Source organism: Centropristis striata, chromosome 16, assembly GCF_030273125.1.
Source record: "Centropristis striata isolate RG_2023a ecotype Rhode Island chromosome 16, C.striata_1.0, whole genome shotgun sequence".
Lineage (NCBI taxonomy): Eukaryota > Metazoa > Chordata > Actinopteri > Perciformes > Serranidae > Centropristis > Centropristis striata.
Window position 1 is genome coordinate 21,139,573 of NC_081532.1, and position 113,662 is coordinate 21,253,234.

A 113,662-nucleotide genomic window follows, 5' to 3' on the forward strand; every position below is an offset into this window, starting at 1 on the left:
AGTTGGAAACCTTCCATGGAAATTACCAAGAATTTATGGGAATAAGAGGGGAATAAACTGAAAATTTAAAAGTTAATTTAAATTTAAAAGAAAATAAAGTTACATAAAATGCCTCCAAATTGTATTTAAGTTCAGTACTTGAGTAAATGTACTTAGTTACTTTCCACCGCTAGTAATGAAGACACAAAATAAATCATTTTACAGGCCTCTGGCAACACATTTTTTTCTTTATTCAGAGTAAGATGTGTCAACATCCAGCATGACAAAAATTGTACAAAGTTCACAATTTATAAATGAAATATCACAGCAACTTGTGATCTCACACATTTATAGCAAAATTAAAATGTCAACAAATCCATGCTGTGTAGTACAAAAATAAATCAAACTTCAGTTCCACAGAGAGCACAATAGTTTATACAAAATCCCGTCTTTGTTAATGGTCACTGAAAACAATCTCAAAATGAATTGGCTCAAATAAAATAATAAACTCTGATGAATTCACAATAATTTATATGAAAAGTCAGCTTTCTAAATATGTGACGACCTTTTTGTGTTCCCTATAGATAGTCACAGATAACTCTATTCAGATTTGTTATTTATGTACCAACATCAGATGAGCAGCCGGTTTGTGCTTTAAATCCCTTTTCCCTTTTTTACTGATAATGAGAATTAATTCAAAAACTGGTACTAGCTATTACTCTACTGAAGCATTACTATATTGGCAAAAAGCTGCAGACACGATGCTGTGGAAAAAGGCGTATGCAGTCATGGATGATGGGTAGTAGAGTCCTGAAAGAGGACAGTAAAGTACAATAGATGAGATTCAGTCAGGTGAACGACAAGCACCTTTTGCATTAGCTCTCAAAAAGGCAATTCTGAACATGATCGCTAACAACTAGAACAACAGAACGGAGGGGTGCATACAGTCAGGCATACGGGCGTGACGCTGGATTGTATCACCCCTCAAAGGTCTCGTTTCACCATTTCTTCAGCTTTTTTTTAAAACCTTGAATTGATTGACTATTTAATCCTTTGTACAGTGATTAGATATAAAGTGCTGCTGGGGGATAACTTCATCTTCCTAAAACATAGCAAAAATGAAAGAACAATGTTTTTACACTTGATAATAGCCTACAGTATAACTGCTATGGTTATAATCATCCTCTTCTCTGATTTCAAGTCCCTGTTCTTCCTCTTTCAGTGGTACTAAATCCACGCCTACAGTGGCTCCAAGCAGTTGGTTGCTCCAATCGTGTGCCAAAGAGGTCATCTGGAAAATTGCACGCCGCCGTACGTAAGGATAATATCTTCAAGGACAAGTGCAAATAGTCTACTGGCACATAAGTGGGGACAGTGACCCTGTAAGTCCCGCTGTCATACTCTATAAATACTCTTTACAAAACCCTCTGAAACCCTCCTTTTAGGCTCTCAGGTACTGCTTTTAGTTTCTGTAAGAACATCAAAACATGGAAACGAAGGTGTCCCTGTGCAAAATCGTACAGAAAAAAAGTGGAACTCATATACTTTCACTTCTAAAACTCAATGTCCAGGTTCCCTCCTCTTTTTTAAAAAGATTTTTTGTATTAAAAGATTTGTATAAAAATCAATATTTTACATAGGATATATTAAAAAGATTCATGTTACCCCACTATGCTTATAAACAAGAAATTGCATATACCCAACCTTTTTTTTCCTTTGCAGATTGCATCCCGTACCTACTATAAACAAATGATTTAGTTATAATATTGCTGAGACGTTTCTTGATCCTAGCAACACAAGTGTTGAAATTGCGCAGATTTGATACTAGAAAGGCTAGAATGTGGTCTCTATAGGTCATTGTCTTTACACATCACTTCTATTTGAGATTAGTTAAGGATGAGCATGTGAACATGCATGCACCGCACAGATGTGTTCCTCTAGGAATTAATTGGCTCTCCTAGATAATGGGATTTCCACCATCGGGTTTCCGTGTAATGATGTTTACAATAGAACTATTCATACATACATTCATACATACATCAGGTCAGTTTCCTCTCCGGATTCATTTACAGCACCAATTAAAAATGCCCCCACCTACAGCTACACATCTTTTTTTTTCTTTTTTTCATCATCGAAACAAAACACAAACGTTTCTCAAGCATTGTCAGAAAATAAAGCGATTCGCAAAACCAGTTCTTGCTCCTGAACAATCTACACGCAAGAAGAAGAAGAAGACGGAGAAGAAGAAAAAAACATCTAAAAGTCCAAAATCATCCAGTGAGGAGAAAAATAAGTAGCTTCCTCCTTGCTTGTAGTTTTTTTCATTTTTATTTCACTGTCCAGTTTTTTTTTTTCATCTAAAATGCTTTGTTGTCAAGCAATAAAAAGAACTCACGTCCTATTATCATTAGCTTACTGTTCAGAAATATACACTAAAAATGTGCATACATGAGCAGCTAGAAACATTACATGACACTATGTCAGCTCATATGAAAACGTACAAAATGTGAATGTCCTCAAAAACTATTTTGCCGTTTACTCTTTTATGTTCTTCCTCAAAGCAAGGCCCAAAAAGAAAAGAAAGAAAGACATTATCTAGAGGATTTCTAAGCATCGTACCTCTTTTTTCTTTCAGAGAACAGAATTGAGAATATATAACACTATATAAGATACTGCACCGGACCGTCACTGCCTGTTTGTATGTGGATTTGATACATTGCCCACACCTGCCGCGGGAACAAAAGTCTCCCTCTGCTCAGTGGTTACACTTGAATTCCTTGAACTGCTTGTTTGATGTTTTCCAACAAGGCTTTGTTCTCCGGGCTCTGGTACTGCTCTTGGTTTGTGTACATATCCGTTAGCGTGGTGACGTAGGCGTCAAAGTTCTGCTCGCTGATTGGCTCCTGCGGGACCAAAAACACAACATGGAAACTGTTAGAGGAAAACAGAGGTGACACTTTATAACAACCATTGTTAATAAATGTTAAACTTTTACCATTACAATACCATTACATGATCATAAAAAAGGCTTACTGATAATTAGTAATGCTATAATTTATCGTATTTTAACAGTATATTGTGATTGTCGCACACATATCGTTTTGTTAATAATTTCAAAATGATTTGTAAAACATCAATGAACGTCATTTGGATGTTAATATAAAGTTGCAACTGATGGTTATAACGGCATGTTAAATCGTTAATAAATACTTTATAAAACATCTAAAAAAACATTATCTAGATGTTTATAATAAAGTTTATTATAAAGTTGCTGTTAAATATTATAACACCTTGTTAAATCATTAATAAATTATTTATAAAACATCTATAAACAATATTTGAATGTTTATTATAAAGTTATAACTGATGGTTATAACATCTTGTTTAATAGCTAATAAATACTTTTTATATTTATAAACATTGTTTAAATAGATAATATCAGTGCACAAATAATCAGTTATAGATCAACAATAAAATATTTAACAGGATACAAATACAAATACAACAAAAAAACACAAAGATACAAATACAATGAAATAAATTAAAATAAATTCTAGCATTACTTGCAATTGGTAAAAATAATTATTCCATTGTTTGTTTAAAATAGTTAGCTATTAATTTACTCTTTATTAATGATGCTTTTGTAAAGTGTTACCAATTTCAGATATCTGAAAATTGTATATATCTTAAATCACATCTAATATAATGTGTTCTGAAATACATTTTATCATTAAGTATTGATCAAGTGTCACTATCAGTTATTGTAAATGAGTTACTTTTAAGATGATGGCCTTTCTATGCTTCCATATTAATGATAACATTTATAGAGGAAGTGAAATACAGAGCATGAACAAATCAATTGAAATGCTATTAGTAATGGACTTACTTGCTGGTGCAGCTGTAAGCAGCTGTTATTCCTTAGAGGAGGTTCTTTGTGTGCCAGTGGTTTCTGTGGAAGGAGAGGAGGGACATATTTCTATTAGCCTGATTTGAGCAGGATTTGATACACAGCCACATACAGAAGAACTTAAATTAATTGGAAACATAGAAGCTGGACACAGATGAAGACATATAAGACATCAAAAAAACAAACAAACAAACAAACAAACAAACAGAGTCTGGCCAGTGAATGGTGATGATTCAGCCTCCCAACTTGTCAGATATCCACACTTTGTTGTTGCTCTCGGCATGTGATAGCGACGCACAAAGTATTAGACACTTGGTGCGTGGATGGGTCAAACAAACCCCACTGTGACCAGGAGACGTTTTTTTTTATGTCCCAGGTTTCTCACTTGCACCAAGCCCTGGCAGCAGTTCGCTCCAACCCTCATCTTCCTTCACTGGCTTCCAATTAAGTCGCATATTAATTACAAAATCCTCTTTCTCACATACAAATCCCTTCATGCTCTTTTCCGACCTCCTTCTCCCATACGCCCTGTCCAGGACACTGGCCTTCTCTCGGTTTCCTACACCAGACTCTGTAGCTTCAGTGTCACAGCTCCCACCCTCTGGAACGGTCTCCCTACAAATATCTGGATATTTAAAACTCCATCCGTTCACCGCAGCCTAGAACCTCTCTTAAATGCAGTGGGAGGACCCTGTTGGATTAATAATCTTAATTTTTGTCTGAAGTGGATTGGCTTTTTGGGGGCTTTAACATACTCAAAAAGTGCACATGAGTCAATATCTGGTAAGATTTAGGCAATTTAGAGGTCTCGCTAAAAGACTTGGCAAAAAGGCTCAATAGCGCCTCCACAACAAACTTAATAAGTTAACTATCCCCAACTAGCCAGGTTTCACTAGACACATTAAATTTGGCAGGTAGATGTAACATGTGGAGATGCACCAAAAAGCAGCCCCTATGTACACAAAGGTGCAAGAGTCCGTCCAATACTGCCTGCAGGCTTGATTATTAATGTTATTATTATTAGTTAATGTTGATTTGTTGTCTGTTCTTTGCGACCGGGAAATATAAACTGACGGGTAGAGAAAGATTCTGGGCTTGTTGGTGAGGAAGAGAAGGAGACTGAGCTGGCAAGACACAGCAACAATCAATAGCTTTGTTTCCATTAAAGTTGAAGCAAATTTTAAAGCAAAATGTACTTTGGTCAGAAGATGGCAGTGTAATGTATTGTTGTAGGCTAATCCGTCAGTAAACAGGAGAAGAAGTAGAGGAAAAACAACAAAAAAGAGGTTGCTAATCGGACAATTTTGGCCCCCACAAGAGAAAATGGAGAGAAGTCTAAAGGATTTAGATTAAATTGGGCAACTTATAACTGTTCTTTCATTTCAGAGGAAACAGCTGATTAGTCATGTGAGTTAAATGTTCTCTACGTCAGAACTTATTTAGAAAGCGTTTCCATCTCATGTGCATTAACTTTTTCGAAAAAACAGAAAAACACCTCAAGTGACTTTTAAGCGTTTTTTCCAAAGTTTTATTGAATTTTGGTGTTTGCATCAAGCTTTGCTCATGCAAATCTTCAAAATGCGCAGAGAAATTAATTAATGGAAACATGACTCATGTTGTAGAATTGTAGTTGATAGGGTCAACCTGTGTAACTGCCCTTTTCTTTTTCCCTAACCTTAGCCAAGTGGTTTTGTTGCCTAAAGTTAAAAATTTGCCAAGAAGTTTATTTTGACAAGTCACTATCCACTGTTCCTTCTGAAAACCATGCACAGGCTGCCTTGTGCGTCACACAGAGAGGGCCGTGACAAAGAGTACCGGTACCTGATGAGTTGTGATGAGAATGTGATGAATGGTTATGAGAAGGTAAAATTCTAACTGCCGGAATATGAAAGGATATGAATATCAAACTAGCATTCAGAAGATTCCTGAAAGGCACAGGATGAAAGGATGAAACTGTGTGTGATTACTGTGAAACTCTTAGAATGTAATATTTTGTTTGCTTCATCTCCAAGAGACAAAAAAGGGTAGAATGAATGCATGATAGAGGAAAACAAATTCAGCCATTTTGCTATACACAGTACAATAAAGCCATCATACTATTTTTCAAGCACAGTTAAAACCTCAATATATACTGTATATACACTTTTTAAAAATCTAAAGAATAGATTTCTGTTACTACTGTAAAAATGCCCAATCAAACCTCATTTTCACAACTCCCCCTCACTGTTTGGAAAGACAAGCAATGCTCCACATTTCTGACTAGGCATGCACAATATGCTATGGTTCAATACACAAATAAATGAATAAGCTGCTATAATGCTACGGTTAGCTATATTCTGCAACTTGCCGGCTTGCCATTCCTGGTGGCCCTTACCATATGAGGGAGCTGGACATTAGCTAAACTGTTAATCAGTGACTGGCTGAGGTTGGCCAGCTCATGCAGGAGAGATTCATTTTGCTGTTCAATCACCTTGTTTTCCTCCTCTATGGACTTCAGGCTGGACTCCATTGTTGTGATCTGAGGAGAGGACGTGTGGATGTTACAGTGCAGCTGTGTATTCACAGGCAGGCGCATCACATCACTGCTGACTCAGAAATACAGAAACACGGGCCAGACAGGAAGTGACTCACCTGTGTTCTAAGTTTGATCATGTCTGCTTCCACTTGTGAATTCGATTCACTTAAATCTTTGATTTCTTCATCCAGCTGTTTGATGTCCTCGTCATGCTCCAGTCCTGCAGAGGAGGGAGAGCGTTAACACTGACGCAGGCATACATTACATTAACAGGGTTTATGTTGGAGTCAAGTAATTAAACATGCCACAATATGACTTTAAGTGAAGATTCTGCAGTACAGTGTGTGACTGTACAACAGAGGTTAAGACTTAGCATCCTACAGACAAATGACATTATGATCCTGTCACAACCTTTGAGAAGCGTTAAAAATCACTGGGTGAAGTGTTCAGAAAACAGATGGAGCACACAAACTAGTTTAGATATTTCATGTCTGAAGTATGTACGCCACTCTTCTCATTATTTACATTCCTTTATTTCCACTGTAAGCCAGACAAAGCTCTTCACACACACCCTCCTGGTTGGTTTTATCTGAAATTGGACCTCTGAACACCTGATTAGCTGTATTGTATGGATGGGTTGTAATTGTAGTTACCGTTGCTGGCTCGTTGCTGCTTTATTGTGAGCATTTCCATTCCGGAGAGCCGAGCTTTCCTCATGGCGGAGGTGGCCCGGGGACAACCCGACAGACTGAATGCAAGTGGAGAAAGAAATGTTTAGTATATTCCACACACACAAGACAACCCTGATTCAAATTCATGTATTATTTTGCAAATCTTTGCAACCTAAATTCAACAGTACAAAGACTGAATCTGAATGAATCTGAATCTGAATGACAAAAAACATAATTAATGTCATTCTTAAAGGAATAGTTCAAAATCTGCTTTCTTGCCAAAAGTTGGATTGTAAGATTCACACCTCACTCATGTCTGTACAGTAAATTTGTAGCTACAGCTTGGAGACAGTTAGCTTAGCTTAGCATAAAGACTGGAAACGGCGGAAACAGCTAGCCTGGCTATTTCCATTGTGAACAAAATCCAGCTCCCAGCACTTCTGAAGCTCACTGATTAACGGCTGTATCTTTTTTGTTTAGTCTTGACAAAACCCAAAAGGTACTCTTCATTGAATTTATATTTGTTAGTGATATGACTTTAAAGTCCCCCTCCAGACACATTTTAAAGTATGTGATACTATAATAATCTGTATATACTCTAGCATCGTTTATATTGTTTGTTAGCTTGTTAGCTTGTATCTGGCAGTGGCCTGTAGTGGTTGTGAAACAAATATTAACATCTGCTACAATGTCACAGTGTGTTTTGTCTCTGTACAGACAAGTCCTCACTGCCTTGGAGTTTCCAGATTTATTTTACAGCTTTTGATTAGCTTTTCAAAGTAATGACGTTTATAATCTAGTTTCTAGTTGTAGAGGAATGTGAAAAAACCTCTCTACTGACAAATATTGCACAGATACAAGACAGTAAAGTCAAGGTTGAACATTTTACATGATATAAACATAAATAAAAACACACACATGCGTGGAGTGGGCCTTGTTTATGAAGGCTTTTATGAAAAAGGAAAGCATTCTGTGCACTGTTTGTTCCATGTGTTTTGGTGGGTAAACACAAACATTACTTTTGTCTGTTTACAAGACTCTTGAAATCTTGATTTATAACAACCCCGCCGAGTATCGAAGACCCACCTCCGATGTGTCAGGAAGCTGCCGCTGACGTGACCCGAGCCGTCACAGCCTGGTGTGGGACAGGACATGCCCTCCGTCTTGCCAGACTTCCATGTGAATTGGATGCCGTTTAGGTAGCCGTCCTTCTGTCTCTTGGCGGCTATGGGGCATCCTGACGCGCTTCTGTGGGACGCGTACTTCCCCGTCACGTGTCCTTGACCATCACACCCGGGGACTGGACACCTGAGGAGACAGAGTGACAGAGGATAGTCACTTTGACAACATTTATTCATTTAACCACAACCTTCATTTCCCTATGTATTTAAAGTTGATACCATCATATTGGAGACATCATCCATCACAGAGTGACCTGCTGAGTCTTTGCTGCTGGCTGTCTGGTGTACACTACAGTCTGTTTGCCTCCAGAGTACTGAAACCCCTCAGACTGTATGAGTGAATATCATTTTTCTGTTTGCCTCTATCTTCACTGCTTTGATATAAACAAAGATACCATCATCTTATTTAAAGCTGTCCCAGTGGCAGCCTTATCACACTTTTAGAATGCTGACAGTGCATCAACACCAGTGCTAATCAGATGCAATGAGGCAGTAAATTATTCCAAATGTCACAGCCCGCAAAAATGGATTATGGGTAAAGCCAGCTACAGTTGTGAAAGTATCAGTTCTGTCTGCATATAGCAGCTACCTGGTTTTAGTTCAGCTTCATGGCTTTTTGACTGCTGAAAAGATACAGAGGGTATAACATGTACTGCTGTCTGCCACAGTGTCTTTGTGATCTTTTCCCGTGTAAATACAGATCAGAGGTCAGAGGAATTTGCTTAACCAAACCATCTATCCAGACTCCAAACCTTTTATCTCTGTTAAACTATTCCACTGTGCACTTACAGCACAAACTGTCCTTCCTCGGTTTCCTTCTCTAAACTGAGTATGACGATCGCCACATCAAGGTTTGTGTAACCTTTTCCCTATACCTCCTTGTTTTTTTTTTTTTTTTTTACAATCCTGCACAATATGCAACTATGGACTCCACACAAAAACATTATACCAAGGTCTGTGTGTAACATGTGCTCTGTCAGAACTGGAGTAAGATGTTTCTGTAATGTGGGCTGATCATGAAAGGACAGATGCTTGTTATGCCTTTGGAACCTTCAATGCACAAGAATAGCTGGCACTGAGCTACGACTACATAAGATCCTTATGTCATGATTCTTCATTCATTCTGCAGCATGAGAGAATCCAAGCGTGTGTTCATGAATGTCAAATTAAGCATCACTCCTTAAATACATAAACGTTGTGAAACGGGCACAGTTTTGTGGCGTTCAGGCTACAGAATTACTTTGCTAAGGTCAAAGAACAAAATACTAGGTCAGGCGCTAATAAAGAAAGTTAAAAAAGTAAAATAAATTCACGTGACTACCGGAACTGATCTAACTGCTGGAAGTGATGCAGTTACGTTAGTGACGTAATGTTACTTTAAATAACATTGTTTACTCTTGTTTTCACACAGACAAGAATGCAGCTCCTGAGTGAAAGACCTCTGTGTGTCTGACCCTCCACCTCACCTCCCAACCTTCCTTGTTGGACTTTTTCATTCCCTCATACTTTGTTTCATTGATTTCCTCTTTGTTTTCATATTCCATAATGTTACTTCCACCTTGGCTTCCTTCCAATGCATTCTCATCCCAACTTGTCAGATGCTGATGTGTTTGTCACAGCCCCATTGCATGTGATGCCAACACACAAAATCAGTCACTTTCTGTTAGTTACATGCATAGTGGCTTTTCAAAATAAACTTCCATGTTCACAGAAAACGGTTAACACGAGTCACTCTCTTGACAAAGGTTAGGGCAGAAGAACAGGGTTGGGCTAAAAAACAATTACTTCCATATTTAACTAATGGACACACTTATGCACTTGTGTCAGAGTATTGAGTTTCTTTGACCCATCCACCTGCAGGATTGGAGTCAATTTTTCTATTTACTGGGATGGGACAAGAAAAAGTCAATGGCGGGCAGAATGGAAATAATAATAACAATAGGTCAGTTTTCAAATGAATGCAATATAAACTAATTTTCTTTTCAAACTCTTTGTCCATAAGTTTTACTATTTAGAAAACTTGCTTAAGCTGCAGGGAAATTCCAAAGTCAGCAATAGTTTTAAAGTAATGTAAGCATGCCAGTAACTATACATATGTGACTTCCTTGGGCATTAATGTTAATGGTAAAAAAGAAAACTGACTGAACCTTTCCTTTTCCATTGAGGGAAACTTTGGACACCAGTTCAAGCCATAAATGTTTCAGCTGCCTGAACCAGATATCAGCCCACAGCACCTCATCCATGACCTGAGAGCCAAACTGGTACAACCTGGTAGCAGACAGATCCAGATATGCAGCGTTGTTGTTTGAGGCGAACATCCGCCAGTCAGTGATGAGAGACACATGTGTGCTGTGTAACGGTTCAGAGGAGCCAAAGTGACTGCCGTCCAGGAATATATAATGTCCAGCAGGGAGAGCCTGGTGAGTACACTGCTGTGTTTCATGACACAGTGGCAGCACAACAGCTTAGGGGCTGTAACAAAAGGATTGGGTCTCTCTCTCTCTCTCTCTACTTTTAATAACACAGGAGTTGAAACATGGCTGCTTTATGCAAATGTATGTTTATTTATTAGTTTTAGGAGCAACCTCCCCCATGACAGAAACAGTCTCCGGATAATAAGCGATCATGCAAAGGTCAAAGAATATTTACCCCATGAGCTTAAGAGGAAGAAGGAAAAGGATAATGTCATGTCATGTCAAATTTGAAAGATCAAGAGCTGGAGTTGATTCATTCCCTTTAAATCCGATACAGCAAAGAATAAAACGCCTCTTATTTAAAATGTGTTTGGTTCATGTGCTTTGGATTTTATAGATTTCATTTATTAGTAACAACCACCATGTCTTCCTCTGAAGCAAAGAGACTTTACTCATCTCTTGTTTCCAAAGCTCAAATAGTGATCCAAAATTTGTTTTAATGTCATCAGAGCATACTGACTGGGTTACCTGTGGCAAACTGTCCTCAAAATCAAACAGAATTTCAAGGGTTGGTGTGTTATTTGTGCTCTGCACCACCAGAGAAATCAATGCAGCTGCAGGGCTGAGGCCAGAGAAGCCCATTGTGGGATTTAGGTAGAGTCCAATCAATCTCTCTCTGCCTCTATCTCTCCGGCTCTGCTCGCCTCGCTGTCTTCCCTTACCTGTGTGTCTGCAGGAGTTCACCAGAGACTGCAGAATCTCCCCTCCCTAAACTGCTACAACCTATCTCTTCTGAAGTTTCTCCTGCACCTTCACATTTGGGTTGAAACTTTACACCCAAACCACATTAGTCCTGTCAGAGCCAATACTGATTTATTCCTGCTTGCAATGCAGTGCAATGCACTGATTAGAAAGCAGCACATTGCTCTTTTGTTCCCATTCATGCAGCTTAGTTGCATCATTTTAACCCTCTGAACTCTAAGCTGTGTCAGGGCGTTTTTTACATTTTACTCACTGTGGCCTTGTATTTCACCGCAATATATAAAAAGTCCTGCAGCTCTATAGAATCACCACAATCATGGCTAGAAGTGGGAACAACTAGAAACTGTCTTTGTGCTGAATAACACAGTTGAACTATTTGCACTTTTACAGGCTCTCCTGTCCACTCCCCTCTGCTCTGTGTAAACAACCTGCAGTTCTGTCTGATTTTCAGTGAATATTTGTCACGTGACCGTTCCTCTCAGCAGAATCAATCATGGCTTACTAGTTGTGAATTTAACAAGATTTAGTTATTCCAAACATTTTATTTTTGACAGTTTAAATCAGACATGTTTAATTAACTTTTTCAAAAGGATCCTTTTGTAACCTATGATCCGTTCATGGACTGTCAAAAAGTTCTGATTTCAATGATAATACCCGTTTTACAGTTTCTTTCTATATCAACATGGCAAATGTAAAGTAAGCAGCGAGCAGTGTTGGTAGTAAGAGGGAGAGTTTCAGTTTCAGGGTTTTAAAGGGAGACAGAAGACTGATGATCAGTGTCTGTACTGTACCTGATAGGCTCCTGGTCCTCCTTGTTCTCTTTGCTGTGGATGATCTTTATCCCACTTTTCCTGGCCCGCGGACACCCTGAGAGACTGCAGATAAATGACAGTGTTCCAAAGTTGAAGCATACAGTACGTGTGTGCGTGTGTGTGTGTGTGTGAGACAGAGAGAGAGACAGAGAGAGAGGGGGGATAAAAATAGAAGCAGAGTAGAGTAAGTTTACTTCAGGTAAATTCAGGAAGTATAGATAAAGATAGAAAGGATACATGTATTGGGAAAAGGGAGGAATTGATTAATGTATGTAGAATGTGTGTTGTACCTTCTGTGTGAGGCGTAGTTGCCAGTGATATGTCCCGAACCATCGCACCCTGGTGTCGGGCACCTGGGGCAGAAAACACAAAAAGGGCTCAGGGCCTACAGCAACAGTACAGCATGTAGATGATAATATACCCCACTTTTAGCATTCTACAGTCACTGTTTATTCATTGTCTATGGTCCTATCATAAGCCTGTAAGCCTAGGATTACTGTGCTATATATCAATCACTTAATCGAAACACCGTAAAAAAAGTTCATCTTACGATCAAGGGAATTCCTTAAAACTATCTCCGGAATAAAAGTGAGCATAGGTGGTCCATGTATAAAGTGTTTTAATCTATCTCTATTAAGACTGTTAAAAGCCTTTTTTATATTATATTTTGATGAATTATTATTATTATTTTTTTTTTTACATAAATCAGGCACTAGGGCTGGAGGTTAAGTAAATGTATGAATTAGGCTAACCAGGCTGACTCCAGCAGAATGAGCGAGACACACAGATCATACATATATCAGAGAATCATCTCACGCCTTACTTGAGCTCTTGCGCGTTGTTGGCCAGCATACTTCGAATGCTTTTATCTGCTAAAGGACAACCTGAGAGACTGAAAAATACACCAGCAGAACATTAGAATGACAAGCCACCCCAACCACTGTCACACAAAGTCATCAGACCACACTCGTCTCCACACACAGACATCTGCAAGCATATACACACATAAAACATCAACCAGGAAATGCAAAAAAAAAAAGCCATGATGCAAGTGTAGGGAGTTGATATAACTAAGTTAACCCTCTGAGAATTTGTATTGGTACGCAACAACAACAAAGTCTTGTTTTTATGCAGGTGAGTTCAAGCAGGATTGATAGGATAGAATATATAAATTAACATGTTTGGACCTGTACATGCTGCCTGCAGTCTGACATCATTGAGTCCTTACTCACCTCACAGTGCAACACTCTGCTTAAGTCCTCTGACTCTAAATGGTAAATGCTTAGTCTGCATTGCACTGTGGGAAGGGCCTGGAGGACTGAATAACATCAGCTTAGAAGGTTTTACACCCGGCCCATCGAGAAATGAATTTATCCCAGGGTTTAGCTTCAAAATGAACACGTATCCAATCTTTAATTAATTTAGTCTTCCCTTATTTCATGATACTCTTGTTTCCTGATGTCAAGTCGCCAATAGTCAAAGGGCTAACGAATAAGAGAGAGAGACATTCTGCCTACAGGTGTGTGACAGCATAGTCGAGGTAAGCTGAAAACAATAAAGAGAAGTAGACTTAGAATCCACCAGGAGAAAAGGAAGTCACACCTTCGATGTGAGGCGAAATTGCTCGTCAAGTGACCACTTCCATCACACCCCGGTGTGGGACATCTGCCACCGGAAAAATAGATATATTTATAAGCCCAAAGCGAAGGAGAAGAAAATGTGAAAATTACAGAAAAAGGGGGGTTGTTTCTGATTTTTTTTTTTTTGGTTTTCATTGTTTCCAGTTTAGCTTCACTGTCTGTGATTAATATTGTGAGGTTAACTACACTTAGACAACTAATGTGGGTATTTGTAAAGGTAAAGCATCAGAAGAAGGGAAACTAATTGCAGGCATTAGTGGAAGCTATCATCCCTGTGTGGTGTTGTGTGGACAAATGGATAGAGCTGGTAAATAAAAGTCATATAGCAAGCCAGCAGCACAGGATGGGGAGGAGGGAGAGGAAGGGCAGTTGTTTCGCTGAGGTTAACTGGAACAAAGAGAAGGATGAAAACAAAAGAAAGAAATAAGATGAAGGAGGGGGAAAAGCAGAGCATGAGTGGGGAGAAGCCAGTGGGGTCGGGTGGAGAGGAGGAACGCTGGAGGAGGACTCTTACGTTATCAGGTCCTTCTTACTCTCCTTGCACTGGATATACTTGGGCTTGGGGCTGGGCATGTTCACGTCTGTGGTGAAGGAGCGGTCCTCCAGCAGGTCGTGGAAGGGATCCAGGTCATCCGTCTGAAAACAGAAAGGGAAGGGAGGAAGAAGAGACAAAGGGAAGAGGAAGAAAGGGCGGGAAAAGGAAAGACAGAGATGTTTCTCATTCCATCATTTGACATTTTTTAAAGATTTTATGCACATATGATACAATACATACAAACAGTCAGTATGAATACATTAAATTAAGTGGTACATGATGAAACTTGTTTAGTTTCTAATCAGCAGCACTTTTCTTTTGCCTATCTTATCACTTTGTCTGTTTTTCACAACACACACATACACACACACATCTGTCAGACCATAGAGTCTTGTCAATTTGAATGCTAATGGTTGAGCCTCTGTGACTACTGAGTCTCACCTGTCAGTCTAACAGAGCTAGAAAATAGATTTCCTGGGAGGAAATAATGACTCAGTGCCAAACAAACAGAGTATGTGTGTATGTGTGTGTGTGTGTGTGTGTGTGTAAGTGTGTGGGCTCACTCGCAGATTTGTACATGTGCATGGAGCATTCTTGTGTGCGAGCGAGATAAGAACACTGAGGGAGTTGCCTGGTTCTGTTTCTTGTTACGCTGCAACCAGCCACTGGATGGCACTGTGGTGTAGTGTCAGACCGCTGCTGGCTGTGTTATTTGGGGCTGTGCTTTGTCTGCAGTGCATGCAGCCAGGGCACGACGGCTGTTGATGCAAATCCTCTTTCCTTTCTTCCATGCTCGCAGTGTATGTACAGTAATGCCCATAAAGAGACAGGTCCAGATACAGCCCAAATTATCCTGCGCTCAAGCTGTCTCGGAGTGTGTGATGCTGGGTCAGCCAGCGAGCTTCTCCAATTAAAGGGAGCGCAGGCTGAGAGGCAGACAGGAAGGAGAACGACACATGCATACATACAGAGATGCAGAGCAGAAAGTAGGCTAGGGACGGAACTCGCATATACACGCAGACACACTCCCAAAGAGACATGGGTACAGACACACACACTCCTATGAATATTCACACACACCAACAGAGACACATGTACTGTACATGCATGCGCCTGTACACACCGACAGGCGCACCCAGCAGTGGTGCATTGATTTCCAGCAGTTCTTTGATGAGATGAGCTATTCCGATTCCCTCCCAAGGTGCTACTTTGCATAATTCATTTTGGAGAAGAGCGAAATGTAAAAACAGAAAGCCAGCATGCGGGGAGCATGATACAAACAGAGCAGATACCTCTGTGCATGGCAATGCTGACATCAATTAACATGCAGATTCATTAGGTTTCCCACAAAAATCCCTAATATGACTTTCTAATGATTCCAAACAGTGAGTAAGACAGGGAGGTAAGAAACCCGAAGACAATCAGACAGCAATGCAAATGTTTGACTTGGAGACAGTGTGTTGAATCAATGGCTTGGAGGGGAATAATTTGGGCTGGGACACATTGAACAGACAGTAGAAGTGCCTGTGACTGTCATGTCTGTGTTATCATTATAACCATTATACTACAGCTTTATAGTAAATATTATGATGTTTTCATGTGGGCAGAGCTTAGGAACACTTTAGCTAATGCTGGTTTTTAACTTTTCTTGGCTTACTTTTTAACAATGGTGGGAAAAAATATGAGCTTTCTACTGGAAATGTTTCTTGAGAAAGCTAATTTTAATCTACGGGACTAGAATGGCCGACTCCTACACGCTCTGACTCAAAGGATGGACGATCTGTCAGGATTAAAGTTATGTATGGTGAATTAGCCGGACATCTACACCTCCCTGATAGGGACACCAAGCGTTAAGTGAAACTTTCTTGATTCTCATGTACAAGATTTAAGATTGAACAGGTGAGTCATGTGATGGAACCTCTGCGTTGTTTTGCCTCTAGCCATACAACTAGCTAACAAAGCTAGCTTAAAGTGCTAAAATAGTTATGAGAGAAATCACCTACTAATCCTGTTTTAACAATTTCTGATTAACGCTAGGCGGACATGACAAACCTTGATACACACAACCCCCATTTGCAAAAAAGTTGGGATGTCTTCTCAAATGTAAATTTAACAAAATGTAATAATTTGCTCATCTTTTGTGAAAACTAGACAAAAACATATTTAATGTTCAAACTGATACACATTTCTTTTGTATTTTATAAATATACAATGATTCTAAATTTAATGCATTCTATTTTTATTTCTTGGGTCCCAACTATTTTGGAATAACGTTTATGAAAACGTTTATAAAAACTTTTTGGTGATTGCCTTAGTCCAATCTTTTTTATCTTATCATGTTTAACCTAATTGTTTCTGACAGTTGCAGGATTTGACAAAATTTTAAATTGGAGCTGTATTTCTGGCATCCAACAACACAGATAGATAACACTTTCAGTAGGTTTTGTGGCCTACTACTCGTGCTGATCTCCAGTTTATCCTTTTTTTTTTTTGCCTCCAGCTAACACAGTGATGTAATCATTACATCGGCACCAAAAGGGTCTATAATTATCACCAACATCACAACTGTCTGTCATTTTGAAAAAAATGAAAAATCTCTTCATCACCCGTCATCATTTCTATCTCAATCCTGGTATCATCATGAACATGTTCTGAGAAGAAAGGAGAGTAGCCGCTTCTACAGCTTCTTCTATATTTTAAAGATACTGACTGACTAAATCCAGGCAGCAATCTACCCTCCTTCATGAAAAAAATATACATATATGTAGATATCTGGCCACAATCAGACATTAAGTGAATTCCCCACATTTTCCCTGTTTTTTGTTTTTCTCCTTTACCTCTTTCTCGTCCTCGTCTATGTGTTTTATCTTGGTGTAGTCTACAGGCAGGTCCCAGCAGTCGGCGGCGTCCCCCATGCCGTAGCAGCGGGAGCCCAGCAGGGCAGCTTGCCTCTGGGGGGACATAGGCTCTAGAGGGGTGAGCACCGAGTCCCCTCCGCCGCCGCTGCACAGACGCTTGCTCATACTCAGGTCCAACGTACCATTCTCATCAACATCTAGACCCGGACTCTGGAAAGTGGATGTGGATTTTGTGCATGTATGCATATTTGTGTGTGAGGGGTAAAGTCAGGTCAGCATATGTGGAAGAGTTGAGTGTGTGCATCAGTAGCATGATTATGAGGAAGGGTGTAAAGAACATGGGGAGGCAGAGATGGAGAGAAGGGGATAAAAGAGAGTGAGAGTTTCTGATTAAATAGCAGTCAAACATATTCATATTCTAGGATCAGAGCTGGGGAAAAAGTAGCTGAATACACGGTGAATACTAAAGAAGTACATGAAAAGTGCTTGAATTTCCTGTTCCTCCAGTGATGTGTTTACTTTTGAAGTTTTTAGATGTCTGGAAAGATGGATCAAGAACATCTGCAGTTCAAATACCTGAAACAATATTCCAATTTATTTTTGCCTGCCTAGATGAAACATTACACACTTGCAGTGTACAGTAGCCAAGTAGTGTGACACTCACAAGAGGGTCAAAAACTAGAAGAGGCCCAAGGACGAGTACATCCCTCTGTGAACCCGTCCTTTCCTTCCACCCCACTATGGTCTCTGCTGTGTTTTGTGCAGTAAGAAGAGTGTGTGTGCATGACTTTGTGTTGTGTGTGTGTGTGTGAGCCTAATGTGAGTGGACATCACAGGGGGGCAGGGGCTGAGGGTTAGGGGTGGGGTTGAGAGCAGTGATGAGCAGCAGTAGCTAGAACTAGACTGCTGCAATCCCAAAAATAGAGGCAGAACTATACTGTGTTCTGGAACAAAGTGGGCCACATCCAACAAGACCGACTGCTCACTAAAGCATTCAATTTCCCTCCTGAGTGTAGGTTTGTATCTATGCATACGCACAGCTTTTCTTCAATCTGGCTCATACTGTGTAAACCAAAAGAGAGAGAAAAGAGTCCCGATCCCGTAAAGCTTATGTTTTGGTAGGCACGTGCATGTGTCTTTGCTCTTATTAATATTCTTCTCTCTGACTCCTTTTTCTCATCTCCCCTGTGCTCCTCATCCTCCTTGCACCCTTTGCTCCCTTTCATGAGTCGGAAAGCTCGCTCTAAAGCTGATTCCAGCCGACAGTGTCCCTAGGGGTGGATTCTCCTGGTGTCTGAAGCCAAAACCTCTCTGACGCACGTTGACTCAAACGCACGGGGGGGTGGGGTGGCGGGGGTGATAGATTTGGGACTGGGCTTGAATACTGCCAGGACTGTGGCTTAACCAAGGGCTAAAAAAATAGTAGACAAAAGGGCTGAAAAACATTACTGCTGGGTCATTAGTCTGCGGAGAACAATATCTCACAATGAATAATAAAAGGTACTATAAAAGAGCTGTGAATCAGGCAACACAGGCATGATGGTGTGCTAAATACAAAGTGTTCATAATAAGGCTGAGCAGACACAACACAAACTGAGCTTCTACTGTAGCACCTGTCTGTCAGCTGACATTACTCCGTGACGTCAGTGTCTTTGAAAAAAAATCAGTGGTAAGTTTGGCTAGGAGCCGGAGAAAGAGAGAGAAGGCAACAGAAGAACTGTAAGAACAATGGAAACAGTCTCTGTTAAATAAAGGTCAAGTTGTGCAATGGCACATGCCTTATCGTGTGTCGCCACAACTCGTTTTGTCCTTGTGAATATGCTCGGCGGACCGCCCTCTCCTTGTCAGCCATTGTATTGTATGTCACCGTCCAATTAACGTGACCCACCCCTTCATATCGAATTAACGAGGATGATGTGTGAGGAAGCAGCCCACCTCCTCCATCAGAAACCACCCCCCCTTCTCACTCACGCCCTCCTGTAACCCCTGACCCCTGTTGCCATGGAGATGCTGGAAAGGAAGTGGGCCGGAGCGTGAGAGGTCACTTGCAAATTCTTGCCGCATTACTTCTGCCCATCTATTCCAGGTCTTAAAATAAAACCAGCATCGTGTCCTGTCTTCCTCTTTGGCCTTTTCTTCACTTTCTCTCACTGCACTCATCATTTCCTCCCTCCTCCACACGCAGTCCAATGTTATCAGCCCTTTTAATTGCTGTTATCAGTTGTTATCAGTGGTGGAATGTAACTGAATACATTTACTCAAGTGCTGTACAATTTTGAGGTACTTGAGTATTTCCATTTTATATAAATATATACTTCTACTCCACCACATTTTATAGGCAAATATTTTACTTTTTACTTCACTACATTTTTTATTATTTTCTTCTATATTCAATAAGGCAAAATATGATTTCCATTACACATAACATTCACCTTTTTCAGACTTGCTGGATCCAATTTGAGTTATTTGTCCATGTTTGCCTTCCCACTGTTTTAGTTTCACATTTGAAAGGAATGTTGCCGCAAAATGTGTTATTTATATGTTGATGGATCTCGTCCCAATAAGTTTTAATAACCTGGCAGTTCCAGTATATGTGAAAGTTATTGGCTCCATTAATAACGTGAAAATACTGGGGAACAAATAGTGAAAAACAGGAATAATTTTAAATGGTTACGCATTTTTATCAAGCAAACCACATAAAGTATATTAAGTAGTCATTAATTAGCCCTAGCATTAGGGCATTAAATGCTGCTTACATAAATGCATCAATAATAATAATCCAATAATATATTTAGAATATATTTAACATTCTTAGTGGGTCCATTCTGCATAATGTGTACTTTTACTTTTGATACTTTAAATACATTTTGATCCTGATACTCTTGTTCTTTAATTTTTTATTGCAATATCAGACTTTTAGTAGTTTTGGATGCAGGACTTTTACTTGTAGTGGAGAAATTTCACAGCGTGGTATAAGTACTTTTACTTAAGTAAGAGATCTGAATACTTCTTCCACAACTGGTTGTTATCAGCCTCACACACATGGTTGAGTATGTGCCTCCTCCACCTACTTTATGTGCAGAAGGTTGTTATCACATCATTAATGGACGTTTGCCAAAAAATACATGACTATGTGATTGATGATACGTGACTGGCCACGTTTTACTTGCATGTTAAATCATGCAAGTAAAACGTGGCCAGTCACGTATCATCAAAGTAATGTATTATTTACTAAATGCAGCAATAACACTGTCCAAGGTTGTGTACAGGTAGACACACAATTAACCTGCAATGTCCTCAAAACTCTAGAACAAACTTTCTGAACTTAAGTTAAGAATGGCACCCGAACTGAGAATCTGTATTCAAGAGACTCTTGCAATCGACGGATCCCCAGAGCATCTATTCATACACTAAATCTTAAATCTTAAGTTCAAACTGATGTAAACTCTGTTTTTTGAATTCTGAAATTGATACATTTTCTATTTTAACTTACTTTTTAAACATCCCAATTTTTGGGGAACCAGGTTGTATATTCTACATGTATAAATGTTAAGTAGCGTATTCACGATTTGCAGTAAAATAACTAATTTGTGCAAAGAAAGTGGTTAAAGTACTTTTTCACAGTTAGGGAATGTTTTCCTAACTGTTAATGGATGCCACAGACCAGTGTTTCCAAACCTGAGGGTCAGCATGCCTTTAAGAGCTCGCAAGATACATTTGAGGGGTCTGTGAGACAGGAAGGAAAATAAATATTGTTCTGCTACTCAAATTCATATTTTCTTCCAGATTGTTCAATTGTCTTTGCTTATGTTTTGTCAACTCAACGTGAGTTTTACCTCTTCAGGCCTCGATCAGTTATTCAAATAAAAACAATCCCATAGGTTCAAAGGAGAAAATTACACTTTGGTTGAATAAATTCAACAAGCAGACTGAGATGAAGAGAAACAGACGGATAGACATGCTGAAAAAACAAGGAGGCGAGAATAGATGTGTGTGTGAAGTTTCATTCAGACGTAGAAAGGAACAGTGTGTGCCACGAGGTGAGGTGTTGAGATGAAAGAGGAAGAAGAAGGGAAAAAAAACCCCTCTGAAGTCTTCCGTCTTCCCATCCTGCCCTGAGAGCATCCTGCCTGTCTGGCCCTGAAGCATGAGAAGGACAGACAATGAAGTGAGGTAGGACCAGAGGAAGTCCTGACTGCTTCAGGCGTTTGTTCCCGCCAAGTTTATTCCGTTCCACTTTTCTTTATGTTGCTTTTGGCTTTTATCCTTTCCTCTGCTCTCCCCTCTTCTTCCTCAGTACCTTTCTCCTCTCCTCTATCCTCCTATCCTCCCCTTTTGCACTGTGACATTTAGAAACCTCTCACCAGAAAGGCTTTCTTCACTCTCTTTCTTTATTTTCAATTCTATCACCCTCACTCTCATTCTCCGGCAGTCTCCGCTGTCAACATTAGCATTAAGCCAGCATTAGCCCTCTGCTGTGCGCGCTCTTTCTGGCCCCCATTTTCCAGCTCAGCATCTGGGCACAGATAATACAGAAACACCGTCACCTTATCTCCTCAGAAATGACACACTGGGCTCACGCCGTGTCAAACGACGCTTCGTCCTGCTCCTATCTGATCCCCAGACGGAAAATAAAAAACTGCCCTGCTGAGCCCTGAGTGTAAGACACAGCCCCGATCTTTAATGGAATGTGTGTGTGTGAGAGTGTGAGTGTGTACGTGCGCTGTGCACAGCTGAAATCTCCCTATCTTTGTCAGTTCTCACTGCCAGCATTAGTATAATGAAGGAAGCGCAGCGATAATCTGTCAGTGGATTTTGTTGTGACTGCTGCAGGAGGCCGAAGTCTTACAAAGGTGGAGTGAATATAAAGTCATGTGAGGCTGCAGAGTCAAATCAGGGCAGTGCCCCGCTACGCCAGACCAACATATACATCAATATACCTGCAGATGTCACTTTTGATTCGTTTTTTGGAATTTAGGTGGCAGTATTTAATCATTCTTCCTCACCCTCACCCCCCTTACCTGAGAGCACAGGTCCTGAGGCTTCCCCCCCATGCCGTGGGGCATCTCCCGGCAGCGCGTGGACAGGTTGAGGATGGCCGTGGCCGCCATGTGGGCGGCCTCCATGTCGTGACTGTAGTCGAAGCTGCTCTTGCTGCAGGTGCTGCTGGCGCTGCTGCCCCCGCCCCCTCTGCCTCCTCCTGCGCCCCCTCCTCCACCTCCACAGCTCAGGCTGCTGCTGCTACTGCTGGGAGCGTAGGTGCTGGTGGTGCTGCTGGCCGAGCTGGAGTTCTTGCAGTAACGCTTGACTGTGGGTCACATCAAAGAAATGGAAACGGGACTCAATGCTTTTTGATAAACAACAATGTATTAAATTAATTAACATGCCTTCAAAAGCTGGTCAGTTGTTTTCAATTCATTAAGGCGAGTCCATTATTTATTAATTAATTTTTCTTCAGGTTTTATTTTCATTCTGTAGCTTCCCAGTAGTGTTTCTTATGTATTCCAATGCAAACATATCATTTTTGGTCAAAGTATGTATGTTTAAGTATCATAATTCTACTTTTCCAAGCCCTTCTGAAAACTTTTCCCCAAGTGGCATGACTTAGATTTCTGATGCTGCTACATATTTATCCTTATCCATAGTCAGTTTATACTACCGACAGTCAGTAAGTTTTTGTTTGGAAACCGGAATATTGGCATGGAAGGTATGTACTGTCATGTTCGGTTCTGAGACTGAAAGTCATACAAAAAAATCGTGGCATCAGTGAACCAACAACTCCTGTGTTCTGTGAGGTAAAATTAATGTTTTTGTCAAAGGAGTCTGGTTGCTTTGAAGAGTGATGTGTACTGAATTCATTTTAGCCACCAAAAAAGGAGCACCTAAAGAAATCAATACTCTACATTAACAATATTTTCACCCCTTTACCTGGCTGTCAGACAGCTCTTTAGGACTGAACTGATGAACTGAAGCCATTATCTATACTTTCTTCAAAGTAACCAGACTCCATTGACAAAAACAGTAATTTTATATCTCAGAACACAGAGTGGTTGGCCTAACAGTACCGCCAGCTCGTTTGGTTGGTTTGTTTGTGTTATTATGTGACTTTCAAATTTGAAGTAGGGGAGCGCCCAAAGCAGTATATTCTGTGCCGTGATTTCCAAACTGAGCACAGCTAAAATTGACTCATTAAGGGTCACAGCTTACTGTGGTTCCATTTCAAAAACCTAGAAAAGAAAAGTGTGCACAGTGCACAGTTACGTCGAATTCTGCACCAAATTTAGGATTTCTGGAAAATATATTTAACTAGTATTACGACAACAAGGAGCTTCATTTCTTCAAGATTTCATATTTAGAAGCATAAAAAATGGTTTAAGATTAGGTATTTTAATTGACACAAATTTAAAATAATGCGCCATGTAACAAGATTCCACAGAACATTTTTGTGACCCTGAAATATTTATCCTTGATACAGTTGAAAGAAATATTTTTTCTATTCCTCTGTGTGCACTAATGAACTTTTTTTAATCTTGATCGAAGATTAGATTCTCAATGGGAGAAATGAGAACAGCAACATGGGAAAGCCTCGAGAAATTAAACACTTTTATCCAGCTGTAAAATAATACCGTCATATCCTTTGGGGGAGGAGTCTCTTTGTCCGTGAACTTTGGGTGCGATGGCCCGTTTTCCGTACACTTGGTGGTTGTTGCTGCCATCAAAGGCGCTGTAGTCGAAGCTGGTCTTGGAGTACTTCTCCAGCTCCTTGGCCAGGTTGGAGCGGGGCGTGCTGGTGGAAACATTGTTCTTGTAACCATACTGTGGATAGTCCAGTTGTTTGACAAAGCACATAGGCCTGGAAAATAAATGACGAGGGGGTGGAAGTTGGACCGAGGCACTCAATATTGCCCAGGGGAAGGAGAGGGAACTTGGGGTTTGGTTGAAAAAAAATGGGCAAAATGCAGGAGAAGGGGCAGACTGTTGTGGTAAATACCCCAGGAATAGAATATGGAACATGATGCTGGTGGATGGAAGAGGGAGGTGGGGTGATTCAGGCTGTGGGACATCCCTTTTATACACCATAACTGGATGTCTTCTTCCTCTTGCTTTACAAAAAAATAACCCTGCTACAAGTGTTTTTCATGCCTAGTCAATAAAAACATCCAAAATTGAATTTCCACATATCTTTTATTACACTTGCACACTTCTGATGTGCTTTTATCATTTGATATGCATTTATATCCTCAATCTGAGACCAAGGAAGAAATGAAATGTAAGATCGTATGCTGATGCTCAGTTAAATATAAATAGAAAATTTACAATTACTTATGACTTTTCATCATAGCATTTTCATGACTATCAAAGAAACTCTCATTCAAAAAGCTCTGCCTTCTCTATGATAAATGAGGCCAATTTTGTTAGAATCTAATAAAACGATTTGCCTTCAATAGTGAGCACAGAAATGAACATGCAGTCTCTTAGAAGTATTCCTAGGGGACGGGAGAACATAAACATAAAACAAAAAGGGGAGACAAAATCTGAGTACCTTCAAAAAAATACAGGGGAGAAAAAAAATATAAAAACCATTCCAACGAGACTGAAACACTTCTCTAGGTGGAAAGTATTAAAATCACATTACAGTCTGTACACCTTTATGCAAAATAAACATTTGCATTCCAGTTTAGTGACTGACCATTGCCTGATATCAGACAGATGTTTCCATCTTCAGTCCGACATTGCCTCCAACCTCAACGATTTCCATGCACGCAGCTCTGATTTGCCAAATAAAAAAATGACTGACACCTAGCCTGCCCTCTCCAAAGACACCCTGCTCCACTCTCATAAACACCCCAAAGGCAAAGGCACTTTATGGTTAATGCTCCACTGGACGACCAGTTTGCCCGGTGCGCCAGATGGCCACTGGAGCAAGGTTAGGTCCGGTAATAATAAGAAAACATGCCTTCTATGTAAACACACTGCTTGATGATGCCTGACAACGTTAGTCCCGCCCGTTGCACTGATTAGCAAATTGTCAGTCACCCACCATCACTCATTGGACGAATGCTGTGATAACCACTGTTTCATGTCAGGGTGCATGACCAATCAGTCAACATCAGCCAGAATAGACTACATACGAATTAAATATAAACAATAAATTGACAACGGTTGTAGAACAAACAGCATGTATCGATGCTATGCACTTCCCATTCCTCATTCGGGCTACCTCCAAAGTGTATTAAAATGAAGAGTGAATACTACCTTAGGACTCGGTCAGAGGCCTGGTTGGACTTGGGCCCCTCACAGCCCTGGTGCTTCTCCTGGGCTTTGGCCAGCTTCTCAGCTGCAGCGATGGGACATCCTGACAGGCTGAAATGAGACAGGAACTCACTGTGAGTTGCACATTGGAACTTGCATCTTGTGAAAATGTTACATTGAATGCACCTGCTGTAAAGGGTTGGGCTTGTTAGAGAACTTGTCAGCCAGTGCACATCTGTCTGTCAGCCAATTAATGCCAATATCTAGCAGTTTGAAAATACCGGACTGTAGTTGAGAAAAGTATTTGCTTAAAATGCTAAATCATTCATTTCCATCACTTTTAACACTTAGAATAAGAACACAATTGGTAACAGCTTGCGTGTTTCTGGTTGAACGGCTTGGAATACTTCTCAGAATAGATATTCCCATATGGGCAAATGCACATAAAAATGTGCATTTATTTCCTTCAAACACATGCTGACAAGACTCACACACTCACATACACTTGGGATCTACACCTACAGTATGTTCCAATAGCATCTACAGCTGTAAAACTTCCTCCTGACAACTAACTGACCAAATATGACAAAAGTTCATGTTGTTATCCTTAACCCCTATTATTCTCCATCCAGTCTGTCAACTGTAGTGTGCCGGGCCGTGGTGAAAAAATTATCTTTGACAATGGCCTGAAGCCAGTATAGAGTTGTGTTCATGAGCACCTGTCATCAGATGTGTGCAGATATAAGAGTGTGTATCAGGTTTGGAAGTGTGCGGTTGTAGATGGAGGTTTATCGCAGCTCTTTCTAGTAAAAGTGAAAGTTTACAGTGCGTGTCCATGTGCGTGCCTATTTTGCACTGCAGCCGTGTCACTAAGCACAGCGTGGAAGCATTCTGGTCCTCCCAGGTCTGCACCTCTCCTGTCACCCTGGCTGAGTGGCAGAAAGGTGCTAATGGCTGCTGCTATGCTCGACTCCCTGAGCATCTGCTGTGGGTGACACTCCTCTTTCACTGTCACCTCGCCCTGTCTGACAGCACTGGCAACAGCGCCCTGCTATTTCAGTTTCTCCCTCCAAACCTGCACCTGATAGATGCCATTTTTTCGGCATGAGCTGATAAATGATTTATACTGTGGAAGGTGTGAATTGCTGCATTCTAATCAGTCTCTAAACCACGAGATTGTCAAGCAGCTGAAGTACTTTAAATATTCCCTTTTACACAACATTTTAGGAAAGATTACTCATCCACACAAAATTTTGCAAAGACAAAAATAATAACAACAACTAAACAAAAAGATGACATGAAAAACAATTGAGGATGAAAAAAAATAATTCAGAGCAACACTTCATAAATTAAATGTCCCACGATGAAAAAAGGAGGGTGCAACATGGACAGTGCCAGTTTCATATGGGCAGGCTGTCACTTACCTTCTGTGGGAGTTTCTGTTGCTATTGACATGGCCACGTCCCGTGCAGCCAGGCGTAGGACACTTAAGAACATTCTCATACATAGCCACAACTTCACACAGACAGGAAATAGGAGTGAAAGACAGGGAAGGTTAGGAGCCCCTTACAATCACGCATGAGCTCTATTAGTGTGTGAGGAGCTTGGCATTATAAACATCATTAAGAAATGAGCCTGTGTGAACCCAAATGACCTCTTCTTCATTTTAATGAACACTAGTTTGAGAGGGCAGGCAAGGTTTCCCACCATATTGCTTCCACTTATCCAGCCTTTCAAATTAGTATTCATGGAATAGGGACAGTCATGAATAAAAAGATGTCATTTAAGTTTAACAGGACAAAGCCAGCAAGAGACAGAAATGGAAGAAAATTTTGGGCATGCAGAGAGCAGAACAACCAACAGCTAGCAATCATGCAAAACACAAGCCTTGAAATCAATGGCAGAAGCAGACACATGGAATACAGCTCCTTGATAGAGTGTGCTTTGTTATCACCCGTACGTTGTTAGGGTAGAGTGAGGAGTCTTCAATACCATTTACCATTAAAACAGTCCATAACTGTCTCACATCCCCTCGGCAACCCGCCAATTAGATTAATGATCTATGGATGTCCGAGAGGAGCTGTTGGAGTACCGCAGGCGCGGGCGCAGGGAAGGGTCGTCTCGAAATCAGTGGCGCACGGGGCCAAACCCCATCGGCACCAGCTTCATCATTATCACCCCCTTAAACTTTAACCCCTCATCATCCTCCTTCCCTTACATACTAATTGGCGTTCGGTGCAGGTAATTGGACAAAGCCTGCCACCTCAACATGCCACAAGCCAATACATTATGCATATCCCAGTTTTGCCCTGCCCTCTGCAAAGACACAGATAGAATGGTAAGAAATTAAAACACAGCCTGATTCAGCGGGCACGGGTGTAACTATCGGGAATAATACAAGGACGCAAACAGGAAGCAATGTGGCTTCAAATGCTTTGCATGTTACAAAAGGTAATTCACTTTAAAGACAAAAACAAAGACTCCCATGTGAGCTGATTAAATATTTTAGCTTTCTCCAGAAAAGAGCCACAATGAGCAAACAGGAATGAGAATTAATGAATTTGAGATATAATTTAATCGTCATTTTTCACATTTCCCAGGGAACAGTCTGGTTGCACTGTGTGATTTCCCAATTAAATGAAGCCACTGCATTAATAATACATTGTCCATTCAGTACTGCAAATGTGTTAATAGGGGAGAAAGACTTGCCCATAGCTGAATCCTCCCCACAGGCAGCTACACGTGTGTCATCTTCACCTTTAAAGTGTTGAAGCAAGGAGTCTGCATGAGACTATTGACCAAACACTGACAGAAACCTGGTGATTGCCCGCTACATACACCAGTCCAACACATACAGGGCAAAAGCTCAAGACTGCGCACACTTTTAGGGGATAGAAAACAGAAGATCCTATAGATGTTCATGCAATTTGGCACTTTTTTGCATTACAGTTTTGGCAAGTTTGTATACATTTATGTAGGAGAGGCAGAATACAACCTGGACAGGTTACCAGGCCATCACAGGACTGACACAAAGCAACAGACAACCATTGATGCTCTCATTCACACCTACAGCCAATTTAAAGTCACCAATTAAACGTAAGCTGCATGACTTTGGACTGTGGGAGGAAGCCGGAGGACCCAGAGAGAACCCAAGCTGACACGGGGAGAACATGCAAACTGAAAAACAGAAAAGCCGCAAGCTGGATTCGAACTGTTTCAAAGACATGTTTAATAATTATTTTGTGACCTTCCCTGAACCTGATCAGTCCGTGACAACTTAATAAAATCAGTTTGATCATCATCATGAACCTCCAGTCTAACACAGTGGCGTCTATTGTTTTTCTATCTATTAAATCACATTACTCTGTAATAATAACCTTTGAATAGCCAACTGTTGGATCTGAGCTAGACTGAGATACTGTTGGAGACGACAGTCTGTTGTTGCTGTATGACTGTAATGCTGCTCAACCTCAAGCTAACATTAGCTAGCTATCCATCAGTACTAACTGTCTTGTCACTGGCATCATTTAGCATTTTACAACACTTAACTGTGAATAATCGCTTATCTTATGTGCCTCGTATCTCAGTGTGAAAACCTCAGTTAACCGTCTACACAACAGTTTTTTCGGCATTTCCTATTTTTCTTCTGATGTAACTGCTAACATTAGCTATCCATCAGTACAGCAGCATCAAACAGAATCAGTATAATTGACATTGCACAAATGGTACGTCGAAATTTGCTGTGCATCATCTAAAAAACACTACACATACATGCACAGGGTTGTTCACACTCAAATATGACAAAAATGCTACTGTTGCTATATAACAAAACTGTACAAAAATAAATCATGTTAACATTATTTTCTTTTTAAATGCTGCAGTACTGTGTATGACACTGCACATAATTATCAGGATTATTGCACAGATATGTATAAATAAATATGAGTGTATTGAAGTGCTCCAACTATATAACTCAATGTAGCTCAGATCAAACAGTTGGCTATTAGAATGTTATTTATTTACAGTCAACAATTAACTTTGATTCCAATCAGATATGTATAGATATCTTGAAAAACCAACTTCAAACTTCATTTATGAAGGTATTGTGAACGACCGGGCTCATGGAAGGTCATGAAATAATTATCAAACATGTCTATGAAACAAACATTTGTTTAACAACAGATAAATGCATACAAACTTCAAAATTATAACGCAAACACACTTCAAATTGCACTGACATCCATAGCATCTTCTGCCTTAGAAATAACGTATTGCCGGCCTAATGTACAGCTGATAATGCAAAGCCCTACTGATAACTCAAGCCACCTAAAGCAGGTCATCTTTTAACAGCAACAAAATCTGTGTGTGTGTGTGTGTGTGTGTGTGTGTGTGTGTGTGTGTATGTGTTTCACTCTCAAGTATCCTTGTGAAGTCAAGGAAGAAGTTCTGAAGACGATGCCACAAAGATCAAGAAGAGAACTTTTTGTGATCCAATGCATCCTGTGCAGTATTATTGGTATCACTTCCCTAAAAAGTCGGCCCCATCAAGACAAGTGAGGAACAGGAGGAGGAACAGAGACATCGTATTCCAAAATCTCCAGTGACAATCAATTGAAGCCCATTCAAAATTCCATTTTGGGGCTCTTGATCCTAGTCAAGGTCAACTGCTCACAGTCATTTCACATTTCTGGGAGACAAGTACATCTCAGGTTAGGGACCTTTGTGTGAGCAGCGCTCCACAGAATAAGAGTCATCTGTGACACTGCTGGTCTTTACAAGCCTGGTTTTAATGGTAACTAATTTCTTTGCCATTATTAAAACCCTCTTTTATTTTGATTGCAGTCTGGGTCATGACAGATCATAACTTGATTTTCACGCTGCAGTTAATGAAACGTGTAAATGGGCTTTTATTGAGAAGTTTGCACAAGGTGAATGAGACTAAATAGCCAGGGTGAAATCTGGAAAGGGAAAACTCACTATTCATTCAAGGCTAATGTTTATTGCCACTTCACTTGATCCGTGGCTTAGAGATATGATACAGCCTTTCTATTCAACAGAACTTAATTGAGCAAGGAATACAAATAAATGAATGGGGTTTATGGCATGGATGACTAAGGCAGGTCAGTATTATCAAGGTCTGTGAGCATTTTCAAGTTTTTGTGGGAAAAAAAAAAAAATCGAGACTCAATTAATATTTAAACGGGACACAATTGAATGAAATACAAAAGCATGGCATTTAACCTTTTCTCAACAGTCACACATTCAATAATAAATCATGCTGTGAAGAAGCATGCAAACAATATATCCTCTACAATAATGAAGTGAATGGGATCATCATATTCTCTCAATCACTGTCAGTCAATCTAGAGGAGGAGAATCTCTCATGCAGTCAAGTAAGTCACTGATTGACAGGTCTTGACCACCTCACCGATTGCTGCATTGCTACTATTTGCACACCACCAAGGACTCATTTCCCACCTCATCAGCACGGCACACTGGGCAGGCAATCCGCAAGCAAAACCATGGCCCCATGCAAAAGGTCACAAGAGAAGTGCAGCTGTGACCCGTCTGACCCCTCACTGTACCCCCCACTGCAATATCAAACACAGTCCCACAACAGCAAGTCCACAGCACACAGAATGAGCCAGACACAGCAGTGGTCACAGGAAACATGCTGATTCCAGAACATCAAAGAACACGAAGGCCACAGCTTGGGTAAATAAGCCAAACCAATGTTTGGTTTGGTGTGTGACTGAAGTGCTTACTTTCTGGTGGCACCCTGTCTTTGTGCGGACATCCAGACAGGCTCCGGTGGTGGGGGTACAGGCCCGTAACGTGACCCGTGCCGTCACAGCCTGGTGTCGGACACCGGCTTTCCTTCTTGTCTGCGCGTGAAGCATCTGTGAGCAGAAAGTCATAGTGAGGTGATCACTCGTGACATAATGCAGGACTGCTGAGAAGATGAAGAGGAACTTATATTTTTCTGGTTGTTTTACATCAACAACACAACTCTGTATTACATTACACCTATATAATGTATAATAAAGACCCTCAGACATTTATGACGACTTTGATTTAGGATTTCCAACCTGCTAAAACATATCGACAGAACAAGGTGTCTGTAAACATGCAAAATAACACATAAGTAAGTTGGCTGTCACTGATGCCAATGTTGTTATTTTCCAGTGTTTGTAACTAGAACTTCACGAAAGTTAGTTATTACCTAGTCCTAATTCTTTATCCCAGTTTTTATGTACCTTCTTGATGTTGTTTGGTGATTAACGTTAACTATTTTAAGCCGTTAATGCGTCATGCTTTTCACTGATTTGCCACAAATAGTGTAAATTTTCTTTTCTGCAACATTATTTAGGTTAGTTTGAACTAAACGCAAGAATAACTAAGATGAAACTCAGTCTGTTGGGTGCAACCAAACATCAAACTAATTTACAGTTTCAATATATTGTTTAGAGTGGTATTGTTTAGAGTGGACTTAACTGTGGACCAAACTAGCTATAACTGGTGCAACAGGCTGCAGAGATGTATGTTGCTATGACACATTTCTCCCAGATATCAAATAAGCGGCAGGTGAGTTAAGATGCAATAAGTGAATTACAGAAGGCATATGACATAAGGACGGACAGAGAGCTGCACACAGTTATATTAGAAAGGAAGAGTTGTTGAAGACGTTTAGTTTTGCTGTATAGATTAAATATATGCTAGTCAATGGAAATTTCTATGAGGAGGTACATCTCTCTTCTAAAAAATGTTATTTTGAACAATATATTAAACATTAGATAAATCAGTACTCCTTTTAATAATGATGCATGATAAAATACATGTCTCTATCAATTTAAACTATATGTTATTTTAAGAATATTAAATAGAACATAACCACAATTTACACAGGGTTTTATTCATTGTATTTGACTACCAATCATTTAGTAAGCATGACTTCATGATGATGTGTTATATTCTAGTTTGATATAAATATGTAAAATGCAACCTCCGACTTTCATGTCCCCTGCTTCTGAAAATCAAATCTACACCCCTGACTGATGCAACCAAAAACATTTTTGAATTTTGAGTGGATTGTATTTTCTTATTTATGGGCCATTATTTATTGCTGTGCTTATTTGAAGTAATGGAGTGAAGACAAAGATGCAATAATTGGCTTCCTGACAGATCTTTTGATCATGAAGTTTGTTTACTGTAATGAAATTTGTGAAGAATTGCGAGATATTATAACTCTCGTGTCAGTGACCTTCAACAAAAAGCATTTCATCTTCCAGTTTAGATTCAATTAAGAACTGATCATTCTTCTCTTCATTAAAATCACTCATGCCTTCACATGACAGTTTGTTGAGCTGAGCGTGACAGAGTTCTGTTTTGAGTTCAAGAAGCACACACAAAACAGACACACGACACGCAAGTTTTTATTTATGCGATTTTTGGGGACATCTAAGATTTACATTAATTTCCTGGAGATTTCCCCCAAATCCCTTAGCATTATCAATATGTTACTAACTGTAATCCTAACCCTTACCTTAATATAACCATTGACGCACATAACCACTGAACAAAAGGTGGCTTTTTCCAGCTTTTGGGGACAGGACTTTTGTCCCCAATTGGACACGCAGTCCAATTGGGGACAAAGTGGATTAAGTCAGCTTCACACACACACACACACACACACACACACACACACACACACACACACACACACACACACACACACACACACACACACAGACCAGATAAGATTGTCTTTCCCTTCCCAAAAGCTGCTTCTCCTATTTCTTTGAAACTCAGATCAGATATAGTTACCACCAAAAAACAGAGATGCCAAGCCGTGCCAACTGGCATGGTTTCTGCAAAGGTAACCATCCACCTTTAAAACACTTTGACTCCCAAACAAGGTCAAGGATTTTTCTTACAGTCAGAATACAATGGCTCTTGTAGGAAGCAGTTTACATTATCATTTTCAGTGAAAACTTGGGAAATGCATGAAGCAATAATAGCCTTTAATATCTTTTCTCAGCTGAGTTACAGGAGTATAGTGTTGTATCAGAGTGTATAATCAATTTGGAGCCATTTGAGTGACAGAAACCATTATCTGGAGCAAGTATTAGCAAAGTGGACAGGCTATTATCTCATGCCAAAGCAAGACAGACCACTGATTAAAGTTTTACAGGCCTGTGTAACTTAGTAGCCCCACCTAAGGCCCTTACTGACAAGCCAAGATAAACCAGAGGCTGTGGAGTAAAAGCAAAGAGAAAAATAATCAAGTGAAGTGGGTAGGAGGGTTGAGAAAGGACACAATTGAGAGGTGGCATGGAGCACACCTACTCATACATTTACAAGTGAGTCACCAAATGAAATCCCATGTCTCATTCATCAGAAAAAAGGCACCTCATTATCTTCTTTGGCTATCATCTATCTATGGCACGTTAAGGGCATTTGAGTTTGATGCAATATTGCTATGTCATGTCTGGCTCTTCTGCCTGGCACCAGTGCAATAAAGGCAGGGAAAATATCATGGTGATAAAGAACTTCGTCTGCATGCAAAATGTGGCTTCTTAATAATGGCTTCTTTTGGGGAAGATTATTACATTGACTCTCAGTGTTTGAACAGTATGTTGGAAATTATTTTCCATTTCAACACGCACCAACACACACATGCGTGATGCCCGTGTGTTCTGCCTGCCACCCATTGCAGAGAGTGGAAGCAGCCAAGTGGAAGGCATATTAGAAAGCAGGGGATATTGATTGTGGCTGGGGACGGTCTGCGCTTTGCATAGCAAATGGCCCCCATTACCATACCATCTCTGGATAATTAATGTGCAGTCAGTTGGCCTGCCGTTCGTTATCGGTCATTCTGGTACTGTTCAATTTTCATCTTAGCCTCATGCTTCTCTTAGGGAGAGGGCTCCTCTCCGAACTCCCCCGTTTCTGATTCCCCCTCCCTCTCCATGCTCTGTTTTATGAATCACACAGGAACCCTGGTCAACGAGTGTCTGCTACTATCTTGCCTGAGGAAAGATGTTATCGTGACGCAACTGTCTTTTGCGTCCTCTCATTATTCCAACATTAGCCAGACACAGGGGCCATGGATGGCTTTTAAAATTAGCATTTGTATGGCATTTGAGTCGCAATACATACCTGCTGTGAATTGCGTGGCATTTAGGATGTAATATAACCCTGCTGTGAATTAGCATGCTCCTATTTGTTGGTCTCATCTGATAGCTTCCTTATGGGAGGAAATTATTTAACCTTACTACGCCTGAATATAGTCGCCGTCAACGGTATGATGAGAGGAATAATTAGGAATTAAAGAAAGGAGCTTGAAATTAGACCACTGTAAATGCCACTGCAACTTCTGTGTGACTGCAACTCTACTTTGTACGATGACAAGCAGACATCCAACACATCCAGCGTACTGTATAACAATTGCCACTGATGGAATACTGCGGTCTTTGTATTATATGATTAGCCATTTATAGTCTGTCTTTAGTATCAGTAAGTATCAATCAAAACAGTGGGCCATAATTGTCACAAACAAGGGTAAAAAGCTTCCTTGTTCCCTACAGAATGAATCCTTTCTAAAGGCAGAAGGCCTCTGTTTTGTAGCTTCCTCTCCCAAGTGCTTGCGCAGGTTTAAAAATAGGCAGCTTTACCCCAAGCTGCATCGCAGGGATGAGATTTGCGGTCCTAACAGGCCGTGCAGATTGCCATTACTTATGCCTGACAAGCCTACTCTCTGATGTTTCCATGCTGGCCTATTTTAACAACATAAGCTGCTGCTGCCGCTCCCGCTGCTACCGAGATGCGAATTTCCAAATTGGCTGAAAAAGCTTGTCCTGGGGTTATAGTGAGGTTCCCAGAATGCATGTGGGCTGTCTAGTCTCCAGTACAGGATAGATAGAATACAGAGGCAAACAGTGGCAGACAAACATTTTACCTGAGCTTGTTAAATGAGGTAAGCATGTCTATACTTGTGTAGATATGGTTTCCAATGACGGCTCAGTGAGCATCTGAGCGTGTCTGTATTTGAAAGGACCACTCACCTTTATGGTAAAAAGGCTTCTTCATACCATCAGGAAGCCGGGCTTTACGCTCAATGCCGTAGCCGTGCCGTGGGCCGTGGTCTTCGTGGTTATACCTCACCCCATCTCTCCTGGCAGCCTCGGCTGCCATTTTATCCCGCATTGCCTTGGCGCGTTCTGACTCTAGTGCAATGGCCTTCTCCAACAAGGACAGGTTACCCTTTGTCATGTCAAATACTTCTTCTGATCGGTCCGACGTCACAGAGGCCGTGTCCTCATCGAAGTCTCGGAGGTTGGTGTGATAGCGGTTGTCCTGCGCACAACTGGAGAAGGCCTTTGAGCGCGGGCTCAGCTGCTCCTCTAGCTTCATGAGATTGTCCATGTCGGAATAGTTCCTATCAAGCGATCGCCTGTCATCTTGGCTATGGTGGAAGTCCCCATAGCTGTGATGCTGGGGCTGTTGATTGGCGTCCCCGCATGAAAAATGGTTTTGCTGGGAAGGTCCATTTCGGTCAGTTGACTTTGTTTCGCTTAGTTTCCGAGCCAAGTCAAAGCATTGGTTTCGTAGGCACTCCAGACTGCTTAAACACACTTCCTCGTCACTGTTTTCTATTTGTCCATTACTGTTGATCTTAACTTGTCCATTACCGCCATTGTGTGCATTTCCCCCATTGTGAGCACGGTCATTCTCAGCTCCGTCATTATCAAACTCCTGTCCATCTAAATTGTCAGACAATACTGCACCGTGACCTTGTGCCAGAAGTTTAAGGGAGTCCACCGTCTCCCGAACCACATCGCTGTCAACGTCCAAAGTAAGATCAGCCCTTTGTGTTTCATCCCCTTCCGCCTCTTCTTCCTCCTCCTCTTCATCCTCCTCTTCTTCTTCCTCCTCCTCATCCTCTTCTTCCTCCTCCTCGTCCTCTTCATCATCCTCCTCCTCATCTTCCTCCTCCTCTTCCTCAGCGCTGTTAGAGGAGTTGCTGTTCATCTCGGATTCCGTCATGGCTCGGTTGGCAGCGTCTTCTGCGATCTTGCCCAGGTTGAGGAGGGACTTGGCCACGAGTTCATCGTAGTTCTCGTACTCGTCATTGTTGTTGCTGTCCTTCTCCGACAGTGGGCCGGATTTAGCATTGCTGCCGCCACCTCCACCATCGCCCTCGCCCCCCTCACTGCTGCTCATCTGATCGTCCTCTGTTGGAAAGAAAGAACAAACGTCTTGTAATTTCATTTCCGTCATTCTATTTTACTGGTAAATCAGATTTCTGGGCTTGGTCCATCTAAATTGGATAAGGAACTCTTTGCTTCCCCTAATAATTTACTTTGAGAGTCTTAACAGCAGCTTGTGTTCTGAATTGTGAATCAGCACAGGAAGTTAAATATAACGGTTGGGGAAAGTTCCAGAGAAAGATAGGCTGGAAAATGGGAATCTATAAAAACCAGGGGCTATATCTTTGGCAAGTCTGTTTTTTGCCCTTTTTTCCTGCACTTCTTTAGAAAAAGATATTCACAGGTCTTGTGATTAATAATATTACTGAGGAGTTCTGTAAATAGTTGCAAATGAGATAAAAATTCTATTCATTGTTCAGTAGTGTGAATTAAAACACTGTGAGAAAAACTTTCAAATTGGAAAAAGCATTTTTTTAAATCTTTTTTTTTTTCCTTTTTTTTTTACAGGAGAATCTAAAATCCGAAAGGTAATATGGTTTTCCATCTGCAACATGATGAACCCCAGTCAGTAGCTATTCATTGCTTGCTAGTAAAGTTCTTTTTTCATTCAATCATCAGTATCTTTAGAATTCCTTTCACTGCCTAATTGATTCTGACAGGCTGCAAAAGGTTACTGAACCTCTTCTGTCAGTAATTTCAAGCACTCACTCCTGGAGCACTTCCAATCTCTCCTTTCACATTTCCGCCCTGAGCCGCCAAGAGCACATCGCTCACGTTGGCGTCACATTTGCCACTTACATTCCTGCAGAGAAAATGAACCCAGAGGCCCCTGCCACACACAGAAATAATAAACAAGAGTTTGACTTGAACTAACGTATCACAAGACAAAAAAATGAAATAAATAATGAGAAAAAAATGTGTTATTTGTTAGTGATGACAAATAATTATCACCAGGCTCAAAGCTATCCGTAATCAAGACACACAATTATTCAAACGTAACTGTATTCATCAAAACAAAGTACGCACACACAAAAAAATCTGGACATAGACTTTGTACATAGACTAACCAAACACACTGGCTTTCCCTCACATCTCTTACTGTACACACACACACACACACACACACAGACACACAGACATACAGACACACACACACACACACACACACACACACACACACACACACACACACACACATTCCAATCTAATGAGAGCAACACAATATCGGTGCTTGGGGGGTAAAGGCTTTAGAGCGGGAAGAGGGAACAGTCACGAATGACCAGGCACATATTTTGACAGTGCAAGGCTTCTTACAGCAACCTTCTGCACCAGGGGTTTAATTTTTGATGGTATGAAACATGGCACAGGAAAGCAATTTGAAGAGCAATCAAGGTACACAAAAGAGATATGGAAGCGAAACAGATTAAGGAGGGAACAGAGAGACTGCCCTACCCTGAATTGGCTTTGGATTAGCCACAGAGATGTGCATGCCACTGAGAAACACAGAGAAGCTCCAGAATGTCACCTCTATTACATTTAGGAGATTGGAATCTGCCCAGCGACCATCCAGTACTGCTGTCTTGGGGCGAATCGGGAACATGGTAATGATGCATATAGAACATTTTTTCCAGCCTTTCTCAGGGAAAACGCTACAGATTAAAATGCTGTTAAAGCCTTCTATTTCAATAAAGCAAACATAATGATTATAGAGCTTAATGATGAGAAAAAGATTTGGAGAATTAATCAGGAATACCTTCCAGTGACAACTACTGTGATATGGCCATCGCACTTATCAGAAAAGCATGGCAATCAGCTACTACCCAAGAGAAAGAGATGCTGTTGACAGGCTGCAGAGGCAGTGGCAACAGTCTACTGTCTCAGTGTTACGGGGAAGGCCTCGGCTCTAGGCTCTAATGAACACCAGTCTGTAGAGATTCACATTCTGCAAGAAAATAAGAGCACGGCTGCTGAGATGCCACATCAACACTTTGGGCGGGTAGAGCTACGCGCCAAGCAGGGTTAACACACTCCTCTCTCAGAGCTTCACTCTTAATTGGACTTGAAGGCACTGTCAGGTCCAATTGTGATGCGGGGGTGCAAAGCTGAATCTGCTGGAGAGAAACCTGCCAAATCTGGTCTTGGGCATGTTGGGAGGGGCCCATGACCAGATAGTCCCAAAACGAGATGGTATTTTTGCACCGTGCCTTTGGGGAAAGCTTAATTAAAGTAAAGCTTTGATTATCAGCATCTCTAATATTCTCAAGATGTAATATTTATCAAGGGACAGGTAACCAAACATTCCTAAAAAAGATCATGCTTGTAAGTTGTTTTTCTGTTGTGTACAAAAAATAATCATGGTTCCAGTTTTACCACTAATAGCTCTAATGGTTCTGGCAATGGTCTATTGGAGAAGGCTAAAATATTTTCAAGGGAAAATAATTGCAAAGGAGAATCCTGCTTATTTAAGCCATCAATTTAGATAATTTCTCTGTAATTAAAGTTCTAAATATTTTTTAAAAAGAGCTCTTTGGAGAATCAAGAAAGCAACTATCTATTTGGTGCCAGTACACCTCCACTGAAAGCTTCTGGTGGGTTTACACTGCAGCAGTTGTACAGTAAAGGCTTTGAAAATTAATGAATCACATAAAAAAAGAATATTAAAAAATAATCACTTTAGGACTAATGCATTGTATGGCTTCTGTTTGCTGGATTCAATATATGTTGTTTCAAGTCTTTTATCTCCTTCCAATTCAAAACACAATCGGTGTTTGAACATCATGTCCTACTGCAACAAACTACTTCAGTCAGACAAAATATGGAAATAGAAAAGTGCACTCACTGAGTGCAGAACTCTGCCAGGTGTTGAGAATCTCCCGACGAGCATAGCTCTGATTGATCCACATGCAGAAAACAAGCATTTTAAAAATTGTTTGCTTGTTGTCTTGCAGACAGACCTGACAAAGCTTTTTTCACATCGGCATCATGATGTAGTTATGTCTTCATACTTTAGATCCATTTATTGCAATTAAGTCACAATAAAATCAGTTTATTTGGGGTATATACCGATGTGTGCAACAGTGGTTATTCAGGGTTGATGAAGGAAAGTGTTGCGTCTTTTACGCTGGTGCATCAAGTAACATCAATCAATAAATAAAACACTTTTATCAAAAACTGTAAATCCCTGCAACCATGAGAACTGTTGACAATGTGCAAAGCAAATCTAAGGGTGATTCGTCCAGTGGTATGAGAGATGGACAGACACACACACACACACGCAGAAAAACACATGATCCCCTCCAGAATTATGCCTGGGGGAGATAAATATAAACGACAGATATTCAATGCACTTATATTGGTTACAATTTGAAATAAAGGAATTATAAAACATTTTGGGAAATATTTTTATTCACTTTCTTGTAGAGAATAGGTAATTTTGAGGCAACAGTCAGCAGCTGCTTAGCTTAGACTGGACACAAGGGGACACAAAAAGGTAACAAAGTCCATCCACCAGCACCTAAAAGTCACTAATTGCGACATTATAATTTGTATGTTGATTGCGTATAAGAACCTCAATGTAAAAACAATCCATAATTTTACAGTGGGCTATGAGCCAACATATTACTTTTCTATGAATTAAAACAACTATACAGAGATTTGGAGATGCTGCTTCTGTAGGTGGATTTTTTTTCCTTTGGACAATGCCCGGCTAGTTGTTTCCCCTTGTTTCCAGTTGTTGTGCTAAGCTAAGCTAACAATCGCTGGCTGTAGCCTGATAGACAAAAATTTGTGTGATGGTCTCCTATCTGTCAGCCAGAAGGCAAATACACCTATTTTCTGAAATGAGTTGGTAAATGGTAAATGGAGTGCACTTATATAGCGCTTTTATCCAAACCAACCTTCCGCTCTACTAACTGATCCACAGACGAACCCCAAAAGGCCCATCGATGCTGCGTCCATCGGAGTATGAATGGTGGCAGGTGGCACTGTTTAGGGTAGCCTCTGCCATCTGTGTAAATGGGTGAATGAGTGTAGTCTATAGTGTAAAGCGCTTTGGATAAAAGCGATATATAAGTGCACTCCATTTACCATTTACCATCATTGGGCGACTGATCCACCAACTGAGCCACAGCCGAGTTGTTCTCGTGTATATTTTAAACATCTGTACTCTGTGCTTCAGTACTGTATGAAAAGAAAGTGATCTTACCTTGGCCTTGACTCTGGTCTCCGTCCTCCTCCTCTCCCTCGTCATAGTCCACCTCCTCTACTGCTTCCTCCTCTTCCTCTGCCTCCTCCACCCTCTCCTCATCGCCCTCTTCCTCGTCTTCTTGCTCCACCTCTACTTCCTCTTCTTCCTCCTCCTCCTCCCCTTCTCCATCCCCTCTGTCCACCTCCCCTTCTTCATGCTCCATTTGCTCTACGTTGTAGTCCATGTATCCTTCCACCTCCTCTTCTTCCTCTTCCACTTCTCCCTCCTCCTCCTCTTCCTCTACCGCTCCTTCCTCCTCCTCTTCCTCCCTGTCGTCCATCTCCTCCGTTCCGTCTGTCTCGTAGCACTCCTCCATGGTGGAGTTGTCCATGTCATCTAGGTAGGTGCTCCTCTTCGGGGAGGTTTCCAGGGTTTGTCTGTCTAGACTCTTCCTCTTCTTGGCCAGCGGGCAGCCGTACACACTGCAGAGGGGAGATAAGAGGGCAGCCATTAGCCGTTATCCTCACCTGGCCATAAATGCTAATGCTCAATCAGGCCACTGTGTCAAGGTGGTTTACAAACTACATTACAATGTCCAGAGCAGCGACTGAACAAGGAAAGCAATGCCTCTTAAGTCCTTCTGCTGGGAAAAATATTAAACTTTACTTAAAGCAACCTTAATTAGACTTGTACTCATTAAATATTGGGTAATTATAATAAAATGCTCCATTTGTTCTAGAAAACAGTTGCAAAGGGATAAAATCTTTATCTTTGGAGCAAACAAAGCAGAAGATTCAGTTTATTTTCACATTAATTTATATTCAGGTAACATCAATTTGTTCTTCAGGCAAAGGAAAATCACTGTGCATGCTATGCAAACACTTTGTTCCAGAGTCATATGCCCTTGTTCCTGCATGAACTGAGTGCAGCAAAACGCAACTGCTTGTCTGGGATTGACTGTACGGGGGAAAAGACAACCTGTAGCCTGATTAATTGAATCTTGCAAAAGCACCTCAGGTTTTAATGTATTCTCTGGCTCCCCTCGGCGGCAGGGGGACAGATCCTAATCTGATAATCTGATAATCTGTGTATTCGCTCAGGCTATTGATCACAGGGGCTTAATCCATTTCACTCATCAAACCTCTGAGAGCCTCGAGCTGCTACCTGCCCCCCCCCCAATGCAAGCTGCATGTGTGTAACTTCGGAATATGTGCTGCTGTTTGTACATTTATGTATGAGTGTGTGTACGTGTGTGGGTGTGTGTGTGTATGTGTGTGTGTGTGCACGCACTTGGCACATTTGAACAAAAGCACCTACACAGTCAGAATTATGATGAGTTCTGCTGAGTGTTTTGGCCATCAAATAAACCCCTTGTCCAGGCTGGAGAGTAAGAGAGCTAAACACGCTTTGGGCATGTTCACTCAGCTGTGAAATATCCCTGGCTCCTATTTTTACAACCTCTGGATATTTCCCCAGCTCTGCGTTACTTAGAGTAAGACCTGATGTGAGTGAACGGCACAAGGCGGTGTGAAAATGGGAGTCAATGTGCGCTTCTTTTGTGGTGGAGTGGCTATGGGAAAGGCCCACCGCAGCAGTGAGGCGGTATTGTAGGATGGTGGCTCGTCTTAGAAACCCATTTCTGTTCCCTCTTTGCCTCTGTTTTTCATGTCCCACAGTCCAATATCCTATCCATCCTTCTCTCCCTCTCTCCTCAGTCCCGGACGTCCATCAGTCAGTCAGGGTACAGTCAGCTGGCAGGCTCAATCTCACCCAGCCCAGGGATTCCTTAATGGTCTGACCCCCTGCACCCCCCGCAACCAGGGGCCTCATTTCATTAATCTAAGCCCACATGGAAACTCATTCCCTGCCTGACAGCCAGACCTCTCCCCCAGGGCAGCGTGAGGGTCTGCGGGACAGTGAGGGAGGGGTGTGTGTGCGCTGCGGCACTGTGATCAATAGTGCTTGTGACCAAACATCTCAAAAGCACATTAAAATGCCACTCATCCTGGCCCCTCCGTTCCAGGGCCCTCTCCAAATAAATCAAGGGCCGGTCCCAGCAGGTTAGCGGCTGCCAAGGCAGGCGGGCTGGCAGGAGAGGAGGATAGGTGAGTGGGAGGAAAAGAGGAGGAGTGAGAGCAGGGATGGAAAGAGAGAGGGAGAGAGAGAGAGAGAGAGAGAGAGAGAGAGAGAGAGAGAGAGAGAGAGAGAGAGAGAGTGGTGTGGGAGTGGCACACAGACATTAACCCTCACCCTCTCTCCCTCTCTGTTTTCTGGTCAGGCCTCTCTACCTTTATCTTAACAATATCCGGTCTTAAGGCAGAATTTGCTGTCAAGGGTTGACCCGCAGCATTTGTGGCCAACAGATATTAATGTGACTACACCTGAATCACGCTTCAAAAAAATGTTGAATTGCTGTAATTGCTTTGCAACAGCAGCTAATGGATAGCAAATAATAAATGCTGGGTTGTGGATTTTTTCATTGTATCTTTAAAAGGAGTCAAGTGCACTTTGTCATTCGGGGTCACGATTCTACAAACAAAGAGGTTGTTTGTTTGATGACGTGCTTTAAATCCCGACTACACTAACAGTTCCAGCTACGGTGCAGCAGATATCCGTTTAAAAGCTCCTGGTCATTGAAAGCAACCGCAGAGCATCTTATGTAAATAACTTTTAATCACACTCGTGTTAAGAGGCGTTGTCAGGTTGTTGTGACACTGTGAGAGGTATGTTTGCCCCGACGCTCCTCAGCCCCACGATGACTAAGCCGCAGAAAGCCTCCATTGCTCCGACATCCCACGTTCCCTGGCTCAGTCGCCGTGTGACCTTGACTACAACATTTGTCATCGCAGGCAATGCATCCCACTCACTGCGCTTGGCAATTAAAATTCCAGAAATAATTAGGTGGCATTAAAATTAAAAAGAAAAGACATTCGGGCAGGCATTGTGCAGAGAAAGGAAGGAGATGAGAAAAATACTGTACCATTCTAAGTTTCCCTTTGCTTTGTCCCCTGGCAAAATCACAAAATCCTCCAAGAGGAGTGTGCAGTACGAGAGGTAGCAATCAAAGAAGAAAAGAGCTTCAGATCACAAAAAGACCACTTCATATTTTATGGAGTGGCATCCTCGCCATTATAAGATGGAACAAATTCTATTACTGTGTGAACAAGTGGCCCCTTTAATGCAGGGGGGAAAAAAAACTTCTGGAAACGTTACGCAGAGGGCCCCGTTTCTGGAGCATTAATGTGAGGCAGGAGAGTGGAGAGGCAGGAGAAGGAGAGCTCCCGTTTGGCTAATTTTGGGCGACAGTTGAGCGACTGCTGGAATGCGACAGCGTTCCACGGCGCCTTTATTAGCAGTCATATTAGCGGCTGTTCTCAGCAGGGGCAAAAGCTTTAGCCAGTCATTAGCATCACACGCTATTTGTCTCCCTGACACAGGGATGAGGCGGCTGTTGCCTCCTCTCACTGCTACTCCTCTCTCTCTCTCTCTCTCTCTCTCTCTCTCTCTCTCTCTCTCTCTCTCTCTCATCTCTTCCTGTCACCCAACATTCTCACCTCATAATTCTCACCCATCATAACCTCACCTTCTCTTTTCTGTCGACCTCCTCCATATACTATTTATCTTTCAGTGCTGTATATATTACCTCAATCCTTCCCTCACACCAATTCCTCTCTAAATTTCCACCACTTTTCCCCATTTTCTCTTATCACTCCCTGAACATCCAGCTCATTGTTGTCGCGCCTTCTCCCTCCACACAGCAGACTAGAGATGGAGGGAATGCACCACCTCTGTCTGTGCCCCCTATCCAGCAGGAGGATCTATAGACACGTGTGGCAGAGCCCCGTCTCCATGGTGATACCCTCCAGAAATCCATGAGGGATTCGCCATGCTCACTGCAAGCCAGTGAGGAAAAATGAGAGAGAAAAGACAGACAGAATGAGGAAAAAATAGAGGCTATAGGAGCGACAGGAGAATGTATGTTTTGTGCATGTGTGTGTGTGTGTATGAACTTCATCTATGTGAATGCAAAATATATAGTAGAGTTGAGAAAAGAAAAAAGGAGGGATGTGTGTGTGTGAAACTGGAGAGAGGATCATTTCAGAGCTGTCAGGCTTCTCCCGCTAGCAGGGGAGAACAAAAGACAGTGTCTTGGTGCAGGAGGCTCAGCGCATGGCAGACGCTGCAATTTGGGGCGTTTTCTGTCGTCTCAGGCTCTTGCTCGCATATCAGCTGCTATGGCTCATTCATACACACGCACACACGCACACACACAACAGTTTGTCCTAAAACTCGTAAAATATTACTTCATAGTTGTGGTGTCGAATTAATCCTCAGTGTCAGTGATTTCTGTGTGTGAGTGTGAATGTGCTGAAATTACATGTCCACTTGGACTTACACCAAAGTCTTAATAATACAAGATATTTAAGTGTAATCTTTTCTATGGCCATGACGTCCCAAATTTTTTCACAATAAAATATTATATATGTTTTAGACAGCAGTGTTGAAGTAGCTAAGAGGCATCAGAAGCCAACAGACGTGCTGTTCAGCTCACTGGTTCAATAAGCCCGTTGTTGCCTATTCACTGCTCCAGCTCTAGAATTTATAGCCTGCAGCTAATAAACCAAGTCTCAACTTTAGTCAAATACTCACACTAAGCCCCTCCACCTCAACATGACTGTGATACAATGCAGTGGCTAGCAATGACTCTAGTGGACATCTCACACGCGCCGAGCAACATCTTCCTACGTTTTATCCTCACTCCCTGAAACTCATCCAAGGCATCAGCTGCTCCCCTTTAGCTCCTTTTATCCATATCTGCCAACTGCTATTCACGCTCGGAGGGAAACATCTCCTCACAGGTTGTTTGTGCGCCGTACTGATACTGTCCCATACGGTAGCTGGTGAGGGATGAAGGGAGCATTAAGGATGGGATAAAGGCGGGTCAGGGCTGCTCAGATAGTGGGCTATTTTGTTTCTGCAGTTTCTATGATATGATAGAAAGAAGGATGGTTGCAGGAAATTTAGAGCAGTGGTGGAAAAAGTCTTCAGATTTCATTCTTAAAAGTACTAATACCACACTGTGAAATTACTCCTCTACAAGTAAAAGTCCTGCATACCAAGCATACTTAAGTAAAAGTACAAAAGTACCAGCATCAAAATGTACTTAAAGTATCAAAAGTAAAAGTAATCGTTATGCAGAATGGACCCACTCAGATTGTTTTATATATTCTAAATATGTTCTTACATTATTTTTATTGATGCATTTATGTAAGCAGCACTTTAATTTTGTAATTTTGTAACTACTTAATATACTGTTATGAGGTTTATTTATTTTTTCATCAATTTAAATTCATCATCATGTTTTATGTGAAATCTCAACCTGTAAAGTAACTAAAGCTGTCAGCTAAATGTAGTGAAGTAAACAGTACAATATTTGCCTCTAAAATGTAACGTAGTAGAAGTAGAAGTATAGAGTATAGAGAACTATAAAGTTGTACTTAACTACATTACTTGAGTAAATGTACTTAGTTATACTCCACCACTGATTGATAACAATACTGGGTAATCTAGGGTAGAGCTGAAAAAATGAGTCCACTAGACATGTGAGAGAAAACTAACTAATTACATAACTGATTTATCATTTTAGGTATTTACAAGCAGACAGGACAATTATTTGCTTCTTGACTGGTAGTTTGGTTATTATCGTTCTTGTCTTATATTCTTATATTGATTAAGTAGCAGATTGCCTGTTTTGTCTGACTTATAATTGTATGAGGCTGTGGTGTTTAATTTCCACAGAATGTACATCATTATAAACAACTCTTTCAGTAAAGATCTACATCATGATAAGTATATATTATGTATTTTAAACACACCACATAATGACAGTAAATAATTAAGCATTTCTGTTTTCAGACTCCTTAAATTGACACTGAGGTGAGGGATTTTAAGATGGATCTGGCATAATATTGAAACCTGTATCACACAAGCCGTTTCTGCATAATTTATCAGTGGAGGTCCTGAGCAGGAGAGCGCATCCGGCAGCAGATTCTGGGGGTGTAATGCGGCTATCTGTCATGCTGCAGCTAAATTCACTCCTGGATTAGCCAGGTAAGGAGTCTCTCCACCAGTGTAATGACTTCAATCAATCACCCCAACAGAGAGACACACATAGAGAGGCCAGCTAGTTAGCTGCTAGCCCACCAGCCATTTTGGAAAAGGACTTCTATCCTCCAGCTCATCCATTTGTCTATGTAAGCCACGCTGTATAGGCTGTCATAATAGTTGTTTATTTGGATGAACTAACAGCAACAGGCTGATGGGAATAAATAGAAAGACCCAGGTTAATTAGATTGTGAGCTCAATGCCAATTATACTTTTCTTCTTCATTTAGGCTTCGTACACAGCTATAGGCAGTGTATTAGTCACTAACTGGCTGGAAGGTGGTGCTAAACTAGAGCTACAATCCATTATAAAAATTAAGTAATTAATTATACAGTTTGCAGTGATCAACTGCGATTAATTGCTTTTCATTCCAAGCTGTAAACATGTTTATTTCTGCTGTAAAGTTGGGCATTTTAATATGAGGCTCTATGGGGATTTACTGTTTTCATGAGCCAGCCTCAAGTGGCCAGAAAAAGAATTGCAGTTTTTTTTGGCACTTTTCAGCCCCGGAGGTTTCTGCTTGGATTGATCTTATTCTACAACCACCAGGATCCTACCACCCCATACAAGCGCTGCAGCAGACTATTATATGTATTTATGTAATTGAATTGGTCATGTGCCTCAAACACATTTATATTGCCTTTTTTTTTTTTTAATAAAGTTACTGGCAATGACAGCAAATAAGCAAAGATATCACAGAGCATTGAGATGGACCATTTCTACGCCAGTGCCAATTTGCAATATTTATATTTCTTTGAGCATCGATCATTAACTGTTGCTGCACATCTCCAATCCATATGGACAAATTAGCTTAACAGCTTTAAAATACAATTAATTTGTAGCACACAATATTCTCTGCTTTAAAGTCGATACATTAAAAGTATGTTGTATCGACATGAACCCAACACTAAACATTTTATATCCATTATTTTTGTCAGCCGTCCACTAGCTGTCTATGAAGCCTTTGAGTTGAGTCTTTTGACCAATCAGAGACTGTGTTTATTACTGTGTGGCAGCTCGACTCTGTAATTCATTGCACAATAATCCTATTCTCATTTGCTCTGATTTATATAATTAGGTTAGCATTAACTGCGGTCTATTGTGGCGGTCAGAGCTACAAATGCTCAGAAATCTTTTGTGGTTTGTTTAAATACCTTCTAAGATTTAAAAAACACACTTTTAAGAAAAGTCATGAGCTGAAAGTCTTGTCGGTTTTATTTTAATGGAGTTTGGTTTATATAAATCGACATTGTCTGTCAGTCAGTTGTGGCAGTTCTAGTGTTAAGAACACTAAGTCATACTAATGCTATGGGTGAAATATTCCTCAACATGACTGTGGACACTGTAGTCATTTGAGTCTATCCATCTTCTTCGTCGTTACTTCTTTTTTGGTAATGTAATGCTATAAAGTGCAACAGTACCTGCTTTAGGTGTGTTTTGCCAGATTTGACACATTTATGTGTTCAGTAGGAACCAACAGGCTTGAGGTTGTGAGTTTAAGAGATACAATAGCCCATTGTCTGTTTTGGTCTTTTCATCGGATTTGTTGACAATAACAAAAATATAGAATATCAGTAACCTTATCCTTTACTGTAATTCTGTCAGAGGGAAGTGTCTGCCCTTCCTGTGTTACAATGTGATTCTCACTCTGCATCATGTTTACCAGGCTCCATCTCCCGAGCTGAGGAGGAGGGCTTTTTGACATTGATGTAATTTAGTTGGCAGCTGCTCTGAAGGGAGGGCTGGCCGGGGGTGGGAGGGGGAGGCTGGGATCGTGGAGGGCTTGTGGGGATTCAGGGGTTAGAGGTCAGGATGTGCCCGGCCTGGAGCTGGCCCTAAGCAGCTGCCCGCCCCCTTAACCAACCCAACTTCTCCCCCCTTCATGCCCACGTCCCCCTGGCACACTCCGCACTCACCGCACATGATCTGTAATTCCCTTTGATGTCTTTCCTCTGGGAGGAAAAAAAAAAAGAAGAGGAAAAAAGAGTAGGATGAAAAAAAAAGGGTAAACACCACCTGTTTATCTGACGCCGGTATAATGTCGGAAAGGTAGTCTGCAGGCTTGTCATAATATGCACAGGAGGCAAATAAGGGGGGAAAATTACAAAGGGAAAAAATAAACAAATGGCATCTGAGAAGAAGGCATGACGAGGGAAGTCGCATGTGCGTGCCACTGTGAATTTAACGGCCCTGGTTTTGAAATGCTTTCAAAGTGTGTTTTAAATTGCATTAGAGGTTTATGTGAGGACAGAATACGCTGTTGTACTAGAGCTCTTTAATGTGCTAAGAAAGAGACCGGGATGAAGAATAGACAATATAGTTTTTAGTATAATATACTATTATTACACAAGTGATTGTAGTTGTACAAGACAAGGACCAATCTGAGTCCAGCTTCATCATACTGTTGAAATGATAACAATGGTGTCAGAGCCAAACTGAAATGAACCCCAAGGCTCCGCATGCAGTCTAAAGTGTAGAAGCTAATGACAGAGCTGACGGATCCAACCAACTCTGTTCTTTTCACCCTCAGCCCACACTGGCTTTTTGGTGATATAAAGCTTTCCCATTAAATATGGAAATTTCCGTTTCGGTGACAGATACTTCACAGAGGGGGGTTGATGGCATAGACGGTGTTTTTTTGGAAGGGGAAGTGGCAGATTTTGATTAATGCGACCTTATCTGGTTCTGCACATGGAGGCAGAGGGGTTGCTGAGCTTGGCGGGGGTGGATGGCTGCCTGTTCTCTTTTTCTTTTTCCAGGCCTCTTTCTCTCCACTATTTGAAATGGTTTCACTCAGTCGCTCTTCGTTTCTGCTCCTGCCTTCTCTCCATTTTCTATTGTGGGTAGTGCACTCATCCTCTATCGCTGTTATAATGTAAGCTGTGCTTTAATGTCTTGTAGTTCTTTAACTTTATGATAATTCTTCTGATTTCCTTCTTCACCCTCTGTCCCCTCTTCACCTCCTCCTCATTTCTATATCCCTTATTTCCTTTTCCTATCCCTCTTAGACATTTCCCTGCTTCTGTTCAAACTGCTCATCTCCCTGCTGCTCCATTCTATCCTCAATTTCATATCCTTTACTCCAGCCCTGTATCCTCTCCTCTCCTCTCCTCCTGCCAGGCAGAGAGTGCGGTGCAGCGGTGCCACTTCCCCCTGTCGCTCCATCACCACCTGGCCCAGTTCCAATGCTTTTAGTGAGAGCTATCTGTCAAGCTATGAATAATACAGGCCCAAGGCTGGCGTTAGCTTGCTAGCTAGCTATGTGGAATCCAAATGAGGTCTACAGCAGGAAGAGAGCACTTGACTTTTAGCTCGCTACCACGCTCTCCCTACCAAGACAGGCAATTACTCAGCCCACAGCCCCAGCTGCAGCCGTGGCAATCATAAACGCAACCCCTCACATCCCCGTCTGCAGACACACACACACTTTACACACACATTTTACACACACACACACACACACACACACACACTGCATGCATGTATAAGCAGACAAGCACACCCCATCTCCTGATCCAAATAGCACCAAAATGTGTCCATGCAGAGACACACAGCATAAAACTTTCCTGCCATACATGACAGAAAATCCATCGTTCCTGGATCTAAAAAAAACAATGCACGTACAGAATTCGTCCACAAAGTGCATAGTAATAAATAAAAAGTTAGATAGAGCATGATGATGAAATAAGATCATTGATTGTAGGAGAATTACTCTTGTCCATCTGGGAGATAAAACGATATAAATAAGATATTTTTTTGTTGAGAGAAAATGTTGAATTTGTTTGGTGAATTCAAAAACCACTAAAGAAACTCTTTATGTCACTCTGATAGTCTATATTTAGGACACCGCAGAGCTACAAAGATCTATCAATCAACAGCGGAGTTACTTCATCATCTCTTATCTGTTGATTAACAGGAGACACGTCGTCCACCTTTATCGCACTTGTTCCACAGTTATGGCAGCAGGCTGAGAGGGCTATCACATGTATCAGGCATATGACACATGTACGGTCACGTAATTAGTTTTGCACCGAGGCATCCTTAGGTGACAGTGTTAACCCATCCATCATTGCTTCTAATCATTCGTTGGTGAAGTGTGGGATGTAATTACAGAGTGCTAGGCAACGACAGGCTTCACAGGTAAAAATAGTCATGCAGGATGAGAGACTTCTGCATGTGTTTGGCATGTGGGTTGTGCACACAAAAATGTGCGTGCATGTGGGTGGTTGGAGGTGTGTGTGTGTGTAGCTGTTGGTGTTTGTGCGTATGCATGCCTGCGTGTATTGTGGTAATGAGATCTAGTTAGTGATGCTCCAGAGTGTCTTATTAACAAATAATAACAGCACTCCTTTGTTTTTTACCTCTCCTCCCATCTATTATTCACACCTCACAGATTTACTCATGATTCATTTATAGGAGCATCTTGTGCAACCTAGAAACTAAATGTCACCCAAAACATCACTGTCAGATAGTGTGTGTGTGTGTGTGTGTGTGTGTGTGTGCGTGTGAGAGAGAGAGAGAGCATGTAAATAATGCTACCGTGTATGAATTGTATCAGTGTGTGAATTTAATTGCTCAATGGAAGTAAGTATAGAGGTCTGTCCTTCCTAAATATGTCCTGCATTAGATAAACAGTATTTACAACAACAGTCCCACATTGCTGCAGCAAGATTTGTAAAAAAAAGTGTGACTTCTGCAATCTAGCTCCATCTGTATATGCACACACAAGTGCGAATGATAGAGTGCTATTGAAATAGATGAGTTGGATCTTGCCGGATCAGTAACGAGGGCTGTAGTGAGGCCATTCTGCCATTCAACCCCCCTGTTGTGAAATCAGCATGATGCCCTGTGTACTTTAGCTGGATTCTCTTTCCGCTGAAATTGCCAGGTTGGAGAGAGGCACTCAGCTGGGAACGCTGCTGCTCTACATGTGAAGTAGGTTGTATGTGTGTGAGGGCTTCGGAGTTATGTGTGTGTGTGTGTGTGTGTGTGTGTGTGTGTGTGTGTGTGCGCGTGTGCGTGCGTGTGTGTGTGTGGCTTGTATGTCTACATTTGTGTTTGCTTGCCATGAGAGAGTCTATGTAGGTTTGAATGTAAGTGTAAATTTGTGTGTCAGTGTGCTGCCCTTTGCCTCTCTTCCCCCTCTCTCTCTCCAGGTGAAGAGCCTGTTCTGAAGGCTCTGCTCCAGTCGAGGCCCCTTGAAGCCAGGCTGGCAGCACTTTACCCAGATAGAGGTAAACCTACAGTACGCCATCTGTCTCAGCAGCAAACACTTAGTGGACCATCAGAAAGCAGCCACAAGTGGTTTGGCACCAGCAGCCATAACTCCCTTCACTACAAGTCATATCCATATCAACAAGTCATTTACTGTATTCTTCTACAGACTGACTAAAATATTGTTTTTTTCTAAATAACAGTCAGTCAAGTGAGAAAAACTCAGATGCCTATAGGCATATCTCAAGAAAAAGTCTACATGCATACTACTGTTGAAATACATAAACTTAATGCAGATGTCACAGGCAGAATATTTTACTTGTTTTAGGAAATATATAAAATTTAAAGGATGATATGGTGTTATCCTATAATTTAAAATAGTCACAAACACCAAAATAGACACCAAAACCACCAATGTGTTGGTACTCCTCTTAATATTAATGACTTCTTCTGCTCCAAACCCATTAGTTTGAAAGCAAGCGACAACCTAAAAAGTGAAGCCAGCGTGAAAAAAAAACTGCAATTCCTCCACTGGCCACTTGGGGCTGGCCCCAAAAGAGAGTCAATCCTCATTGATACCCATACAAATGTTTACAGCCTGTTTTATGGTTTGTTTTATTGTTTAAATTTCTATAGCTAACTTCCCCATTCTCAACTACTGTGACAAGATTGAGTTTTCACTCACTCACCTGTTTAATTTTTCATTATGGCTGAAAGTTATGCACAATTAATGGCCTGGGTGCTTTGAGTGACAGGCAGTTGCCCTCACAGGTAACTAGCGGCTGCATTCAGCCCACCTCAGCTCAACCTCGCTCCACCTATTTGCCCCCTTTTTACAGTCCGGTCTCACTCCCAACTCATCACATACGACATACAAGAAACCCTTTAGCATGTGAATGAGATGCACCGGGCATAACACAACACAATAGACGTACTACAAGGACTGTGGATGGTGCGTGAGTTGGTGAATGGGTCAAACAAACCCTAGACTTTGACCGAAGAAACTGTTTTTGTGTCCCTCGAGAAACCAAAAGTCAATACTGTAATTTGCATAACCTAATCAACCTGCATAACTACATCTGTTAGTTAAGTGTGGAAGTAGTTGTTTTAAGCCCAACCCTATTCTTTAACCCTAACCTTAAAAGTTTACCATTTTGTCTGAACACAAGTTTTTTGTCGAAAATCCACTATGCATGTAAATTGGCATGTCCAAAATGAAAGCAAAGGCTTTTACATACTGACACTAGGCGGCCGGAGCCACAGGAGCCACCAACTTTTAGCTTAATTATAGGTTCTTAATAAACATATGGGTAACAGCAGGGAGACTACATCCATATTTTATACAGTCTATGTTTCTATAGAGTGACCACATTAGATATTGTCCATCTCTGTCTTTGCCTTACAATGTGTACAAACCAATGAGCTCTTCCACTGTAGATAACCTGAGACTCATTTTGCCACTCTGCTGGTTGCTTGCTGCTCTCATATCAGTCTGAGTGCTTTGAGAGCATGACATAGTAGAGAGAGCGGAGATGACTGTGTGCATGTGTGTGTGTGAGGGAGGGAGGAAGGAAGGGAAAGAGAGAGAGTAAATAGCATCCCAACTGTAGAGATGGCATTTAAGTGTCTCTCCCTTTGCACTCCAATAGTACTGCAGACCCATTACCTCCGTGCGTATGTTTGTGTGTCTTCCAGCATCTGTGAGTGTGCTTGTGTGTGACTACAAATGTATTTCCGAGCCATTCCTCCAATCGTCTCCATGCTCCCACGCGGCTCACCCTCTACCTTTCTGTTCTGATCCTGCTCTCATTCATCATGCTTCCCTCCCTGTCCTCTTGTGAGAGGTCTTTGCTAAGGTGTAATTTAGCTCCTACTGTTCTCTAATTTCTGCCTTAGTCAGGAGGGGCGTGGTTGCCCCCCTGACACCATGGATACAATCTGTCAATCATTTCCCCCAGCCAGGAAATTGCGATCAAAGTGAGAGTAATTGTTAAGTCTGCCCTGTGTGGGTTGAATTTAACGCCCTCTTAGTTTGGCACAGAGAAAAATATGTATTCCGAGGCAAGGCCAGGTGGATTTGTGAGGCTTTTATTGTTGCATAGAACAAGGTGAGGGCTTTCCTCATTTCACCTTTTGTCTTGTCTAATCTCTTTGCCTTTCTTTTACTTCTTTCCTCATTCCTCAACTCAGTTTCCAATAGTATATTACACTCCCTAACAATCTCTAACTTGGTTCTGTCCTTTCTTTAGGGAATGACAGAAAAAGGAATGTAATTCACAAAGCGGGGGGTACAAACCATCTGTGTTGTTTCTTGCTGTAAAATCACACTGTTTATCTCCAATTTGCTGTGGATGGCTCTGTGATAATATACTGTAGCCCCTTTTAAATTCATTCTATCCACCACACATAATACTAACCTAGAAAGCTACCTCTTGGTGTGCAGGCAGAGGCACAGCGACATACAGATGAGAGAGGACAGTAGAGGTGAAAGCAAGAGACTGAAAGAATATCTACTTAACATAAACATGTTCAGTGAGGTAGCTTTTGCAGTTCTTATTTATTAAAGTCCTTGAAAAGCTAAACACCAAAACTGGTGAACAGGAATGTTCACCATGTTCTTTTGCCTTCACCATCCTGGTTAAATTATTGAAACCTACTTTAGAAAACACTTGAGTCCCTAGTTACCTTTCTGTTCCACAGAAAAATCCTGATTTATTTTCATGTTTTCCTTTCATTCCAGGAACCACTTACCTCTGTTTGCCAGCATTTTACTGAATAAATGTTCAAATTCAGTGGATTTTGGCATTCCCATACAGCAGATTCAAACCACTAGATTTAAAAAGCAAATCACAAAACACACTTGATCAAGGGCAACAATTTCCAAGATGCCTTGCACCAATATTTGCTTACAACTTCCTGTGCTATTTTTAATTAATGTCAACCATTGTTGCTTCTTGTATATGAAACTTAGTCAGTCACTTGGAGCAAAGCTGACTAGTCTGCAATGCACTGCCAAATCAGCCAACACATAAATGACCCATTAACCTGAGCAGATAAATCAGAACATACAAGATGTTCAGCTGAGTGACCTGACTGCTGACACTGCAACCTTTACAGGCAATAGTTATTGTGATTATGTTACTTAACCTGAAATGGGAAAAGATTAAGTCTACTGTAGATTTAGACTTTGTTGAAGGCCAGAATCAGACTTGAACTATATAGTGTAAATTACAACAGATAGTTCTGACCAAGTAATTTGATTGGGCAGGAATGCAGCAAAAATGTCCCTGAATAGATCTAGAACCAGTCAGAGCAATGAAACGTGACCCCCAACCATTCAGAGGAACAGAGCACATAACAAAGCCCTGGCTAATGAATTCTCTCAAATTACACGTAAGCGGTGCAATAAAATATGTTTCTGAAAACATTTGGGGTGAAAAACGGCCAAGCAGTAACAGAATCTTGGTTTGTGTTTGATCAGCGCTGCCTAGTTTGACAGCTTGATCTGAGTTTCTTGAGCTGCGCTTGACGTCAGTGATCCTATCAAACCCGCTGATTGGCCTGGTGAGGGCCAGGCCGTCTGGAGATCAGTCTGAATGGTAATGTGGCCAGACTCATCTGTCAGAGCAAATACAATCAAGCCCGGCAGATTCGTCTGGTTTCCAGGCTAATTTACAGCCTTTCAAAAGCATTATTTTTATGTATTACAGTTTTATGATTACATTACTTTTGATCAAAAACTAGTCGACAACTTTGTATAAACATCCAAATATCTAGCAAGTGCAACAACACACGACATGTCAGGCCAGCTAATATTAGCCAACTTACTGACATTAGTCTTCCGCCTGCAGCCTTTTATTTTGCAAACTCTCTAAAAGCCTGTCTGAGATTTACTCTTGTCTGGCAGCCTCTTGCTCTGTTGCTCCCCATTCTTCCATCTTATTTTCCTACACATTCTCCTTCATCTTGTTGCCTATGATGTCTGCAGAGGCTGGTGAACCCAGTTAAGTTGCCTGCTTTCTCTGCTATGGTTCAGCCATAACGCTGGGTCTGAAAACCTCAATGCAATGGTCCAAAGCTTCTGTGCTAGTGGTGTAAACACCAACACTCCCTCTGTGTTTTGAGCAGCCCCTACAGCAGAGCTAACAACAGCTTACCTAACAGTTAGCAGTTTACATTCGGAACAAGTAAAGCTTTTTTCTAACTCCATAAATTGCGAGAGTCGAGGCAGAACAGCTGGAGGACATCAGAGGGGAAAACCAGAAACTTTCTTCTACATAAAACATGTTTTAGTTTTACCAAAATGAGTGGCATAGTTTGTGATGTGTTAGGCATTCTGTACCTACCCACCAAAGTCACATATGTGTTGCTTGAAAAATGTAGTCCCAGCTGTTTGTCCCAACTATTTGAGTTTGCGGATCAAATATACCGACTGAAACTGAAGCCAAAGCTACATATCCCAGGCATAACATTAACATCATAGCCAGTACTGGATTCATGCATAAACACTGTTTTATTGTCGCATAGCATGATATAGTCCTTGTATTATAAGTGAAAGGGGAATAAATGTAACATCAAAACATATAGCATAACCCAATGTGACCGCTTATCTTACATACTTTTTTGTACTGTCTATCTCTATATTTTTTTTACTTTTAACGTTAAAAAAAGGAGGAACCATGTGTTTAGTGGATGTAATGCTATCTCAAGTAACTGACAGGAAAGTAAACTACCACAAATACAATAAACACACCAACACAGTTACTAATGCTAGTCTAAATTCTAATAGCAACCAGGACTAACTCCACAAACACGTGTAGTTAGTTAATGATATGCTCCTTGGCTATGGACGCAGCATTAACATCAATTTATTACTGTAGCTAGTATTCTAGTTTGTTGAATAAGTTGAATAAGTCTCTACATGCTGTGTTTCAGCATGTAGAGATATTAATGTGTTCTTACAGCTGCTAAGACTATGATTGGACAATAACAGTTTGGGGGAGGGTTTTAGCGGATGGTCAATTGTACAACCAGATCATATTACGGCTCTAAAATGCCCATTGAACATATGTGCAAGCTAATCCACGACTGTAGACATGTAATTGATGGTAGCTTACAGAGAGCGCACACACGCATGCAAATACACACCCACTATAGATAGCTGTAAACCTACCCTAACCCCCATGTGTTAGTGTCTACAGAGTCTTATGGCATTTGCCGGGCCTCTGGGGGCATTCAAACATTCAAAGCAGAGAGAGGTGGAGGATATGGATAGTGTGCCGCCGTCTAAAGGCGAGCGGGGAGAAAAAAGGAGGGGGGGGGGGTGATTAACATATTAATGACCCCACCTTCCTACAGCTTCTGTCGGATAGTCCAAACACTTTGATAAGTATGCAAATGAGAGCCGCACCATCTGAAGAGGGAATTAGCTCTGCCAGAGACAGCGGAGAGAAATGGGAGGGGGAGAGAGAAAGAGGAAGGTACGAAGGGAAGGAAGAGAGGAAGGAAGGAAGGAAGGAAGGAAGGGACAGGGTGTTAGGGGGGAAGGGGGTACTAAAAAGGGGCAGGAAGGAGAAGAGAAGAGGAATGTCAAGATGAAGAAACAGAAGGAGGGAGTGAGATAGGAAGGAGTCGCAGGCGTGCTGATGAACTGATATCCTTATGTTTGTTTTAGCTGCTTTTAATTATCTGCTGTGCACAGTTGTTTAATGTGTGTGTGCAGTATTAGACAGAGAGACAGTGATAGAGAATGAGTAAAAAAGACTCTTTCCTTTGATTCTCGTGCTCTTCAGCTCTTAGATCGACATGCCAGTACTAGTCGGCCCTGCAGCCAATGGCAGAATGGCTGCAGGGGCTCAGGCCAGTGGGTATACAAGCTCGGCTGGGGAGGGGGGTGAGGTGGGCGCCTCGGAGTAACGACCCCGAGCAGACAAGGGCAAGTAATTATAACATAGACTGACCTCAGTCACTCTAACATTGAAGAGAATGGCGAGTAATAGGGATGAGGGAGAGTACCATGGAGAAGGAAGTGTTCAATGTGCATGAGACAAAGGGAGAGAGAGAGAGAGAGAGAGAGAGAGTGAGAGTGGAGTGTGTGTGTGTGTGTGTGTGTGTGTGTGTGTGTGTGTCGTAGAGACACCTTGTGTGAACAGCCAGGCTAGGGATTCACCAACACGCTCGTCACGTTCCACAATTATGTTGAATAATTAAAACGTTTCATTAACTTGATCATTTCCTGTTCAGCCATGTTTCAGCTCTGACACTGGCAATTAAAGCCGGGGCCAGGACTGTACGCCTCTCTCATTCGGCCAGTCGGCGACGGAGGATAACCTTATGTCTTTTGTATGAAAGCAGAAATCTGACAGGGGAAAAATGAGGGGCTTTAGCAGTTATCCACCTTACTTAACTGTTCTCAACACTTCAGTGCAAAAGCACACCGGGGCTGACAATGAAATCTACGTGCTCAAGGTGAAATTGGGCAAATCTGGATTTGGTTTCCTTGGACGTTTTTGATTAATGCAAATAAGGGAGTGAAAAGTTTACCTTTGCAAGGCAGCCTTAGGCACTGAGATATCCACCTTGAACACCTTTACATATTGATAGCTTTTACACGGTGTGTAATTTTTTCCAGATTTTTTTTCCTGATACATGCAGTCAAGTGAACAAATACATTATTCCTGTAAGCCAAACATCCATCACCTTGCATAAAGATAGATTCAGGACTCTTTTATGATGTGAGTCTGTAGGAACTGCACTTGCTCAACAACACAACACCAAAATATATTCACAAATCGTGGCCTTTGTTCAAAATCAAGGGAATTCTTCATCGTGCATTAACACCATAATTAGCAAAATCCCGTGCTGTCCTAGTTACGTAAGACAGCTCTTTTTGTCTTTTGAAATTGGATTACTACAGGAGGAGCCACTTATTTCCAAAAATGGGGGGGTTGGGGGTGATTTGTATCCCAGTGCCTCGACCATGCAGTCTCTGGCACAAAGCTATCCTCCCCTATTGAGCTCATGCGCAGTACTTATACACCCCAATAAACACGATTAGCATGGCAGACTGTAAATATGCAAATGACAAAAGAGATGTGGAGGGGAATGTTTATGCTGTGAGCTCTCTGTCTAGCACAGCCCCTCCCCCACACCACCTTTGCGTATGAAAACCATGATGAGGTTTATTGAGATGGGGGTCTCTGTTAAAGCAATCCTTTTTTTTCTTTCATAAAGGAAACTCAACCACGTAATTGGAGCTTTGAGTGGAAAGAGATGCCTTTACCTTTCCATGTCTTTAATATTTGCTGCTGCTGGGGCTGCTTTCAGACACAGAGCAGCTGCAATGACGCACGGGTGCCCTCTCTTAACTGCTTCTTTCCACGTGTCATCAGACCTAGACCTCAAGCTGAATTTTCTTCTTTGTGAGGAATCCGTGTCCTGTACCCTGTACTGTTTGCACCAATAATACCAATTCAATAAAACTCACAAAAGCTCATAGCTTGTCCTACACCTCTGCCATACAGTATACGGACTTCATTTAGCCGTCCTGAGAGTCAATGATTACTGTGAGAGTTCCATTTGTGAGCTGCTGAAGAAGTCAGTCACCTCACTGCAACCTGGAAGCTTACTAACAGGAATAAATATGATTTTAAAAAGTGACTCAAATTAAATAAATGAAAACATTTATTCACATTTATTCACACAACACGACGGAAAAATGAAGCAACATCCCTCTAAAGTTCTGGCTTGAAAGAGATAAGGTCAAATATATTTAGCATAAAAATATAGAATTACATGTTATCCTCATTTGACCTCTTATACGTTATATGTAACCTGTGTTCACATTTGAAACATTAAAAATCTTCTTACAGCATGATTGTGTTTTAAAAGTAAAATAATAATAATAATTTCAAAATCAGATTTTATGTTGTGTTTTTGTTTCTTTTGGGTTCAAAATGTTGATCCCATAATTCAAAGTGAAATAAAAATAATTATCAGGTCATTTAGGTGAGGTTGTGCTGAAAAATGATACCAACATGGTATGGTAAATATTTTTTAAGTGGCAGAATAAAAAATGTTTAAAAAGGGGAAAAATAAGAATCTAAGACTCTTTACAGCTTTTTTGTTTTTGGTTGCATGCATAGATTTTTAATTGCCTCGTGTAAAAACTAAATGTATATTATCACCATATGTATAAAAAATAGTCAATTTATGGATCAGGTTTAATTTTAATACATAAGTAAGATCTTAAATTGCAGCTAGGCTTGTACCAGACAGCAGCTCCATAAAAAGTTCAGATACATTTTGAGCCAGACTCATATCAACTGCAACAATAACATCAAGCTAATCCAGTTAGTATGTTTCCTGTCAAATGTATTGATGGTACTGTGGGACCAGTTCAGTCTTTGATGGGCAATGCCAATTTTATTACCACAATCGCAAACTTGTATTTTTTTTTTTAAACATGTGTTTATTAGATTTTTGTTTGCAGATTACAGCTAGTCAAACAAGACATTATTACATGCAACAAAGCAAACTTTTTCTCCCTATTCCCCCTCCCATCCCCTCCTAAATAAACCTATATAAAAAAAAAAATTAAAAAAAGATGTAAATAAAGCAAAAATTAAATACAAATAAATAAATGAAAACAATAAATAAAAGTAAATAAAAAATAAAAAACATACATAACAATAAAGAAAAAACAACAACAAAACACATATATATATATATATATATATATATATATATATACATATATATATATACACATTTAAATTTAGTTATATAGACAAATACTGAAAATAGTTATAACACTGACAGATTTCAAGGGTGTCTCTCAAAGTATCATCACCAAATAAACATTCTACTCCCTCAGAGCCTCCTGCTGAAGCAAGTTACCAACATTAGCATCATGTCTTATAAAACTCATAAAAGGTCTCCAGATGTTATCAAAAACATGTTGTTTCCGTCTAATAATGTATGTTATTTTTTCCATTGTCATGTTTGATGCCATCTCTTTGATCCATCTTCCAATTCTTGGTCCATCAACATTTTTCCAATTAAGAGAAATGATACGTTTAGCTTGTAATATACACATATCCACAAATCTAGATTCTTTATTTTGTAAGTGTGGGATAGTTGGATATATGCCCAGAAGAAAAAGCTTGGGGTCCAGTGGCAACTTCTTAGCTAATATTTGATCAATCATATTAATAATAGCTTGCCAGAAGGATTTCACTTTCACACATTCCCATAGACAGTGATACATCATTCCTCTTGCTTCATTGCACTTAATACATGTATCAGGGATATTATTATTAAATTTGTGCAATTTGACTGGGGTTATATATGTACGCATCAGCCATTTATATTGGATGAGTTTCAGATTGCTATTAATTGTTTGTTTCTGAGCTTTCATGCATGCCACTTTCCAGTCTTGTAATGGTATTTCATCACCTATATCTTCCATCCACAGTCTCAACTTATGTTTTGTAGATTCATCAGACCCGGATATGAATAAATTGTACAGGGATGAAATTAAACCTTTATCATAACAATATCCTATAATTGCTGTCTCTAATGAGGAAGTAATAGGTATGTCCAATGAATAGTTTTGAGATGACGATATAAAATTCCTAATTTGAAGGTATTTAAAGAAATGCGTTTTTGGAATGTTATATTTGGTTGATATTTCTGAAAAGGACATAAATACATCATCTTTTCTGTACATATCTTGCACTTTCCTTAATCCCTTTTCAGCCCACATTCGAAATCCTGGATCGCTACTTCCTGGTTTGAAATTGGCATTACCCCAAATAGGACTAAAACATGACCAAGATGGATTAATGTTCAAATATTTACAAGTATCAAACCAAATGTCAATCATATTTAATACAATAGGGTTGTCTGTATTTTTCCTCAGACTTTTCCGATCTGCTGAATACAAAAACAAGTGAAGTGGTAATCTAGGCCTCACCGAGCAGGATTCCAAGCTTATCCAGGCAGGGGTGTTTTCAGAAGAAAAGTAAAACATGATGGACCGCAGTTGAGCTGCCCAGTACTACCACTGGATGTTTGGGCACTGAAGGCCTCCTCGATCATATGGTAGATATATTAAAGATAAACGTAATCTTGGACGTTTGTTTTGCCAAATAAAGTTGGTAAACAACTTTCTAGTTCTGGTAAACAAGGAAGAGGGAGGGGGTAGGGGGATATTCTGGAATAGATAAAGGAATTTAGGAAGAATGTTCATTTTTAGGATATTTATCCTGCCAATCATTGAGATTGGTAATGATGTCCAGCGTTCTAGAGACAAGGTTGTAGTTTCCTGCAGTGAGTCATAGTTTATTTGAGAAATTTTGTTCACCTCAGGAAAAATTTTAATACCCAAATATGTGAAATTATCAGTAGAGTTAAAAGGAGAGACCCGGGCATTTCCATTTATCCTTTCTGAATCATTACGCAAACTTGTATTTAATCCAGTACCTTAATAGTCAACTAGAACTTTGTTTGCATCCTATACAGTTGGTATGCACTCTCCAGTCCAGGAGAGTCCAGTCGCTTTGCTGTCATTCACTTGACCCTTATAATCGATCATAATTCTCGACCTCTTCCTGTTTGTGTGTGTATGTGTGTTTGCTGCATGTGAGCAAAGGCACATGGATGCATACAAGTATGGTAGGTACATAAAAACACACATACAATCACACACACACACACACACACACACACACACACACACACACGAGCGAAACAGCAGCAGCCTATCTGACGCAGTCCAGGCTGCTCCATGCAAAGTCAAGCATGTTCGTCCTGAAGACTATCAGCTCTCCAGGGAGAGAGGCCATCGAGCAGCATTATCGACATTATAGACGCCTCAGCCTGGAGATAGGCTTCACATCGATCCCCTGATTAATTACTATCTGCAGGCAGCAGCAGAGTGAGAGAGGGAGAGAGGGAAGGGGAGGGAGGTAGGGAGAGAGAGAGAGAGAAAGAGAGAGAGAGGGAGAGAGGGGGGGGTAAGAAAGGGAGGTGAGAATGATAGAAAATGGGGAGAGTGTAAAATGAGTGAAAGTGGAGGGGGATGAAGGATTGAGGAGAGAGAGGAGGGAGAGTACACCTTGTACAATCCATGAATATCAGCTAAAGGCTACACAGTAATCTTCCAGGTGGAATAATATTTTATTGATATATAGGTAGGCAGGAACCCTTATCTTAGCTGCAACCACCCCCTACCACACAGCCAAGGACAAAATGAAAATCACACATTACTGGGGTGGAAACAACTTGCAAAGGCAAGTGGAGGACACTGAAATGGCCACCATTGACTCACAGACAGGTTATACTTTACATACTTTAGACTTATGTGTATATATTCAATTCATATATATGTAAAATCCATTCTAGCCTCTGTGCCCATGGCTAACGTGACAGTCAGAACTGGTATGGCCAGGCCGGCTGAGTGGCTAACATTAATGAACTCCAGTTAGATCCTATGGGCTACACTCCTCGTCCTCCCAAGAGACTGTGTAGCACTGTGTGGAACATCAGTCAATAACCTGTTACAACACCAGTATAAAGGCTCAATTAAGGCCAGTGCTTGAGAATGGCTGCTCTATTTCAATGGCAAAAAAGCCATTTTTTAAATATTGCTATTGTGTATCATTTTGGTCCTTACAGTATGCCCCCAAATTTCAAAGACAGTTGTCATTGTGCATTTCTGCAAACCACAGAAACATTTTTCTAGGGGCATCCTCAAAAGGTTCAGTTGTTTACAGGCACAAATGGGGCCAAGTTCATCACATGAAAAATTGGGTGCGCAATGAATCCAGTATTTAAAAAACGTTTCTAAACGCAGAATTGCAGAATTGCAGAATTGCAGAATTGTCCGAATTCAAATTGAGACTTTTATCATGCAAAGTGAAAGCCATGCATCATCAACATCCAGAAACTCCACCGACAAAATCATGGACGTCGTGTCCTCTGATGAGGAAAAGGACCATCCAGATAAGCAGTTTTTCTATTAAAGTCAAAGCTAATTTGAAGGCAAATTTTAAAAGGTTGCGTTAAAGAAAATGTGAATTTGGGACGTTTTCATCAACTGGTTTAGAACGAATAAACAAAGCTGCATAAACGTACTTTGGTCAGAAGATGGCAGTGTAATGTGTTGCTGTAGGCTAATCCATCAGTAAACAGTAGAAGAAGAAGTACAGAAAAAATCAAACACAAAAAACAAACCAAAAAAGCGGTTGCTAATCAGAGAACCACAAGAGGAAATAGAAAGAAGTCTTCAGGAATTACATTCAATTGGGCAACTTATAATTGTTCTGAATTGATGTAAGCTGATCAGTTATGTGAGTTAAATGTTCGTTACATCAGAATTTATTCAGAAAAAGTGTTTCGATCTCCTGTTTAATGCATTAACTATTTTTCAGAAAAAGACAAAAACCATGTCAAGCAGGTGTAAAAACTTTTGCATTTTTTAAAGTTTTATCAAATGTTTGAGTTTCCATCAAGCTTTTCTCATGAAAGTCAACTCAATGCACATGGAAGTTCTTTGCTGGAAACACGACTTTCCAGAATGTATCTTTCAAAACTTCAACACAGAAACAGTGTTCATAGTTCCTTAATGCCTACCGAGTGTTGTTAAAAGAAAAGTTGATGTATGCGTATGTGTTTCAGGCGTCAAAAAAGTGAATACATAAAAAACAGTTTAATAAGTTTGAACATTAAAAATATAATGTTTTTGATCAGTTTTCAATTGAATATATGTCACAAAGGATCAGCACATGTTCGTATTCTGTGTTATTTACATTTTAGAAAGTGTCCTTTTTTTGGAATGGGGGTTGTATTTGTGATGAAAAAATAGAGATTGTTGATTTATTGTTTATCTGTGGTTTGAAAAATTGTACAATAACAACATTTATTTTGGGGACATTGAGATGAAGTCTTGTATCTAAATCACCTGACAAAAAAAATCAACTGTACCAATAAAGAAATGAAAGTTATGGAGATGGAGGGGAAAGCACTACAGTGCAACATGTCCCCCTCGTTTCTTTCTGCTGCTCCAATCCAATCAGCTCCAGTGCAAAATGTATTTTGAACAACAGTCCAGTAGTGCTGACCCCTGTGATTGGCACTTGAGCTGACAGTGCTGTCAGGAACCATGCAGGACGGATCCTCCTCACCGTGCTTGGATTATATTACTGAACTATGACCAGGATGCACTTCTTATTTGTTTGACTGAGTGGAAATCTGATGTTTTCACATCACAGACGATGAACAAATACACTCAAATGTGAGACTAGTGCTGGCAAAAGAAATGAACAAATGAATCTTTTCTACTGCAGAGACATGCTTCGAGTTCAGTCTGTACCAGGATGGCTTCCAGGAAATAGCCACAGCCTCCCACTGCGAGTGTGACACTGACAAAGGCTCATGCCTTCTTCAGCCTACTCAGCTTTTATATTTTGGAAGCAAAACGGAAGAACCCTAACCTTAAACAGTGTTACAATCTCACTCATATATTATGTGACAAAATTTAGCTTTCAGCAGAGCAGGTGGCCAGTATACTCGACTCGACGCCACACTACTGCTAGAGGAGAGGCTCACCCATTTCATTCAGCCTTGTTGTCATGGTTGTTAGTGTTAAAAATTGTTATATTGCTTTAAATTATGTTATTCTCTCCAGTTAATTTCCAGGCAAAATGGAGTATTTTATATATTTATATATATATAGTTGTATTTTATAAAACACAGACGTATAATAACTATATTTATATAATATAGATACTGTATATTCATTTTCTATCATTTTTATAGTATCATTTTTTACAGTATTATTCAATTGCTTAATGGTCTTAAATGTTAAATTACAGTGAATTCTATGTTTAAAAAAATACATCAACAAAGAAATACACATTATATTACTTAATGTAAAAGTAGGAAAACCTTCTGTTTTCTTACAGTAAAACTTTAAATTGAATGTAATTTTAAAGAAAAAATAAATCGTAAAAATGAAGGTCATATTAAAAGAAAAACCTTTAAATATTCTACAGATATATATTTTTCCAAATACAGATACTGACTTTATATTATCCATAATTTTTAAGAAAGCATTTGTACAAATAAGACTTCTAATAATAATATTTTATTATATAATAACAAACATTACTAATATTTAACAACAAACATTAAAAAAAGAGTAAAAGTTAAGTTATCCTCACACTTTTGCATTACTAAAACAAAAGACGATAGCTCTGAAAAAATTACAAGAAACTTTTCCAACGACAAAGCCTTCAAATTTGAAATAAATCTGTGTTCTACCTTCCACCCACTCAACTCACCCAATGAGAACTTTAAGGCTGTAGGCGTAGAGAAAGAGAAAGAGTTGTGTTGCATGGGTAATGAATTGATAATTGTCTATCATGCTAAATATCATCAAGTTATAGTCGGAAACAGAATAATTTAGCTCTTCTAGTTGGAACATTTAAACATGAAAAAAGCCTCTTATTTAATATTACATATTTGGGGATTGTATTAACTAAGGGGAAGGAGAAGAAGAGGAATTGGGTGCTTGTTGTTTCTCCTTTGCTGCTATCATCTTTTGTGTTATTGAAGATGCCCAACGAGAACGAGGGAGAGAAAGAGAACTATCCTGACTATCTGAAGAAACAGGAAAATAGAGAGGAAAAGCAAGAGGTACCACACAAGGAGCAAGAAAGAGAAAGAAGTGGCATCAAGGCACACTTTAGTGACTAGCTGCTGATGTGAGGACAGCTATCAAACAGTAGAGGGAAGGCTGGGATGTCTCTGGTTGGTAATAAGGTGACACTGCTTGACTGTCTCTACCTCAGAACTAAGACAACAGCAGGCCAATTTTGTGTGTGTGTGTGGGTGTGTATGACTATGTGTCTGTAAGTCTCTGGCTATTTTCCGCCTGTCTGTGCATGTATTTGTGTTGCTTTTGTGTGTACGTGTGTGTGTTCGTGTATCAGTGCAGTGCACTTTTTCAATTCCACTGACCTGAAAAGCTCTGTTAATGCTGGATCCACAGGCACTAAGAGAGAGAGAGAGAGAGAGAGAGAGAGAGAGAGAGAGAGAGAGAGAGAGAGAAAGAGAGAAAGAGAGAGAGAGAGAGAGAGAGAGAGAGAGAGGAGCGAGAGAGAGAGAGAGAGAGAGAGAGAGAGAGAGAGAGAGAGAGAGAGAGAGAGAGAGAGAGAGAGATTATGAAACAGGACTGACTTGTGCATGCTAAATCCACAGGCTCTTTGTATAACACATAAAAGGACCCTGCTGAATAGTTGATCATTGTGACTTATGATCTGTGTAGGTTTACCATGAAATAAATTATCAGAGAAAAACTTTAAGCTCAGTAAAAAGCAGAAATGCTGGTGGTATTCAGGCGAACAACTTAACTTAACTTAACTCAACTGATATTCCTTTTGGAATTTAGAATGATCATTTAGTGCTTCTAAAAGATAAGAAATCCAACCAGCAACATGTATTTCTTATAAAAAATTAAATAAATCATGCATCATGTGTGTAAATGGAAGGTGTATGGTATCTGATTAGAGGATGGACTTTGTGCACACTGCTCATTTTTTTCTGTTTGTGTTATTAAAGTCAGGACATTGTTAGTATAATATTTTGTATTCATATTTTATGTATTAAATAACAGATCAAAAAAACAAATTAAAAAATAAACCGTTAGGGTGAATTCCGATTGGAATAAGAGGAAGGATTTTCAGTGTAAATATTTTGTACTCTTTTTTTAAATGTATTTTTGTATTTTTGTAATTTTTTATGATTTATTTACTTTTTTTACACTCCTTGTTGCCACATTTGTTCTATACAATGAGTATTTTTTTCTAGAAACATCTGTCTTAATAATTTTTTATTTATTTAATTAGTTAATTTTTTTAATTAGTTAAATTAGTTTGTTTCTGCATTTGTTCTATACAATATATTACATGTTCTTTTGTTATACTCCTATTTAAACATTTTTATTATTTATTTTATCCATCTATTTATTTTTATCTTCACATTTGTTCTAGACAATATGTTATATTTTCTTGAGTTGTGGTCTTTTTAAAATTTTCTTTACATTTTTGTCATTTACTTTTATTCATTTATTTGAGTTTGTTTTCACACATGTTCTTTATAATATGTTAAATGTTCTTGTGTTGCTTTGATATTTTAGTGGACGTGTTTTAATGTGTAAAAGCACAAAATTCATGTCCATGTTGTTTTAAATACTTCACTAGCCTATTAGTGTGTAAATGATACCATGTGGTGTTTAGGTCTCAGACTGGAATCTTACACGTGTCATCTACACGGGACAGTCTCCACATGTACAGTCCACCTGAGTGGAGAAATACTTCAAATATGCTCCACCAAACATGAAGATCGTAATTTTGTTTTTTAGAACTTACAAAAAATTACGGTAGAAAATAGGCTGTGTCTGAAATCCTTTCCGATTGCCTGTATAGTGCACTATATTTACAGTCTGCTTTCTATTTGAGTGTCTGAATTCTGAGTGTCACATGTACCCACTTGATAGTGTCCTAAAAAATAGAGCCTTTTCACAGCAGACATTTTGACTTGTCAAAGCAAGTCTGCTGTTAAAAGTGTCGATTCCCACAGTGGACGAGAAAAAGTAGTGCCCATGGTGTGTGCACCTCTTTCTGCCAACAGTTTACCAAAATGAACCAGGACTGGCATTCAAAGTCTGTGACATAAAATGACTTATGAATCATAAGTGTCAGAAATCAAATGTATCTGTTCCCAATAGAGTAAACTACTGGGTTCTCTATTGTAAAAGCAGTAGTGAATGAGTCAATGAAGGAGTGATTTAAGTGCCAATCTTCCACTCACACGTTTGTTCTCTCTTTGGCCGACAAGCAACTCAATCAAACAAAGGCCTCGTGGTCATTGCCTTCACTGCACACTGCTTGATGCAGGAACAATGGTCAGCACCTTGTTCTCTGTCCTGCCAAGGATGTTAAATACTTTCTAAATTTAAAAGAAATAAAATATGCATCAAGAGGGTTCTCTGATTAAAACATGGTCACTTCTTTTTAGATGCTTTAAGAGAGAGAAGGGACGTGGGGCTGCGAGTGAGTAAGATCAGGGCTGCTGAGTATGTTTTTTGTAGTTTTATTAGTTTAGTTAGTTCAGAATGTGTTATTCAAACAGCTTCACAGTCAATATAAATATACATGCGATGACATAGTTGCATCCCCAAGCAATGCTAGAGTTTATGTGTCACTTGCTAAAATCTAGGTATTTGGGACCTGGCTATTTCTAACAGGAAAAGTGTTAATTCCTTAAGTTACATTGCTGATGCTTGGATTTTTTGAGTTCAGTAGAATGTATCTCTGGTCTGTCTTTCTTCCTGTTAAATTTTTCAGAAATTAAAAAAGATATGTATATTAACCAGTATTATAGTATAATTGTATTGCTTAATGGTCTTGAGTGTTAATTACAGTGAATTATATATAAAAATAAAAATAAATCATAATAATAAACATCACATTCGTAAATGGAAAATTTAGGAAAATTTCAGATTTCTTGTAGTAACAAAAAGTGTAAAAAGTACTGCAGCAAAAGTTCCCAAATACTTAGCATCATGCTATATATATATATATATAGTATATATTATTTTTAAAATAATTTTTTTCCAGATATTTACTGCATATAATCCAAAAATATAAAACATAAAATGATTTAACATAAATCAATTATCTGTAAAAAACAAACAAACAAAAAAACAAACAAAAAACCTCAATAGACCTCAGTCATTTTTTTTTTAACCCTTTTTATGTGTGTTTTTTTTACAGTGGTATGCTGTTAGCTTAGGACTGCACGATTTGAAAAATTATCAAATTGTGATTCTTTTTTACTGTAATTGTTATATGGTTTACTGCATAATTGTTATCTTTTTAATTACAAAACACATTAAAACGATCATGGTGTGATTTTTTAAATCTAGTATCTGTACCAATAAAATATTTGTTGTTAAGTCTGTAGGATATGATTTACTCTATTCACAAAGGTATTTTGATTGATATTTTACCTTTAACGATTATTGAGACTCCTGCTTTTGGGTATTGAACTCGTCATATTGCGATTTGTTAGTGTGTGAAGTGGGTTGTATAAATGGCTGTAGACAGAATCTCTGGACAGACTGACAGGCCTTACATTTTAGTTAGAGGTGACCAAGTCAGGTGCAAGCACATAATGACCAATGATGCCTCCAAAAGATAAGAAAGCTAATGTTCTCCCTTTGTTATTCAGTGCTTAACTGACTCCAAACACTGTGGAAGGTCACTGAACTCCTCCTACAAACGTTACTGCTCTGATGAACGGAGCTCAGTGTTTTTCAATGTACAGAAGTACACTTTATTTTAATGTGTGCAGGTTTTTTTTTAAACACTTACCCACCCCCAAACCACTTTAGTCCTCCCTAATGTGTAACTGAAGATTTCAGGTGGATAGACTTACTGTAATCAAGTCTTGTGACTAAAAATCTAATAAAATATGAAAAGTCTCCCCGGTTTATCCGCCACAACTGAGAGTTACCTGTTCTTTTTTCCCATCATTTGTTTTCACTTTACACCATGTATCATTTTGTGGGATTAGATGTCACTGTGGTAGATATTTCATTTTGAACAAAGCTCTTAAAATGTGGACTTTGTGAATCTGTTTCTACAAGATATATAAAAATAGAGACAGAGGGGGAGAGGGAGCAGTGAGAAGAGCTAACTCAACTGTGACAGTCTGGGATTTGTGCAGTGGTGTGTGTACAGTATATGTGCGTGCTTGTGTCTGTGCATGTGTGTGTTTATGTTGGGGGAGTGAAGGTCACCCTGAATGGCAGTGCTGCTGCGTGTGTGTGTGTGTCCGTGCAGATACCTTTGGAGCGTGTTCGATGGCGCTTATCGTCTGCATCCACCTCCATCTGCAGAGAAGGCACAAACAAGCTGCTCAACACACAGAAAGAATGACAAAATGATCCTAAATTTTGTTCAGAGTACTTTTTTCGCTCTTTGTCAATTCACATCTGATGTGTGGAACATTTCACGTAGTCTTCTCTACTTTAGATGACAGACTCACTATCATTTACAGTTACGGAGCATTTGGATTGTTGTTGTTTTCATTGCAGAATAAAATGAGACCTACTGTATAAAATTGCTTGGCCAATACATCTGCCCTGCTGAATTTGCATTCAGCATGTATTAAAAATGGATCTCTTTAATTAAGAGTCAATATTTAGTATATCACTTGCATACTCAATATATTTTAGGAACTAACTGTTGTACAAATTATGCATTTTTTGCCAACACAAATGAACAGATTAACAGAATAATTAGATTGTGAATAGAGACCAAAGATCTCCTTTCCAAATAAAAAAAAAATAAAAAAAGTTTGAGGGAAATGTTTTCTATTCCATTTTTAAAAAAATGTGAATATAAATTCACACGATGCAAAACATGATTTCTGAAGCATTTATTCATCATCCAAGCACCTGCTCATTCTCTCTCTCTCGGATCTGTCCAACCATCCATGCGCTCATTCATGAGTGTGTGACCATCTATCAGTCACTTTACAGATGTAGCCGCTGCAGGCATCACACCATCCAACATGAACTGCATGGTTTCCAGTCATGCTGTCTTCTCCTCAGTATTCAGACTCTTTCAAGCTTTTTATATGCCAGAGTAAGCATTATCCTCCCTTCCACCTCTCTTTCATGTATGTCAGAGCAACATATCCCTCTAAAGGTAGGTCGCTCCCCTCACCAATACATCATAAATTGTTGAGGAGCCTGAACGTTGCTCTGTTATTTCCAGATGTCCCTTAATATTCATGCTTGCTGGGTTTCGACTATGACGGGGGCTGTGGCCCTGTTTGGATGTCTCTTTTTATTAAACATGATTTATTAACACCACACTTACTGTACTGTAGAGCCCCTCAGCCCTAATGGTGTGTTTCTTTATGAATGCCCATAAATGTTTCAACGGGAGAAAAATAAAATGATGAAAGGCAAGGATACCTTGTAAATCTTATTAGCGTAGCAGGGAGGGGACGGCCAAAAGTATTTTGGGTATATATATCTATATACATATAGATATATAGAGAGAGACTTAGCATAGAGCACTGTAATTTTGTATGTGATTATGCAACCTTGAATTTTTTAGAGCAAAGTGGAGTTAGTCCCCTCTTGCTGAGCATCTCTCACTGGCCTAATCATTGCTCTGTTTTATCAAAGCTTCTCTGGAACAATCTGCAGTACGAGGAGTGATAGCATCCCTTCAGCGTGTGCAATCCACTTTAAAGTGGAAGATAATCATGTTGCATGCAGAGACTTTTCTCACAGCACATGGACTCGTATGTCTACAGGGTGCAGACATCCTGCCCTACATTTCTAAATGTCTTCCTTTATGCAGGAGCTAACTCTTTACACAACACACATTGATGGAACACATAATTCAATGTCCAATTTATTTCAAACCTCAGCTTTGAGATGTTTCTGTTTATGGTTTTTCCTCAGTTTCAGGTACTGTGTTCTTCCAGTAAACACTTGCCAATCAATGTGGGCGGGACTGTAATTTGTATTTATTTCAGGAACTTTGAATTTGACTTTCTGTAGGTGGCGCTCTTGTCTTTCTCTGTTCAGCCAGGCAAGACTTATCCTGCTGTTAGAGATGGAAAACTTTTCCAACAGCAGAACCAGTTTAGTTTAGTTACACATAATTACACACACACACACACACACACACACACACACACACATATAAATATATATATATTGCAAATGAATCACATATTTATTAAAAAAGGTTTAAAGGGAGTATTATCAACATGGGAGGGGACAAATATGCGTTCTTTATGCAAATGTATATAGATCCATACACCGTTCATTGGGCGAGGGTTGCAGGGGCAGCAGGCTATTCCAAGAGAGAATAGCCTGCAAGAAAAGCTATTCCAGAAGTCAATCTCACTCGAAATTAATGTAGAATAATAAATACAAAACAATGGCAACAGTAGTTTGAGGGCTTTGCGTGGATTTATAGAACTTATGTTACGTCCAGTAACTATTTCACTATTTCGTTCCACATGCTGGTCAGAATAATGCGCTGTCACCCCAAGGTAAATGATTGAGTGACTGAGTGCACTCGCCATTGTCTGTCCCAACTCCTACGCTACTTGTGCAGTGTTCGTACAACATAGCAAAAGTTAAAGCTACACTAGGTAACTTTTATGCAAATAAGGTTTATTTAGATTTGTTAAGACTGTCACTTTATCCTGACACTTATACATGAGAGATAATCTGTAGAAAAATCATATTCCTCTGCCACATCTCAGACGCAGCTGTGAACGATTCAGTGTTGATCAGATAAAAATCAAGATTATATGACTGCATTTCCCATTTCTCACCTCATATCTTTTAAAAAAACATATTTTAGTTACTGTTTAGTAAGTGTGTGTTCTGCCTCCTTAAGCTTTAACTTCAACTGTGAAAGCTATATATCCAATATATGTATCTAAGTAAACTGTATGTATGTATGTGCATATATTTTGGAATATTGAAAAGAAGAGAATAGTCTCAACCTGTCTGCAGAATGTTAAAAGAAACATTTTATGTGTGGACTAAGATATGACTGCATGTTTAGTTGAGGTGCACATGCACAAGTGTACTAACAGTGCCTATCTGAAGCTGTCAGACTCTCTCTGAGGGCTCTGGTTTTTAAGCAAGGCCTGCATCAGCACAGAACACAGCGTCTACAAGTGAATCCAGCAGCAGAATAAAACAACAGCAACAATAACGGCAATCTTGTCGCCTCCGCTTCCTTCCCTCAAGGCTCCTCGTGAGCGCTGGACCCAGGAAGCATGCACGCCTCTGCAGCTCGCCATATGTTGGAGAGCCCTCATATTCTATCTGGCTTTTTTCTCTCTCTTAGCACGCCATGGGAAAATGTCACGGCTGTAATGAAGGTTAGCCTGCTTATTGAGGATTAGGAGGAGGCCCACTCCTTCTCTGTCTGCGTCTCAATTAGACCCTGGATCAATGGCATTATAGGCCCAGATGAATAACCACACAGACTCGCTGATTACCAAAAGTTTATGTTTGCTAGTTGAGCAAACACATATAAAGCACACTCTAAAGAAAACACTGCTGCCTGTTTCTACACAACCTGCTATGTATAAAATTTCAACTACTCTGCAGATGAATTGTGCTTTAACATTCATTGCCTTGCATTCCAGCAAAAAACATTTTAAACATTTTAAAATGTTCAGATTCTTTATTGAATCGATGAAAATTGATGAAATATTGAATTGATGAAAATATTTTACTTCACATAAATAAAAAATAAAGCTTTTCAAAAACTCAGTGGATTGTTTGGAAAAATGTATATTTAAAAAAAGAGTTTTTTTTTTTCAGGTCCAGGACATTCAACTACTTTATAGCTATATGTTTATTTTCCCCATTTTGAAATTATTTATTACTTAATTTTTTTAATTAAATTTTTGAATTGATCAACATTCATACAATTAATTTCAATGTTAATTAACACTATATAAGAGCACGATATTAGAGTGATCTGTCAACAAAAATTAAAGTTATAAAAAAAGAAAGAAAACAAAATAAAATAATAATAATAATAATAATAATAATAAAATAAAAATAATATAATAATAAAATAATACATAAAATAAAATAAAAATAAATATAATTCTGGGAAATATATACTGTATATCATACAAAAAAGAAAGGTGAGATTTTCATTGATTGTTTTTTTGCACAAACTCACTAGTTTGGTACTGAAGCAAGGTGTTACTATGCTGCAGTAATTCATCAGTTCATTTCACACTTGACCTCCACTGGGTTCAAGATTAAGCAAAAACAATTGGTAATAAGGTAAAAAAAAAAAAAAGAAAAAAGAATCTTGTTGTCCTTCACATTTCTATTTACCATTCTTTGCCTCTAAATATGTATAACATACATTCTTTCAATGGTTTGTCATTTACATCTATAAATCCATGTGGCATATTATGCAGCAAATTGTGTTGTTGTAGGGATTTTATTCACTTATATAATACACAAGGCTGCGTGGAGTGAAGCCTGCATCCCAGTTCAAATGCACACCAGCTAAGATCTTAAACACAAGTGTTCAATTCAGCATAAATTCTCAAAGATAACTGACATTCTTTGAACATCCATCCATAGTGTGAATGAAATGTGGAATGCAGCTACGCGTTTTATTCAGCACACGCATTGCCAACCGTGTTTGTGTTGCTATTGATTGTGCAGTCGGCATCAAATCTAAAACAATATGTAAATCATCTTTCTTTCTTGGAAATTAAAGTTCCTTTTATTAGGTGTCTTCGTCGTTACACAGGACACAGGGACGCCATCACACACAGACAAATTGCAAACAGAAACAAGAGGATAGTTTGTGCTGTGAACTGGGATAGTGCTGGGAATGAAACATGATAAGAAATGCAGCGATTATTGTAATATGCACAGAGACATACAACAAGCCTTTTGTATGTGTGTGTGTGTGTTTATCATTTTGATGGTGGGAGCTGGGGGGATGGGGGTGCTCAGACATCTGTCACAACAATTCACATCGTTATCAGTTTCCCTTTGTTTTCACCTTGAAGTTTTGGGAGAATGCGTTTCAGGCATATGGCGCCCAGCCCACCCTTCAGCACACACACACACACACACACACACACACACATACACACACACACACCTACTCTCACATTGGTATTCTGTACAATGTAGCAGTAGGGAGCCACCAAAACTGCGCTGGCACTATCAAATTTCACTGCAAATAGGTATTTACGCCATGCATCATCTAGTGACAGTAAACATGTGTGCCAAACCGATGCTAAGTGCATCTGAATTAGTGTGAAGGGCTGTGGAGATAGCATCTGAGTGGGCGCTGACAGTCAGAGTGAGAAAGAGAGAGAGGGTGATGGAAACTGAAAGAGAGACTAAAATCTGGAAAATCTGGGGAGCAATTCCCAACTAGTATGTAGAACGGCTTTGGTGGCAGCAGGGCAGGGCTCTGAAACGGTCAAGGTGAGAAACGATGTGATCAGAATATGATTCAACAGTTTATCAGCGGGTACAGTGATGACCGAGAGCTGTTACAGTAGAGGATAAGAAAGATATGTGTTTGTTAATGTAATGATTGTTATACAGGAGTGATCCTCAGCCGAGAGCCCACGTTCTACATATGGCTGCCAAAACTTCCAATCTGGCCCGCAGAATATTACTGAATTTGCAAAATGTTGTCATAAATATTACACTCAATGCTGAAGTTACAAAAACACCCAGTTTTCTGAAGTTAGTAAAACAGCCCAACCGATATGGTATTTTTGAGAATGATGCCGATACTGTTTCAGTATGATTCATCAATAACCGATAGGGTGGCCATATAATAATTTTTTGGCCTGGAATGAAAATAGACATTTTTATGTGGATTGTGCACCGATTTTTCACAACTCTGCAAATTAACCCAGAGAGCTACTTTCCCAAACAAACCGCAAACTTTATTAAATCATATTTAATATTGTTATAGATTATAAAAACAATGCATTGCATTGTCAGCATAGTCTATAAATAACTAAGAAAATAAATAATGAATAGTAATAAATGAAATAGCCAAATAAACATCATTACTAATGATGATTTCTAAATCATGACAACCAAAGTTTTCTGCATTATATATTGTGTAAAAAAGTTTGTATAACGGCACATATTGGACAGTATATACATCGATATCCATAGACCAATATCGGCCGATAATACCAGTCAACTGATATATCTGTCAGGCTCTAGTTAGTAATGGTAGTTACTGGAAGTAACCTCAGTTCTATGAGTACGAGAACTGCAGAGAGGAACAGGGAGTGAGACAGCATCTACATACGCTGATAGATTGGGCCAGATTACTGAATAAAAATGCAGCACAGTGATGATACAGACATTTCATACACCCGACATACAGTACTGTTCAAAAGTTTTAGGCATGTGTGAAAAAATTCTGTAAAATAAAAATGCTTATAGTTTATTTTGATCAATTACCAAAATGCAAAGAACAGAAGAAAAATCTTAATCAAAGCTTCAAAGCTTCAAACCAGCTTCTTGTAGGCATGTTGTCACTTGCCCTTTGCACAGTACTGTATATATATATAACACAGACCTGCTAATGAGTAATCGACCTGTGATGGTCATGGATCACATCATATCATAGTTTATAAAAATGCAACACCGTGAGGATATAGACAAAACCATTTAAATTTTAATTTAGTCTCTGCCAATCAGAATTACATTCTGTAATTAGGAACTGAAGAATTTATTTAAGAATTTAAATATGCAGTTATCATTAAGAATTTCCCATATTTTGTTTGTTCACACTGATACTGGCTAAAAAAACAACATCAATTTTGTAGGAAATTGAAAATATCAAACAATGACAGGCTAATGAGGCCTAAACGTATCATTGTTATAGTAATTAATATTATTGAAAAGTCTGGTCCCCACAGTGCCTTTCTAAGGACATTTCTGGCCCTTGGACAAATATTGATGGACAAGTATTGTTGTTGAGAGGATCACGTTGGGTATTTTTTCCTTCATACAATCTTGATTCTATTGGGCTTGATATGCCTTTTATTGAAAATATTTTTTCTTTGAAGACTGCAGTCATCGAGTGGAGAGCAGAATAAATGAAACTGCAATAGACAGAAAGCCGTTGTGTCAGGAGTCTTTAAAAACTGTTTTGTATCAAATTGTGTTTTTCTAAAATTAAACAGGCCAATAAAAGGTCAGCTGAAATCATGGAAACTTTACATCTGGGCTTCTATCAATAATGAATAACAAAATTTGCTGACAAACCTGTACAGTGTAACTGACAACATACTCCTGACCCCTTCTGTCGATTCTATCGGCTAATGTTTTCATCTCTAATTTTATTCAAGACATATAAATTCATTATAACTGACAAATGCTGCACCATTGTGCCACCCTTGTTATTCCTTGATATTTTTTAAATTAATTTAATTTAGTTGATAGTGCTTTGAGCAGTGCTGTTGATATTGATGCTGCCATGTGCTATGCAAGGTTTCTATTAATATTTGAAAAGAAATGATAATAATATAATGAAAAATGTGGTAACAGAAATCAGTAAAAGTGAGATTTTTCACACAAGCCTGCATCAGGAACAGCTTGTGAACATGATGAAAACAACAGGTTTATGTGAGAAACAGGATGTGCTACACTACCTGAAGGGGTTTGGGGTTGAGACAGCTCTTTGGTCCAGACCTCTGCTTCCACCGTGACCTACTGATGTTCAGCTGGAGAGGAACGGCTCACCACGTCTCTTCCAAACTCATTTTCTGCGCAGAGGGAAGAAGAAGACGGAGAACATGCATCATTAAAATCATTTCCAGAACAATCACATTCACATACAGCCATTACAGGATCTGAAATTTCCTCTTCTCCTTTGACTCTGGGCTCATGAATAGTCATATAGCATCAGCTATGCGGCACACGCCAAGCGAACGTTGATTTCCGCCATAACGACGGTCGCTTGTCGTGTGCGATAGGCTTGGCAACATGGGGTAATTAGCTAGATCTATCATCTTCTGCAGGAAGTGGGGACAAATATAGCTAATGATCCGTGCCTGCCTCCATGATTTCTCTCCTCAGCTCTCCATCCTTTGCTGAGTTAGAGGAGGAGAGGAGAGGGGAGGGAGAGGAGTGGTGGAAGATGGGAGAGGAGTGAGATGGGTTGACGTCCTACTCTGTCAAAAACGAGGTAAAATAATAACCTTCGACAGAGAAAGTGATAAGGAGAAGAAGGAAAAGAGACAGAGGTGTGAATGAACATATGCACTCAAACACTGCTTGTGTACTCTGCCTGTCTTTGTTTCTTTCCATCCGGTGCTGCTAATTGAGAGAACGTATGGGAGCGAACAGATGAGGTGTTGATGGTGTATAGGGACCATCACAAAGAATGAAGGCCCCCATAGGGAGCCTACCAGACGGCCCATAACACGTATACACACACACAGACTCACACACACACACAGACTCACACACACACACACACACACACACACACACACGCAGACACACACACAGACACACACACAGCTATTCCCAACCTATTTCAAAGCAGCTTAAATCAAAACAATAGCTGTTCCCTCAGGACAAACACAACCATAGGCATACAGTGAGTGCTCAGAGTGCCTGTTGTGTGTTATGTAAAAGGAGAAGTGGTGGTTACGTGCTTAAGCGGACTTTACTTTGAACCAGCAGGGGGTCTTTTTACCCTTCATCACACACACACATACACACACACACACGCACACACACACACACCTCTGTTTTATCACCCTTTTTGTCCACTTCCTTTGAATCTTAAGCATGGCCAAGCTGGAAACACTGTGAGTGAGTTGTAAGGGGATAGCGAAAACAATGGGCCACTCAAACTATATTTTCATTTTACGACTATGGTCCTGCTGTCTTTTATGTTTTTGAAATCAGCGTCAAAAGCTGGCTTGTGTTTGATTACAGCCACCGGTGCACCCTTAAAGCACTTTCTTTCAACCAAAAAAAGAAGAAGCAGTTAAACAAAGTCTTTGGGGCAAGGGTAGATAGCACACTGTGCATGTAAAAATGTAAAACTTCAGAGAAAGTAGTGGCTCTGGTCGTAAAAAGGAACACTTTAACTAAATCCAATGCAGGTTGAATGCCAGATAATTGTGATGTAATTACATTTGCTTTTACCCCATGACACACACATACATACACACGCTCATTGTGGCCCATTGGTCATTATAATCAGAGTGTAAGAGATGGCTCTGTCCTCTGATGAAGGTCTTCATGTGGAGGCTGATGACAAATCACAGCTCTCTGACTCTTCATCAGAACACAGCCCACATCCCCCCCAGTATCTCTGCGTATCAGGAGGGGGGGAGCAAGAAAGAGAGAAAGAAAGAAATGGAAAATGACAAATGGCAAGAGTCTAACGACACAACAGAAGAAGACACAATACAACACAATGCAGCACACTGTGGCAGTGGATTTAATGCGTATGGTATTCTAGCCATGGAGTTGCCACTCTTCTAGTTTCAGCACCAAGGACAGTGACAGACAGAGCAGAGCAAGGGAAGAATAGGCCTTCAACTGCAATGAGAACACACACAAGGAGCCAAACACACACAGTGTTATACAATCACACACAACTACACACACTATTCTTTGCTTTCCCCTTTGTTGCAGCAGTAAAATATATGACCAAGGACTGGTGGACTTCTTAGCCTAGAATCCTACAAGTAGGCGTGCATGTGTGTGTGTGTGTGTGTGTGTGTGTGTGAGCCTGTGTGATTTTCCTTATTCCTTGGAGAATGATAGGTGACCAAGCCTGCCCTTTACTGAGCTCCTATATCTATCAAAGCCAGGGCACACACTGTAAATAGCCTAGGAAGACACACACACACACACACACACACACACACAACTGTAATGAAAGCCCCATTGTATGGTTATGTACACTGCAGTATGGGAAGTGGGCTGTGATGTCCGCTGTGACATTTTCTATGACACATACTGTACATGACAGGCATTTTAGACACGCACACACACGCAGTGGAAACTAAATCGCACCCATCATCTAAAGACACACACATACGGCACATGAGGACAAGAGGCGCACACAAATAAGCACATATTACAAGAGAGACACATGCTTTATTCATGTGATGTGTATGCACACACACACACACACAGACACACACAGCAATCTCTTTCTCCCAGGCTCTGAGAGTGACTGGGGCTGCCTGACCTACATTCTAGCAGATATGTATACAGGCAGAGAGGAGATGAAATCTCTCTCTCTATTGCTCTCCTTCTCTCTGTTCCATATCCTGTGTTCTTTTCAGTGCTTGCTCATTGCCTCTTGGACACACACACACACACACACACACACACACACACACACATATGCACATACACACAGTGGAGGTGAAGTAGCGACTATGATTTGTTGGCCTGGATGCCCTCGTGCTGCTGATGAAACTAGCATTGTCAGAGTGTGTCATCCATGTGTTTGATGGATGTCAGATTAAGGTGAGAGCAGGATCACTGTGTCTTTCTTCAACCTACCCTGTGCTTTTTAGTGTGATAAAACATTTACATCAAGTCCAAAAGTCAGCTTCTTATGGAAACAAATGATGAGGTGAGAAGTAATGTGCCGAGTTTGTACCTTCAGGGGTACAGCAGCTTGTCACTGGGGCAGTATCCTCTAAGGATAGTTTCACAAACCAAGTCTGTTTGGTTCATCCGAATCAGAGTGAAATTGGTGCATTTGGTTTGTTTGGAGTAAATGTGGTTTGCTTTCACAGTGCATAGCTGTAAGCAGACCGAAAAAAAAAAAAAAAAGATTTGAGGAGGGGCGTGTACGAAGGCTGAAAATGTACTCCAAGTATTTTTTCTCATTGGTTTGAAAGTTGGCAGTGGAAAATGTTAACACAGAAATCAACATGGAGCCAAACACACCATAAAATATTGCTGTTTGATAGTATGCATTTTGTTTTGGTTTGATGAATCAGGAGAACAAGTGGAGAGATGGTCGTTCAGTGCACATTTAATCCACACAACGTCAGATCAGTTCTGGCTTCAGAATGGATGAAAAGGTTACAGAGACTGAAACTTCTTATATACTCGTTGTGGCACGGTGCCAGTTATTCTGGTATATTGAAGGTTTCCTAACATTGTGCTTACATGGTAAAGTTGTTAACATACGTAATATTTGTGGTAATGTGTGGTCAGCTTATATGGTCAGTCTGTCAACATTTTACTCAAGTGGTCAGTGGCGACACAAGTCTAGTCCCTCAAATACATGCATACCTGAGTATCATGTTTATGCTGAGCTTATGGATACACGCTGTGCAGAATTACAGAAGAGGAATACATCCTAACACTGTTGAAGTTGTTTTTACCTTGCACTGATCTGCACCGATAATCCTTTAATAAACCTCATTGTTTTTGTGGACTTTATTCAGCAATTCCTGTGTGTGTTTTTTGTCAAGCAAACATCAGACTTCAGCAGAAGTCCAAGTCAGTCCTGTCCCAGTCATGTTGCATCTGTCGTTCTGTGTAAATCTCACAAAATGCACACGCAGGTAGCCCACTGTCCTCTGCATTTTGATTAAGTTCCTGAAGTTGGGTCATAATTGCAATCGAGCGCTAGGGTTTGGTTGTTTTGGTCTGCACCAGAGTACAATTGCTGTGTTCACAAGTCACCAAACCAACCTTAACAAGGATTTAACTGCACCAGACTTTGATTGAAACCGACTAAGCTGCTGCACCCTTAACATTGGCTTGGGAAAATATACTGCATATACTTTTTTGACCCTCAAAAATAATTAGACCTTGGGGGGGTACATTAGTTGATTTGTACCTTGGGGGACATAAATTGATTCCTACTGTATCCCTATTTCCGATAAGGCTAATTATCAGACCTCAAGATTTGTATCTTTTTGAGGAGCAAAAAGGTTTACATTTATATAGGTTTCCAAGCAGATGTACAACACCTGAGAAGGTGCTACCGAAGAGACAAGTGAGGGCTGCTGTATCACTAAAGGTACAAATTCAGCAAATTGTTTCTGAGAGTGTAGAAAATAAGATAACTTGACTGAGCAAACTGAAAGTAATGTGCGATTGTGTACTAGTATATGTTTATTGGTTGATGGTCTGTTTGTTAGCTGTTCTGTTTAACCACAGAGCAGGAGATGGGATTGGTCTGATAATAAAGCCAGCTGGCAGTTGTATCTGTCCCCCCTCAAACTGCTCTGTGGAAATCAATGCTTCCACTGGACTGGACTGCAAACACAGATGAAGATAACAGATAAGAAACAGTACACATATCGCTTCTAACTTAAAGGAATCATTCTGACCCAAACCCTTGTGTCTCCTAATAGAACGAGAGTGGTTTTCATTTGTCTAGCTGTGCAGAGGGCAGATACATTTCCATGCTTGATACCAATATTTGGACTATTTTTTTGGTAATTTTTAGGTGGCAGTCTTCTCAGAGTGTCTATCTAGGAGCCCTCTCCATGCCCAGACAGCACAGAGGTTAGTCATCTGAGAGGGTTTCACTTAATAAAAAAAGACCTGATCCACTAGGCTATATCCTTGAACTAAACCACCCCAACCCTCTAAATCCCACTGAGGCATTACACTGACCACACTGTCAAAACAGTGATACAGCAGAAACCAACGGAAGAAATCCCATGACCCTGCATCTAGACAACTTTAATATTGCAGGATTTTTTTTTGCCCAACAAATCCTCTTGCAAGTACAGAGAAGATACACCAGAAAGCACGTAAAATACACTTTCCTAAAACTGTTTGGTACTTATGGGTGGTTTTACTATGGACATTTTTAATCAAAATCAGTTTTTATTTCATTAGTTCAACACTTGAGGGTGCCATAATGATTAAAGGTTTTTTGAAATGTATGCTCTCACAATTGGTGACAGAATTTGATTTTTACCACAAGTAAATAGTAGCAGCTCATTAAATAATCAGGGCTGTATAGAAAATGTATTAAATGATTGAAAAAATAGGCAATGTTTACAAATTGGTGCTACATATTTTTTCAGATATTTTAATGGTAAACTTTAGGTGACCACATTTTTTTTCTCAAAATGAAGATGTTCTGAATATTTATTTTTGCGACTACGGAGCTGTATTCCCAGGCAGGCAGCACACAGCCACCTGCATTAAATCAACACATATGACATTTTAGCTTCTTGGTGCATCAACTAAAAAAAAATGAATCTGCCTGTTGGTCTGAATCCCACAAAATATGTCTGAGACATTGAGGTTCAAGGGTGAGAGGAGCTGTCAGCGAGTGAAGTGGACTGGCTCTTTATGACTTTCCTGCTCCGATCAAAGAGGAAGAGTGAGCCGAGGTAAAAGCAGCTTTCTAACCCGCTTTTCTCTTCAAGGACGTAGGAGATGCAACTGGCCATGTTTGACCTGCTGGGCTTTACTGTACCAACACACACACACACACACAACCACACACACACACTCACACACACACACACACACACACACACACACACACACACACACACACACTCACACACACAGATGATGCCTACTCAAAGAAGTTAAGATAAATAAATAAATATATACAATGCACACAGGAACACATGAGGTGTGTTTATTATTGGCTTGCCCCTTCAAATGAGACACACACAAAAACTAAAAGTACCCACCCCACCCCTCTGCTTTCTGGAGGGAGGTGCCTCCTTCCCCTCTAAGGCCAGAGAGTGGGAGAAATAACGTTGAGCGAACCACCGCCGCAATTACCCACAGTGGGGTAATCACCAGCACAATGCACTATGGGTTGGCTGCCTAGGAGAGAGAGTGAAATACTCAGGTGAGGAGAGAAACCAGACAGCAATCAGCCCAGCAGGAAGAGGAAGAGAGAGAGACTGAGAGAAACAGAGAGAGAGAGGAGAGCAAAGGGCCATTCCTTTAATTTCCAAGGGAGAGCCAGGGCCTTAATTACTTGATGAGTCTCCTTCTCTCTCTTTCTCTCTCTGTGGCTGTAAAAAGGTGTGTGTGTGTGTGTGTGTGTGTGTGTGTGTGTGTGTGTGTGTCCATTATCAGACTGGGAAGACTCCAATCACCTCTCAGCACAGATAGCGAGTGAAGGGAACAACATTGCAGTGAGGGAGGGAGAGAGAGAGAGAGAGAGAGAGAGAGAGGTGATTTACGCCTTTAGAAGTGTTAACACCATCTCTCATCCCCAGCAGCTATAGAACACCAAGGTTGAGGAGTGAGACAGCCAAGACTTGAAATAGCCAAAGGAAAACACAGAGCTGTACGGCACCTCCACCTATAGAAAACCACACTATTCATGCTCCTGTTGTACATGATGCCATGAGGGAGAGTTCAAGATTCTATCTAAGCTTGTAATATGGTGACCTGCAGTCTGTCCAGTAGAGTTGGGTTGATTTACAGTTTTGCTGGATCGGTCAGATGTTATGGCAAATAAAAAAGCAGCCTACATCAGCAACCTGCGCCAATGACATCGCTTGTATACATACTTGGGTAAAACTAAAATTGCACTTATATGGACACATTTTGGACAAAACAGGTGAGATGTATGAAAAAAAGGATTTGGAGATGGTTGCAGGGACCAAAAAACAGTTGGACTTCCGTGTATAATAATACCCAGATCTTCTATGGCAAGTCCATTAGAGACTTCTACCAGCTCAACCAGCTATTTCCAGTTTAGCGGATCAAATTTACGACGTTAAAAAAAAAAGTATGAATCCCATTTACAGATGCCTCTTTCCCAATTAAAGTCTATGGGGTAAAGTTGTTTTTGGTTGAGCTTCACTCTCGGCTTCTGGTTCTTCTGTTTATTGACGGTGGTCAGCAGCTGCTGAGTCAAGAGCAACACCTAAATTGGTAAAATTCGCTATACCGCTCCAGTCTGGTGTTCGGCTCTATGTCAAAACAGTTTGAAAATGTTCACACCGACCGAACCCTATAAAAAAGTACAAGCATTTTCTTGCATATGTGAATGACAATTCAAGAGAGTGAACCAATTAAGTAAATGACTCTGAGTTCCGTCACTCAATATTGGTTCATGAATTAATGAAACTACAGCTGCCTAATGTTGCATTGATATTTGTAATGTTTCATACTTCCGTTGGCTGCTTTTTGTCAAAAAAAGAGGGAAATTTAAACTTGGTGATGTGTGAACAATGTGCATTCTGCAAGCCTGAAAAACCATTGTTATTCCCAGCAGTTTGTGCTTTTCGTGTGTTACTGTTCAAACTGAGCGACAGAGCTAAGCATCTGTTTTTCTGAAATTTGCTCAGGGATTTGAATGGCTTCAGATTCAATACAGATTGAGGCTGATATTGACACTTGAGAATTTAAAGAAATCAATTAAGGTTTAATTGGCAGATTTTGTTTTAAACTCAAATGCATACCATTAACATTAACATAAGGATCCCTTATGATCAACTGTGACCAAGTTATGCACTGAGTGGAACACAACATGCAGAGGCCTTTTTTTTGTCCTTGCACCAAAGTTTTTTCCATGAAAAATTTTAACCCTTATTTCTAACAATTCATCAGACTGTCGAATAATAGTCCTTAGCAGTCATCACTCCACTTGTCCTCAGAAATTTCGCTATAAGCAGATCTGAATGTTTTGCTGGCGAATGATATTAGATCCTGGGCATTTGGTGGGTGAACTGATACCCCTGCATGTGGCCTTCTGTCAATGAAGGCTGAATGCTTATTTACAGCGAATGCATATACAATCTTTCCTCGCTAAACAGACAGGGGGGATCAATCCGGAAAGCCAGTTTGCAGTATCTATGCAGTAAAAAGGATGGCAAAGCGTCTTTGAAGGTTAGCTGTCTTTTAGCACACAAGATGGGAGTTTAACCCTAAGCTATGATAAACTGTACTGTGTTAGAGTGCTTTAGCCCAGCTAATGAAATAGCTCCTTTTGTGTTGCTGCTGATGACATTTTTCCAACATTTAGTCCTCGTGGCATCGTCCTTCTCGTTATTCATATCAGATCTCCCTTACGAATTGGCAAGGACATCGCTGCTTGTGTGTGTGTGTGTGTGTGTGTGTTTACAGCATGTGTGTGCATGCCTGCATTTAACATTACTGCTACATGACAACAGTTTGTGTGCATGTGCATAGGTCAGTATACAGTGTATAAACACATGTACTCATTTGTGTGTGTGTGTGTGTGTGTGTGTGTGTGTGTGTGTGTGTGTGTGTGTGTGTGTGCGTGTGTGTGTGTGTGTGTGTGTGTCTGATTGCACCCAGGTCTCAATGCACTGATGAGCTCTATTGTTCTCATCTCTATTTTTTCTCTGGTTCTCGCTCCACAAAATCCCCCCTTTTCTCTGTATCTTTCTCTTCTTTCTCACACACACACACACACACACACACACACACACACACACACACACTCTGCCTCCCTCTCTCCTTATTTCCCCTTGCCCCCCCCCCCACCCCAACCCCTGCTTGGCTTCCAGTGTCTACCCAGAATACCAATGATGCAGTCTGCAGATAGATAGATAGGGCTGTCTGTCACATGACCCTATATGTCCTGAGGCTTTACCCCGGGATGACAGCAGGCACAGCACACACACACACACACACCCACACACACACGCACTCACACAAAGGTACCCCCAGCTTGGCATGCTGTATCTCAGCACAGGCACTGAAGCAGCCAGGCAGGCAGGCAAACACACACTCACACACACACACACACACACACACACACACAGAGGATTGCAGACATTCACATTCAGAGATATACACACACTCAGGCAAGCTAATGGGCATACACACACTGAATCACCGCAGGCGAGCGAGTCAGAGAGAGAAAGAGAGAGAGAACACCCTGCCACTGTACACACATTCTGTCCCTCTCTCTCTGTAACACACACAGTCCTGCAGGCAAGAGAGAAAAACACTGAATATCCCCCAAATTCCATCCATCTCAAACACACACACACACACACACACACACACACACACACACACACGCACACAGACACACACACACATGCATATCTTTCTGTGGGAAGGCACCCCACCCCTGTTTCTCACACAAACACATTCGTCACTGACAAGGCTCTACACAGTCACTGGGTATCCTGTGGCACCAAAAATAGCAGCCTAATAGAACACAATAGAAAATGTCCCCTCACTCTCTGCTCAAATAGGACCTATATTTCCAGTGTGAGAGTCAAAGGCGCTGGGCAACACGAGACGGGATTTGTTTCGATTTGAATGAATCACACGGTAATTCGAAATAGCTCCCCGAAAGCCAAGGACCATTTGCAGACACACAAGCAGCCCCAGTCTGCACCCTCTTTGTTACCTCATGCCCTGTCTGAAAGGTTAAGACAGTCGAGTGAGAAGTCACTCCACATCAAAACAAGAACAGAAAAGCTGCTCATAAATCAGGTCCCTGACTTAGTCCTTTTCCCATTATTTAGTATCATTCTTGACTTGATGGTGTTAGTATTTGTCTCATAAATACAAAATCAATTAATTAATTAATTAATTAATTATAAGAAAGTAGAGAAAAAGAAAGAAAGAAAGAAAGAAAGAAAGAAAGTCATCTGATACATTATTATATGTCATTTAGGAAAAGCACAATAAAGAGTATAATTTGTAAAATAAACTGTAAAATTTGTGAACAAATGACAGATTCTGCTTCAGTTTCAGTATCCTGGTATTGTGCTGGTTCACTGTCACACTGTTTTATTATACTGGGCCACTTGAATAGAAGAGCCATGCCGGTTATTAGTAACAGTCCTTATGAGTCAAAATATCTGAAGGGAAAAAGGTCTGTGGAGCAATGTGTCACAATGTGCCCTATTCATGGCTACGAGTAGCTAAATGAGTCTTTATGGGGCAATCATATCATAAACATTTCAAAGACGAGGTAATTGAATAACTCGGTAATGGTAAAATAAATTTGCACCAACATTCAAAGCCTTATATCCAAGAGAAAATGTTAAAATCTAAGTGAATAAAGGCTTTTTACTTGCACAGTATAAAAGAGCTATGAAATGTTGTCAGCCACACTGATGCTGACTGGCTCTGTGCAGTGCAGTACTCTGAGCCTAGCACCCATTATAGCAGCGTTTATTTAGACACAACAACTCACACACTTTATTCCAATTAGGATAATATAGTGTTTGAACCATGCCTAGTGTCAATGAAAAACATATACCAAACCTCAGAAAAGAAACAGGTGCTTAATGTGGCACTTGTAAATGAATTTGATTCCGAGATCTTGCCAGAGTCGTACCAGCGACAGCGAGTCATAAGCTCGTTTCAATAATTATCAGCTTGGCACTCAGTGTGCCAAGCACACATGCCCACACTGAAATACAAGCTGAAAAAACAATAATCTACAAACACAAACTGTGTGTATATGTAAACGTACCCACAGACATACACTGTGTATGTATGTTTGTATGTGCCGGTTTGTGTGTGTTCGGGCTCTGCCACCGCATTCTTTCCTTTACCCCGCACTTCTCTTAACACCTGTTGTGAAATATGTATATGTGCATTTCTGGATTCTTGTCAGAAAACTTGTTATGTTGATATCACACTGCGTATTGCAGCTACATCAAGGTGACAGCTTGAGAAAAGGTGGGATGTTTTTATGCAAATGGCTGTGAGAATGAAGATAGGTCTGAATAGAGCTGAAACAAGGAAGACACTGAGCATGGCTGCACAGGTCTGAGCTGAGAGGTTCTGGGGTAGGTTACGTCTCAGTATGTGCCTGCGTGAGTGTGTGTGTGTGTGTGTGTGTGTGTGTGTGTGTGGGTGCATATGTCCATGCGTGAGCGGGCTCAGGTGGATTGTGAACTCGGCAGATGGACATTTGGATCAGCTTTGCATCCTGCAGCAAAACGCACACATGCATTCACACACACACACACACACACACAAGCAGGCACATTCACACTCCCACTCACGGCTGTAACATTAACCTTGTGCAACTCTAGCCGAGAGAAAACCATGAAAAACCATCCTCAGCACCTCAAATCACATATCGACATACTGATCCAATATTTCAACTGTCCAAACATGGGGTAAGTCAAAACGACAATAATACTCTAGTATTTCTTCTGTGTCCTGAAAATACCTCCACAGGCTTTTTAGCAAACCAGAGACCTTTTCTTTGGCATTCAAGCATTTTCAACACTGTGCAATAAATTTGCACTAGACTGGTCTGGAAATATCATATGACACATACTGTACCAGTAACGGCAGCAATGTTCAATCCTTTTAAAAATAAGTCAGAACTTTGCTATATTCTCATTTCAATATGATCATTCTAAATATAAAAATGTTTATATATATTTATTATGTTTAAAATGTTGTTGATCTAATGCTGTCACTGTAAATTCTTCCAGATGAGAGCATCATCTTAATATGTTAAATTTACATTGCAATGAAAGTGAATATGATGTATAAAAATAAATGTGGCGTGCTGAGGCTGGCTCATTTTAGGAGGTGGCTCTTTCTGTAATATATAAATACTTGAGCAGATCGGTAAAACACTTACTGAAAGAACTATGGTCCAATGTGCAGTTTATATTTCAATATTATCATCAGACAGAAGGCTCAATGAATATCACATGTCTCCCTTTCTAAAAGCCTGGGGTAGATGCCGAGCCCCATGTGGCAGCAAGTCCTGTCAGAATGTCCTTCAAGTGTTTGTTACAGAGGAGAGGAGACGCTGAACCCCTGCCCCGGATTCTGAGCTGGATGCTGTCGTTCCCATCTTTATTCTCCCACATATGACTGAATGGCATTTGTCAATCCTAATTTTCTATATTTGCATTCTTTCACCTGTCTGTGTCACTGTAAAATGCACCCTCCACACACATATACATACACACAGGCTTGTCTTCCTATCCCAGCTGGAGGATGAAGGGATGAAGGGATGGGTGGAGGGCTGGGGGGGATGTAGACAGAGGCTGTGTGGAGCTGCTCGCTCCCTGAGGACCCTCTTCTGCCAGCCCAGTGCCACAGATCAACAGTCAGCCAGCCAGCCGTGCACTGACCTCATCCCTTCCTCTCTCTCTCCCTCTATTTCTGTCTCTCTCTATCTCTCTCTCCCTCTCTGCCAGAGGCACTTGCTGTCCCCATGTCTCCTTCCTACGCCAACTGCCTGTCCTGCTACCAACAGTGCATGTCTGTCTGGCAACCTCTCTGCCTGCCTTTTCTGTCTGCTGCTCTGCTCTGCTCTGCATGCCTGTCTGTCTTCTGTCTGTCTCTCCGTCTATTATTCCTCCAGTCCTCCGGTCTGTCTGTGTCTCTGTCTGTGTGCACGGGGGCCTGCCTGTCCATCTGCCTGTCTGCCTGCCAGCCACTCTTTCTAGCCAATACCTCTCTGCAGGAAAGTGGCCAGGCTGTCAGCCGCTCTGCCAATCTGCCTGACTATCTGCCTGTCTATTCGTCATCTGTTTGTGTCTTTATTTGTTTGCCTGCTCGTCTATCTGAATGTTTACCTGTCTGTCTGTCCATCTGCCTGCTATCTGTTTATTTGCCTGTCTCACTGTATGTACAGTATGCCTGTGTCAAGGTGCTTCATATAATGCCAAACATAAACACCTTGCGCCTTTCTGGTTATGAATGAATCCTAAATTTTTTGTCACAATTCTCCAAATAAAAAATTTTCAATTTAACCCTGGATTGAAAAGTGTTTTCTTTTGAAGATCGTCATAAATACACCATTTATTGTTAAAGGAAACTATAAAATCAGGCATTATCATTGGAATTAGAACTTTCTGACAGTCCTTGAACGGATCATAGGTTACGAAAGTTTCTGTCAAAGAAAGTAAGTAAATTGAAGCTTAAAATTTTGATATTTTTGTCTCAATTCTTAAATTGTCAGAAAAATTAAACCATTTGGTATAAGTAGATCTTGTTAAAAAACAATTCTAATTTAAAAACAATAATTTATCAGAGAAATTCAACTTTTTTTTTCATTTTCTATGATGTATGTCATTGTGACTGTGTAATACTGCACAAAAGACATATTTGACTATTGTGATTCCATAGAGGTGCAGAACAAGGTGAGTAAAATGTAAAAAGACCAAAAAACATCATTGGTTTTTCAATGGTTTTATTGTTCTTAAAGGCACAGCCTATATGGTTTCAAGTGTGATTTAACTGCCATATTTTTCAACACTATGGCCAAAATATCAAGACCTGAAAATGAAAGCTCATTTCTCATTTCAAAATTGAAATCCTGTCACCCCAATATGTGACTTTTCAACACCCATCAAACACTTCGGCACTGTCTTATATTAGCAAGTGGATGACTGGTGAGTAATATTCATATTCGATGGTAAGGCCACCACTGTCACTAGAAGCTTCTGCAGTATTTGCTAAATCTATTCCTGTATTAATCTTATGTTTGGCATAGTATAATGCATGCCACCTTGCCATTCCACAATGGGGAGCAGGTTTTCCAAGACCAAAAGCTCCACATCCCAAGGGATGATGCACCACAATATCTGAGGCTTTCGTTCTTGGCAGACAATGTCTATCCATTCACTGTCTTTCCAAACAAGATGCCCAGAGCTCTCCCCTGTCTTCAGACGCTTAGTCATCAAGCCAACTTCCTCTTAATACTCTTCCTGTCTCATTCACAGCTCTCCGTGGCTTTAGGAAGATGTTTGCTCAATTGAAAAGGCTCTCCCCTCTTTTTTTATTTCCCACTATCTGTCTCTCTCTCACTCTCACTCCCATGTCCTCTCCTATTCTTGTCTCAACAGGAGAGCGAGAGAGCGTTTGACTGGCTGCAAACGCTGCACTGCGCGCTCGCTCGGCAGTCAAGGACAACTCTAATAGAGGTAGAACAAAAGAAAAGGGGGGGGGGGAGACGGACCTATGGCGAGAAACAAGCGCACTGTGGCGCCAGGGTCTTTGAAATTATATATATTATAAAATAATAATAGTGTGTAATTCCTTTTTCAGTGGTGCTGACTTTTGCTCTGCACTGCTGTCCACAGGTGGTGAGCATGAAAAGAGAAATTTCAATCTACTTCTGTTTTGCATATCACAAAGCTCAATAGGAAGCTTTCAAAGAGCGACTCACCACTTTCCCCTCTGCACTGAGCACATACACAGTTGTATACAGTATATTTATTAAACTGAATATATAAGGTCACCACATTGTCTTTATAGTTGTCTATTCTTCTAATGTCTTAAACATTAAATGTATCTCTTTATATATTCATTATTTCCATGCGTGTATTTAACTTCCTTTGTACATTTTTCTACATTTAATATTCTTTCTATGCAGGATCCTGTTGTTACCCAATGTTTCCTTCGCATTAAATCTTAAAATAGATATTTTTAATGTAATGCGAGGATATTACATTTTTTATAGTATTAAAATTCCATGTGACATCCTTAAAACAAGCGAGTAAAGCATGTCTTTCTTTCTTCTTTCTGACACCTCAGTATGTGTTTGTGTTTACAGTCACTCCCACATAAAGTGCAGCATTTGCTATGAGCACATTTAAATGCCTCTGCAGCTAGATAGCTAATCCCTGTTGTGGATTGGCCCAGTTAGTGGTTCCCAGCTTTTGGAAGGGAATACTAAACTGGGGATGAGGTGGGAGGGGGGGGTGTGGGTATCTCTCTATTTATAATGGTAAACCCGTCCCATGTTTCTGCTGTGCTGATAGATGTTATCTGTGTCAGCCTTTGTTTCTTCCTCTCTCCTTCTCCTACCCTCATGTTCCCTCTGTTTCTCCCCACACAGTCTGTCTCCGGCTCTCTCTCGTTCTTATTCCCTGTCTTTTTTCGATGTTCTCTCTCCTCTCCTCCCTCCTCTTTCCATCCAGCGCCCAGATGCAGAGAAGGCAGCTGTGTTGTGTTTTAAAGTGTGCCCGGTTTAAAACCACTGTGCCCATGGCATCTGCAAAAAAAATAAAAATAATAACCAACCCCCACTATAGGCATCCATCTCTGTCTCTCCCTCTCTTTTCTCTTGCCATCTCTCTGCCTTTTAATCCTCTGAAATGAGATGAAAGACAACTGGCGTCCTTTTAGGGAGGAAAGGGTTAACCAGCTACCCAGCTCCTCTTCCAGCAAGCTCCCTAATAACCACCAATTATCAAACTGTACATCGGTGTACAGGAAAAGAATAGAAGAAAAAATATTTTAAAATTCTCTATTTTAGACAGGGCTTGCCAGCCCAGAGCTATACAGCTAGCTAGCTGGCTAACTAGTTTCTCAACTAGAGTAGCCCAAATGAGGTCCCTGCAGATTTGTAATGCCAATGACATGATACAGAAATCTCCTGATCAAGATAACAAGCTAAATGTGGCGGGTGGCTGTCTGGCAGCCCATCTCATAACTGTCAACAAAGAGAATGACAATATAGCCAGCTAGCTAGGGATCTCATTTAAGCCAGCTAATCAGACACAGCCGTGCTTTGTGCTAAGGTGGAGCCCTCCTGAGACCAACGCTTCGGAGACGAGAGGAGCGTATCATCTGACTCTGCCAGGGAAGATGCACCCAAACATGGGGGCTGAGGGAGACGCAGGCAAGCTGTGGGAGCCGGGGCTGTAATTAGGTGCCCTGAGCTTGACGCCCACACGCCTCGAATGAGACGCAATCCATCCCTACCCTCCCCTCTGCAAACAGGCTCCCGGGCGCCTGGGCTCTGGTACACAGCCACACACAGGTGCACATACACACACATGCCAGGGCTGTGGTTTATAGTTTGTCTCATCAAGCACACACAAAAAACAACTACAGTGTGTGCAAAAACACACAAGCATGTCATATAATGCATGTGATCATAAACAATCAACAACACATCCCTTGTATATCTTATATTCATGTGGCAAACATGTTAATAACCTGGTATGTAGCAACCAATAATATATTAATTTCTATATCTCTGTATCGATATTTAAGGAGAGAACAATAAATTCATAAAGAGAGGGAAAATAATAATGATAAGATGCAATTGGAATTTGATTGCATAAAAGAACAAAGAACTCAGGTTGAAATGGGAGGGGTCAAATAGACTGATGGGAGAGCAGGCTTAAAGAGTGTGTCATGCCTAATTAGGGTGTAAATGGAGGTTGAAAATGATTTATAATCATGAAATTTTATTTATGTTTTGCCATAGCACACCAATATGCTTCTGCTTGGTATAATTATTTTTCTGTTTTATTCACACCATTTATTTTTGTATTTCATTACATGTCACTATGTGAATATACGTACATTTGAATATGTTGGTGCAGTGTCAACACAATATTTCAGTTGCTTGATTTTCATATTTCTCATCCATAATGAAAGCGAAAAAATGTAAACCAATAAAAATGCGGTCACAAAAAAAGAAACCTCTTGAGGTGGCTGTATCAGAGGGCTGCAAGATTGGCAGGAAGACAACAATGAATGATTAAGTTCACAAAGTGCATAAGGCTCACATGAAACGTAATGAGAATGTATGCTGTACAACCAACCACTCACTGTATGGAACTCATCAAGGATTGCACCAAAAGTGTTTTCTTATAATGACGAGCTCAGCCAAAACACAAAATATATGCCAATATAATTTCCACTGTGGCCCAAAATAGAAACCAAAAATCAATCCCAAGCACAGTATAGAGAAAAAAAAGCTAGCTATCTCAACTGCAGAGTCTGTCTCCCCATCTCCCCTGGTCCGCGAGAGCAGAACACACTGGTGCGCTGGCTTTTGACCACGGCAATTTTAATCAGTCTTTTTCACACTTCATTGGGAATTCATCGCCGCCTTCCCCCTTCAAACATTGTTTGGGAGAGTTATCAGCGGCAGGCAGCATATCCGGTAATTATACATGCAAGGTAACGCTGGGAGCTGGGCTGAATATTTCAGCCAAATGCATGTGCTGCTGAGAGGCACTGGAGGGTACAGCTGCTTCATAATGCTGGGTCTGTGGCTGCCATGATTGAAGAATGGTGTTTGAGAGTCACATCCAGAAAGTAGTCATTTGCTACACGCGATGTGAAGTGGGCTGAAACATTAAGTTTAAAGCAACGTGATTTGCATTAGAATGAGCCAATTTGGAAAAAGGTGTTGTTCTTTAATGTAAATCCCTTTCCATGAATGAAAGCAGATTTCTTTGTTACAGATACAAGCACACAAAGTGTTTCAGCACATTGCGTATGTGAATGTGTTGCAGAGGCATGCTGCACACACTACAAGAGACTAGATCACTAAAAATTTTGATGGTTCAACATGTTTGTTTACTCTGTGAGTAAGAGGCCAGCTGTTAATAGGGTCTGAACACACAGCCAGACAAAAACCACAAAGACACACACACAGACACACACACACACACTCTGAAACCACCAGTCAGACACTAGAGGGTCCTCTGGGGAAAATAGCAGCGGGGGCATAACAATGACTCATCCAAATGGTCACGGAACACACAAACACACACACCCTGCCACGGCAGCCAGGCTGTCAGATAGCATCAGCACCCAGCCTATGGAGTGCTGTTGACAGGTGTGGCCCGCCAGTCACGCACACACACGCACACACACCAGCCAGTCACATCCCCCAACCCCTTTGCCTGACATGGTACCACATGTGATAATGTACCCCATTCAGTGACTGTGTGTGAGTGTGTGTGTTTGTCAAAGAGAAAGGGATAAAGTGAGAGGCTGTCGTGCATGTGTGTGAGTTTATCTGCATGCATTCAGCAGTTTGATGTATGTATGTATATGCCTGTGTGTGTACAGCCAATTCATACACTGCTAGTATATAGGAATGCTGCTGCAGCTGTGAATACTGTGTAGAGAGGCATGGAGACAGCTCCAGCATTGCAGTAAGATCAATAGAATAATACAGAGGCTGACTAATTCTCTCTCTATTGTGTGCAGCTTGTACAGTATATATCCATATGCCTCTGTATGTTTTTATGTGTGATTTTATGTATTTTTCACAGTGGGAATACTCTTTTTGGGTGCACACAGTACAGTAGACACTATTGTCTATTCAGGCATAGATGCACATCTACAGTACGTATACAGAATGTGTGTGGAAGAGTAAAACAGATGAGACCTGCACTCTGTTTGTGCAAATGTGTGTCTATGAATGAACATTTGAGAATGGAGTGTGCCTCACAAACAAAATCAGCCTTGCTGCTGCCTACAGGTACGCAGCTCTGCACTGTTACCAAATTAACAGGATGCAAAGCAAGGTAACAAAGAGGCACACACACACACACACACACACACACACACACACACACAGCCTTCAGTAGAAAATATACTGTTTTCTACCTGTATCACTGCTTATTGCTCACTCGTAATTAGAAAGCCATATGTTTGGAGTGTGAAACAAATAATATTAATGTTATTAGAGGAGTGTGCAGGCACGTGCGATGCATTCAAGCACGAGAACAGATGGACAAACACGCTTTCACATGCATGCGGGCATCCCCGCACAAACAATAGCCACCCACACCAAGGCACATTAACGCACTTCCCTCAGAACACACGTACACACACCCACAGACGTATACAACCCACTCTCTTGCCTCTAAGCAGTCTAGTCCAGTTACTACAAAGCCCACCAAGAGCTCTTTGCAGATCAAATAATCATGCCTTCCATCTGTTTCCATTTCTCTACATTAGCTTTGTGAAGGCGCCCTACAGACCCTGTTAAGAAGCGCCGCAGCCATGGGTAAAATAATGATTCCTCTCTCAACCCCCTACTCCTCATTATCTCCATCCAAAGCCAATTCAATGACAGGGAGTAGATATGGGCCAATTGCATGTACGGTCCTTATATTGTTCTGTAAAGCCGTCTTACTGTGATATTATGCAGGGCTTGCAATGTACAGTACTGTACTATAATGGGTTTTTTATTAGGAATAGCTCTTCTGATGTTGTTATGGTATGAAATATAGATCATAGTATACACTATGTCTAAATATGTTTACCTCAATCCTTTTGATTTTGCCCTGCTACCTCTGCAGTGTGACTGCATCCTTTTCCATGCCTTTATTTATTATTCTGGACACATATATTCTATTAGTTTGACCAACCGAGTCAGACTTCCACTGAGAAATGACATGTTCAATAAATATGACAGACTGAACAGACATACCGCACAAACTGGGATGAAAATGAATTAGTGAAATGCATAATATCACCATCTCCCTCATACAATGAGGTGGGAAGCTGACATTCAACTTGTGAGAGTATGTGCCATCTCGCCAATGAGCTTAGGAAAGGGGGGGGGGGGGGATATTTGGTCCCTGTTATGCAAGATGGAAATGAGTTTGCCACGCTTTGCTGTAGCCAAGCTATTTTGGAACGGCTCACATCGGAAAACGCTGGGCCGAGCAGGAAAATTAGGTCATTTACAAGAGCAGGGCAGTGCTTTCTTTCGGGACGCGAGCGGTGGCGAGTGCTAAGACTAAAGGACTGAAATGTGTAGCGCTATTTATTCAGGACCGAGGCTACAGAAATGTGAGTAAAATGAACAAGATGCAGGAGCTTAACACAGGCAAATAAAAGAGATGTTTTAACAGAGACCTGGCAGTGACCTGAATACACTGCAGCAATGGAAGCGAAGCAGGAATTCAGCTCTGAGTGCACAGCGTCAAATTCCTCCTGCATTTTGTAGCAGATCATACTACACACTATGACTTTCTTGTCTGTATGCAGAGACCGATGCTGACACAGAGGGTCTGATTTATTATGCATGGGACTGTGGGGCGCAATTGGTAAGGGGGAATGAGAAACGATGGCATCCTCCTTGTTAACAGTAAATATGTGATCCATCTGCCTCGTTAACCGCTGAACTGAGATCAAGAAGTGAAGGCAAAACTTGCACCTCCCTTCAGTTATATTTGAACTAATCATCCACTAGGAGGGAAAATCCTGCCACAGAGACCAGGATAACAATGACACAGATATGCACTGCAGTCAGAACGAGAGCAAAACGACACACAACATTTTTGGGAGACAAAGAGGCGAAGGACGGACCGGAGAGTGCAGAGAAAGAAATAGAGAGACAATCTAAGAGAGGAAATGACAGAGGGAACACTGGAAGGACAGACAGAGAAAGGGTACATGAGGAGAGACAGAGAATGGTGTGTGTGTGTGTGTGTGTGTGTGTGTGTGTGTGTTGGGGGGAGTTAGTAGGAAGGCCCAGAGGTGACTCGTCAGCAGTTTCAGGGGGCTGTGTCTGAGGAGGCCTCCAGGTAGCAGGTGAATATGCCCTAGTTTGAGGAACCTCTGTCTACGAACACCCTCACTTCAACTTAGTACACACAAAAACACACATGCACAGGAGGCATGTGCATAAAGCATGTAAACAAACACCCTTGACTTGAGGTGGAGGTAATCACCCTTTTTATTTTTATGCTGCAGTCACTTTTATTATTCCTCTTAGAATCTTGTTATTGAGTGCAATCAAAAGCCTGATTTATTTTGTTATTGCTAGCATACCACATTTATTCATGTAAATATCTTCATTTAAATTGCATCTCCAGCCAAAACTACTGTTATATCTGAATAGAGCCTGACAGATGTGTGATTCTTGAGTCCAATACTGAGCCAGTATTGTGGTGGATATTGTGAATTTTTGAGCAAGAATGACACGAGACCTTTTCTATGTTGCTTATAGGCACCGATTTAACACGATCTGATTTTGCAAAGGTTCTCACAAGTTCTTAAACAAATAACTTAATAGAACAATATTTAACATTGTACATTAACACTACATAAAATGTATGACAACTAAGATTCCAAAAAAGTTGGGACACTGTAAAACCTAAATAAAAACAGAATGCATCAAATTCTGAATGAGTTTTCCAGTTTGAACATATCAAATGTCTTGTTTTTGCTCTTTATTCAAATAAATGGAGATTGTATGTAAATTCATGTTTTTTATGTCAGGGTTGTACATTGTAAACTAATTTATCAGGGTTGTACATTGTCAACCAATTTTAGAAATAAGAAGAAAATACAGAAATAAAATAAAGAGATGAATAAACATCAGTACTGGATGTTCAGTATATGTCCATTGCTGACCATTTAAAAGAAAAAACAAAATCAACTTAAGCATCATTTTCTGTATTATGTGCTCTGTAAAAAAAAGCTTTTCTTATCGGAAAACAAAGTAATAGATACCAATATGTGTTTGAAATATCAGCCAATAATAACCAGCATACCAATATATCAATCTGGCTCTCAAATCTCACTCTGTTACTGTTAAAAGCAATAGAAAAAATCTTCTCGTCCATGATGATGCACTAGGATTGCATTTTCTTTCCTGTATATGATGGATTTACCAATAACGCAGCTTCTTTGTCCCACTTCTACCAAGCTCCCAAAAAACTGGATTTGGAAAAAAAAAGTGATTGATTTGACTGAAACGCACATGCCAGAAAGACAGATGATTAAAGAAAAATGGCCTCTCCAATTCAAGGGATCGTTCTGACACCTCTCAAAAAAAGCAACCAAATCAAAAATGGTGCGCTTGGATTGTTGTCTCACGCAATCCTTTCTGCATCTGAGTTTGATTTTCGGAGCTTGTCAAAGCAAGCCATAAGCACTAAGTGGTCAAATCTGAATCCAAATCATTGTTCCCCAAACAAAAGCTGTATGTTCACAAAACAAACTTATTGATCTGCGCTGTGTTTTTCCTGGGAATTTGTGTGGACGTGTGAGTGTGTGTCAATATTTATGCATCTATGTCTGTTTATGTTCCAACTGTTGCCGCAACTTGCATGTTTGCATGCATGTGTACACATATCCCTGCCCACATTGGCGCATTTGGTACCGCATATGTGTGTGTGTGTGTTTGTGTGTGTTCGATAAGCCGTCAGTCCTAAAGAGGGGCTATGCTGCTGTCATGCGATGACACCTCTTATTTGCTGCTGTCCTGTGAAGCGGAGCTGAAGGCAGAGGTCAGGCCACCCTCACAGAGACGCTGCGACTCAGAGCACATCATGTCTGCCTGCCTGCCACCCAGCACTGTAGTATAGGTCTCAGCCTATCACACACACACACACACACACACACACACACACACACACAGATTCATGCTCGCCTTCAACGCCAGGTATTTTATATTTGAATTTTCAATTAGCTCCCCTTCTTTTGCCTCAATTATATCTATTCAGAACACATAATAAACTGCACAGAAATAAATAACAGGATCACTGCCTATAACAATAACTACTTTGAGTCCATCCATTGAAACAAATGGTGCTTAATACAATGCCCTCTTTAGTCACCAGTGCGTGCGGTTCTGGATTTGTATTCATTCTGTCCTGCACATCAGTGTCTCTGTGGACAAGAGAAAGCAGGATGCAGCGTGGATATGAGGAGACCTGTAATACGCCTGCTGAATGGAATGCTACACTCAACAGTCATCCCCCCCCCACACACACACACACACCTCCAACTCCCCTCCTCCTTGCTCCTGTAGGCCGTCCATTCATCTCGGCCAGTGTCACATGTCGTCATCAATTACCCATTAGACAGTGTAATATTCCCCCAATATTGCCGGCGTGTGACTGGGAGATTTTAGAGTGATCAAAACCGACAAATCTGATTTACAGAGCTAGCATAAATAAGGAGATTGTGCCCTCCCTGATTGCCCTGTTGAATAATGGATGCCTGTTTGGTAATCATTTTCCAATATCACACCACTTTCCCCGAGACTGGTCTAGCAATCCTCTTCTTTTTCTTTCTTTCTCTCCCTCTCCTACATTCCTGTATACCTCAACATAGCAGAGTCCCCTGAAACAGTGATGAATAGACGTACGTAGTCAAAGAGACAAACTCTTTGTCTCTTTGACCTGCAGCATCTGGGGACTTTCTTGACTTTCGGCAGTGACGCTACAGTGATAGCGTCATTACTGAGGAGGAGGGTGTTGTTGTGATTGAAACATTTTGTTTTCTGATTCATCTTGTCATTGTTTCGAGACAGAAAATGTCAACAGGTGCCAATGTCATAGTTAATTCCATTTGTAAAAGAAAGTAAAAAAAGCAGGCTGAACTTGAAAATAAATCTGACTGAAATAAGCAAATTAATTTTTTTACAGAAACACAAAGTAAAGCTATGATTTGCTTGATCCAAACATGGCTGTTCCAATGATTTAAAGTTTTCTACTTTAAAAAAATTGAGCCATGTCAAAGACACATCGCTATGTTCCTGAATTATAAATACATATTTATGTTTTCTCAAAAAACTACATGCAAGAAAATCAAAAGACACTTGCCTACCTATGTACAAATATAGTAACTTGGGGTGGGTCACAATGATGGCAGCTAATGACTCTTTTCATCACAGAAGTTAGAGTTATCAGTATGGATTTACTTTACAAACTCTCCAAAAAGACACTGCATTTTAAGGCTGGATTACAAAGCTTCTGAATGGTAAACGATCACACTTGAACGCTCGTTTGAACATCATGAATTTGGAGGGAAAAAAGTATGTTTCTCACATGCAGTGTTGCACATGTGAGAGATATTTAACATTAGTACATTATGTTGTATATTGCATTCTCACATGCAGCTCAACATAAAAAGCTTCACTTCAGTGATACAGTCCACACTACAGTTTATTTTCAGATAAACTTACATTAAACATCAGGGTTTTTTTCCCACTGGCCCTATCTTTGAATAATTGTCAAATAGTTACCAGTAAATGTCAAATAGTACTTTTGCTTGAAATGCCATTACAGTAAGACATCAGGCAAACATCCAAAGGTTGCGCACATCATTTAGCTTCATGTCATCTTTCAGCTACAGCTTGATGGATGTGAGGTTAAACTTACTAAACTAGCTACAATCATAATCTGTGATATTTCTTCCTCCCCGATCATATGTGTATCAGGGGACTGGAAGTAGAAAACAGTATGTTACAAAAGGGTTTAGCAGGAGGCACAAGAGATGAAATTGTCTGTTGTGTACCTTCACTTTCTATAATGGTTTACATACACAAACCTTCAGTTCATACTAAATGTGGTACCAAATTAATTGTAATCGCATGACAACCACACAAGCAGTCTCAAGGTCAGCGCTTTGATGATATCGTAGCAGCGCTCTAAACAGCTGCTCCTTTGCTCTTTGTAATATTCTTCAAGGCACAGTCGTGCCTCTAATGGGAAAAGGCCAAACCAGGTTATGAAAATCCTTATTTACAGCTAGCTGCCTGGCTGTGTGAAGTAGGTCACAGCAGCTCCTGAAATGGAACGAAGTTAACTCACACCGTTTAATACTTTTCTTTTGAATGCCTGCTGCCTTACAATGGCACCTGAGGAAAAGACACAGAAATAATGTCTCCACTCCTCCTTAGCAAGAGTGTCTTGACCCTACTGTTAAAAATGTATCTGCACCCTGTGGGAAAGTCCAGATTTTACCTGACTTAACAAATAAAGGGGTTGTAAATAGCAGGGCAGAGGTTTAGCTATTAATACCATTAGGGACATTCCAGCATGTCCTCCATCATATCTATCCAGGAAAGGATGCAGAGCAAAACAGTTCAGACCTTACACCAAATGATCCCAATGGCCAAGAGGTCAGGCAGGCTTTATAAATATAACACTATACTATAACCTCGTCTGGCACTCTATGCTCATCATCATATGCTCAGACGTATGCAACTTACACAATCTGTCTGACAGAGCTGGATAGGTGTGGGGCCTGAGGTGTAGGTGAGCGCTGTCCCCCGGGGTGATGGATGCCTGTGGGAGGCTGTTATGCCACAAGGTGAAAATGTCCATTAATCAGCCCCACTTCCTCCATTGCCGTGGCTTTCCCATTACCAACGCACTCCGAGCAGGCTGATTGGTTTTTAATTGGCCTGCCCGCCAGGAGATAGATCATGTTTTCCCAGAGGAAAGGCACGGAGGTGTGTGTGTGAGTGTGTGTTGGGGGCACCCGTGCTATCTCTAGAGGGATACCCACACTAAAAGACTCTCTATGCACCTATTTTACAAAAGGGAGGAACGGCCAGATCGAGGTGGTCACCCGCCACATGCAATATCAGTACTTTTGCAAAGAAAACAAGTGAAACTTTTTTCGTTTTTGTCATTTCATTGACGACATGACAGCTACCAATTATGCCAGTAATTAAACAAACACATCCCTCTACATATGAGACTGAAATTGGCATGTCCATAAACTAAATCTTAACCCCAGCCCCCATGTTTTGTGTGAATACGTGTATCATTATTTTGTCTATTTTCACTTGTCCAAACAGAAATTGCATTTATTAAAGCCAGAGTACTTGATCAGCTTAATCAATCAATCAATCAATCAATCAATAATCTTATTTGTCAATTTGTGAATCATTTGTGCAGTTATGTTCCCCATCAGGAGGCCTTCTCCTTTTTTCTCGTTGGAGTCCTCTGCTCTGTCAGATCTGCACACAGAACAGTTGACACCAGCACACCAGCACCCAGCCAAGCCTCGGAGAAACAATTTGGATTCAATGCAGGAACAGAGGTCCAATGCCTGTACGCTGGCGAGCACCAAGATCCATGTGGCCAGGTTTAATTCCTCTACGCCTGCTCCGTGCTTCCTCCGACGCAGTAATGGTCTTGCATGTCCATATGTTTTGGGGTTTGTAGCTGGTCCCCGTTTTCTCCACCTTTAACTTCATGTTTATTGTGATGTTTACATTTAAAAAACATCATCAGACGTTGGCCTAGACGGCAGGAGGAGAGCCACGAGTTGATTTCCTTCTCCCGGTGTGCGACCCGTAGTCACAATGTCAATCACAAAAAGCACAACTAATTCTTGCAAAATAAATGCAAGAGCACAAATTTAGCATAAATTTAGCATACATTTACATATAAATGAACGTTACATTCAAGCCCTTGCCAAACAAGTTCACACAATGCTGATTAAGCCCATCACCACCAGGGAAAGCACCCTGTCTTTCACAGTATACCGGAGGTGTCTGTGGTGACTTTACCTAGCTGACGCACCCAAACTTCTCCTGGACCGGTTGGTATCTGTAAAATACTAGTGCAGTGCTGATTCAAAATGTGCTTGTTTAGTATTATTTGCACGGGAGGACTTAAAGAGAGTGCTCCTGAGGGCAGGGGAGACAACAAGCCCATCTGCAGCCATACGTCATAGAGTGTAGGAGGCACTCTTTAGTGAGTCTTAAAACCCAGAAATGTGTTGGAATTTTTGGTGCTTGGTATTTTTGAAATGGGATTAGATGTTTCAAATATGGTCTGTAATTAACAAGAGCATAAGAGGTTTTCAATACATCAGTAAACATCCCACTTGTGGCTTTAAAATGCAAATAGCTAATATTTAGCTGTGTCTACAGAGGTTTTCAGAGACATTAAAAAACCAACAACGGGGGTTTGTGGTGGTGACGTTATAGTCATGCAAAAGTGACTATTTGGTGTAAACCTCTAATGTAAGCTTTTTAGTTCTGCCTATTTCATTTGTGTGTCAAAAATCATAAAAGTGGTGTTGATTTGTGCATATAAGCTTGCTGAACAAAACTTGCAGGGCGAAGACAAATGCAGTTGTTCCAAAAATAATAATATGGCATAACTTTAATCTTCCACTGGCTGATAAAAATCATGAATTTTATTCTAAGTGATGAATGGGCCATAATTAATAGCCTGTAGCAGCAATCGTGGCGAAGATGCATGTGTGAAGGACACGAGAGCAGCTACATCTCACACTGAGTAGACGTCAGTATTGACATTGTGTCTGCTCAAATAGATCAATCCCCTCTCCGCCCTAGCCTGACCACGTCATTGAGGTTGATTGGAAGAACACATTGATTCCCTATGGTATCTTCACACGGGTTCACAAGGATACACATTCACAGTGCAACCACAGGCTGATCCATGTGGCCTTTGTACGAGTTAGAAGCAGAAAAAATAACACTTGGCTTGAATAAAATTAGCATTTGAGAGGAAATGTTTAAAATAATCCCAGCAGTTGCTTAATCGATCTGCGTCGTGCAATGATTCATCGTAAGGAGAGAGAGCAGACAGCCTCCATGGCGTGGGCAAATATACTGCAGGCCAGCACTTCTGTAGGTGCACCACAGTCTGGCGTCAAGGGCAGGTTACGATAGAAGGCCAGCCTGTAAGCCTGTGTTAGCCTTCACCACAGGGAGAGAGGGTGATCTGCACTGTGTTGGGGAGATATGCTCCTGGTGTGGAGCTGGAGGGAGCACAATCTACTGGGAGCTGCATGCAGTACAGCAGAGGCTGCAGATGGGAGTTATTTTCAGAGAGTGGCCACAAGTTCTCTCTATACAGGGATGAAATTCAAGGTTAAACCAGATTCACCAGTTTGCTGGTGAAACAATTTTACCATCTGCAATATCTAGTTTATGACATGGTAATGCAGCATTGTGTAACATTGTACATATCTATTTTTATTTTTTATGTTAACAACTTTTCTTCCAAGTTTGGAATGCATTTCTTCTGTCCCTCCGTCTCCTCTGATACACATGTCAACAGCAAGGAGCTTCAGGTGGAGGCAAATGTAGTTCACACAGTTCCCTCCGGATCCTATCCCCCTCCCCACATATTCTCAGGAGCACATTTTCTTATGCTATGTTTTATTCTTTACGATTATGTTTGTTCTTGATATGTCACAAAAACAGTCCTAATCAATGTCAGCAAATGGTTTATATTAGGGTGGATGGATAGGTCAAACAGGACTGTCACCAAAGAGAGCACTGTTCACGTCATGTCTGAAACCAAATGTCAACATTGAGGGTTTTTTTAATAATTTTAACCCAAACCATAAGCTTTAACTAAGTCTAACCAATTACTTCTGTTGCCTGAAACGTTTCAGGCTAATGTGTTTAAACTGTAGTTTTGTTTTGAACTGCAACTGTAATCTGGGAGAAAATAAATTCCTCTTGAAACATATTTGAAAACACAGATTCATTGTATAGGAATGTCATTTTTAGGGTTGCCAGTGCAGTCACAAAGATGTGATCCCTCACTGGCTTATTGGCTTGGTGTGAATTAAAATACTAATTTCTCTTTTACCCTCAACGTCCACTGGTTTCCCTCAGAATAAAAATCATATATACAAAGGTAAATATATATTACAATTGAGTATTTAAATATGTTTTTGGACTATTCCGGAATGTTTTATAAATACAAATGTCTGGGTATGCAGTATTTATGTGAAGGCACTTGCAAAGTGACCACTACAGTAGACCACACAGACAGTCCAGCATGAATGCAGAGTCATGCTATGGCAGTGTATGGCTCAGACATGCTAAGCATAGAGTGTGGATGTGTGATCCAGCTACTCAACATCGAGGCTAATATTAGCGCATGGCTGCCCCCCACCCCTACCAATCGCATGTAGGGGATCCCCAGGAGGTTTTCTGCTGCTCATTCATTAAGCTGCTGAGGATAAGGGACATACAGGATCTCCCACGCAAGACCCCCACCTATCCATCCATTAGACCCAGTCTGCAGCCATAGATCTTTCAGAACAATCTGCATTATACTGTATTTATACATAGATACAATACGTATTTATCATTTATAATCTAATATCACAGAAGAATACTCTGAGCATGGAGGCAGGAAGTAACTATCACACATTACAGTACCAAAGTACAGTGCATCAGTACAATTCTTATGATCTTACAGTCCATATTCAGCAATCCCATCAACACCCAATTTCCTCTGCCCTCCAGCTCTGACGAGACTGTTGTGATTATGAGGGGCTTGGTTCTTTTACTTTCATACCAGAGAGAGAAAGAGAGACAGAGAGAAAAGATCCCAGGGAGGGAAGGAGGGAGGGAGGTGGTGGTGGTGGGGGGGTTCCCGCAATGTTGGTCGCAGTAAGACCCGGGTAGCGTGCTTTCCCTCTATAATTTAATCACATTCAGCTGTCTCCCTGTCCTCGGCTCGCTCAGCAAAGCACATCAGGCACCATGGTGGCACAAACACGCACACAGTCGCACACACTCCCGGCACACCAACACAAGTTCCCCTCCCTAACAAGCAAGACATTTCTTTCCTCTTCATGCTAAAGGAACATCCCAAAGAACATGACTTCACCTCGTGCCAAGCAGCTTGTCCCGACCGCTTCAATAAAGTGACACAACCCTGAAAGATGCAGGGCACCGAAGGACACTTTACTAAAGCTGCAGTGCTCACCAGCTTCTCTCCAATAATTGTAATAAAAGTATGAATTTATCAAACTAAAAGGCATACAGAGACTTAAATGGATATTGTGGCAATGCCACTTTTATTGTCACTACATCCTGATTCTTGTCACGGGAAACATGCTGTTATAATCCCTCGCAGTATCCCCAGATGTCACCCAGCATTGTCTCCATCATTTGTTGACATGAGAAACATTCATTTTGACACACTTTGGGCCAGGGAGAGTAGACACAAGTAGATCACTTTGTATTAGAGCTTTGTTTGTCTTGACAGAATGAAACATGTTGCAGTGCATCTGCTTCTTTCTGCTGTGTATATACAGTATATGCCACCCACAGGAACACACACAAGCAAACACAACATCTGCATTATTTTTTCCTTTCACACACAAATCAGAAAACTACTGTGCGTAAAAGATAGACCGATGGGACTAGAGCACGTGAGTGTGTGTTTGTGATTGTTTTTTATGCATGCAACTCAAGCAAAGAGTTTACTGTATTTGAAGTCGGGAACTCAAGCTCTCTTCCAACTTCAAATTCTCTCCTTTCCCTCTCTCAGCCTCTTCTCCGTCTCCATTTCCACTACTTCTAATTGTTTTCTGGCATTCATTCACAGTGGCTGCCTTCCCTGGATGCCAAACAGTGTCCTCGCTCCCTCCTCAATCTCAAAGTAACTAACAACACATCGCACAGGGCTTATGACAATAATTCTTAATTATAATAATAACAATACACTCCTGCTTAGAACTTTTAAACAAATGTGTAGTCATAACAAGTGCCTCTTGTTCTCTAACACAGCTAAAGTTTACAGTGCAGCATTTTCCACAGCAGGAGCACTAAACTTGCAGAACAAACTTTTAAATGGCTGCTCACATTGGACCACTACTTTTATGCTTCTTTGTGAAATAAAACAGCATTCAAGAGGGAAAACATTATTCATTTTCAGTAGCCAAACACAATATCAGCTAAACATAATATTAGCCATCCCAAAGCAACACAACTGGAACAATAAACTAACTAAATCTCCTCAGCTAGCTGTTACTTTTTCTCACTTAAGTCACTGCACCAATACCATAAGGTGACATTACTATCTGAACAATAAGTAACATTAGAGCACTATACAAAAACTGTGTAGAATAAGAAAAAAAGGAATCATAATTTGTTGATTGCCTCAGTTTAAAGCAAGACATATTTTTTGGTAATTCCACTCAAATATTATCTTTGCAAGATTGTAGATGTACCCCATATCTTCCATCAATGCATCAAAGAATGCTCTAAACAAATACAAGTTACCTACCAACTGCAGTCTTCTCTTTAAACTTTTCCTCCTGCTTTCCAGAATGCGCTTCCTCTCCTTTTTCAGTCTTTCCTTTACTTCTCTCCCTCACTCTCTCCCAATTCACTCACTGTGCTCACTGCAAAGTTCTGCTCTCCTCCTGCATGCAAATCATTTTTACGACTTGAGAGATGACTAGGAATGAGGGAAGGAGGGAGAGCAAAAGGGAGAAAGGATGACAGAGGGGTGGAGGAGTAGAGATAATGGTTGGAAGGCAGGCAACCAATGGGCCTGGAGCCTAATGGAAAAAGGGAATCAGGACACACCAATGAGGCGCAGCCTGGCGAGAGAGAGCGAGAAGGAGAGAGAGAGAGAGAGCGAGGAGAGAGAGAGAGAGAGAGAGAGAGAGAGCGGAGGAAACGGGTAAGGGAAGCAGGGATGGCGAGAGCACAGTCGGGAGGAGACGGTGTAACGCAGACTGAGAAAGACACTGAGGGAGAGAGAAAGCACACAGAGAGCACAGAGAAATAGAGAGAGGGAGAGAGTGCAGAGCTGTACATAGCGGGTGAGCACAGGAGGTGGAGAGAGGCGAGCATCCCAGGCGAGATGGGAAGAGTGCAGATTAGAGAGGAGAACGGAAAGAGAGAAAAGAAAGCGAAAGAAAGGGGAAGGAAGAAAGGAAAAGAAGGAAGGAACTGACTTACCTGGGTTCTGCCAGTGGCATCCTTCACACACCGCCTCGCAGACTCCACACACACATGTATACACGCACCCACCCCAGCGATACAGGCACACTCCGCGCTGCCGCTGAGACTAACCAAAAGCAAAAACAACAAAGGAGAGGACTGCCAAAGCCGACTGGTATACCCTAAAGCAATCGTGCCTGTGTGTGTGTGTGTGTCTGTGTGTGTGTGTGCATGTGTGTGTATGTGTGTGTGCAAGTGTGTGAGTGTCAGGGAGAGAGGGTGGGAGTGTGTATGAGCATGTGTTTGTGCTGGGAGGCGAGGGAGAGACGGTTGAAGGAAGCTAAAATGCTCTCTCTCCTTTCTCAGTCCTATAAGCCGAACTGGTTTCCCAGTCTCTCTCTCTCTTTCTCTCTCTCTCTCTCTGTTTCTTTCTCTCTCTATCTGTGTATCTCACTCTCTCTGTACACTGTGCATGTATGTCCTCCAACACTCAATATGTTCCCTCTCTCTCCCTTGCTCTCTCTCTGCCTGCTCATGTGCCCTCCCTTCCCCTTCTCCCTCTTATACATTTATTCAGGGCTGCAGACTGTCTGCTCCCAGAGTCAGTTCTTCCCACGGGCCCCGGGTAGAGATGGGGGGAGGGAGGGAGGGAGGGGGTGGAGGGAGGGCAAGGGAAAGAGAGGGAGAATAGAGGAGGGATGGGGGTAATAGTGAGCCATGTGGAACATGTGCAGTGCATTTATGTCAAATAGGAGAGACACAAATTTGTGCCTTTAAAAAGGCAAAATGAGCTCCACTCGTGGTTCAGTGCACATTATTTGGCCTGGGATCATTCAGAGAGCTGAGAGAGACACAGGATGCAAACTTAAAGGAAGTCTCTGGCTGATCGCTGGCTTGCTGTTAATTAACACTTGTTTCCCCCCATTCCAGGCTTCGAGGCTGGCTGAGCACCAGAATTAAGAGCGCAGAAGATGAATGAGTATTGAAACAGGCTAGTTGTAGCCATGTGTTCAGTGATGAGCACTGGTAATGCACTGCTCCCAAACAGGAGACAATATTTACAATATAATCATGCTCGAACCATAAAGAGGGTGACATTCATGCGCACTCTTGTGTGAATGAAAATGGGAATAACAACGTGATGATTTCCATATTTACCCAGATATGCAAACACAGAGAATGCTAATTTGATCCCTGAGACATCGTCATAATTAGATTATAAATTAGGTTCATTTCTTACCGGACAAGAGGTGCTAATTCATTCATTTTCCACCAGTGGGGGAGACTCAGCTGAGAAATGCAGCAGCCACCCTATAGGCAGAACACAATATTGGGGACTCATATTCTCATCTGACAGCAACAAGCAATAACATATTCAAATAAATTCATATTTACACATAAATATTCAGAATAACATTCAAAGACACAGGCCTATGTTGTGCTCTTCCAATTCAGTGTACATGTATATGAGGCACATTGCTTTGATCTTCACTATAACAGTAAACAAATCAAATGCCATACAGCAGTATTTTACAGAACCAACAAGCAGTGCTCTCTCCAACAATGCTGCCAGGCAGCTGAGGAAGGCATGATAAGTACTCTAGTGGGTTGGGACACAGATGCCCTCGGGGCGTTCAATATTAGCAATTTCAAATTCTTATTTGGCTATGTTAATGCCAATCAAGGACAATTAATTTAGCCCACATTCTTTAAACAAATAAACAAAGGGGAGAAATGTGCATGAATAAGGAAAATGCCAATAATTTGAGGGAATCTTCACACATAAAGAACACTAGCTGGAAATCAATGTTAAAGCCGTTATTGTATTATGACACTCATATCTCAGCAGAGAGCCACATTGGTCTCAGTTATGAAGCAGAGCAGTTCGGACCTTAACCTGGATGTGAGTTCCTGCAAATGAACAGCAACTAATTTGTGAATTAGTATGTGGTTAAACTGGCTACAGAGAAACTCCACAGTTGCACTTGGACATGTTCGACCTTTTTATGTGCCCTGATATATCTGACTAATATTTCGTTTTTTGTTTATTTCAGTACTTTGAATTGTAACAAAATTGTACATATTTAAAGATATCACACGTGTCATATTATTTAACTGTAATAAATCAAGTTATCTTACCAACTGAAGCTTTAATTGCAGGCTTTTTAAGAATATTGCATATTTTCTGTTGCACTAGTATTCTTCTTCTGCTGATATTTAGTTTAGTTCGGGACTTACATTTAGAGTGGAATTTATATGACCATGAGTTTGAGTCATTTTTTTTAGAATAAATCCCAAACCATACAGCTCTCTCATAGTGGGCATTTTGCCCTGCCAAACACAGGTGTAACTGATAGCATTAATAGCTGCAATTATGATTATTGGCTCAGGGAGACTTAATTAATGCCATTACTCACACCTGTGTATTTGCTTTTATCAACAAGCAAAACATGTCGACTTAAGAATTTAAAAGCTTACAATGTTATTAATGCAAGAAGATTCAACATATTTGTCCATCATTTGTTGTTATTATGCAAGGTTTATGACAAGGATCTTTCTTAGCTTCATTGTGATATTAAGGACAGACTGCTTTGAATCATATAGCAAAAACTAGCTTGAATTACTTTATCACAAAATCATTACTAATTCACAGTTACAGTTATAACAGGGTAGCAATGTAAGTGCAACTCTTACCTATTAAAATGTGCTTTAAAAAAAAAAATATATATATATATTTAATCTGTTTAACCTGAATGCACTTTTTTTATTAACTTTTTCTTTTAAGATTATTTTTATTTTAGCAACCTTCCATTAACTTTCCGGAGCTCGTGAAGAGACAGGACAACAGTACCTCCGTGTGGGGAATGGAAAACAACTCCTACAGCGGGGGAATCACTCTTCTGCTTCCGTCCAAAGCAGCTCAGCAGCAGCAGCGATAAGCATCAAGGTCCCCAGCCTCATCCAGACAGGAAAAGTCCGTCCTCTGTGGTCTCCTCTAACTGCTGTACAAGCAACAGGTATCCAACGATAGCGGCGGCTAAGCTAACTCCGCTAGCTCACTTAGATATAAAACAAAAACAAAACAAAACACGCTCTCCGTCAACAGTAAACTGTCCCAAACTCACTCACATAAGAGCGTGTTAACCAGGCGGCAACCTCCGTGTCTGAGCATGGAGGCAAACCAGGAAGTGCCTTAAGCTGCATTCTACTGAAAATTCCAGCAGGGGGTGCAAGTCTGGCTGCAAAAAAAATCTGTCCATTCATTTCAGTGCAAAATGAGAAAACTTCTCACTTGATTTATTACCTCAGAAATTCTTTTTAGGACAACACTATAGTCTCAATCGCTAGTAAAAAAAATCTTCTTCAAGACAATTTGATGTTAATAGTTTTAATAATGGCCCCATTTAGAAGAAAATAGAAGATAAAGAATCATATGATTTGGGGCGTGGCTACCTTTGATTGACAGGTCACTGACAAGGTGAGCCGTCATTTGCAATGCGTATCCACGGCAACGTGTCAGTAAAGTCATATATAGGCTAACGTTATATAGATATAAAAAAAGGACGTTTACCGATTTGGTCTCATAACTTTGACCCTTTCAGACTGTATTTTCA

At 40.6% G+C, this 113,662-nt stretch overlaps 1 protein-coding gene across 4 annotated transcripts; it reads right to left on the reverse strand.

Annotated features, from left to right (window-relative positions):
- Positions 1-206: 206 nt before the first annotated feature.
- On the reverse strand, positions 207-110,117 carry myt1lb (myelin transcription factor 1-like, b). 4 transcript variants are annotated; one of them, XM_059352773.1, is made up of 22 exons: positions 110,067-110,117; positions 78,598-78,711; positions 71,218-71,263; positions 67,327-67,360; positions 40,942-41,405; positions 35,592-36,761; positions 31,293-31,427; positions 26,952-27,042; positions 25,531-25,638; positions 23,901-24,061; positions 22,296-22,582; positions 17,254-17,484; positions 14,396-14,517; positions 13,065-13,133; positions 12,532-12,594; positions 12,221-12,304; positions 8,159-8,380; positions 7,055-7,149; positions 6,518-6,621; positions 6,261-6,404; positions 3,866-3,928; positions 207-2,882 (listed from the first exon to the last, which is right to left on the reverse strand). In XM_059352773.1, the coding sequence occupies exons 3-22, from the start codon at positions 71,261-71,263 to the stop codon at positions 2,742-2,744; spliced, it is 3,834 nt and encodes a 1,277-aa protein (XP_059208756.1). In that variant the 5' UTR covers positions 78,598-78,711; positions 110,067-110,117; the 3' UTR covers positions 207-2,741. The 4 variants fall into 4 exon arrangements, with proteins under 4 accessions (XP_059208756.1, XP_059208757.1, XP_059208754.1 ...); XM_059352774.1 differs by having other exon boundaries at positions 6,357-6,404; positions 23,901-24,127; XM_059352771.1 differs by having other exon boundaries at positions 23,901-24,127.
- Between the last annotated feature and the right edge of the window lie 3,545 nt (positions 110,118-113,662).

Excerpts from the sequence above, each read along its gene's own strand:
- myt1lb (XM_059352771.1), bottom strand. The coding sequence starts at position 71,263 with ATGGAGGTGGATGCAGACGATAAGCGCCATCGAACACGCTCCAAAG. Across the intron at positions 12,305-12,531 it reads AACTACGCCTCACACAGAAG|TCTCTCAGGGTGTCCGCGGG; the intron begins GTACAACACACA and ends ATTTATCTGCAG. Across the intron at positions 2,883-3,865 it reads GCTTACAGCTGCACCAGCAA|GAGCCAATCAGCGAGCAGAA; the intron begins GTAAGTCCATTA and ends TTGGTCCCGCAG.